The sequence below is a fragment of the Paroedura picta genome, chromosome 14, assembly GCF_049243985.1.
Source record: "Paroedura picta isolate Pp20150507F chromosome 14, Ppicta_v3.0, whole genome shotgun sequence".
NCBI lineage: Eukaryota > Metazoa > Chordata > Lepidosauria > Squamata > Gekkonidae > Paroedura > Paroedura picta.
Window position 1 is genome coordinate 16,555,694 of NC_135382.1, and position 114,483 is coordinate 16,670,176.

Sequence of the window (114,483 nt, forward strand, 5' to 3'; positions counted from 1 at the left end):
GCATATTCAAAGTCTTCCAACCATTTCTGCAGAATCACTACTGGCCTAGTCTCTCAGCTAAACTAGCAGAACAGGATATCCTTGGAGAGGAAGAAGGAACAAAGGAAGGACAGACTAGTACAGCCTCTGGCAGATTATACAGAGTATAAGTAATATCAGTGCAGATAATATGTCTGGGCTCAAGTGCAAGAAGTGTGTGAGGATGACAAGAGTGTCCAGCTAAAGAGATGTGAAGATATGATTCCTTTCCTTTTATCCAATAAAATTTCTATGATACATGGATCTTGCACATGAGATGTTGTTAATCACTTATCACTCAACAAACAAAAGGAGTAAAAAAAATTTGCAACTGCTAGTGTCCACCTGTTCCCTGTCTGAAAGGAAACAGGTAACTAAATCATAGGGATGTATGTCTGAATGAACCTGCAAACACAGTAAAATATAAGGCCTGAGATCAGCGTACAATCGGCACTCCACAAGGAGATGTGCTATCCTATCTGTCTTACCTAAGGGACAAAGACAGATTAGTTCCCCAAAAGGTAAATACAGGAACTTATCCCTCGTAATTGCTAAGGAGTGAGCATTTAGTCTGGCCAAAACAAGCACCCTTAAAAGGCTTTGGAAAGTCAACAGATAGGGTAGAATTTTAGAGGTGGAATACTCAAAAATTGGGGTGAACAGGTGCAGCGTGCTCTAATGGCAGAGTTTTGGTGGTTGATTTTAGAAGAAGAATTGGGTTTTATACTCTGCTTCTCACTGCTGGAAGGAGTCTTCCCTTCCTCTCCACACAACAGACACTCTGTGAGACACCCTCTCAATGGAGGCTAAGATCACCACAGTAGCCTGGCTGGCAATTTACCACCTATGCCAAGCCAAACTACTAGCACCCTACTTGGCCCCGGAACACCAAGCCACAGTGATCCATGCAACGGTCACCTCTAGACTGGACTTCTGCAACTCGCTCCACGCAGGCCTGCCCTTAACCTTGATCTGGAAACTACAGGAGAGCGGTATATAAATATAATAGATAAAACCAATAAGTAAATAGGAAGCAAGCAGGTTGCCGTCTTGGTGCTGGTGGGTATCGCATGTGGTGCTGCCCACCTGCTGGAAAAGATAGACATTGGGTCTGATTCAGTTCAGCTCTTCCGATGTCCTTTATGACTCACATTTGTCTGGACTGTCAGTAGTGGCCCGTTCAAGGTCCCAGTCCTGCACTCATCCGTGCGCTGAGTATTCCCCTTGTGTCCACAGACGCAAACCTTTCCAGCCAAGGTCAGCAGCCTTCTTTTCCTCTTTGCTCACAGAGGCGGTGCCAGGCCGAGGCCCCTGGCACGAGATCACAGCCGAGGCCACTCGCTATGGATGGGTAGGGATGAGGTTAGCCCTCTGGTGTGCCTCACTGTCTTCCAAACCCTTATTAGTCATACGGACACACTGCAAACCCCATCTTTAAGAGCGAGCCTCGCTCCTAAATCAATTCACTCTGGTGGAAGCCACAGTTGCTGCTGAGATTCTGCTGATACTGTGTTAAGTTGGCTCCTCATGAAAGCAAAGGGGGAAGAAGGGGAAATTGGAAATAGGGGCCAGCAAGCAAGAAGAGCTCTCGGGGGAGGGGGAAAGGAAAGGAAAGGGTAAACTGGATTTAATCAGAGGCAACACGGATGGCCAGAATGTGGGTCTGCTGCCACAAGACGCTCATGGACCTTTCAAACCCTGCGCGAAAAACTAAATGGAAACATTATGGAAGGAACTGTTTTGTATGTGCCTCCCGCAAAGCATTGGGGGGAAAGAAGAGCAAGGAAAGAAATGTCACGGGCTAAAGTTGACCCTTGAGAAGGTCCGCAAATCCAGTCCTTCTTCACCATTCCACTCAGTTTGTTCACCAGACCTGTCAGGATTTGGGGCTCAAATTCAGCACCACATACTTCTTCAAGGGAGGCAAACAGGCCGTTTGAGCAGGTCTACAGATGTCAAGATTTATAGAGTTTCGAGATAGTTTCCATAGGTGGGGCGTTTCACCTGCCTCTTTCAGGACAATGGATGTTTGTCCTTGAATTATTTGAATGACAGGTAAGTCTCAGAGCTCCCATTCTCCCTGTGCTTTTAGAACTCTACCTCCTGCTTCTTGAGTGATATGGGTTATGCAGGATCTGTGACTATTTGGAATCCTGGCATGCTAACATGGAAATTCTTGTATTTGTGCTGTTTATTGGGGAGGAGCTGTGGTTCACTGGAAGAGCATCTACTTGACATGCAGAAGGGCCCAGGGTGAATCCCCAGCTTTTCCAGTTAACAGGACCAAGCAGTAGACGATGTCAGAGACATCCTCCTGAAACCTTGGAAAGCTACCGCTGGTCTGAGTAGACAATATTGACTTCCATGAATCACACAGAGCTGGAAGAGATCCCCAAATCCCATCCAGTCTAGCCACACACACCCTAAATTCTTGGGGAGTTAAAAATCACACACTCCTGGCAGATGCTTGTGCATTCTCCTCCTAAAAGCTTCCAGTGAAGGAGACTCCACCACTCTCTGAGGTAGGATATTCCATCTACAAACCTTGTCATCAGAAAATGCTTTCTAATATTTAAGTGGAGCCTCCTCGCCCGTAATTTGAACCATCGCTCCTAGTTTTTCTGCAGTAAACAAGCTGACCCCTCCTTCAACATGTCTACCTTTTACATAATTAAGCCCAGCTATCTTATCACCACTTGCCCTCCTTTTCTCCAAGCTACTCATACACAGGTGGGCCCCAGGGTGCTGCTGGGGTTCGGGTTCACATGGTCAGCTGACTGCAAGTCAGGCTCCTCCCCTATGCTGCACCAACACCCCTGCAGAGTAATAATAAAGGCCTTGTTTAAGCCAACATAAATGTGTGTGTGTTTTCCTTGAGCCCAAGTCCATAAGGACATCCACTGAAGAGACTGTGGATTTCAGAGTTTTATTTATATGCTTATTTATTGTATCTTGCTTTTCAGCGAAAAATGAAACAATAATGGTTCAAATCACTTATATCAGGGGTATCTATCAAGTGCTTTTAGAAAGTGGGAGGAGCTAGTTGAGGCATCTGCAAGCTCAGCTTCTGATTGGCTGTGCAGATTAAAAGGCATCCCATTAAGCAGAACTTCTGCCTGAAATGTTGAATTGTTACTATTAAAGTTACATATAGAACCTCAGTCCCTGACATTTTGTGGTCTTCCTGTGGCAGCCATTTTGTGGTCTCCTTGTGGCAGCCATTTTGTTTTGCTCCACCTTCAGTGCCAGCCTTTCTGTAGAGCCAGCTTGGTGCAGTGGTTAAGATCCGCAGCTTCTAATCTGAGGAACCATGTTCGATTCCCCACTCCCCTACATGCCTGCAGCTAGGTAACTTTGGGCCAGTTACAGTTCTCTCAGAGCTCACTCAGCCTCACTACCTCACAGGGTGCCTGTTATGGGGAGAGGAAGGGAATGGTGTTTGTAAGCCACTTTAAGGCTCCGGGTTATAAAAATTACAGTACAAAACCTCTCTTCTTCTTCCTTTGTGTCAAAATTCCAAGGGTGCCTTGCAAACTCTAACCCTTTGGGGACACTGGCTTATATCAGCTTAAGTCCAGCAGAGATCATGGTTCAGATGTAATCAAAAGGCGGTTCTCAGGAGACTGTGCCCAGGTTTGGTGTCAGGGTCCCTGACAGCGCCTTTTTCCCCTTCAGCATCTTGCTCCGATGGGAGAGGGCTGGCAAGTCAGGAGCAAGGCGCCTTCCTTCTGCTCTATGGGCTAAGGTGGTTGTCTGGTCTTGCCATTGCGTTTTTCAGTTGCTTTCTGCTGCTGGGATCGCAGTGCCAGATGATCTCTTGCTGCTGCAGCTGCCTGTGGCTTAAATGAAGACTAATGACTTTGCCTAATCACAAGTGGGAGAAATTGCCTATGCTTTAATGCTCCAAAATAGTCCTGTTTAGTGATGCAGATAGGCTGCAATTTTTAAGTGGATAAGCTTCCTCAGCAAAGAGCCCCGCTGCACCTGCGAAACAGCTGGATCCAATCTTCGGAGGACTGTATTTTAGAAGCCATTGCTGGATTTCAGGCTGGAAGTGAAATCCTGCCCCACCCAGGAATCCTACAATCCGCAGACAATGTTTAACATTTCGGATGGGGGAAGAACAGTCCTATTCTGTGGGCTGAGGAAATCCGTAAATGGTTTGTGTGTCGGGGTTGTTGTTTTTAAGGATTTTTGGAGGGGTAAAGTCCTGATGGTGGGGAAAGATCATACATCCACAACAAACTTTTTAAATATAAAAAATGAGAATCTAAAGTGGACTCTAGGCAGATACAGAAAAGGAGCAAATAGAAGCTTAGGACACAAAGATTTGATGCTCCATAGCAGAAGAAGCATTGGTTTTTATACCCCATTTTTCATTGACTGAAGGTGTCTCAAAGCAGCTTAGAGTGGCTTTTACTTCCTCTACCGACAACAGACACCCTGTGAGGTTGATGGGGCTGAGAGAGTTCTGAGAGAACTACGACTGGCCCAAGATGTTGGCAGATGGTTCCTGGTCTGTCGGCTCACTGGGGACTGGTCCACAACTGGTTGTTGTGGCAGGTTTACTGGGTCTGCGCTCCGAGCGGCCTGCACCTGGGAACTTCCAAGGCCTTTGAAGGACTCCTCAGCATCTGAAGAGGACACTATGACCGTTTATGCACTGGGAACTTCACTGCCCCACCCCCCTGTCAGGAGCACAGATCGGGGGCAGATGAGGTGCACCAGGTCAAATGCTCCCCCATGTGGGTGCAGGAAGAGGTGGGACAACCTGCCATGACTAAAACTCCAGCCTGCAGCCTGGCATGAAACCTCCAGTGCGTAAATGGTCTATCTGAAGCTACTGTCTGAAGAACATTATATGCACAAGGGAGCATACTTGGAGATGCAGTTCGATTAGCAGAATCGTCAACAACCTAGAGATAAAAAAATACCTCTTTCTTCTTGCCTCTTTGTACTTACGGGAGCTTCCCAGAATTCTGTGCACAAGCACCCCTCTGCCAGTTAATGCATATTATTTGTACCTAGGACATAGAATCGTAGAATCATAGAATCATAGAGTTGGAAGGTACCTCATGGGTCATCTAGTCCAACCCCCTGCACTATGCAGGACACTCACATCCCAATTGCTCATCTACTATAACCTGGCACCCCTTTGCCCTCAGAAAATCATTCTCTCTGTCAGATGGCTATCTAGCCTTTGTTTAAAAATGTCCAACCCCACTATTTCCTGAGGAAGCCTGTTCCACTGAGAAGCCGCTCTGATTGTCAAGAACTTCTTCCGGATGTTTAGATGGAATTTCTTTTGAATTAATTTCATCCCATTTGTTCTAGTCTCTCCTTCTGGGGCAAGAGAGAACAATTCTGCTCCATCCTCCATATGGCACCCTTTTAAATACTTGAAGATGGTTATCAGATCCCCTCTCAGTCGTCTCATCTCTAGGCTAAACAGACCAAGCTCTCCCAACTTTTCCTCATATGTCTTGGTCTCCAAACCCCTCACCATCTTTGTTGCCCTCCTCTGGACACATTCCAGTTTGTCAACATCCCTCTTCAACTGGGGTGCCTAAAACTGAACACAGTCCTCCAAGTGAGGCCGAACCAGAGCAGAGAAAAGCGGTACCATCACCTCCCATGATCTGGACGGAACTTTTATTCCAACCCCATATCGATTCAGTCCCTGCCCTCTACACAGAATGCGATTTCCGTTTGGATTTGGGGCGATTTAAATTTTCCTTCTACAGCAAGAAAGATTGATCCGGAGTGACCCTACCTTTATTGTGTGATATTTTAGAGTGCTTTTAATCCTGAATATATTATAAAATCGCATTGCTTTGAATCGGGGCTCTCCTCCGTGGTAGAGGACCCGTGATTGGCCACAGGTGGTCATGTGATGAATTTGCCTTAAAGGAGAAGCCCCTAATTTCTCTCAACTTCTGTCAGTCTGTAACCTCTTGAGGGAGTGATCCAGACAACTCATCAGGGGACCTATGGCTGACAATGAGCCAGGTTCTTGTTGCACTGAACACCTGTAGGTTTTAATGTTTCCCCCACACTAACCACTCTGATGCCCACAGACACTATGGACTCCTGAAATTCAATGACGCACTGAAAAGTCCCCATCATCATTTTTCCTTGCCCTTATCAGGCTAACTTTCTCCCCAGTCAGAAACCCTCATACTCTCTGTCATGAGGGTTATCCGTTGTGACAGACTGGTGGGCCTGAAGTTACACCACAGCATTCCCTAGGCAGCTGCACTAGACCCTTGAGCCTTTTTGCACCCATAAGCCTTCCATCAAAACAAATTGTTTGTTTTTTTTCTGACCACAGGAAGCCATTTGGTTTATGTGTTTGCTTTGGCTACGTTGCCAGGGTTAAAAAACAAACAGAGCTGTAAGGCCAATGATGCTGCTCAGACACTGCTGAAGAGGCCAACATCCGTGCGAGGGAACTGCTCTGGAGAAGATCTATGCCTTCAGAATCCTCATCCACCTTCAAGGTAGGGTTAACAGGCCTGTTGGACCAGCCAGTGGGGGAATGGGAGATCCTACTGGGAGTGGTGAGGGAAGAAGTAAAAACAACATGGCTATGTCCCCCGGAAGTGATGTGGGCATGTCGAGGGCAACACTATGGTTACTGTGCTAAACACTATGGTAAAATTACCTTCATATCACAGAATTTTGCCCATAAACCAGAGTGTCACCCCTGCGATGTCACCAACATGCCTACGTCATGTAGCAATGTCATGTTTACTTCTGGCTGCTTGTCTGTTTGGGGAGACAGCTAATTTCTCATCATTTATGAGAGCCATGAAATGGGTGGGAGAGACTCCAAACAGAGGATCGCCCACCCCCAACTGGGGACTGACAACTCTACTTCAAGAATACCAGTCTATTAACCCAGTAAGCTCAAGGGTTGCTCCCGAAGATACCCAAGTAAATTGCCGATGCACAGAGTGCCCTTAGAAGTCAAGGAGAAGACTCAACATCTTCATCAAGGTACTTCCATATGTTTGTTGAGCTCAAGGAAGACTCCAGAGAGCTACGATTTTGGCCCTGTCATTATTCCTTTAAACTACCTCACAGGAAGATCCCGAGGGAAACTGAGGCGGGGAGAAAACCTTATAGAAGAAGGGAAAGGCAAAAATGTGATAGATGTATGTGGTTTAAAGCAGGGGTAGTCAACCTGTGGTCCTCCAGATGTTCATGGACTACAATTCCCATGAGCCCCTGCCAGCTGATGGGTGTTGGCAGATTAAGTTCTAGGTGGTGGTTGAAGATCTCCTGGGATTACAACCAAACTCCAAACAAATGAGATCAGCTAACTTGGAGAAAATGGCCACTTTGGAAGGCAAACTCTGGCATCATACCCTACAGGAGGGCTTTGCCTCCCCAAACCCTGCACTCCTCAGGCTCCCCCTCCCCAAATCTCTAGGTATTTCCCAACCAAGAGATGGCAATCCTATCAAATGCCCCCTACCCCACACAGTCAAATATCAAGTAGTGAAATTTTATCAAATGTGATATTCAAGGTTTATCCGTATTTGGCAGATATTTTGAGTATTCAGAGAACATCTAGGAAATGTTGATAGGGACATTTGCTGAGGAAAAGTTTGGAGAGCAAGGCTGTATCAACTCCATCTGACCTGGTCTGTGCAGTTGGACCCAATCAGGACTTGGAGTTCCAACACTGATTTTTCCCCGTAGAAGCATTTTGCCACAACTTACACCTATTCCAGGCTTCCAAATCAACCTCAGCCAGAACGAACTTTCACAACACAGAAGCTCATAGTCCTCCTTTCCCATCCCCTTCAGTTTATGTTTTATGATCCTCCAAATGAATTCCGGATCCGAGCAATGGCCTTTCCTGAGTCACCCTGCGTGCTGAAGAAAGGCTGTTGTCCAGGAAACGATACCGCCAAAATCAATTCCCAAGCTGTTTAAAGCCACGGAAATGCCAACCGCACCCAGCAAACTAGCAGAAGATTGTCTGGTCCGAACTGGATGGATTTCAATGGGCTTTCATTAATAAATAAAAAAATGGCAACAAATGAGACACGACTGTACATCATGTGGAGGAAATGAAGGCGCCTGTGTTGGAGCTCTTGTGATGGATGCATTGTTCCCTCCTACTCATGCAGAAAGCAATTCCAAAAGGGGTTGCAGAGTGACGGCCAAGTTGGCTTCTGTGAATCGAGATCGGGTGAGGTCACATCCCTTGGTGTCTTTGGACGGAGCCTTCTAATCAAATGGAGCCGCAAGCTCAGATCAGTTCATTAGGATGTTTCTCACACGTTCCTTCCCCTGTCTTTTGCCTCCGATGTCATTGGCAGCCATTGTGTTGCATCACAGCTTTCAGAGGCCTCGTTCACCAAGCTGAATATTCATAACCACCCAAATTAACCGATTCAAAGGCCCAAATGTGCATGCCAAGAGAGGCTTTCACAGGCATTTGCTGCATGGATCCGTGGAGAGAGGGGGAGGGGGCGAGAGTGATTTTGTACATTATTCGGAAGGAACAAGACAAGGAGGTGCATGTGAACCATGCTGCAGAGGGAATGCGCGGGCTTCTCTTTTGGACAGCGTATAAAAAACAGAGACAGGAGAGGACCGAGTCATTTGCACAACCATCTTCCACGTCTTGCCCATGAAGCGTTGGCCAAGTTCATCGCAGACAGAAGTCCATACATTGAAGGCCTTGTCCTTTCAAAGCAGGAAACAAGAAGGAAAGACTTTCCTTGGCGATTTTATTTTTATTTACTTGTTTTTATTAGATTTTTAGACCACCCTCCTATCGAACATCGTATATTAAGCAACAGTCATAACACAACAATAAGTAACAATTCTAACTTTGAATATAAATGTAACAGATTACCATAATTAATTTATTGAACAATGTTCAATAGAATAATGTTAACAGAACCCTTAGGGAGGTCAGAATCACGCAGATTATGGTGGGTCTGACTGGAGGAGAACTACTGGAGGTTTTTAGGTTGGATTAACCTCAGTCGAATACCTGGTGGAGGAGCTCCCTTTTGCAGGCCCTGGGAGTTCAGCCGGGGCCCTAATCTCTTCAGGGAGCTCGTTCTACCAGGTGGGGGCCAGGCCAGAGAAGGCTCTGGCCCTTGCTGAAGTCTAACGTGCTTCTTTGGGGCCAGGGATTACTAGCCAGTTAGTGGTGGCAGAGTGTAGTGCTTTTGGGGGGGTATAGGCAGAGAGACAGTCTCTCAGGTACACTGGGCCCAGACCGCATATGGCCTTGAAGGCCAAACCTGAAGCCAAATCTGCAATTCACTTGAAAGCCAGTTGAGTTGTTGGAGGACCAGCCGGATGTGGGATCTCCATGGTGTATTTGTGAGGATCCTGGCCGCAGCATTCTGAACCAATTGTAGCTTCCAGATCAAGGATTTGATTTTCATTTACAGATCTGTATGTTTACATCAATAATATTTGCATCAGTTTTGCATTGGTCACAAAGATCTTAATAGAATTACCCAAGAAGCCTATTTAACTGTGTGGCCTTCCCTCCTTCCTCCCTCTTCCTTTTTGCCCCTGCTTATGCTAACTTACCTCACCTAATATTTCAGTGGCCTTCAAGTCAGTTATGAATTACTATAGGACTGTCCTTCTCCCCTAAAATCGCCCAAGAGCACTACGGTCTTCGGATTAAAATCTGTTTAGGATCCCTAGGCCAAAGGAGGTGAGGTTGGCCTTGACCAGGGCCAGGGCCTTTTTGACTCTGACCCCAGCCTGGTAGAACATGCTCCCAAGAGAACATGCTCCCTAAATCAGTCCCACAGGGCCTGCAAGACGGAGCTATTCCACCACAGCTATGCTTGAAGCCTAAAATAACACCCCCCCCCCCCCCAATAAAGGCTGCCCTCACTGCTGGAGGTGGAGTGAGTTGGAAGATCAGCTCCTTATAAAACTCCCATCTGGGGAAATGTTGGGGTATCAGGAATTGCATTTGCGGTTCTGCAGGGCCTGCAAGACACAGTTCTTGCACCAGGTCTTTGGTTGAGGCCAGGGTGATTAAGATGTAGGGCCCCTCCGCAAAATGGCTAGAGCATCTGCCACTCTCCTACCATCTATGCCTCAAGGCACATGTTGCTGGAGGCCTGTTGAGGAGGGGGAAGTGATAGTTTTGCCATCTGGGTGCATATTTTTAAATTCTGTTTTATTGGGGTTTTATTGTGATGTTTTACGATGCTACCCACCACGAGCCAGTTGCCATGGAGTGGTGGGCTATAAAATAAATAAACCAACCAACTAACCACCCAACCACCCAACCAACTATTGATGAAAGACTATCTGGAAGTGTCTTTCCTCTCTGGGAGTTCCTTGGTCCTAATCCTCCATTCCCAATGCTGCCCAAGAGCTTTCTGTTGCCCTGCAGTGGCTTGAAGTCTTTGGTTCACTTCACTCTTGAAGCCTGGAAAAGAACAGGGCTTAATCTCTTTTCAGAGCACTTGAGTGTTTTTGATAACCTTTCAAGCCCGCAGAGGAAATAACGAACTGTTTGACGCTCACCTCCTGGGGGTTTAAGATGTAAGACCTGGCCACATGCTGGAGGAGAGAATTCACACAAAACAAAACTCTTTCTCTCTCTTCCTGTGTTCTATTCGTTCATGGGAAAGCAGAAAGCGACTCAATAATCACAAATGCTTCGTGGCTCCACCCCACTGTTATTAACACATTGCCAGAGACATAATCAAACGGAGGGGAGCCATGGATACACCAACGAAGCAGAAACTTTGTTACCAACACACCTGTTTTCCCTAAAGGCAGTTTGCAAGGTGGATCCATCCAGTTTATAAAGACCCCGCATTGTTCATTTCCCGTGGGCTGTGACACAGATATTAATACACACCAGTGCCTAAACATTCAAGGAATATAGAAAAGAGCCGTTTCTGACAATGAGTCTCCATAATCAAAACTGGCGTGCTGCTCCAAGTTATCAACTGCACAAAGGTACAGCACGGGGCCAGCTTATCACTTGCAAAACAATCTCTAAAGTTCCGGGTAAGAATGCCAGTCCCCAGGTGGGACCTGGGGATTTCTTGATTTAGCACCTCATCTCCAGAGATCAGTTCCCCTGGAGAAAATTGTGGTCTTCTTTGGTGTGGAGTGGACACACAAGACTGTGGGCAATTGGACATAACACACAAGAAAATTGCTGATCCCCTGGTTTTACAGCTCATCTCCAGGTGACAGAAACCAGTTCTGTGGCTGCTTTGGACTCCATAACATTATACTCCAGTGAGGTCCCTCCCTGGCCTAAATCCCGCCCACTCCTGGCTCCACCCCTAAAGTCTCCAAGTATTTCTCAACCCAGAGCTGGCAGCTGAAGTTCCAAATGGGGTAGGCCCAGGGGACCTGAGGGGACACCCCCCAACAGCCTAACGCTCTAAGGTATTTAATGAGGCCACAGCTGAAACAAAATTTTGCAGATATTTTGAGCTTCGCATTTTCGCTTTCATTTGTGACCTCTTGTTTTCTAGAACAGTGGTCCCCAACCTTTTTATCACCGGGGACCACTCAACGCCGGGGACCACTCACCGGGAGTGATGGGAGACAATGACACCCAAAGTGTGTTGTAAAGGGCAGGGGGGGGATGAAGTAAAGGGCTGGGGGGGGGGGGAGAAGGCATCCTTTGGGGCCCACCTCCAATTAGTCGAAGGACCACATGTGGTCCGTAGCCCACAGGTTTGGGATCACTATTCTAGAAGACAAAGGGATTAATTTCTTTTTTGCTGCATCCAACATTATATTTCTTTTCCACTGAGAGTGGGAAGAAACCACCCTGCTAGGATTTGAATCGTAGAAACTCACCAACCACAGTAAAATGAAATGACATCTTAGGCTGGAATATCAAGGATATTCCAGTAGAATACGAGAACTTGTATCTATTTTGCCAAAGGGAGCAAGAACTAGTTCTCACAGAGCAGGGAAAATGCCAAAAGTGGCCTTTCATAATCTTCACTGAATGGCCATTCATTCTGGCAAAAGCCCTGAGAAGTCCAGCGGAGCATTTGCAAATTTTACAGTTCACATTTTGGGGTCTAAAATCTGATGGTTAACCTTAACCACTGAAATGGATATCAGCATTTGGGATTCGTTTTGTTGTTAACAAGAATGAACGAGAATGGTGTACAACAGGGGTAGTCAACCTGTGGTCCTCCAGATGTTCATGGACTACAATTCCCATGAGCCCCTGCCAGCGTTTGCCTTCCACTACCTGTTTTTAGACTGAGGCCCTCAGTTGGAACAGAGTTTTCCACACCAACCAAGCTGTAATTCCTCCAACTCAACCTGGACAGTCCCTAGAGCACAAAATAGGTTCATGGGTTTCCAGTTTCCCGGAATGCAATTCTCATTTGCTAAACATTGTACAACATTAATCAGTCTTATAGAATTGAATGGAACTGTAAGGTATTGTGAACATTTGTTGGGAAACCTGCTCATCAGTGCCATTGATGTGAAACATTGTAATTCACCTCGAGCCTTCAGGGAGAGGCGAGTAATAAATTTAAAATTAATAATAACAGCAATAATAATAAAACCCTGGGGTTTTGTGACCACCCTTGAAGTGTTTCCCAAAGGGGTGGGAGTTAGTGAATTTTTAATATATATTTTAAATTTGTTAAATATAGGGCGATATGAGCCTATATGGTTATGATGACCCTCCCCTCCCAAAATGGCCAATGATGGCCCTGGATGAGTGGGAAGGGGAGGGGCCCGAGGCACTATGCTTCCTAGCAACATTCTGCACAATTGTGGCTTTCCTAAGGTTTCTCGAAGCCTGACAAATGTTTCAGTGTTTTCTCAACTGTAAAAAGGTGGAGAATCATTAAATCAAGCTATAAGTATCTATATAAGTACCGCATACTTTCAAACATGTGAAAAATAACTGGAGATTTGCAATACTGATGAGGGGCCCCCGATTACCTTCCACGGAGTCCCCCAGAGCCCCTCCCAACCTCTGGAGTGACTGCTACAGATGAAGAGTTAAAAATGTTCCTCTTGTGGAGAGTTTTCAGATTGCCGAATTGTGTCTGGTTCTTATTTCGGAGGCTGCTGTGTCTTTTAGCTGGATGATGATCATTCTATTGTGGTGGTATTGTTTATATCTTCGAAACCACTTCAGGAGGCCATTGGGGGCTGGTAAGAAGGAATAAAGAGACTTTTTAAAAGTTACATCAGCAGAGGCGTAGGTCTAATCCGAGAAGTTTTCGGTGGGTCCTAACTAATGAAACAAGATTCATTTTTAAAAATTATCAATTTCCAGAGCAACAAGTTTTTTTTTTTTAAGTACATAGGGAAGTGTATTTTTAAGATTTGCTGCCAAAGAACAAACCCCACCACCCGGAAAGAAAATCCAGTCCTTCTGATGACACACTGTGAAAAAATCAAAGAAAATTAGCCATTGCTTGTGGCTGGACCGCTATCCCGTTCCTGGCATTTTGCTTGTGTAGCAATTCCATCAGTGTTTTGCATTACATGGCAAAACCGGGGGCTTCTCTTCTAAGAAAAGGCCTGCTTGCTTAACATGCCAGATGGAACATCTGGATCAAAGAAACAGCAGCCTCCCATGATAAAGAGTATGATGCATGCTGGCCGGGTCCCTAAAAGATTTCATTCCTCATGGCTTTTCTATTGGCGGGGGGGGGGGAGGTTTGGTATTTGAACCATAGGCCAGTGCTTTGTGAAAGTTTTATTGGGATCCTCATGCGTGCACACGTGGAACACGTCCTGAAATGCGCCCATCTTAATTCAGAAAACTGAAATAGCAAAAGACTTTTGGAACACAATCTGCCTCCTGAAGCCATACAAATGTGAGAAGCCCTGAACCGTTTCTGCACTGGAGACTTTGTATCAGGCTGCAGGTTGGAGTTTGAGCCAGGTCAGGTTGCCCCATCTCTTCCTGCTCCCGCATGGAGGAACATTTGGCCTGGTCTAACTTGTCCATCCCAGATTTGTGCTCCCACATGGGACCCGGGGCAGCAAAGTTCCCAGTGTAGAAATGGTCCAGGTGTTTATGAAGCTCATTTGCTTGCCTCCTTTAGGTTTCCTTTAGGTTAGATAAGGGCTTAGTTGGGCCCCATGGAACCCCAACGTGAGTCGTGGTACTTGGGTACAGATTGCATTTCCATTCCAAGGATGCAAAAAATGGGAACCAACCTTCATATCATCTGGACATTTTAATTTTTTTCTTTTATGCTTGCTTAACTTTTTAAAAATGTCATTTTTGCTCATCTAAGGAAAAAACACTCCTATTTCCCCATTTTTCAAGGTTTGGAGACTTTTGCTTAGTTCTTAGCATTTTAGTATCAGTACTGTTAGAATCACTTAAAAGTCCAGAAGACGGTCCACTAAGAAGCATCACCCTTCATTACCTTATTGGCTTCCTACACTTTATAAGGTTCATTGTGTAACAAAACAGTTTGTTTTAATTTGGAGATTTTTAAACAGAGGCTGGAGAGCCATCTGACGGAGAGGATGATTCTGTGAAGGCTCAAGGGGGTGGCAGGTTACAGTGGATAGGGTTGTGAGTGTCCTGTGTAGTGCAGAGGGTTGGACTAGAGCAGGGGTAGTCAACCTGTGGTCCTCCAGATGTTTATGGACTACAATTTCCATGAGCCCCTGCCAGCAAATGTTCCTGTTCCTTTGTTCACACTTCCTCCCCGCTTGCCTCCAAAACAGACAGAACTACAAAGAAGAATGGACTGGATATTAGTCAGACAGGGAGACTGTTGGACTCTCTCTCTCTCCCCACTCTGTCTTTCTATGCAAAGTCTCTCTTCACAATAAAACTCTTATTTTATTGTGGACAGCTAGCTTGGTGTAGTGCGGACTTCTGATCTGGCGAGCCGGGTTTGATTCCCTGCTCCTCCACATGCAGCCTGCTGGGTGACCTTGGGCTCACCACAACATTGATAAAGCTCTTCTGAGGAGAAATATCAGGGCTCTCTCAGCCTCATCTACCCCACAGGGTGTCTGTTGTGGGGAGAGGAAAGGGAAGGCGAATGTAAGCTGCTTTGAGACTCCTTTGGGAGAAGAAAATCGGCATTTAAGAACCAACTCCTTCTTCAGTAATATCAGGGCTCTCTCAGCCTCACCTCCCTCACAGGGTGTCTGTGGTGGGGAGAGGAAAAGGAAAGTGATTGTAAGCCACTCTGAGACTCTTTCAGGTAGAGAAAAGCGGCATATAAGAACCAACTCTTCTTCTTCTTCTTCGTTTAAGAGGCTTGGTGCTGAGATCCTCTTTACATATTTAAACTCTGCCAACATATACCTCACTGAAGCCCTCCCTCCCCCCAGGCTCCACCCCAAATCTCCAGGAATTTTCTGGGCCAGAGCTGGCAACCCTTCTTGCTGAGCTCACCTCCTAAAGACCAAGCCTGCCGTGGTGTGCTTGGCCTCTGGGGTTCTGTCTCTTTGGCCAGCTTGGGACTGTGTCAGGAACTGGTTACCCAGGGGAAGATGAAGTCACTTCATGTTCCTGGGCCAGAAACAGAGGGTCAGGAGCTAAATGAGCAAGGGAGGCGGCAGCTGGGAGATGCTCGCGCTCTCCAACCTAGCCTCCACAGCAGTCTCTCCACATCCTCTTCCTCCTCCTCAGCCCAGCAGGCAGGCACACACCCTTGAGAAATGCGTGTCCCCAGCCTGACCTCTGTTTCCACTTGGTGAAGTCCTCTGGCATTCCCCCACGACGTCATGAGGCTTTTAAAAGAAAAATAGATCTGGCCATCCTAACTTAGCCTCGCCATAACCAAAGGCAAAGTGAACAACACAAACACGGGGAGGAAAATAAAACAAAACCCAAACCACTTGAAAACTCTGCAATGTTTCCAATCAAGGCGCGCATTGAAGTTGAGGAATATAAAAGCCTCAGAGGGGAAAAAAGGCCCCCAGCATCTCCACCCTCACTGAAGCTCTCCTTCCTTCCAAAAAGCTGAAACCACCATTGCCAGCTGCCTGTGGTGTCTGTAGGAGCAAGGGACAACTTGGGTGCCACCTCCAAGGAGAACGTTCTGTCTGGCAGACAGAAGCCACACGTCGTCCCAGGGCAGGGTCATGCCTTGGCAGTCAGAAAGGCTTCTTGATAACAACCCCAGGATCAGGATGATGGAAGACTGAAGAATTCATCTGATTTTTGGGGGAACAGGTCTGGAAAGTGGAAATGCAATGCCACTGTGAAATGATCTGTCCATAGTGTTATATTTGTGGGCATTTGGCCACTGATGCACTGATGCCAGCCAAGGAACTAACCAATCAAAGGAACCTGATTGCTCTGCTTAGAGCCAATCCAATTGCTCTGCTTAGGGCCAATCGGATTGCTCTGTTTAAGGGCTAATCAGATTGCTCGGATTACTCCGCCAGGACCAATCAGATTGCTCTGCTTAGAGCCAATCAGAGGCAGCAACTGGCTACCTGAAAGGTATAAAAGTACATGAGTTTGCCGGTCCCGGTCCATGGATCAGTCAGTACTGGGCCGCAACTCCTCCTCGTCCTCCCCAGCTGCTGTCTCGGGGGCTGCCCTGCTACTCTGCTGCCACCTAACCTTTGGTACTCTCCAGTGGCCGCCATGGATGGGGCTCCCCCTCAGCGTGGCACTGCACAGCTGCCAGTGGGTGGTGGGAAGTCAGGGGCACCAATGGGAAAGCAAGTGGAGCAGGGGCTCAGGAGATAGTGGTGACATCCCTTGGCAAAAGACTACCCCCCCCCCCCGGGCCTCAGTAAAATTGTAAAGCGTTGACTGGTCCCTGGTGATAAAAAGGTTGGGGACCACTGCCCTAGAGACATTTTTCAGGTTTTGAGAACCCCCAGAAGAGGTGCGATTGTATAGCATATGGTTGGGAAGCAGAGCTGTTTACAAGCCCACCCTTTCCCACCCCCTCCAGGCCTATCATTTGCCATTGGAGAGAACAGATTGACCTGGCCATATATGATCATATCACCCAATAAATGTTTAAGAATTTTTTTAAATGTATAAAACATTAATTAACTCCCACCCATTCAGGAAACCCTTCCAGGGCTATCAAGAAACCCCAGGGTTTCATGAAGCCCTGGTCGAGAAAGCCCGGCATAGTGTGATCCCTTAAACAAGCTAGACAGGGTTTTAGCAAGGCTTTTATGCTGGTCTGTGTCTGATGATGCTGAAGTTTTGGATATGCTCTGTTTCTGTCCCTTAGCACGAGTTGGTTCTATCAGTTCTATCAGATCCCTCAGTGGCTCTTAGACACAAGGTAGATATGGAACACTCTGTCTGGGGCAGTGATGCTCTGTATTCTTGGTGCTTGGGGACAGCAACAGCGTGGGAACGTCTAGAGCAGGGGTAGTCAACCTGTGGTCCTCCAGATGTTTATGGACTACAATTTCCATGAGCCCCTGCCAGCAAACGCCATGAACATGTAGTCCATGAACATCTGGAGGACCACAGGTTGACTACCCCTGCTCTACAGTTCTGGCCCCACGAGTGGACCTCCTGATGCCACCTGGGTGTGATACAAAGTGTTGGACTGGATGGGCCACTGGCCTGATCCAACATGGCTTCTCTTATGTTCTTACGTTTTGACGAACGACTGACTCTGCTGTGGATTCAGAGGCAATTGAATACTGTGTGTTGTGGGGCTCTTTGCTTTAGCTTTGCCCAACTCATTTTTTTTTTAACTTGACTGAATCCTAACTTCTAAAAAGAAGTCTCTGGTACCTTCCATTGTACCCAAACTGCTAACAACTAAATGGTTGCATTCAATAGCTCTTCATGTGTTGTGCATCTTTCTGCACAGCGTCTTGTGTAAGGTGAACAAAGAGCAGGTTGGCTTAAAATTGTTATGCTGCTTAGGAAATACGGATTGCGATCGATGTTAAACACCTGCAAAATCCGTTCAAAACAGCGCAGGGGGTGAGAACACGCCTGAAAGATGCAGCTCTTTGTATTTTTGCTGCTACTTAGGGCCGAGGTTAGCACTCCCCCCGCCGCCACACACACATACGGTTTGCAACTAAGATTTCAAAATTGCTGCCCAGCTTTGGGGATAATGAAGGGGCTGTGGGAAAGAAAATTTCCTTCTGGTTCTATATAGGATAGCTTATAATGATTGAGGTGTGCGTGTGTGATTTGCTCTGTAGCCCCTCCCTCTTTCTTTGTGCCCTCCAAATATCAAAAATAAAGAAATTGCTCCCCAGGGACTAGTGGGTGAGAGGCTCCACTGTCCTATTGTGGCAGATGTTTGCCAAACAGTTCTTGTGGCTGCTCACAGGAATTTCAAAGGTGGCACAAACAAGACTGATGTGGTTTTCCCTCTGCCATGAAGACCGTGCCCCAAAAGACGCACGTCAAAGGGTGGGTGGGGAGCCTATGAATGCAGCATTCATGAAAATGTGGCACATCCAGAACTTTGAAGACTCTTCCAGAAAATAGAATATTTATTGTCAGGTCAAGCATTTAACTGTCAAAAAAATGCTCTCAGGTCACTCCCAGAATTACAGAATCAGAGTTGGAAGGGGCCATACAGGCCATCTAGTCCAACCCCCTGCTCAACGCAGGATCAGCCCAAAGCATCCTAAAGCATCCAAGAAAAGTGTCAATGTTAACGCACAGGTCTTTTTCACTAGTGTTGCAGATTAGTTGCAAGAGTGTAGCGCTTTTCGGAGGGTGAATCCACTTTTGGCGATTTCCGTAGAAGCGCCTCAACAAATCGCTTTTTGCAGATCGGTTTCAGGAGTGTTGCAGATTGTCAACGACGTTGTGCATAACAGCAAATCAGTAGCGATTTCAATGGGCAACCATTGTGCAATTTTGAAGGAGTGCGGAATGACCTTTGTTTGAAGACTGCCAGTGAGGGGGAGCTCACCACCTCCTTAGGCAGCCTATTCCACTGCTGAACTACTCTGACTGTGAAACTTTTTTTCCTGATATCTAGCCTATATCGTTGTACTTGGAGTTTAAACCCATTACTGCGTGTCCTCTGCAGCCAATGGGAACAGCAACCTGCCCTCCTCTAAGTGACACCCTTTCAAATACTTAAAGAGGGCTATCATGTCCCCTCGCAACCTCCTTTTCTCCAGGCTGAACATTCCCAAGTCCCTCAACCAATCTTCATAGGGCTTGGTCCAATGGCCCCAGAAGCTTCTTTAGAAGGCATAACGATTTATCAACAGGTATTTCAGCTGCATAGCACAAGACCCTGGAAAATGTGCAACAAGGTTGGAGAGATAAAAGGCATTTGCTCAGGTACAGCTGTTCTGCACGCATTGGCTAATGCACTTTGAGTGTGTTTCTGCAGCTGGATTTTCCTGTGTGAAGTAGAAAAATCTACTCCTAAAGTGCATTGAAATGGCATTATCCAGTTATCTCAGGCCCTGGAAACAAAGTGAAACAGGATGAAAGTGCCTTAAAGACATTGACAGGTACTCAAAAATACAATTTGATTTTTGCGCAGAAATAATGAGATTTTCCATTAAGGTGGTCGATGACAGCCCAGTAAACAGTCGCAGCTGATTAGGAGAGGATACTGGGAAGTCATGGACAGCTCAAGGAAAGGGTCAACCCAGTGGGCTACTGTAATAAAAAGGCAAATTTTTATGTTTGGATTAGGAAAGGGATTGAGAATAAAATGGCTGACACCGTAACGCCCCTGTACGGCTCCCTGGTGCGGCCTCATTTGGAATATTGTGTACAGTTCTGGTTCCTGTATCTGAAAAAAGGACATTGCAAGAGCGGGCAAAAATACAGAGGAAGGCGACCTAGATGATTAGAGGGTTGGAGCACCTTCTCTAGGAGGAAAGATTGAAGTGTCTGGGTCTTTTCAATTTCAAAAACAGACAATTAAGGGGGAGACTTCCAGCTACCAGTATTTCCTTTCTGGAAAGGGTGCAAGCCAAATTTCCCAGGGCGCTTCTCCAATTCCCTTGCTGCCTGCCAAACTCTCTCTTGTGCCTTGTAAGCAGGATGCTGAAAGCAGAGGACAGGATCACTATTTCCTCTGCTCTCCTGTAGCACAGACTCATCTACAGATCAGGCAGTCTGTCGCCCTTGTTCCTAAGGTGCAATTTTCAGTAAAAATGGTTAGTGGCCCCTAGAAGCAAGCAAAAGAGGTTGGGTTTCCCCCCTTATTCTCCCCTTGAGTTAGGGTGATCAGGTGAAGCAAATGGTCAAGTTGAGAGTTGAGGACACTGGGTGACAACTGGATTTAGAAAGGTCTCTTACCTTTCTAGCCTGTGATAAATCCAGATAGATTTTAGCACCTGCTGCGTCTCTTTCAAGACAGTCTTGGAAGAGCTTTTACGCTTGCTAGATGCTCTGCTTTGCCTTTAGCCATTCTGGAAGGCTGGACTCAACAGAGGCAATTAGAAGCTGTAAAACATGTTTTATTACACTGCCCTTTTTGCAATGATATTTGTCTCAAACTGATTGTTCCTGTGCTTAAGAGGTATCCTGGTCGTTTTGGTCCAGTGTTCATAACCATGCTACTGAATGATGAATGCCTTCATGTGGCCCCTTCTCCTGCAAAGCTTAGTGTTGCTGCATGTAAAATTTGTTGCTTTATGAGAGGGTGATTAATTTATACAATTTGTACTTTCCCATGGAGGATGGTTGTTGTTCTCCTTTTAATCTCCCGTTGACCTGTTTTAATGCTTTGAGTTTTACTATTGTTCTGGTCTATGACTGTTTAAATAAAAAACTGAACTAAAATAAAGGAGAGATGATAACAGGTTTATAAAATTATGCATGGAGTAGAGAGAGAAGACAAAGATAATTTTTTTTCTCCCTCCCCTGAAATACTGGAGCTCAAAGGCATCCAAATGAAGCTGATAGACAGAAAGTTCGGGACAAACAAAAATAAATACTTTACAAAGAGAGTAATTAAAATGTGGGATTCACTGCCAGAGGGCCACAAGAATAGATAGCTTTAATAGGGGAAGATCTTTCAATGGCTACTAGCCGTGGTGGCTGAGGGGAACCTCCACACTCAGAGGCACTCTTCCTCTGAATCCCAGAGCCAGGAGGCATCATCAGGAGAAGGTCTCAGCCCTCTTATTATGCCCTCTTATTGGCCCTCCAGAGGAACTAGTGGGTCACGGTGTGAGCCTGGATGCTATACTAGATGGACCATCAGGCTGATCCAGCAGGGCTTTTGTAATGCTTTTATGACATGTGGCTCCATTTCAGCTCCTCAATGGCCCTACTCTTGCAGCCATAGCCAGATCAGCATGTGCAGCAAATGGATAAGATGGGCGGAGGAGAAGGAAACGGCGGCCTTCAATGCAGGCAGCTAATGTTCATTAGACAGCAAAACCAGTCAGGGGTTGTTCATCTAGAACAGGGGTTTCTTGAGGGCCCTGGAAGGGTTTCCCAAATCTATGTGTGTATGTATGTATGTATGTATGTATGTATGTATGTATGTATGTATGTATGTATGTGTGTATTAAATTTGTTAAATATATATTGGGTGATATCATCATAGATCATCATGTCAACTTGCCCCCCTCCAAAAATGGCTAATGATGGACCTGGAGGGGTGGGAAGAGGAGGGGCCCCAGATGGACATGTACACAGCTCTGCTTCCCAGCCATATTCTGCATGATCACACCTCTTCTGGGGTTTCTCAAAATCTGAGAAATGTTTCAGGGGTTTCTCAAGAGTAAAAAGGTTGAGAAAGGCTGGTCTAGAATGAAGCAGTTTTAATTGAATTTTAGAATTGTAGTCCATGGACATCTGGAGGACCACAGGTTGACTACCCCTGCCTTAAGGTTCCAAACGATATCGGCATCTTGACTTTATCCCAGAAAACAAACTGGAAGTCAGGGTAGATGGAACAACACTGCCGTGATAGGACACTCTCCAAATACAGCTTCACACAGAATGCATTGCAGTAGACTAATCTAGACGTTCCTGAAGCATCCATCACAGAGGTAAGAACTTTGTTACCAAGGAAATGCTGCAGCTGGATCAACAGCCTAAACTAGGGGAAGGTGCTTCTGGGCATCACCACCATCTGCTTATCCAACATGGAGGTTTTGGTCCAGCAGCACCCCAAAAAGCTACAAACTTCCTCCTTTATGGGGAATGCAGCCCCATTCAGATCAGGAGACACCTCAATTCCCAGATCAATCCTTTCCCCCACCAGTAACACCTGTTACCTTTAAACCTAGATCTCCCAGACCGTGACTCAACACTCAATCCTCTACCACTCCACCATTCACTCTCCCACATCATAAATTCTGTGTAAGCCGCATCTCCAATAAGCTGTGTTAGTAATTCTAAGAAAGAACATTTCCAGCAACCAGTTCTGGTGATACCTAATATGGAACAGTCCAAGCCATTTAAAACAGTGATGCTTGCCAAGATTTTTCAGAAAGCGGAAGTTCAGTTTGGAGTAAGACAGGCAGTGAAATACCTTTGGGGAGAAAAATGCAAGATCTCTGAACTCATGCAATTAAGTTGTGGTAACACTTTTGTGCAGTTCTACTAACTTGGAAATTTGCTTTTCAAATATCGTGGGATCGATTCCACCCTTCCGCCATTGGGCTTGTCACGTCATCTCACCATTCCATCCTAGTGCACATGCTCCATAACAATGAAGCCCTGTCAGGATCCATGGGGGCCAGTCTGAGTCCAGAGCACACACCCCTCCTGGACAGAGCCTCAGAACAGAGCGAGGAGAGGGGGCTTCCTTCCACCCAGTTGCCCCATTCTGAGAGCCAGGTGAGGTGGTGAAGAGTGGTGGCCTCTAATCTGGAGAACTGGGATTCCTCACTCCTCCACATGCAGCCAACTGGGCAACCTTGGGCCAGTCACAGTTCTCTCAGAACTCTCTTAGCCTCATGGACCTCACAGGGTGTCTGTTGTGGGAAGAAGAAAGAAAGGAGATTGTAAGCCCCTCTGAGACTCTTTAAGGTAGAGAAAAGAGAGGCATGATAACTTCCTCTTCTTCTTCCACATGGGTTCTGCTGGGTCTCTTTGGGCCAGTCAGTTCTCAGAGCTCTTTCAGCCTCAACTACCTCTCAGGGTGTCTGTTGTGAGGAGAAGATGGGAGGCAACTGTAAGCTGCTTTGAGACTCCTTTGGGTTGAGAAAAAGCTCTTCTTCTCTGCCAATTAGCTATTCCCACCTGCCATGGAATGAGCCTGGCTCTTCCTCCCTGGCTGCTCCTGGGCATGCCTTTTAAACGTTTCTCCAGTAGAGAGCCAACCATGGGTTCCATCAGTCCCCTCTCCTCAACCCAGTCCTGGGGAGGGACAGGCCCCTGGGCCAATGGATACTTGTCTTGGATTGGAGGCCTCTCTGTCCTTTCCCCTCTTCAAAGAGGTGGCTGTCCTGCCCAGGTGGTCAGTGTGGCCTGCTGTACCTGGGTGTCAGTGGCAGGGACACTTGTGGTAGAAACTCAGGTGGGTTGGCTTCTGCTGATGAGCACACTGGGCTCCTTCAAACTGGTTCACTCCCAAGTAGGCTCCATCAAGGCCATGCCCAGCTACAACCTGGCAGGCGTTTCCTCCAACTTCAGGGATTGCTGGTGCAGCACACCTTTGATGGAGCATGCAGTCCCCTGGGGGAAGTGTGGAGTCCCCACCCCGAGACTATTCAGTAGCACCGGCCAGGGGCTCCCTTTAGGCAGCAGAATGCCCTGGGAATGCGGCAGTTGGCCATCCTTGGTGGAAGCAGAATCGATCTGGGAACCCCTGGCAGGTTAGTGAGTCCTCAGGCCTTTCTGTTGCATGTGATTAAAGAGCCTATGAATGTGCAGATGGATTTGAGGAGAGGCAAAGAAGATAAAAATGGCATCGAAGTCTGAGAGAAAGCGTCAGGGTCCAGGCACCTGCCGCGCTGATTTCTACAAACCTCAGCTGCTCACGCTTGTCAAAGCATTCCAAGCATCCTCTAAGAAGGGGTGCTGCCCTTTGGTATCCATACAACAGGCTTGTCAAAGCAGACCTCCGGATTCTGGGGGGTTTATTTTGCCACTTATCCCTGGAATCTCCCCAGGGGATCTGCTAAACAAGGCTCAAGTTTTTAAACAAACGAGAGTTTAATTGAAAAGCAGAAAGAGAAAGAGAACCGGTCGGCCAATTGGAATTAATTTTTAAAAGAACATATTTAGGAGTGGCTCATAAAAGGAGAGGTGGAGAGAGGAGGGAGGGAAATGGCCCCAAGAAGACGTCATACCTGTAAGCACAGTATTACTCCTTTCATGGTCCCTGCTTGATGAAATGTGTAGGATTTGACTGCACCCTGTGAAGAGCGGTTTTTCCCAACAAGCGGTTCCCAGGGTGTTGAAAAGCTATCATTCATAAAAAATTATTGAGGGGGAAGAAGTAGCAAAGGGGAGTTCACAAGGCCACAGGCGCCAGTGGGAACTACAGAATAAGGCCCTCTGTGGAGAAAGCACCTGTTTCCCAGCCTCCACAATGGCTTAACTAGAAAGCTTAAGGTCTCAAACAGGGGGAAAAAAGGAGGGGAGAGATAATGAGAGCTTGTTCTTATGTCAAATTACAAGTTTAACCCACAGAATTCTGTATTATATGAATGCGGTCTCCTTGAAAATAGAACATCACTCAAAATGTTCAAATATATATGAAAAAGAGATCAAAATTCAGACAAAAAATAAACATTTTAAGAACTGCTCCTGTCAATGGGACACTTAAGAGCACATCCTAACGGGATGTAAGGTTGCTTAAATTTTGCTGGCTCACTCACCCATTCCTTCATCCCCATCAAGGTACGTACTGTATTTCAGAAGAACGCTCTGGTTAGTCTTCAGAGTACTGTGTTCAGCTTTGGGCACCACAATTGAAGAAGGATGTAGACAAGCAGGAGCATGTCCAGAGGAGGGCAACAGAAATGGGGAGGGGTTTGGGGACCAAGACGTATAAGGAAAGATTGAGGGAGCTTGGTCTATTTAGCCTGGAGAGAAGATGACCAAGAGGGGATACGATAGCCATCTTCAAGTACTTGAAGGGCTGTCACATAGAGCAGTGATCCACAACCTTTTTATCACCGGGGACCACTCAACGCTTGACAATTTTACTGAGGCCCACTGCCCTAACGCTCTCTGAGAGCAGAGGTTAAATAGCCATCGGACGGCAATGCTGATTCTGTGAACTTAGGCAGATTCTGAGTGGGTGGGCAGAAGGGACAGTGTTGGTTTGGCTCTTGTGGACCTCTCTTACATGCCAAGGGAAATACCAATAGTCACTTTGGGATGAGAAGGTGAATTTCTTCCAGGCCAGACTGGCCACTGATTCTGGTTGGGGTGGGCATCATCTGGGCATGGAATTGGGGTCACAGTAGTGGGAAGGTAGTTGTGAATTTCCTGCATTCAGGGAGTTGGACTAGATGACCCTGGAAGTCCCCTCCAAGTCTATGATTCTAGGGAGATCTTTAGCCCATGGTATTTACATGGGAGAAAACAAGCTGGAGAATGATGGGCATGAGCAAATACTTGAGTTCAATGCAAAGGCATATTGAGACTCTGAGTCAGTGATGAAGGTCTTGAGATTGACAGAGGTTTTGTGGAAAGATGGGCAGAAGGGGAATGGTGGCCCTATGCAGATGGAGTGGGTGTGGGGGTCCAGGCATATGGAGCAGCAAAGGAGCTTTAGCAGAATGCCTCTAAATAGCGTGTCCAGAAAAGAGGACCTTTTGCCAAAGATTCTCTAAAGCTTTAAGCACTACAAAGGGAGGGGGGGGGACGTTTTTGGAAAAAGTATTTTTATCAGAACCTTGGACAGCACTGCAGGAACTCTGGAAATCTGGTGATTTTACCCAGATTTTTAAAGATTCTGTGAGTTTCTGTGAAGTCAAAATCTTCTTTTTGTGGTCAGTGTTTCGCACTTTGTCTATGTCGCAATGACATGTTTAATTAGACATTTACTCTGCCGGAGTGACCCAGGGCCGCCTGTTGTAAGAGAACTCAGGAGAGAGCTTCATACAAGTGGCTGGGTGAGAGGCCGCCATTTGGAAGTATTTCTCTCTCCTCGGCATGGACAAAAGCCTACAGCCATCTGAGAGCGACTAAAAGGCACAGCATGCAATTCCGTTAGAATGAATCCATACTTTCCTATCTCTTAAAAAAACAAAACAAAACCCTGTTATCCATTATCATGAAAATCCACCCCCCCCCACCCCCCATTTGCTTTTAAAGGAAAGGGGAGAAAAACTGATCCCTTTTGTTTATCAGCTCTTGAAAAGCAGTCTGAGGGCCATGGGACTTGATCCTTCGTTTCTTTTCACATGCAATAAAGGCTTGCTTTTTAAAATTATTATTACCGGTGGATGTGCCGTATTAATCCTCTTGCGTGCAAAACATGCCCCTTAGAAGTGAGAGACCAGCAGAGAGGGGCAGGGAAAGAACTAATCCATCTCAGGAAATCAAAAGACAGCCACCCCTCAGCACAGTAATCGGCATGTTTTCCACCATGAAAGCCCTACATTTCCCATTTGGGATTCAAGACCCTTATTGCATTATACATTCTCCTCCATACACACACACTTCTACTTTTTGTATTGTCTCATTTTCAGGGGCTTGAATCCCTACTGGTAGGCACTGGAAAGGCAGATCCAAAGGGGAAGGGACCAGAAAGCCACTTCAGTTCCTTTTCTGAGATTTAAAAAAAAAATCTGTCACTGTCAATATTTTACATTTTTGTTTGAGCAACCGATGGACTTTAAAAATAAGGACATTCTTAATTACATTCTGATGCAAGCGATTAAAACGATCAATAAACAGAACTGCCATACTCTTTATTTGGTGAGACCTCCGTGTTTTAGGCATAAATTGAGAGAGCAAATAAATGTAGGCAGCCAAAGGAAATGCTTATGAGAAAAAACACCATGGCATAGCTGGCAAAACCAAGAAATTCAAAGGTGCATATAATTTTTTTTCAGTTGTGTATATTATTCTGCATTAATATGAGACGCGGTTCTGGTATCGAATACCTTGTTTCACCTCCACTTTGTCGTAGCATATTTCATCAACACAGCCAAAAAATGTAGCTTCCAAGGGGGGGGGGTAGTAACCTGCACTGCATGGATCTGGTCTGTCACGTTTCTACACCACCTGGGAGCTACACTGTGTTTTTTCTTATACTGATGTTATACACAGAGAGAGGTCATTCTTTGATGCCAGTAAACATACCTTCTTTTTGTGATACTGACTATCTGCACACTGCTTTAGATGCACACCCGACCATCCGTGACAAATTTCTACGACAGTTAAACTGAGTTTCCTTGTACTCTCTGCCAAGTATCTTGAGATAAAAATGTTAGTTTAGGTCTTCAATAAATTAATCACTACTACTACTACTACTACTACTACTACTACTACTACTACTACTACTACTTCACTACTACTACTACTTCTGCAGCATGCCAAATGTTTTCAACCAGCAGATTCTCTTTGATCCCTTGAAATCTCCAAACATCACAGAATCTTTACCCTGGCATGCTCTACCTTTCACTATCTGGAAAGCAGATAGTATCATGTCTTCTTCCTGCAAAGGCTTTGTCCATGTCACATCTGGGAAGCAGAGACTATTGAACATGTTCTGCTGCATTGCCCCTTCTATAATGACATCCAACATCAGTATATTACTCCAGTTTTCTGAAGATTTGAACAACTTGATGTCTCTCTCCTCCCAGGAGATAATTTACAAAATTGCCAGATTTTGCATAAGGGGGGAATAGGATACACAATCGGCTGATTGAGTCCCAGTATTTTACCTGTCTTATTTCTTTATCTGCCCCCCCCCTTTTAATTTGGGTTCATTGTTTCATACTTGCCGTATTGCATGTGTTTTTCTTTTTATTATTTCTGATACTTAGAGTTCATGTTGCATTGAAATAAATTTTAACTATGCAGCTTAGTATTTGAATATTCCAATTTAAGGCAAGGAAAACTGTATTGCACAAAATCTTTGGAACTACTCTAGCATGGAATATCTTTTTTCCCCATAAAATTTTTTTAGGACACAATTATTCATATATTTGACAATTATACAGTATATATAAGGATTTCCCCCCAAAATGTCTTCTTTTATTCTTTTTAATACTTAAGGCAGCTAGTTCAGGGCATGGGGAGTTAATTGACTACTGATTCTCCCCCACCCTTCTAATTCACGCTACATTCCACAGTGGCAGAGTTCAACAACAATACAGAAGGGCATCCAAAATAGAGAGGCTGTCTTCCATTCTTCAGCTCCTCTTGAATTAATTAACTGGAAATGAGTTTTGTCAATGTTTTGGAAAGGCAACCGAGTAAAAAGAAACTGCTAGGATTAATCACAGTGAGAAACTACCTCTTAAGTAGTTCAGAGTTCAGAAAAAGTCCATGAGAAGCAGAAAACAAATAAATTTTAAAAAATAAATAGAAGGGAAAGCAGATGGACTTACCAAGGGAACAAATAAAATTCAGACACCCAGTTCTCCAGAGACAGAGACTAGCCCTACAGGCAATGAGCCTAATATTTACTGCAATAGCAGTTTTAACTCCATTTCCAATTCTCTTTACAAGATACCAAAGGAGGAGGAAAGAAAATGAGATTGAAGGAATTTACTAATGGTGATGCAATCACCCATTGTTTTTACAATGCCAAATTGATATCTGTTGAACAATGTGCGCCGTTTTTTATTTACATTAATTTTAAAACTTAATTTTATCCGTTTTAATTTTGTATTTTACATAATTTTGTACACCACCCTGAGCCGGCATTTCCAGGAGGGCGGTCTAAAAATCTAATCAATAAATAAAATTAAATACATTAAAAAAAATCATAGGGAGCAATTCTAATGATTCAGTGACATGGCAGCAAATTTCACTCCTTAGTTCTTCAGAGGGTGTCCTTGGGTGCTAATGGACACAGAAGGGACAGGAATTCACACCATCTGTCATGCAATCTATCCCTACCTGAGTTTTGTACAAAGCACATTTATTTATTGTGCAAAGCACATTTATGTATTGTTATTATGTTAATGTTATTGTTGTTATTCACCTTGTTGTTCTATAAATTATGTTACCTGTATCATTTTCTTGTTTCATGTAAACCACCCTGAGCCTTCGGGAAGAGCGGTATATAAATACTACTACTACTAATAGTAATAGTAGTAGCAGTAGCAATAGTAATAGTAATAATTTTCCAGTGCAAGATACACGTCTCATGCAAAACGGGCATGCATCAACAGAAGCAGTGTGGGTCAGTTAGGGTTGGGGGCTTTGGCACCCGAAGCAGCCGTTCACTGTGACACGGAGCATACAGCCACTTCAGGTGCCGAAGCACCCAACCCTAGTTGTAATGTCTGTGCCACATTTGGGGGAACATCCAGAATCTGTGGCTATAAATCCATTTTGTGGAGAAACTGCATTTTCTAATTTGTGGGCCCAAAAGAGCTGGAAACATTTCTAACTAGAGCAAATAACTGCAGTCTGGAATACACGGTTTGCTTCATACTTACACATTTATTCACTTTAAAAAGGGTTAAGTGGTGATTTAATCTTTGGCGTTTATTCTTTCAGGAAAATAGTTCTAATGGGCTGGTCAAAAAGCTTCTGAAGTGCTCACAAAGCAGTATTTGTAGTAGGTGAAAGGAAACTTCACATATTAGTTGCTTAGAGATCTGGTGTCTTTCTGATAGATCTCAGAATTAACTTTTGATCTTCCCGCTCCACTTTCAGTCCTGTCTTCTCAAGGATGGAACTATCAACCAGTCCTTGCTGCTCCATCCGGGCAATAAGCTCTTGATTTCTTTCATTCTGCTCCGTGAGATTGTGGATGGCATACACGGCCCACTGGCTTATAACTGTTGAATTAAGTTAAGAAATGTCTTAATTTCAAGATGGATCATATAAGTGCCAGAAATGTAATACTGATAAATCCGCAGCCCAAATGGAAAAAATTTATTTATTCTCCACCACCGCCCCAAATGCCCAGGAAAAAAAAGGCAGGAACCTTAAAATAGAGCAATTAAGAATTTTAAAAAAAAGGGGGGGGAGAAGGAGATATACATAAAGAGAATCCAAAAACGTAACAGTAGTGGGAGATCTGCAAACAAGTTCCTATAAACTTCCCAAATGTCTAAAAACAAGACCATATGCAATAGCTGTCTATAAGCCATGCATTCAAATATCGATATTGTTCTAAGATTTTCATCAAGCTACTTATTTACAAGGGGTGGGGAAAAGGCATTAAGTTACAAAAGAAATGCACTTTCCTAGACAAAATATTAGTATCCAGATGATGTTTTCTCTCACAATTATCTAATTTAACTTTTTTTTTCTATTTCAATAACTGCTCAGGACATTATTCATCTTCTCTCGTGTTATCATTCCTGGCTGGTTCCTGCTTTTTATATATATACTAGGGCAGTGGTCCCCAACCCCCGAGTCCGGGAACCAGTACTGGTTCGTGGATCATTCTGTACCGGGCCGCTGCTCCTTGTCCTCCTCCCTGGCTGCTGCTTGGGGGCTTCCCTGCCCTCACCTTTGGTGTTCTCCGGCGGCTATGGCTGGGGCTCCCCCTCGGCATGGCACTGCGCAGCTGCTGCTGGCAGAGCCTCCCAACAGGCGGCAGAAAGTCAGGGGCACCGGCAGGAAAGCAAGTGGAGCAGAGGCTCAGGTGGCTATGACGTCCCTTGGCAAAAGACTACCCCCCCCCCCGGGCCACAGTAAAATTGTCAAGTGTTGACCGGTCCCTGGTGATAAAAAGGTTGGGGACCACTGTACTAGGGGACAAAGTCTGCTTTAAACGCGGGCTAAGAATTGGCAGCCCCTCACTGCCACCGCCCCTGCAGCCAGGAGGGCAGTGGGCGCAGCGGGGTTGGGGGAGAGTACATGGCTGGCTTCCCACCAGCTGCCAGAGAAGGCAGGAAGATCATGGGATCGTGACCCTGCATGGAGGCTGGGAGTGTGGGAAGAAGCATGAGACCTCATGGCAGAGGTTGCAGGTGCTCATGGCCCCGCACGAAGGCTGGGATACTGGAGAGGAACAGAATACCCCATGGTGCAGGCTGCTGGCACTCCTGGCACTGTGCAGGGGCTGGGAAGCTGGGGAGGAGCAAGAGAGCCAATGGCAGAAGCTGATGGCGTTCCTGGCCCCATGTGGAAGCTGGGGGTCAAGTGCAACACCCCAGGGCAGAGGCTCCCGGCACTCCTGGCCCCGCACAGAGGCAGGGATGTCAGGGAGGAGTGTGAGAGGTGATGGGGGAGAGCCTGTGATTGATGTTCAGTGGAGGAGGGACCTCTCCCAGTGAGGGCCAATCAGAGGCCCTGAGGTACTTCATGATGGTGCACCAGCTCCTCTGAGTTGCCTTCGGGGAGGAAGGGCCCTCCTCCCTGAAGGCCAATTAGAGATCTTGCACATTGTCAGAAGTACCCATCACATTTTATATAGAAAGATAGATATAGTTATGCTCTGAGACTGTATTTCTGTAGAACATTACATTATTTTAATAAAGACTAATCCCCACTAACTGTGTTGCTACAGTGTTCTTGCTTAGAAGAAAAGGACTTGAAACAGCCTGCCTCCGCTCAGTCCTCTTTCACGGTGGTCTCCCTACAAGCAAAGCTTAAGGCAAACGTTAGACCCAGAATTTAATAATTCCCATCATCAATAAATTACACTTCTCAGCGTTCCATAAAAAGATTCACTCAATGGTGGCAAACGAGGTGTTGTGATAGAAAAACATAATTACTCCCGCAACACCACCATAAGAGAGAGAGCCTTGCATTGTGACTCATGCCATACAACAGCAAAGGGCCTGCAGGGCACCAATTACTTGAAGCATGTAGCTTCACATCCAGAAGAAAAGCTATGCGAAGTTTGCTCATATTCCTCATATTTTTCTGCTAATTTAGAGTCTCATGTGGCATTTTTGCCTGGAAGGGAGTCTGGGTTGGGCAAGAATGCCAATCAAAACAATAAAGCCTGCGGAAAGCATGGAAGAGATTGGTCAATGTGCACTATGGTTACATGGCACCGTCACACTAAACAAAGAACACACAGTCACATGACCTGAATGCGGGATTTAGAAGCCTACTGGACTACCAACTCCTGCTGGTTCTGTTCCCCAAACCACTTTAGACCAAATGAACAGAGAAGGACCACAGAAGCCTGTGAATCTCAGGCCAAAGAGAGAAGGTAGACAAGAGAAAGGGTGGACTCAAAGCACACAGAGAGACCAAAGCTGCCCACATTCAGCCGCAGCTTGGATACCACAGCTCTATTTTGGCAACTTTAAGATCGGCTTTGAAGGAGGACACTGCAGATTTCGCAAGAAGTCTGTTTCGATATCATACTGCAGAGATAATGCAAAACCATTTTAAGGGTGTCTGTCAAATAAAGCGCCTAAAGCTTAATACAGGGGTAGTCAAACTGCGGCCCTCCAGATGTCCATGGACTACAATTCCCAGGAGCCCCCTGCCAGCGAACGCTAGACATCTGCAGGGCCGCAGTTTGACTACCCCTGGCTTGATATATCACTGGAAGACAAAATCACAAAACTCAGGCTCATTTACTTTGGCCATATCATGCGATCCAACGCAATGGAGAGGGCAATTATGCTAGGATTGGTCAGTGGTAAAAGGAAACCAGGCCAACAAAGAATGCAGAGGTTAGATAGGATGAAAATGGATGCTGGCCAGAGCATCATTCAACTAAAAAAAGCAATGCAAGATCAAAAAACATGGTGACAGTTGAGCCATAGGTTTGCCAAAAGTCAGACATGATTCAGTGTCTAACATCATCATCATCATCATCATCATCATCATCATCATCATCATCATCATCAGATTCACAGAGGTGATAGGAAGACACGGGCACTACCTAAGATGGGCATTGCAACATATTACTTTACTGGGGATTTGTTTTTAAATATGGAACCAGAAAGTACTGCCTCATGGTCATTAATGACCCTTATCGTGTTCATATAGAACATTAATATACACAGCAGTGCGACAAACATAACCAGCTAAGTCTACGTTTTAACTTCACAAAATTGATCCTCGACCATGCAGGGCTGGCAGTAGATTTTGGACTCAGTCCTCTTTTTTCATACAAGTCCCAAAGGGTTTGGGGAAGCTAACCTGGGTGTAAACTGCACAGAGCTTTTATTCCAATCCCAGTTCGATTCAGTCCCTGCCGTCTACACAGAATGCGATTTCCGTTTGGATTTTGGGTGATTTAAATTTTCCTTCTGCAGCAAGAAGGACTGATCTGGAGTGACCCTACCGTTATTGTGCAATATCTTAAGAGTTCTTTTAACCCTCAATATTTTTCAAATCCGGATTGGGAAAGCAAGCTCCATGGTAGAGAACCTCTGATAGGCCACACCTGGTCATGTGACAAGCTTGCCTTAAAGGAGAAGCCCCTAATTTCTCTCAACTTCTGTCGGTCCTGGATTTTTTCTCCCTTCTCTGCCTTTTTCGATCCTCCACCCCCCCTCCAAGAAAAGAAAGAGGCTCCCTGATTGGCTCCTCTCCCCCCCCCTTCAAGAGAAGAAAGAGGCTTGCCCCCCCCCACTGAACTACCCTAACAACATGCAGAACACTTTCCTGTTTCAATGAGGAGGGGGGGAAGAGGAAGACCCGAGTTCAAAGTGATCTGGATTCAACAGGATTGACAATGGAATAAACAAAGTAAGTGCAGACTCTGCCCTGGTCACCACTGCCATCCCCAGAGTAAAAGGAAGTCACTGGTTGCATGGATCCGCCCTCCGCTCAGCAGTGGGAGGGGCAGCACAGAATACAAAACCACTTTCAGGTTATCTGTAAAGTTAGGCATCCATTATAAATTGTCATTAAAAGACTGCCAAACATAAACATCTGCTAATCGCTGATACTGCAGAACGGAATAATGCAAGTATATAGCCAAAGCACGAGAGACGTCACTGAGAGTGTCACTTAATTGCTATTTGTCTCATAGCAGGCTGAGCACCGTGGAACCAGTAAGCATCTGGATGGCGCAGCTGTGCTCGCCGCTTCCTCCGTTCCTAACGCAACACTTCCAATTCAGATTCATGAATATGGATGACTCTCCTTCTTAACATGCTGAGTGAGCCCGAGACTTTGGGATGGCTGGAAGCGGATTTATGCAGACTTAAGTGTCACAGGAGATTAAAGTGAGTCCCCAGTTAATATTCACATTACCCTCTTGCTTGTCCCCAAAGACGGACAGAACACTGAACATATTCTGAAGTCCGTAATCCCACCAACACTTTAAGCGCGTTATTGTACGCTCAGCTTTGGAGAGAATGCTTTCTAATGTTTCCATAGTTACGGCAGATAAGAGCATGGACCCGTTTGTTGCCAAACTACAATTACACAGTCATCGCGGGAGCTCCGGTTTTGCATATTTGTTTTAAGAGTCTTTTCACCACCGCTATGCGATGACAACACATCGAGGTGCCTTTTGCTAATGCTATGTCAAGAGAGTGTTTTCTGTAAAACAAAATAATATAAATTGTACCTTCCCTACACAAACAGGAAAGTGTCCCACTCCCACCCCCTCCAAGTTCACTCCAATTATATATCATTGCGTTAAGCTAGAATTACACAAAATACAATATTCGCAGATCTCTGCTATACATGATGTCATTAAGGAGTACAGGCCATTGTTCTAGATGCGCTACAGTACTATGAAGATTTTTCTGGGCACGAAGAGCAAAGTACATAGAACGAAACGACACTAGCCTCGCATTCCCCTCACTCAAATGTGTGGGGCAGTGTGTGAGTGCTTAAACTTCTGCCTGCCTGATCTTGCTCTGAAAATGCTACCCCAGGCAGTTTCTAATCCATTGTTCCCCAGTTGAACTCTGAGACCAGCTAAACCCAGGAAAACTGTTGATGGAGGGAGATTTGCGGGGGGGGGGGGGGAGGATCAGGGAACTAAGAATGTACGAAGGTGGTTTTTTGGGGTATTGTTTGTTTTGCTTCTTTTAATTTTTGAAGCACAGACAGGAACATTATTTTCACACTGCCATTTCTTTGGGGAACACTCACCAGTATTGTTTGTGGTTTTCACAGCATTTATGCACAACAGATGCAAAAAGAGGCACCCATTTTCAGTAGCAACTTTTGTGTGCAATTGTGTTATCGTCACCAGGAAGGCCTGCAGTTCCCTTCTAGGCCTGGAGAAACCACCCAGAGAAATGTAAAGTTTTGGACTGAATCGGAGAAACATCGCAAACCTGGGGGTCATCCTTACAGTGTTCACAGGAAGGCTAAGCACTCTTTTCTCCCACCCATCAGTTCTCTTTTACAACTGCCCTCTTCCCATAAAAAATGGACAATGTACAAGCTTGGGAACATATGTATGGTCAGATGACATATGTTAAGATTTATTTATTCTCAAAACTCTGGACCAGAAGACCCTTTTGTTTGTCCATGTTTTAAAATGGCCAATTCTGTGAGAAGAAACGGCCACAGGTTGTTTTGAACTGGTAAATTTCTGATATTCAGGCTGGTGTTTTACTAGTTGAGCAATACAGCCTAGGTTGGAATCAGCATATAAATAGAATAGAAAGATTGTCCTGAGGGTTTTTTTTAAAGAAAAGAACAAAAAACAGCAATGCAGTGTCAGCTCTTGGGAGCATATTTCAATATACTCTCCCCCCCCCCCCATCCCACTATGTGATACACATATTGGGAGGAAAGGGGGGCGGTTCACATGAAAGGCTTATCTATAGTTCTGACATTAATGCTGAACCCTGATTCTCAGAAGACGTAAAGGGGGGGGCTTATATTTTAAAAAATCAAAATAAGCAGTACTGGAGCATAGACAAGCTGAAGGCAGGAAAACCTTCTACTAAGATGGCTACCTGGAAGTGAAAGTACCCCTTTCCTGAAACTGACCAATGAGCAGAGACCAACTCACAGCCCAAAAGAGGAAAGGAAAGGGAAGGCAGGAAGGTTGGCTGTTTTATTCATAATAGTATACAAGTAATCTGTGATTTGGAGAAGAAAAATAAGAAATGTGCAGAGTGCAGGAACAGGTTACGAACTGAAAGGATACCAGCTTCAATTCAGTGATAATCAGAATCAAACTGCGTATGCAGAAACGGCCTAATTAAAAAAAAAACCCTGCAGAAGTAATCAGGCTTCCCTTAGATTTACGAAACTAAAAGGAGAAAAAGTCCTCCATTTCCCTAAATCCTAGCATATAATGTTAGTTTAAAGCCAAAAATAGGGTACAGAATTCTTGCTGCATATTTTTAAGTGACATTTTTAATAGAAACCTATAATTTAACTATAAATCCTTTGGTTTTACAAAGGGAGAAGAAAAATCACACTCTTGGACAATGTGAAGCCAAATGTTCTGTGGTTATGATTCTTAGTTCTAAAAGCTGTTTTTATTTCAACCCTCCTCTCTTTCATATTCTAGAGAACTTTGTCCAAAAATTCTATACGTTTTTTTAAAAACACAGATATTTCAGCAACGACATCAAAGAGGGCATAGAATCAAATAAGTTAGAAAAGTCAAGGGAATTAACTCCTCAGCAGGGTGGAAGTACTAGGCCTTAAGGGTTACTTAAAAGTGGGAGTGTATTATCACTCACCTGGCCAAACCCTTGTTCCTGATCTTGAGACTGAGAAGGAAATAAGGGAAGTGACTAAATGCGGTTAATATAATTTATTTATTTAATTTATATTTCGACTTTTAGCCTGCCACTCCCGAAAAAATGGCTCGAGCTGGGTTACAAATAATTATTTCCTGATAAAACTCCAAAAGATCTCTAACAATCCCGACAACAATTTGCCCAGTGGTGAAAAACTCCTACCCCACTCTCCAGACAGTGGTACCTGCCTTGGGGGGGGGCGGATAAGGCCGATGACCTAGCTCCACCTGGGGGCCCCAAGATCTTCTCACCCTGGCCTCAACCAATACTATATTTAAGGACTTCCAACTATCCTGAATTCTGAGTAAACACGTGCTCAAGTCATGCTGCAGAAATTAGATTCCTAGACATCATAAATGACTGTGCACTGGAACACTTGCTCACAGAGCCAACCAGAGGAGTAATGAACGTGGACTTCATTCCGAGTGGGTCTCAAGACCTGGTGAGAGATATAGATGTTCTTACACCAGTTGGGAACTGTAACCACAATGCTATTAAGTTCAGCATTCAGGTCAATGGAAAGTTACCCCTAAAGTCCAAAACTGTAACATTTCAAAAGAGAGAAACTTAAAAAAATGTGAGGAATGGGAGAAAAAAGAAGCTGAAGGGGAAACACAAGAAGGAGGATGTTTGGAATCTATTCAAAACTGTGCTAACAGAAGCCCAAATACAACGTGTTGCCCAGGTTAGGAAAGGCACTGCCCAGACCAAAAGATGGACTTTGTAGTTAACAACGCAAGTCAAAGAAGCTATACCAAGTAAAGAGGCTTCTTTTAAAAAGTGGAAGGTCTGCCCCAATGGATTGAACAGGAGGGACCACAGGCTCTGGAAAAACAAATGCAAGTCAAGTAGAACCAGGAAATTACAGGCCAGTCAGCTTAATGTCTATCCCAGACAAATTAGGATAAATTGTAATCAAAGATAAAATTGCTAGACAAAGGGACAAAGTCTGTTGAGAGAAGATCTTTTGAAATTCTTTGAGAAAGTGAACAAGCATGTAGACGGTGGTGACCCAGTAAACATAAGAATCATAGAATCATAGAGTCGGAAGGGGCCATTCAGGCCATCTAGTCCAACCCCGTGCTCTACGCAGGATCAGCCCTAAGCATCCTAAAGCAATTATATACCTGAACTTTCCAAAGGCTTTTGACAAAGTACCTCATCAAAGACTCCCAAGAAAACTTAGCAGCCATGGGATAAGAGGATATCTAACAGTATAAAAATTGATTAAGTTGCAGGAAGCAAAGAGTAGGAATCACTGGACAGTTCTCACAATACAGAGAAGTAAGCAGTAGGGACTGGTATTGGAGTCAGTACTATTTAATTTATACAAGACTTTGCAGCTAGCCATGCTTCAATGGTATGTTCAAAATGTGGCATGTGCTTGCCCTGGAGACCAGGATTAAGTCATTTTCCCAGGAAAAGTGCAAGTCAAAAGTGTGCTATTTCAGATGCTACAATCAGCTTTGGTTTGCTGTGAAAGCAAAAAAACCTTCAGGGAAATAGCAAGGATGAAAGGAGAGAAGGGAGTATACAAACCTGAGCACCTCTTTCACCTAGCCCAGTGGCTCTCAACCTTCCTAATGCCACAACCCTTAATATAGTTCCTCGTATTGTGGTGACCCCCAACCATAAAATTATGCAAGTGTTCTTTCACAGAAATTAAACCGAAGCTGACCAATGGGATGAAGATCCATTGTTCCTGATTGTATATAAATAGGTTTTTTTCCAGGGTTTCTCAGTTCAGTTCTGCCTCTTGTCCCACCATGCCGATCTCACTCTTTTCCACCTGCAGGAGGAGCGGCAAAAGTGGCGGTGCCCCCCCCGGCCAAGCTGCTCCCCCTGCCGCGACCCCTGTGAAAGGGTCATTCGACCCCCCAAAAGGTCCCGACCCTCAAGTTGAGAACCACGGACCTAGAGGCAAACCATGGGTTACTGTTACGTCTGAACCAAGACAAGCATTTTAAAATATCAAAAGATGCCTATCAAATTAGACATGACTTAAAAGCCATTTCTGTGCTACAGCAACACTTGGAAGACACATTATAGTGAGTTGTGGAAATGCATGCTCGACTCACAGCCTTACACATATACACCTGCCACTGAACACGTGGAGAAGAATGCTAACAACAAAAGCAATTTGGGATCAGAGAACAGCAAAAAGAGTGGAATTCCCCCTTGCTTCTCCCGATGCCCCTGAAAATCGTCTTGGAGGACTGTTTGAATTCCCAGGTTTTTTTTTAATTTACAAAAAAAAAATTTGAAGTGGCTCTTTTTTGGGATGCTTACATATGTGCTGGTGGCCAGATCCTAAAAGGACAACGTTGTCCAGTCACTTGCCTGTGCTTTCTCCTCCCAAACATGCAACTAGGGTGGGAATTCATCCCAAAGACTGTTTGCCAAAAGTGCACAAACCACCTTACAATCAAAGAACACAATCACGCTGTAAAAGCCCAACTGCTGTCCCAGCTAGCCTTCAGTGGAACCGGCTCCTGGCTTCCCTCCTTCCCCATCTGCTGGCCTCTGACGGAGCCTCGGCAGGAGGGGCCAAGGGACAGCCTTGTGCTTCTCCGTCTGCAGAAAGGCTGGCCAGAATGCGTGACCTCCCCTTACAAATGCAGCCCTGCAGTCGTGGATTTTGACCTGCCAAGTGCTTAACTGCTTTCTGCCCCTGCCAGGAAAGAAAGGGATACCACCCCCCCCCCCCTTTTCAGCCAGCTTTGGGATGGAGTTCAGTAAACCAGGCTGTTTTTGCTGAAGCAGCAGCAAAGCCACTTTTTTTCAGGGCTCAATTCCACAGCATGTGTTCAGTTTATGAACTTCTCCCAGTCCTCTCAAGCCCCAACTGCTCTTGGAAGAAGAGCTGGATTTCATATCCCAATTTTCTCTACCCTAAGGTGTCTTGTAGTGGCTTACAATCACTTTCCCTTCCTCTTCCTGCAACAGGTACCTTGAGAAGTAGGTGGGGCTGAGGTTGTTTTGAGAGAACTGTGACTGGCTCAAAGTCACCCAAGCAGGCCTCATGCGGAGGAGGAGGAGGGATTCATACCCTGCTTTTCTCAACCTAAAGGAGTCACAAAGGGGCTTACAATCCCCTTCCCTTCTTCTCCTACTACAGGCACCTTGTGAGGCAGATGGGCCTGAAAGACCTTTGAGAAAACTGTGGCTGGCCAGCAGGCCTCGTGTGCAGGTGGGAATCAAACCCCGTTCTTGAAATTAGAGTACGCCACTCTTAACCATGACACCATGCTGGCTCTTAGCAGGCTGAGAAGTCCCTGGGATGGGAGAGGAGTGTTTCTTCCCCTCTCAGAATGCAGCGCTGGCAGGATCCCAGGCAATGGGAGAGCAACTGTCCTGGGGGATTACTCCTTCAAGGTTCCTCCTGCAAGGCACTAATGGGAGGGGGTGGGGAGAGAAAGTTCTTTTCTTCACTCCTCCATCACCACCGGCCACCCCAGCCAGCTAAGGACAGAATTCTTCCTCTGGCTTAAACAGATAAGAATTCTTAGGTTATATTGCATCCCCTGGAGAGAAGGCCTACTGCCAGACCCAAGAAGATTTCAGAGCTGCTGGTGGACAACATACATACATGTGCTTGAGTTTCCCAGACACAACTTTTGCAGAATTTAATTGTTAAAAATAAAACTTTAGGTTTCTACTGGGGGGGAACTGTAGGGCAGTGGTCCCCCAACCTTTTTTAGGCTGGGGACCGGCAGGGCAACTGCCCTGCCCGTGCATCGCGCATGCGCGGCTGCATCCACGCATCGTGCATGCGTGGCACTTTTGCACATGCGCGGCACTTTTGCATGTGCGCGCGTGCGCGAAAGTGCCGTGCATGCGCGATTTCGGCCGCGCATGCACGATGCGCGGCCCTGATTCCCTCTCCCCCCCTCCCGCAGTAAGAAGCCTGGCACCGGGCCACGGCCTGCAGGTTAGGGACCACTGCTGTAGGGTATCTATGAATGAATAAAGAGACAAAAGGGGGGAAAGAGTCTGATTTCTGTCACCACTACTTTTGCTACGGGAACAGCAAATTCACTACATCGCCATTCCACCATTCGTGTTTTTCTCTAGTGCAAGACTATGAAAGTATGAACATTATTTTCATCGTTGCCACCAACTGAACAAAAATAAAAAGCAGCCACATGCTGTGCACTTGGCCACTGGCTTCCCAGCTGGCTGAAGCGAAACCTCTTCCTACCCCTCTCCCTCCCCTGCTTCTGCTCTCCTCAGCAGTGCGGCCTGCTTTCGCAGTATGGGGCCTGTTCCAGGCTCCACTTTCCGGAGGCCATGCCTATCTGCTCCCCCACAACAAACTGCCATTGTTACAGACCACAGCGACTGGATTTCTCCTCGATTTTATCCTGAGGTTTCATGAACCACAATTATACTAACTACTGCCATGAGGTCAAGAGTATTTTGAATCTACCTCTGAGCCGATGGTCCGACTGAACGTAATGACAGAAAATTCTCTTCAAGTGCGGGAGTATGTAAAAATTAGCTCGTATTTATGCTTTCAATATTTTATCCAGAGGAAAGACTCTTGTGTGTGTGGATCCACAACAGCTATTGTAATAGGAGAGCCAAGAAGAAACCACAGGTTTTCCTTTCGCAAAAGCTGCCAACTTTGGCTCCTCGCAAGCCCATGGGGGGCACGTTATCCCAGAATGGCAGCAAGGGCTTCCCCCTTCAAACATAGACGGCGTTTCTGTTATTGGGGAGAGCTGCCAGATGGTGTTAACACAGCCCCGAAGATTTACTGCACAGGTCTTTCGATTCGTTTTAATCAGGCCAGGGTTCAACAGCACACCATCCTCCGAACCTTTTGCGACCGACTTAACGCAGAAACATGTGTGCAAGAACAGAACGCAGCTGAAGAATAAAGATTGTTCTGGCTGCCATCCTGAAACCGCTGATTCTGAAGTGGTTCCAGAGACTTCCATGTGGCTACACTACAGTTGCTTCTCTCTCCTGAGCACAAGTGAAACTGACAGAAAGTTGCTACTAAATTTAATATTTCGCCAGCACCGAATCGCAAATTGATTGGGATGAGATGGAGGCCTTAGCAGATAAGCTCTTTATTGATTTCTGAAGGCGAAGAGGATTCACTTTCTAAGGCTGTACCTTCCTTTGGTCCTGAGGCAATTTCTTGCAATCCTCGGCTCCCAGACTGGATGCATTACGTGAATTAGTTTTGTCTGGTAGAAAACAGCGTGGTTTAAGCTGCAGCCTCAATTACTGTTATCAATGAAAAATGAATAGAGGTATTTTTTGTGTACATTAGAATATCCAGGCTCACAAGGCAGGCACAGCCTCAGGCAATATGAATGTTGGGTTCCCCCGTAAGGAGAATATCCGAGGAACTTCAAGGATAGCTATAGCCATTTTTTTTGTCAAGGGGCATCTATAGTAATTCCTTTCATTTACATGGCTTCTCTTTATCATGGTTATCTACTGCCTCCCATTTCCCATGGGATTGATTGTCAGGCCTCGCCTTGTCCAAGCAACCCCTGAAAAATGACACAAATGCTAAGACAAAGGTTTCACGTGCTAGGTAAAGGTAAAGGTATCCCCTGTGCAAGCACCGAGTCATGTCTGACCCTTGGGGTGACGCCCTCCAGCGTTTTCATGGCAGACTCAATACGGGGTGGTTTGCCAGTGCCTTCCCCAGTCATTACTGTTTGCCCCCCAGCAAGCTGGGTACTCATTTTACCGACCTCGGAAGGATGGAAGACTGAGTCAACCTTGAGCCGGCTGCTGGGATCAAACTCCCAGCCTCATGGACATTGCTTCAGACGGCTGCCTTACCACTCTGCGCCACAAGAGGCTCACTTGCTAGTTACTACTTAACCTTTTCTAAAACTGTTACTAGTTACACTCACTTTTCCCCCCACCTTTACTTGCGTTGCAAATTTTCCCTCCCTCCATTTTCAGTGAAGTGCAGTCACTCTTCATATCTTATACTTCCAAAGGGTTTTCATCGGGTCAATGTTGCCCCCCCCCTCGTCATTTTTTTTAAATTTGGCCAATCTATTTTGGATATGATGTTTGTAAAACTGCCCTGAGCTGCTACATGCTTAAATAGCTTCAAAAGGGGATTAGATAAACATACCGAGCAGAGGTTCATCAGTGATTCTTAGCCACAAGGTATAGATAAAAACTATGTATGGAGCAGTGATGCTCTATAGTCTTCTTCCTTGGGGGGCAACAATAGAGGGGGCGGTTCTGGAGTTCTGGCCACTTGTTGGGTCTACTGATGGCACCAGGGTTCTGGCCATTGTGTGACACAGAGTGTTGGACCAGATGGGCCACTGGCCTAATCCAACATAGCTTCTCTTATGTTCCTATTCCCTATCACCCAAGGTTCCCAATGACCCTCCAATCTCTGCCAGGCCCTTGCTGCAGAGCTCAGACATTGTACAATGGTGGACTCTGAGGCAGGCTCCTCCCCATCTGCTGAGGGTGTGAAGACCAAGTTCTTGAAGGACTCTCTCACCTTGTGGTAGTTGGCCATTTGGATGCCTTAGCAAGCCCACCAGAGGGCAACGTATCTGCACAAAATTTAAGCCATGAGGCCACTACAGGCATAGCCTAGTCTATGACTTTGGGGGTCATGAAGAAAATGTATACGAATCTGCATATCTAGAGTTTCCTGTAGATATGTGGAACCCTGCATGACCTTTATGCCTAGAATTTTTTTATGCAATATGGCTTAAAAAAAATACAGATATGGATTATTTTTTCTGTGAGAAACTGGCGGGGGGGGGGAGGGAAATTACAGTTCCTCGCCATCACTGTCACTGCTCCCCACCTACTGCTGCCTCCAGATTACTGCCCCACCTCCTTTTCAAAACCTACTTACCTACTTTAAATTGTTAAGCTGGCCATGGCCTGGTAAAATCCCCTGCGGGACATAGGACATTTCCAGGCCTACGGTTGAGGCCAGAAACAATCCTGGAAATCTGGCTTCTCTGCCCAAAACATCAGTCTGCTCAGAACTCCAGCTAAACAATTATCCCTCAATGTTTACATTACCCCTTACATTAGAAAGAGAGGAGGCTGCTTAGAAGATATGTTTTACTCTAACTCTGAATTACGAATGTTGATATCTGTTGCTTATTTTGAACTATTATTTATATGTTGCTACTCACCCTAAGCCTTTGGGGAAGGGTGAGTTATAAATAAATAATTATGAATAAAACCTCTGTTTTATCTGATTTACTGCTTCTATATCCTGCCATTTTCCCCAAATGGAGACCCAACACGGCTTCCACTTTTCTCCATGCTGTCCTCTCAGTAACCCTTGTCGGTAGGTGGCAGTTGTTGTTGTTATTATTATTTATTACATTTATTATACCGTGAGTGTGTGACTGGCTCATGGCCACCCAGCTCCTGCAGCAGAGTCAGAGTTTTCCCCTAGATCTACCAGATCTTAGTCCTACACTCTGAACACTACAACACATTTCCTTTTCAATTCTTGCCAGTTCACCAAAGAGGGAAGATTAGCCAGAGCAACTGGGGGAAGGGGAGACTGGTGGGTTAAGCAAGCTTGCTTCCCCCCGCTTTGTCTGCTTCAAACTTCAGATCTTTTCATCCTCCTGAACTTGGATCCCTCTGGATTTTAGAATAAACAAGCTTTGTGAGAAAAAGTTTTTAAATTAACAACCTTCTTGCAGTGAGATATTTCCATTGGAATTTATCCACCAGTCACAGCTCCCGACAACAGAATCCTCTATTGTTCTTTCATCAGAAAATCATCAGATATATGAGCTGAAAATATTTTTTTCCACTGGTCAAACTCCATAAAGTATGCCAAGGTGATGAGCTGCTTCCTACCCTCCCTACCTGTTTATTTCAGCTGACCGCTCAGATGTGAGCTGAAGCCAATGCTCCAGTACTGGCTACGATGACCAAGTTTGGTTCGGCTCTGTTGCAAACCCTAATCCAAAGGGACAAGACTGAATCTCGGACATTTGGAATGCGAGAAAACAAGACAGAACAAAGCTCAGCTAGCCCCATTTATTTCAAGACACTCCAAGAACATGTAGATTCTTCACCTGATTTGCTACCCTTCAAAAGAAGCATCAGCAAAGGCCATTTTAGCATGAGATTATGAGATTTAATTATAGATTATAGATGTGCTAAAAACAAGAAATAGCATCTGAGTTCCTTTTGAAGTTTCTTTTTTTTTGGGGGGGGGGGAGGGTTTTGGCCTCCAATGTATTTGCATGGACACTATTCTGCATCTTGTAATTTTCCATTAAACAATTATATATTTAGGTAAAGCAAACTGTAATCCTCCCCATCCACCCTGAAGGTCACAGTTACTGTATTAACGTAGGTTTACTGGTGGTAAATAGTATATAAGAACACTGGAGCTGGTGGTCAATACTGGGATCTTTGACACATTCAAACTTTCAGTTCTGTTCCCGGTCTCTTTGAAATTGACAAATTAACCTCTCCAGAGATTTTGCCCTTGAGACAGAACAGCTCTGTGCCTTCCCCATGAAGTAGCATTTACATATATTGCCCACCGTTTATGCTAGAATACCTTCTTTACAAGATTCGAAGATCATTAAAAGGATACAAGGATTATTGTCATCAATACTGCAGTTATCCAGGATCAATGGGATGCCATCTAGCTCATAAACCTGTAAGAAAAGGGGGGGGGGAACATGTCATATAATATTTCCCTTTGTTAATAGGTAATAAAGATCCACCATCCTAATCCATATAAACAATCTACATCTATAACCATGGTTATCTGAAGACCAAGATGCAAAACCACAGCTGGAAGTGGGTTTGAATACTATAATTAAGTATAGCTATTTATACAGCTATACCAAGCAAACTTATTTGTTTTATTATATTTATATATCACCCATTCTTGTGGACGATTTATGCCGAAACTTTCATAATGTGGTACAGTATAACATTTTGATTTAAATACATGTTTTAAACAGTGAGAACAATTAAGAATGGTAAGAACTCATATCACAACATAGTATAGGACATCTTGATACTGCCGATCCAGTTTGACATTCAACAATGAATATTTGATTCAATTTTGCTGTACTGGGAGCTCATTCTAGTAGGGAGCCAGGACAGAGAAAGCCCTGGCTCTGGTCAAGGTCAAAAATCTTCCCTCTCCTATTGCTACCGTCTGTCTGTGACCCCAAAGAAACGAGATCAGTCACTTAAGGGCTTTTCTCCATATCCTGGCATCAGCAAGGCAGTAAGCTAGTAGTTCATGGCCTACTGTGTCAAACACTGTTGAGATGTCAAGTGGTATTAGCAGCAGCAACCTGCCTCAGTCCAGCTAAGAGCAGAGATTGTCCATCAGGGTGACCAGTGCTGTCTCAACCCCCAGCCAGGCCAGAAGCCTGATTGGACTGGGTCTAGGACCAAAGCTTTCTCCAGGAAAGCTGTCAGTTGGTTGGTGGCAGCTCTTTCCACCACCTTCCCTAGAAATGCTAAATGTGAGAGAGGGTGGTAGTTGGCAGGCTCCTGAGGATCTAGGGATGGATTCTTCAGCAGAGGCCAAACTACTGTCTCTTTCAGCCCCTCCAGAAATTTTCTGGTTGAGAGCAGAGGTTGATTATCTCCTAGAGGGGGTCCCCTATACTCACGTCCAATCTTTTGATTAGCCATGAGGGGCAGGGGTCTAGGGGGCAAGTGGTTGGCCTCATCGAAGTCAGTATCCTTTCCACTTCAATCAGCGAGAGTCATCTGAAACTGTCTAGAGTATCCTTCAAAGGTGGCCAAGGGGCCTCTAGTTCCTTTTTCGGTTTCCAAGGTTGGCGGAAGGACATGGAGAAATATTAAGACTTTATCTGCAAAACAGCTCGCAAATGCCTCACAGCTGATGTCCAATTTGTCTCCGATTTGGCACCTGATTTGGCACTCTGAATAATTGTGCTGGGCGTGAGCTCGCAGATGTGGAGGAAGCGGAGTAGAAGCTGCGTTTTACTGACTCCACCATGATCTCATAGGTTTTCATTATTCCCCTGTAGTTTGTTCTCAATACTTCATTGAGAGTTTTCCTCCAAACTTGCTCTGGCCATCTCAGTTCCCATTTCATCTTATGGAGCTCCTCGGTGTACCAAGGATCCTGGTATTGCCAGGGACGGAGAGGTTGTCAGGGGGCAATCTTATCAATGGCATCCAGTCATGGCAATTGATGACTAGCTCATTTAGAGATGTGCTGGGAGGCACTGGGTCCCACAGAGCATTCAGGAATCTGTTTGGAGCCAAAAGTCTCTTTGGGCAAGCCAAAATTTGCTTGGCACCCAACTGAGGAGGAAAGTCTCAGCCAGGCCTTTAGGGCGTAGTAGTCTGACCATGGAATGGGGTTAGCTGTTATCAACTCCACTTCTACAGAAACAAACCATGGTTATTTGACAACCAGGATGCAAAATGGTGGATGGAAGTGGGCTTGATCACTATGATTTGCATTAATCGTTTATTTATACATAGCTATTTATAGCTGTACCTAACTATTCCTTGCTTCTCCAGTCTTTCTGATTGCTACAAGACAAGGATTTCTCACTGGCATCTAGTAATGTGAAAGTGTGGAGGGGGGCACCATTTTTTCCTGTGGTGTTATTCAGTATCAGCATGTGGGGGAGACAGACATTTTGGGTAGCAATGACAAAAATGCATTTGAAAAATGTTCATTTTTGGAATGAATAAAATCCTTTGGACAAGCTGTTACACGCTGAAGACACAATCTGAAAATTATGACGAAAGCATGACAATAATTTCTGTGCTTGCTGTAGATGCAACAATGCTGTAATGTGCATGATTATGATACACCATAGAAGTCAATGTTGCCAATATTATCTATTTTTACTAGATATCCAAATATTTCTGCTGAGATTGTTTCGCTCAAAATGAAATTGTTTCTTTGGTTTACTGTAGAATTTGTGCTTTCTGCTTTTTGACGTTCATTCCTTAACTCAAGACGTCAAAAACATGGAAGCACAAAAAAAAAAAATGCAGGAATTAAATTCCATAAATAGGCCAAGCAGTGCAATTATATATGCTGAACTCTGATTGTTTTATGTTATTAACAGCAGTAAATAATTTTAGGTTCATAAGGAAGTATTCTTCAGATTTCCATTTCCCCCCAAGTATTACATATCCCCCTCCCTCCAGAAACCCACACATTCCACCTCAATGACCTCAAAAATTCTGGAAATTGCACATCTCTGTTGGTATCTCCAACCTAAATCACGACAAGCAGTGCTACGTACATAGTCTCAGCCTCCTGGTTTGAAAAGGCTTAAACTAGACTAACACAGGACTGGATTGAACTACTAATTGAGCATTTGACAGGATTCATGCAACAAACAACATTCAATACTAATGCACCTGGACTGAGTACTATATATATAGTTTTAATGGTCATCTCACATTCTGCTACATTGTATACTATATAAGGATGAAAGGAACAAGCTAATAATCCCCGCTCTGTCTCACTTTAAGCCCTTGGAAAGTTATTTGGAACGGGCAGAGGGGCATCTTGTGACATTTCTACTGAGAGACAGGATTAAGTCAATCTGGAGTGAGGTAGCAAAATACTGCTTTTGAATTTTTAGGGAAAGGAAAGTTTTAGCTAATCAAATTTGCCAGTTTTACCAGCATGCTGTATTAATTTATGTCATCAACGCTCATTTTGTGTTTGGTGATCAATTGTGTGTGTGTGTGTCAAAGACCAGCAAATATATACACGTATATACACACACACACACACACGTATATTTTTGCTGATTATTGATCGTATTAATAAACTAAACTAATTGTTCTAATGGTTCATTTCAATAATGCAATGCAGCCAGATGTGACAGTACAAGACTGACACAAGGACTCCTAGGTACACTCACTTTGTCTGCAAAACTCTTTAAAAATGTGTTTCTCAGCAGATATTGGTGCTGTCTGCCATATGCAGTAATTAAATGTATAGTGCCTTAACTAATGAAAACAGGAAACCAAGCAGACCCCTGTGTGGATTTAATCTTTTCTCTCTGCGTCACTTTCCTAAGCTCAACACCCGGTTCCCCCAGCTATTTGCCTTGCAGGGATAATGCAGATACCAAGAAGGCACCTGGCTATTTCCCCTTCTCTGAAGGTGGTAGATTGAGAGCATGAAAGTGACAGAGAGGGCAAGGGTTAACCACCGCCGGGTACTAAAGGGTGAATCTCCCATCACCTACCTATTTATGGCAAGTGAAGAAAATACAATTGTTTAGTAAAATATCCAAGTTTAGCTATAGGTGAAGTCTGTGTATCCGCAGCACTGGAGATAATTTGTGCTTCCAGCTATAAGGAGTTCCACAGGTTCCTGTGCTCTGCTATGGGCAAAGATGTCCTTGCAGGTGGACCACCCAGCCTCTTGGCCCCGGCATGAGGATGCTCAAGGGACTCCTTCCAGAGAGTGAGATGCTTGGGGAGGGAGAGGTGTGGCACACCATCCAAAGGCATCCCCGACCCCTCTTTGTGCCAGCAAGTCATTCCCAGCAAAATAGGCAAAGGTGAGAGAATACGATGATTGCTTACAAGCCAAGCAAAGAATGCCAATTCGGTAAGCATTTATATATACAGTATTTGCTGGCGTATAAGACTACATTTCCCCCCTGAAAAACATGCCTCCAAGTGGGGGGGGGGTCGTCCTATACGCCGGGTGCACTTCAGTACTGTAATGTAATGTAACAAACTCTATATTTTGAGTGGAAATGTTGGGGGGTCGTCTTATACGCCCAGTCGTCTTATACGCCGGCAAATACGGTATTTATTGCTAATTATTAATACTGTCTTACTTGAGCAAAGTAAAAGAATTATAATGAGAAACATACAGATTGTAAGTTGCTTTGAGACTCCTTTGGCTAGTGAAAAGCTGGGTATAAAAACCCTTTGTCTTCTTCTAACTCAGCCTTTCTCAACTTTTGAGAAACCCTTGAAACATTCTTCAGGCTTCGAGAAACCCCAGAAGTGGTGTAACTGTGCAGAATGTGGTTGGGAAGAAGAGATGTCGACACACCTACCCAGGGCCCCTCCCCTTTCTACCCCCTCCAGGCCCATCATTGGCCATTGGGGGGGGCAGGTTAATATGACCTTATATGGTCATATCTCCAAATAAACATTTAAGAAATTAAAAAAAATTAACTCCTACCCATTGAGGAAACCCTTCCAGGGCCATCATTGAACCCTCTTTGAGAACCCTTATGTGATTCTTTACATTTGCCCCTTTCTTCTCTGGCATGAGACTCTCCCTCCCCTCTTTCAACTACATTAACCATGGTTCAGAATTATGGCTTCACTAAAGCTACAGAGGGTCTCTGTTAACCAAACCAGCAAGCCAAGCCCTGGCTAAGATCAAGAGCATGGAGGCTGATGGAACATATGGACCTGTGGCCAACTCCCAAGCTCTGAGCTGTTTTTGAGGCAGGGTGCCACTGTGTTCTTGCCCTGCAGCCTCAGTTCAGTTTGTCACAAGCGTCTTCAGAAGCACAACTAAACAACAGTTTCATTATTATAGCCGATTTCTTTACTTTCAGAATAGAGCTCACAATCCTGATGCCCCAGCGTAGGTCATCTACTGTGCTGTATTTCAGAAAACAATCCCACTAAACATTTTCAAAAATATGTTCCAAGTCTACCTTTCATTAGATGTATTTGTGGGAGAGCTGAAGACAGAGTGTTCATTTTAAGCACAAGGATTTTCCATGTCAGGTGATGTCAGTCATCGCGTCGCCAAAGTTTTTGTAAACTTTCAAATGCACAAAAGCTCCCAAAGGCTAAACAATCCCATTGCATGCACAATAAAAAAAAAGCCTCCATTTTCAGCAACCTTACATCATATCTCAATATAACAGTAAAGATCACCCTCTTACAAGAAAATAAAGTCTGGAATATATTTGTTTAAAATATCTGGAGATGTCCGGGCATGCCAACACAGAATGTAAAGCTCTCTCTTTGACACTGTAATTACTGAGATATTCAGACAGTTTTCATTCCAGAAGGTATACATCAAGTTAATTTCTGATGGGAAGTTCGGCATCAATAGAAAATGAACACTGCAAGGCTCGAGTGCATTTCACATGTCTGAAGATGGGACACATGATTTGCAGTCCTGATAATATCAGCATTAACTAGAGAAATAAAGCCACTTTCCATAAATCGTGAGGACTCTCAGCAAGTGTCTCAAGCCTCTCCAGGCTCATCTTTGCAAAAAGACTGCTATAAAAAGGAGTTTCCCCTGGATGCTGGGGATAGAGAGAGCACGAATCTCTCACAAACGGCCCTGCACATCAGCTGTGAGCCACGGAAGAAGCTCAGCGGCTGATCAGATTATAAAAGAGGGCGTGCTGCTGTAGTTAAGTTTCCTGTGTCAAGACAAACCTCCAAACAAAAGTACACTCAAAGCAAGGTGCATATTTTGTGTCCAATCCCAAGAAAGCCAGGTTATTTATCCTCTGTCATTCATAGATCCCAGAACCTATGATAGAGGCTCTCCAGCTTATAATAGACGTAACTGTGGCTTGTGGCAAACAAGTCTATTATGGGAAGCCACCACATCCTGAAAATCTGCTGAAAGACTTGTGGACAGAAGGCTCCTTTTGTCAGGATGTATGCTGGAATGGTAACAGACTCTGATGGGACACTCACTTCCCTGATGAGATGGAGGGATGTCAGGAAGAGAGATCAGACCCTGTGGTGGCCACACCAGGATCTCCCATATCCTGGCCACCTTTTCCTTGTCCAACTATGATATTTGCACCCCGTTGATTGCTAAGGATCAAGTAACTCTCCTGATGGTATAATAGATTGGTTTGGATTTCTTGCAGCAGACATAAACAGAATTCTGGCCTTTTCTGCAACCATTAGGAGATGGTTGAAGACCATGTCCGTAGTTAGTTTTTTTCTTGACTGAAAGGTCCCAGACTCTGTAGCCTTGTGTCATAGGAAAGCTGCTTCAACCCCTTAATCATTTTGCTTGCTGTCTCCCGAACTTTCTCCAGCTGTGCAATTTCCTTTCTGAGGTACAGAGCGGCACACATTATTCCACAGGAAGCTGGATCATAGCTATATACAGGAGCATTACGTTACTGGCCATTCTGTTTTCAGTCCTCTTCCTAATGATCCCTAAGCTGGACTTTGCCTTTTTAACTGGTGCTGATGCCGAGTCAACATTTTCATTGAGTTTTCCACCACAACCTCAAGACCTCTTTCGGTCTCAGCCTCAGGCAGTTCAGATGCCACTGGCATATATTATAAATTAGGATTCTTTCTTTTCTTCCAGTGTGCATCACCTAATACCAACAGCACTTTTCTTCATCTGCCACACTGCTGCCAGCTCACACAGTTTATATTTTTGATATGGAAATACATCTTCTGGCATGTTCAGGGGCTGGAGCGAAACGGAAATGAATACGGAGCGAAACGGAAATGAATGAGCTACTTGTTTATTCCTGCTTCCTGCTACCTGACATTGATCTGTCCTCTTATGTTAACTGTACTCAGAAGGCAATGGTGACGTCCTTGTCAAAACCATTTTGAAAGTCAGAGTATATAATGTCTACCAAATTACTCTTGTCCACTTCTTTGTTAACCTACAAAATGAACTCCAAAAAGTTGGTGAGGCAGGCCTTCACTTTACAGAAGTCATGATGAATTTTCCCTTGTCAAGTGCTATCCTTGATGAGTTTAATAATTCTCTTTTCATTAACAGTTGATATTAATTTCTCCCTGGACCCCTTTTTAAAATTGGGGAGATATCTGTTACTTTCCAATCATTGACGCCAGAGACTGATTATAACAACAAGAGGAGGAGGAAGAGGAGATAAATTGGTTTTTATACCCCATTTTTCACTACTTGAAGGAATCTCAAAGCAGCTTATAATCACCTTCCTTTCCGTACAACAGACACTCTGTGAGGTACGTGAGGCTTAGAGAGCTCTGAAGAGAACAACTCTAACAAGACTGTGACTAGCCCAAGGTCACCCAGGTGTCTGCATGTGAAAGAAGAGTTGGGAATCAAACCCGGTTCTCCAGATCAGAGGTCACTGCTCTTAACCACCACACCAAGCTAGTATGTCATTATGACCTGCATACTTGTTTCCAATCTGCCAAGCAGTCCTAGAAATTCATCTTGTGTAACCTCAATTTGACTCAGTTCTTCAGAATCCCTTCCCAAAACCAACAGTTACAGTGATGAGTACATACCCCGTATTTTCCACAGCGGAAACAGATACAAATGGGAATCAGAAATATTCAGATGAGCAAAGCTATGCGTCTGTAAGAATTAAATATAAATTGCAGATGACATCTCTTATGCTTGTGACCTCTGTCAAAGGCATAACACCATCCCATGCCAAAGTTGCAATTCCCAATTTTTGCTTGCAGACTAGAAGCAGAGATTGGAGCACCACAACCACCCAAGTGGTGGCAATTTCCCAGAATGACACACCCTTCACCCTATTGCAATTAAGAGTGGGCTTTATTACAGTTTCCACAAGTGAACCACAGAAAGCAGTGTCATTGCTGAAAATATATCATTTGACAGCTGAACAGTAGCTTCTTGTATAGAAAAATGAACAAGAACAGATTGCAGTTTTGGTAATTCCCCCATCACTTGGTGTTCTTCAGAGAACCAAAAAAGAAAAGATGTTCTATACACAGCATGACAGGTACATCTCGTAACAAGGTGTGGCAGTGGCACACTGAAATAATAAGAATCACGGTATGCCTGCTTTTCGGCTTCTCGTAAGGTTAAGAGGTGATGTCCTGCCACGGTGATCAATGTGAAAAACAATGAAAATTAGTTCCCTTGTCCAGCAGCTCACATGACAACTGCAAAATTATGCTGTTACAGAAACAGGCGCACCATGTCAGCACCTCTCAAAGTAATCCATTGGCTTATTTATTAACTGATATGCTCAAGATAGATCACCAATGCATGTGTTCAAAGACCGGGGTGTTACTGATGCTCTTGACAGCCCATTTTAGGAAACTGCAAAAAAACAAGTGGCCCAACCAGTGAAATTGGAAGGAGTCAGGTTCTGCCCCTGTATGGGAGCAGAACTGGGAACATTTTGAATTCTTACATGTGGCAAAAAGATCTATATCTGGGGTGCCCCACAGATTGAAGACTGGTTTCAGATAACAGTCTCTTATTGGCCCTTCATGTGACTGAGCTGTGCCCCTGCTCAGAGTGCCTGCTACCATGTTTATTTGTCCTGCAATGTGAATCATGGACATGCACACTTTGTGTCGTATTGTCCAACACCAGATGTCTACTACTTCTCGACTCCTGCAAACTGATGTGAAACTTAGATTCTACTATTGACCAAGTTCCTTTTGCAGTGTATGTAAGGCAATTGGCTCCCCACCCAGATAGGGAACTGTCAGTAAAGACCTGGATGCTATGTGTATGTACTCCTGAATACTCTCCTACAGACAGGTGGACTAATTCAAACCACCAATGAAGTGCATGCAGGATGGGTCTTGGCACACTCGAGTGAAGCCACTGTGGGGTGATATTTTCTAAGAAACCAGTTCTGAAAAGGTCTCATAAAAAGTCTGGTGTAAGGTATTACAGCTGTAGTGGAAGCCATATAACCCAAAATCATCTGAATCCAGGGAGCTAAATTAGACCTCTTATGAAGGAAACTCATAAGGAAACAGGTCCCACATCAGGAATATTAAGAACCTCTATAAGGGGGTCCTCTGACTTAGACTCGGTGCAAGAATAGCCCAGCTTTAAAGCATTAGCCATTCTTATGATCTGCTCTTAGTTGAGAGGAACCATCATGGTCATTGGGACCAATCAGATGAACCACTGGAGTCACAACATCAATGCTTCAGCACCAACAGCACCTCAAAGTCCTCATTGTTGAAGTCCCCTGAAACTGATGGTCAGTGCCTCGATGTCAATGGGGACCTTGGAGCTGGTATGACATCTGGTGATGTTGAGCAGCATTAATCTTTGAAGGAGGACTCATGCATTGGTATCAGTCGGCCTTGGTGAGGGGGGAACATTCTTGGGAGCTGATTTCAAGTTTTTAAAGCTCGCTAGCTCCTCTCCATGGCAGGCCTGAAAAAGCACAGACCTATGTGGGACTGCACAAGAGCCACAAAGATGAACAACAGTCACCAAAAGCAACCAGTGGGGAAGAGCAGCACAACAGCCAAGCAGTCATCCCCATTCTGTTCCATCTCAAGCAGTCAGACAGGATGCAAGGGTCCACCACAGAGAGGTTCAGAAAACTGAAGCTGTTCACCCTTCCACCAAATTACCATGGCTAGCCACGACAATCACCAGGGACCTTGCCCTAAACTCTAACCACTACAAGTCTAGGGGGGGGGGGGAATCAACACTAACTGCTGTTATGGGGAAGTGGCATAACTTTACTGTCCTGGCTTTATAGTTATATGATCTTATGTACTATGGGGTTTGTGCAGTTGTGATGATTCTGGCTTGTTGGACAGAAAAATCTACCTTCATGCATGCAGCTGGAATGCATTTAATATTTTTAAACTCTATTATTCTTTTTAGCATAAGCAGTGACTATGGTGATTTGAGCTATTTCTAGCTTTAAAAGGTTACTCATGTGTTGCCTCAGATAGGCCGGGCCTTAGATTGTTAAGACCAGCATCAGCTCTGACCTGCCCCATATATTATGTTTATGGGAAACACAGAAAATACAATTAACAATCAAGTGTGCCTGTTACAACCTACACAAACGGTGGTAAACCAGTTCTTCTGGAGCAGCAACAACAGGGCAGAGAGAATGAAGCCTTATGCTGATGTTGCCTCCTGGATCAATTATTCAGACGTTTAGTGCCTCTGAATGTGGAGGTTAGCCAGTCATCATGGCATTGGCTAACATCTACTGAAAGATTTCTCCTCCATGAATGTATCTAATCCCCTTTTAAAGTTCTTTATTCCTTAGGCCAGGTTTCTTGATGGCCCTGGAAGGGTTTCCTGAACGGAATTATTTTATATATCTTTAAATGTGTTTTATCATGTGATATGACCATATATGGACATGTTGACCTACCCACTCCCTCTGAAAATGGCTGATGGGCCTGGATGGGGTGGGAAGGGGAGGGGCACCAGGTAGGTGTGTCCATAGCTCTGCTTCCCAACCATGTTCTGCGTGATTGTGTCACTTCTGGGGTTTCTCAAAGTCTGAATAATGTTTCTTGGGTTTCTCAATGGTCAAAACGTTGAGAAAGGCTGCTTTAGGTCATCATGCCATTCTCTGGCAGAGAATTTCACATTTTAATCATTTTAAATCACATCTAAAATAGTGAAGAAGCTCACACAGAGAAAGGGGGTCTAGATTAGTGGGATGCTTTGATCACAACCCCAGTCCTTATGTCCTTCACCCATATGTGGCGCACTGGCCGCCTTCAGAGATGTCCTCGTAACAGGGTTCAATTGCACCGATCTTACTTTAGAAACATACAGTCATCGGCCAGGTTTGTGCAGTTTAACATGACTAATATTTGTATAAACCTGTAACCTGCTGCTGTGATTTATAGGTCTATGAAAGCTATATATTTACCACAAAGAGTATACAATAACTATGGTATGCCTATGTTGTAGCACTGAGCATTACAGCATAGCAACGGCAGATGCCTTGGGCTCATCTGAACAAGACAATACATGAAGCGATGCATTAGGCCATCACAGGCTACTGTCTTAAGTCAAACTTATAGCTACCAAAATTCTTTGTGGTGTGTTTGCTTTCTTAGATACTGGCAGCCTAGCAACAATGAAAGAAACCTGTAGGGGAATGCACGATAATCATCTTCACATAAGAAAAAGGACTCTGCAAAATACGCACAAATTTATTTGCCATTGTTTGTACTAAAGTTTGGTCAGCCACTCCGTTTAAAATATGTCACTTTTGAAAACATTACAGGTTTGCTTCCTTTATGGCTTATACACAAAGAGACAAGACAAGGTAAAAACAAAAAAACAACCCTAAAATCTATTTTGCAAGCTGTACAGATTCAGATACACATATAGATTCACTAGGGTTTCAGTGGAGAGGGGAATTCTTTTTCTGAAAGTCACCTTTTCAAAGGTTGCCAGAAATTCCTCATCATTTTCTGTTTTAAATGATGGATTTCCCTTTCATTTTTTTTTGAAGAGAAATCCGTGCCCCCTTTTGTAACTTAGCCTTTGGCAGTTGTTTTATGTTCCAGACTACAGTGCAGTGCTCTGGCAGGAGGTCTGAGAAGACATTACCTGCCTCTGAGCATCTACAAAGTAAAATTTTGACATTTTGCAGACTATTCCTCTGTGCAAACTTTGCTTTGATCAACAAACAATGTAATAGAAGCTCATTCCAAATTTCTAAAAAGAGGGAAAGAAACGGATTGTTGGCTTATTGGCAGAATTTCTCTTAAGAACACTAAGATTCACTTTCTCAGCATTTAATGACTCACAGTAAAGCAGGAGACCTGACCTCACTGAAAAGTAAGTTTGGGGTAAGGGGGGGGATAAGAACCTGGCATCTGTGATCCATTCTAGGTCTGTGCCTCCTGCATTTGACTCATGTAAAATCAATTAATTTCTCATCCAGTTTCTTAAGGATCCTCTGCCCATGCAAACAGCTACCTGTGGATTATGATTAGCAATTTAAAATGCAAAACAATGAGAAGGATATGCCAAGGTTAAAAAAACAAACGCGCTCAACTCATATCTGTTTATTCCCTGTCCGGAACATAGCTGTATATTTAGAAATTAAATAGAATTAGCGTTGCTTTTTAAAATGTCACTATCAAAACATAAGTTCTAGGGAATTTTCTTTGTTAATGGAAGCAGAAAAGCTTTCTGATCTGGACCTGTTTTTTCACTACTAAGAACAGCTAAAGGTAAAAACAAAAGAATTGCACATCCCGAGCATAATTTAGCAAGCATCGGAGCCATTCGTTTCAGCTGGCTCTTCATCAGACAACACAGCAAAATAAAACAGCCAAAGCTTGTGGGGTGCTACAAATCATGTGTACCAACTAGTCTTCCCGAATGTGTGAAGAGGAACAGTCCCAGTTGTACCAGATGGTTACGCAGGGGCCATGCTTGCATCTGAAAGGGAACAGAGATAGAACGGGCATCCCTATTGGCCACAAGCATGGAAAAGCTGGGGGAAAGGTGGCTTCAGGTGAGAATATGCTTGTTCATGAAACTGTTTACAGGATGTTTTCTACTCTTCATTCTGTCACTCAGTGATTATTAGTATTTCACAACCATCTCCAAAAGCGATTTGTAAGCTGGTGCTGAAATCAATTTCTCCAGGCAAACACACACCTTGTTGGCACATTTAAGATCATATAATAACACAGATAACCATAGTGACTAACAGCTTCAAGTCCTTAGGGCCTTAATATTTGGTGCTTAATCAGCACCTTCTTTAGAAATCATACATCCAGAAATAAAAATGCCAAAAGGATAGAAAATCTGGCCTTTCCGGAAAAACTGGCCATCACAATCTCCTGTGTCCTTCAGACCAAGAAGGGAGATATTGAAAACTTTCTCTCCTTCTGCCAAGTTTCCTAGCCAATTGAGCATTCACCCTCTTTGAGCATAAGGAAAGCGGATGAAAGTTTCAAATTTTATTAAACACATCAATCCTTTATTCTCATCATAAAAATGAATGCATCTTTGATGTAAGTACTGCTTTCCTGACGTAGGGCTGCCAACCTTCAAGCAAAGGTTGGATACACACTTTTCTTGGATGCTTTAGGATGCTTAGGGCTGATTCTGCGTTGAGCAGGGGGTTGGACTAGATGGCCTGTATGGCCCCTTCCAACTCTATGAATCTATGATTCTATGAAAGAAGGATTTGGTCGGCTAAAAATGCCGCAGTAGCCCAATTCTGATCAGGCCCACAGTGTGGCAGAAGCAGGCAATCTTGTCTCCCGCCACACACATTTTGAAGTGCCAAAACAGCTATGGGCAAGTGTTTTGGCATTTGAAAAGAGCACCAGGGGGAAAAAGAGCACCAGGTCCCAGCACATATCCCCTCCTGAGGCATTTTTAAATTGCCAAATTCTCCTTTAAAATGGCATTTGGCAGGCATGGGTCGGACCTGTGGCAACCATAATGTCTGGTTTGGCCCAAAATTTGATTCCAATTTAAGACCCATGAAATGGCAACACAAGCGCAGGTGGGAAATCCTCCATGAGCTCTAACAAAGGAAAAGTTAGATTTCTCCTGTGGAATATTATTAAGCAGGTTGCCAAATTTTGCGTCCATGTGCTTAGCACACGGGAGAGACAACTCAAGCTCAATTAAAAATGTTTTAGAGGAATTTTATCATGCAATTTTTAATGTACCTATTAATCATGCAATTTTAAATATTTTTAAATGTTGTATCGGTTCCCAGTGTTTTTTGCTATCTGTTTTATCTGGCTGTGTTGTTGTTAGTTGCAAAGTTGTGTCCAACCCATCACAACCTCATGGACAATGATCCTCCAGGCCTTCCTGTCCTCTACCATTGCCCTCTATCTGGCTGTAGTGCTGTATTAAATAAATTTGATTTGTTTGCAGGTAGGAAAGAGAATGAAATTATTCTTGGAAATGGAATCTGTTAACAACTGAAACACAAAATAATGGGTATGAAAAGAAATTACGTTATGATGCTAGAAAAAAGAAACTCACTAAACCTAGGTGAAAAAAAATCCCCGTTCAGGAAATATATCATTTATCTCATGGGCGTTTCAGAATCCAGAAAACTGGAATTTTCAAACAACCTCAAAGTGAATTTATCACTCAGTAAAGTTAAGCTAGGCTTCAATTACTTAAATCCCCAAAATCAGTTTCAAAAACGTCAGCCTGATTGTATCAAAGCTCTTGCAGATAGCAAAATTATATATCACCAGGACAGTGTGTAGTTCGTTAACCCCAGAAGTGCATAAAATAAAGACAGTGGTATTAAGCGCAGAATGAGCTCTTTCTTGAACATTTCTGATTTTCTTTTTACTATTATTAGAGAGCCAGTTTTGTGTAGTGGTTAGGAGTGCGGACTTCTAATCTGGCATGCCGGGTTCGATTCTGCGCTTCCCCACATGCAACCAGCTGGGTGACCTTGGGCTCGCCATGGCGCTAATAAAACTGTTCTGACTGAGCAGTGATATCAGGGCTCTCTCAGCCTCACCCACCTCACAGGGTGTCTGTTGTGGGGAGAGGAAAGGGAAGGCGAATGTAAGCCACTTTGAGCCTCCTTCGGGTAGAGAAAAGCAGCATATTAGAACCAACTTCTTCTTCTATTATTATTATTATATTTTTAGTTTCAAGCAAGGTACTAGCCTTTATAACTCAGAAGTTACATGAGCGATGCCTGGCACAATGTGTGTGTGCGGGGAGGGGCTGAGGAAGACATGTCAGGCTCTGGGGATGGGAAACCGCTGCTCCGCCTTGGCCCTTGCTCCGCCTTGTAACTAGCGGAAGCTGCATGCTCGCCTAAGTGACATTATTTTTGCAGGTTACACAATTCCACTGTTCTTGGTCCAGAACTGTGTTACATCAGCACAGATATCTAGGGCCTCAGACACACACACACACCCGGCAACATACACCCCCCCCCCCAAACAGGAAGTTAGATACATAAGCCACCTACAGGACTGTAGCCACAAAACAGGTCAGGTTTTTCCATCTAACCTATCTTGGCACATGCTCTCTGGAACAAGAAGCTATAATTTAACATCTCCCTTTTTCTTGATCTCTTCCTCTCACTATGGCCCATGACCCGCATGCTCACATTCCCCATTGCTTTGACACTGTACCTGATGCCTTCCATGGAGCCTTCCCTTAGTCTCTCCCTCTCTTGACTCCCATTGCCACCCCACCCACCCACTTGTCCAGCTCCCCCTCTCAGATTCCTCCTTGCACTACCTTTCATCCTGTTTCCCTCGGTCATTAGTCCTTCCTTCTCTCCGTTCTGCAGAGACATCCTTCCAACTCTCGCCATGAATGAGGCATAATTGGACATCTTAATATAACTGTTTGTTGTTGTTAGGTGCGAAGTCGTGTCCGACCCATCGCGACCCCATGGACAATGATCCCCCAGGCCTTCCTGTCCTCTACCATTCCCCGGAGTCCATTTAAGTTTGCACCTACTGCTTCAGTGACTCCATTCAGCCACCTCATTCTCTGTCATCCCCTTCTTCTTTTGCCCTCAATTGCTCCCAGCATTAGGCTCTTCTCCAAGGAGTCCTTCCTTCTCATGAGGTGGCCAAAGTATCTAAGTTTCATCTTCAGGATCTGGCCTTCTAAGGAGCAGTCAGGGCTGATCTCCTCTAGGACTGACCGGTTTGTTCGCCTTGCAGTCCAAGGGAATCGCAAGAGTCTTCTCCAGCACCAGAGTTCAAAAGCCTCAATTCTTTACTATAACTGTTTAGGACTTGCCAAATAAACACACTATTATATTATGACTTAACAATGTTTTGTATGCCAGCTGCCTTTTAAATTTTTCTGCCTTGCCTTCAATTTATCCACCCGTAGTTGTCAAAAGTCAACCTTTCACAACAGTGGTGTCATTCTTTCATGGAGAGGAGACCACACCAATCGGCAGTTCGTGTATACAAAGGATCAGGTCCCAAGAGGTCCAGAGTCAGGAGTGCATATGCAACTGGGTGCACACATGTGTTACCCCATGGTCCCAGGGCAACAACTGCAACATTTTTAGTGCACATTTGACACTGCGCTTAACGCTGGAATTTATGGATGTGATTTTAAATACGGCATCTATGAACTACAACTGCCTTGATTATCGTTATTACTGTGAAGAGAACACATACACACCTTTTAAAAAGACAAGCATCCTGAATGCACCAGAAAACACAACTAGTTCAGTGAAGCTTAGCAGGAAAAGAGATCATCACCACTAAAGCAAGTCCAACATAATTTCTTTATACGCTTTTGTTTTATGTGCGTCCAGTTCACTTATGCTAATTCCACCTACCTTGTCTTGATTAGCTTTATTGCTGTAACACAGATTTGCTATCAAACGAATCAGATGCGATTTGAAACCCACAGCCGGGTGAGAGATCTGCTCCTGCCCTGTTGTGGCATGAATTGGGGTGAAAACATTGGTGGCCTGCTTCCCCGAAAGATGGGCAAGTTGCAATGTTCCTGGGCAACAGAGAAAAAAACAAGCCTCAAGTCTAGCCTTCGGGCCGCCTGTGGGAAGAACACATTAATTTCCGTTTGCAGATGCTAGTTCCACGTGGTTAAGGAAGTGCAGGGGTGTTACAGCAATGGGAAGGGCACTCCTGCAATCTGGAAAAGTCTGCTCCAGGAAGTCTTCCTAATTCAAGAAAGAAAATAGGACGGGGTCCTTTGGAGAATGCAAAGCCCTCTCGGGGCCAGAGGTAGCTGGGAGGTGGCTTTGAATCTGAAACAAATATTTGCCACTTCAAACAAACAACAATACAAGTTCAAAAATTCAAATGATGCAAAAGCTAAGTTGTAGTGTCACAAACCGGACTCCTCTGGAACCGAAGGCCCTGATCCAGGGACCAAAGGTCCCGTTTTTCTGCATCTTGCCAAGGACATTCCTCACAGGCTGCACAGGTGTACTGCAGCCACATATGCTGCATACACAAACTGATATCCCAAAACCTGGTGGAGTTCCAAAGTTCCCTTCAAAGGGCCTCAGCTAAAGGTGAAGGGCGATGACTGGATCACAGATGCATCTCTGGCCTCCTCCACAGTAATGTTAGTAGGACTGATGTTTAAAGGGAGATCCTCTGAATTATCCTTGGTGTATTCGTTGGGGGCATTTGTCTATTTTATGTTAGTGGCAGAGATCAAAACACAGGATAAAAATATAAACAAGCATATGCTGATGACAAATCCTGCATGTTTATTGCTGTTTCAGCCTTCCGCTTTTGAAAAGCTCAGGCAAATAAACAATTTACTGCATTCGCTGACACTGCAGTTCACAATCCAATCCAAAACATGCTTAAAGAATTTATCTCAGTACAAAGAAATTCTCTTTGAAAAGACTTCATGGGGCCTCTGAATATTTTGCACACTGTTTTGAGGACCAATGGATTTCACCTGCTGAACAGTTGCAGAATGAAAGCACAAACAACTTCATGTGTAAAGACTGTTTAAATGTCTATTTGACCATGTGAACACCGGAGAGAGGAGCATACCTTGGTGTATAGATTTTTGCACTGTAATTCTTACCAAGGCCCTTAAATTTAAGGTATGGCAGGGCCCTTTTGGCAGCCAGCTTTATAACCTGTGAGTTGTTGCTCTCTGTGCACTTTCCAGTTAGCACAAAAATGACAATATCAGCTACTGATCCCAGAGTTGAGGAGAAAAATATTCTATTAGTAGAAGGATCTAATCATTGAGCATTCAGATCTTCTAATCTCTGAGAGACTGATTTTCATATAACCCCTTCTTCTTGCACACTGACGGCTTGGAAAACTGCGAAAGAGCTGAATGGCCTTGGTTAAATTTTTGTCTGAGATTTGTATGAAGGAACAAAATCCTACAGGCCTGTAAAGACCCAGCAGGCTTGCTTTGTTTGTTTGTTTGTTTGTTTGTTTGTTTGTTTGTTTGTTTGTTTTGGGGGAAGAACTATATATTATTTTATTGTTACTTGAATCAAATTTCTTAAATGGTATGCACATATCTTAAAAATACAATGAATATAAATTAAAATTTACTGGGAATGAACAGCGGAGCCATCACAAACCAACTTGTATTTAAACTTGCCTTTCTTGCTGAAACCAAAGATGGATTGTACAGCATAAAACAGTAACATTTACGGTCTCCCAGCAAAGAAGAAAGCAATTCTGGCATTAAAATATCAAATATTTGATAGTGTGGATCTCCTACTTACTGACAGCAGCCTCAAGCAAATCAGGGCAAGCCTGCAGACGCTCCAGTTGTCCATCATCGGATGTCATTTCACAAAGAGTGTCTAGAAGCCGAAGTATAACCAGGGCTTCCTACAGAAAACAAATTATTATCAGTTCTGTAAATCACCCTGAGCCACAAGGGAGGGCGCTATATAAATGCAACTATATAAATTTTGTTGTTGTTATGTGCGAAGTCGTGTCCGACCCATCGCGACCCCATGGACAATGATCCTCCAGGCCTTCCTGTCCTCTACCATTCCCCGGAGTCCATTTAGGTTTGCACCTACTGCTTCAGTGACTCCATCCAGCCACCTCATTCTCTGTCGTCCCCTTCTTCTTTTGCCCTCGATCGCTCCCAGCATTAGGCTATTCTCCAGGGAGTCCTTCCTTCTCATGAGGTGGCCAAAGTATTTGAGTTTCATCTTCAGGATCTGGCCTTCTAAAGAGCAATCAGGGTTGATCTCCTCTAGGACTGACCGGTTTGTTCGCCTTGCAGTCCAAGGGACTCGCAAGAGTCTTCTCCAGCACCAGAGTTCAAAAAATATATAAATAAATATGTGAAATTAAAAACACAAACAGCAAGGGATCAACTCCCCTTTTCCCAGTTCAGAAAAAACTAAATACCCACACAAACACGCATGGAATTTTATTTCTTTCAGAGAAACATTTAGATCTTAGGCTCCAAATTATATAGCCGGAAATGTCATGGTATTGAACATCTATATCCCATCTGCCCTCTTAAGCCATGGACCCGTTCTTACTGGAGGGCTCCCTCCTTCCCGGGTACCTCTGAAGGCTGCAATGGAAGGCACTCAGGGACCATGGAATCCCTGAAATTCTTGAGTCATCATAATGGATGACTGAGGCTATGGGAGCTGTAGTTGACCAGGGCTGCTTATGCTTCTGATTTAAAGCAGTCACAGTGTCAGCCAAGCAGCTAGGGTCAGTGGTGGTGGGGACACTTATGGGTTTGCTGATACAAGCCCCCTACATACCATAAGACGACTGGGCGTATAAGACGACCCCCCAACATTTCCATTCAAAATATAGAGTTTGTTACATTACATTACAGTACTATGGGCAGCTATGTCTATCCCAACTGAAGTGCACCTGGCGTATAGGAAGACCCCCCCCCCCACTTGGAGGCATGTTTTTCAGGGGGGGAAAGTAGTCTTATACGCCAGCAAATACTGTACTTCCCTACTCTGAGGTAAATTTTCCCCTCCAAAATAAAAACATTGTTTTCTCACAGACTGAGCTGCCTTTTTACTGTGGTTTCTTAGTTATGAAGTGAAGCTCACTGTCCCACTCAGTGACTGGCAAATCTTTTGGGATTTCCGCAGCCCTGGAACTTTTTCAGAATTTGTAAGAGCCCTTTTTTCTTTAACCTTTGTCAGAATGGCACTAAAACTGGGGGGGGTTGCAAAGAAGAATAAGGAGGTTTGCATGAGAAATTCAGGTTTTTTTTCCAATATATATTGGATATTATTCAGTTAGAAGTTCTTAGTTAGGCTTTTATTTCATATTTTAAGGGTATTTTTTTGTTGTTTTGGTTTTTTTACTGAGAGGCTCCAATACTGTGTTTGTCCAAAAATATATCTATTTTCATTCTTTTTTGCCCTTGGTCTTTTTGTGTTCCCCTGAATTCCACTGGCTTCTGGAAGAGGAGCACTCTTGACTAGGACCACCATTTTCTCTCTTCCTAAAAGGACCAGTAACTAATTGACTACTGAAAAGTCTGGAGCAATTTTTCACACAAGAGTCTAAGAAAATCCTTACACCTGATCTCCTCTTTTTAACCAGGCAGGGAACCACCTTCTCTCTGAAGAATTTGCCTTAAAATTTAGCCTGAACGGGCAGTATAACCTCACTGCCCGAGTTCCCATTGCCAAATATCTGCCCCAGTTGTCCAAATACTGTGTGGATTAGCTGTCCCTAAAAACTGAGTTCTCAAACTAAAGTTTCTCCCCAGAGTGGATGGTCAGCTAAGGATTGAGCAGGGGACTAGAAGGCCTGTATGGCTCCTTCCAACTCTATGATATCTGTCAGACTGTTCTCTGAGCCAGCTTCTGAATAAGAATCAGACTTAGACTGAAATATTTTCAGCATACAGCTAGAATATCAACTTCCTCTCAGCTGTTGCTGAGCACTCAGAGTAGTCTGTTGCTTTGGCTCTTTCTGCCTAGTAAAGATTTTTAACCTATCACTCACTTTTATTTCTTCACTTGGAAACTGCCTTTCAAAGGGCTGTCCTTCATACCCCCTTTCAAATTTTTTTGCCATCACTAAGTAGAAAGGATTTTTCATCCCTCAAACACCAAATACTATGGAAAACTCCAGATTTCAAATTTTCTATCACTTTTTAAAACTTGGCCACCCCCATGAATGACGCCTGAATTCTTGCAAGAGCTCTGAAAAGTGCGGTATGCAACACAAAGCACCGAACACAAGTTTCACAAGTGCAGGGTTCCCTTTCAAGCCTGCAAATGACCTTGGATGCCCTTGGTGAAGAATTTATTTTTAAGCATGCATGGCTCCAATCAGACCTTTTTTAGGACAGAGTTCTTGTAACAGCTCTTGCAACACATCTACGGGTATACTGCAAAAAATTCTATGCAAACTAGAATAATAAATTGAAAACAAAAAAACAAAAGGTCATAGCAAAATTATAGAAAATTGCTAGTCCAGTTATTTCTCTTATACTGTTTTGCTCTGTTTCAAATAATCCAGAGACAAAAATACCATCTCCAACACCCTGTCCGTTAACCACAGAATTAGTATAAGATTCTGTGGTTAGACAACCTAGCTATAATAGTTTACATTAAACGTCAATAATTATTCATTTGGCATTATAAACAGTATTTATGGTCAGCCAAAGATTTATATTTGCATATTATTTATTCAACTGGGTTATCATTTTTTGCCACTGTCTATCTCCAATCAGATGGATTATGCCATCTCAAAGGCACCATCTGAAGAAAAGAGATTTGGAAAATACAAACAAACAAACTGAAATACAACAATGGCTGAACTAACAACACTCATTGCAGACAGTCGCCCAGCTAATAATTGCTCTAGGAACCAAAAAGCCAATCCACCAACCAGTTAAGCTTTAAGGCTTTGGCCTCAGGCCAACAATTCAAGGCTGCCCTGAGGCAGTGCAGTTACTCAATGATCATGGGACAGCCCCAAGTGTGTAGGAAGAACTGCATCCGCTACTTTAGCACCATGAACAGAACAAAATGTTGCGGCAATACTACGAAACTATTGCAGCACTCACAATGCTGCAAGTATGCCAGCCCAAATTTTGGATGCCTTCCCAATGGGACCGTGCATCAATGTCCTTCACCCAGTGGGAATCTCTACTCATTTCAGAGCAGAGTGACATGCATTTTTGTAATGGTTTTCTGCCATTATACCTGTTAAAGACACTCGGAACAAACTGCAGGGTATGCATGGAATAGATCTACTCATTAAGACAAATGGGAAATTTATATACATGAAAGCTCCAAGTGTAAATGGAATATCACATGTCTAGATCAGTTGTTTCCAGCCATGTTTGTATGGGGACGCACAAAAATATATTTTACTCGAGATAGTGACCCATCTGAGGTTTTTTGGCACCCAGAGTAAACGGTGACTTTGTCACCCATTTGGGCTAGCACTGCATTCTCTACAGTTGCCAACCTTACCAGATGATTTTGAGAAGCCCACAAATGTACAAAGGGTACAGATGCTCCAAGCTAGCGACATTCCATCTTCCCATCCTTCTAGCTACTTCTGTGAACAGTATCACAGAGGGAGGTAGATAACGAGAATGTGAGATGCAGACAAGGAGGAAGAAGAGAGAGAGAGAGAAATAAAGTGAAGAGCAGGTGTGGCCATTAGGGAGGGCTGGCCAGCAACCCACTTCTGTGTCCAGACCTACAGGTGGGGAATCACTGGTCCAGATCAAGGAAGAGTTCATTGAGGTACAACAACATCAGAGTCTAGTGCTCAGATTAGTGCTTACCTCATCGTCACTACTTGCAGCAGAAGCCAATCTGAGGACAGACTGACATTTCTCCTGGAAACAACTTGCAAGAAACATGTCCATTTCCTTGAAAACAGCTGAATTCTTGTCACTTATTTCTGATAATATCAACTCTAACAACACAGTCCTGGAATTAGGGGAGAAAAAGGTGTTACTTATTCACCATGACGGAGGTCAGGATAATGGGGGATCATGCAAGCCGGAAAACCAACATCTGTACAAACCAATTCATAGAATCATAGAGCTGGAAGGAGTCATCTACTCCAGGGTCATCTACTCCAACCCCCCGCACAATGCAGGAAATGCATGACTACCTGCCCGCCCACAGTGACCCCAGTTTCATGTCCAAGTGATCCCCCTACCACCAAAATTCTCCAGAATCAAGCGTGGCCTGGAGGAAATTCACCTATCAACCCAAAGCAGCAATTAGCAATTCCCTGGGCATGCAAATCATTTTAAGATACCTCCGATTATTATTATTACTGTTCCATTTATTGCATCCCACCATGGCAGAAATATTAAATATACATTTAAAAAAAGAATTTATATATGCAAATCAGATTGAGAACTCTTATGCTGTAAAACAATATTTCAATATCATAAAACAAAAAACTATTAAAATCACCACTGCTCAGCTACATCTTTCAGACCTTTCGGCTATTACAAAACCTCAGAGAGTTTCTAGCACATTTATCTTTGCTTAAGTGCAACATCCACAGCCCTTTACGTGGTTACTAGGGGAGTAGATGTTTCCCATATTTTGCTCCTTAAAACAGGAACAGGAAAATACGCTGACTTTTACCTTTCCACACAGAGGCTCACTTGAAACTCAGACACTTTTTCCTTATTTTATCTTAAGGAGGAAAAAGTATGTATTTAAAATCCGTAATAGCATGCCTTTTAAATACTATTGTGCTTTTGCGCGTGTGTATTTTTTTGACAGGCAGAACTGGTGTCCAAGCGCAGTGGCCAAAACTGAAGCCGAATCTAGATAAGACACAGATGGTGATTACCGGAAGGGGCCGCTGCTTTAACCAGGACTGATCATCTTACTGCTGGTGGTGTACAGCTTTCCCTTAAAAGACTTTGGTAAGAATTTGAAGGCTTGCTGGACTCTAATTTCCCGTTGGAGAAGGAAATGTTAATCACAGCAAAAAATAAAAAATAAATGCTTTTTTCTAGCTATATCCAATTTGAAGCTGGCCCTCTATTTGCAGATGTCTGATCTGGAAATGTTAATCCAGGCTAGATTACTGTAATGTGTTCTCTATAGGGCTCCCCTTGAAGATGCTACAGAAGCTGCAACCAGCGAAATAAAGTGGGGGTGCATTTATTATTGGGGGGGGGGGCAGCTGGTGGAACCACAACACTCCTATCATGAGGGTCCTTCACTGACTGGCAATTAGCTTCTATACCCAATTTAAGGTGTTGCTTTTGACATCCTTTATGACCTGGGCCCTCCTCTTTGAATGACAGTAGATTTTTTCTTCTCAGTAAGGTTTACTGTCACACAGCCCTGGTCTAGGGCAAGCCCAGGAATGGTTCAACCTTTCCAGGGGCTGTTTCTTTTAAATGTTGTATTAGATTGTTTTGTACTTTTTTAATAGTGCTTTTCCCTGACTTGGGTCCTGGGAACAAAGTGGGCATATAAATGTTTTAAATTATCAATACACCTGCAGTAGGTGCCTTGTGCCTCTGGAACAGCCTCTCAGAAGAGATCAGGAGGGCTCCTCCTTTCTGGCTAGGCTGCAAAGTAGAGCTATTCCAGAGAATTTGGAGGAAAGACTGAGAAAAGGGGAAGTACACTGCTGGGAGGGCAGAAGATGTATTTAGAGCAGCTTTTAACATCTTTATATCTACCGTATTTGCCGGCGTATAAGACGACTGGGCGTATAAGACGACCCCTCAACATTTCCACTCAAAATACAGTACTATGGGCCACTATGGGCAGCTATGTCTATCCCAACTGAAGTGCACCCGGCGTATAAGACAACCCCCCCACTTGGAGGCATGTTTTTCAGGGGGGGAAAGTAGTCTTATACGCCAGCAAATACTGTATATCTATTGTTCTAATATTTATAGTTTATGAAATTATTTTTATACTGCTGTTGCCAAACCTGAGTGGTGAGATAATACATAAATATTATAAATCAATACCTATATTGAAGAAGAAGAAGAAGAAGAAGAGATGGTTCTTATATGCCACTTTTCCCTACCTGAAGGAGTCTCAAAGTGGCTTACATTTGCCTTCCCTTTCCTCTCCCCACAACACACACCCTGTGGGGTGGGTGAGGCTGAGAGAGCCTTGATATCGCTGCTCGGTCAGAACAGTTTTATCAGTGCCATGGCGAGCGCAAGGTCACCCAGCTGGCTGCATGTGGGGGAGTGCAGAATCGAACCTGGCATGCCAGATTAGAAGTCCGCACTCCTAACCACTACACCAAACTGGCTCTCAATATTGAATTGGAGGCAGATGTTGGTACAAAAGGAATCCGTTTATACTAGGGTTATTAGATGTCCTCTTTTTAGAGGCTATGTCCTCTTTTTGTGTGTGAGTATGTGTATGTCCATTCTCTTTTGGGCTCTTTCTGGAAAACTGATGAAAATTTCCTCTTTTGGGGTTGGAAAATTAGGAATATCCTGTGATAGCAACCGCTATCACTGCTTAAATAGTAGAGGCATTAAAAAGGAGAACTGCTTTAGTGATCACTTGTTTGAAGTAATCTTTCAGGAAATATGCCCCCTATTTTAGCTTTTCAAGATATGGTAATCCTAATTTATACAAATAATATAATGGACACTATAAAAATAATGAAAAAGGCCTGCCAAGAATCAACCATTCCTTTATCCACTGCGAAATATAAAAGACAATTAACGTGCGGAATCCTGATTAAAGTTCACGCTGATTGCTTTAGTAATAAACTGACCTCCTCTTATTTAACAGTTGCATTTTAAACTAGCAAGTTTTCCAATACCCCTGATTAAAATGCAGTAAAATGCAGAAGCTCTTCTAAACCTCTCTTTATGGAGAACACGCAGGACCTTTTCAGAACTTCCTGCCAACAGGATATCTATAATTCAGGTATGAGGTTTGACATTTAAGTAATGGTAAATTTGCATTTCAGGTACATGTTTATTTTCCTAAAGATGCTCAAACTATGGGAAGGAGAGGTGTGTGCTTTCTGTAAATAATCAGGGACACAAATAGAACACACTGTGCAAAATAACAACTCCAGGGAATGGGCAAGAAACTCTTACATCTAACCTTTAAAATCCTAGTGTTATTTTTTTTTAATTTAAAAGGGACAAATGCTAGTAGTACTGATCTCAGAGCTCTTCCTGTTAAATTCTAATTCTCAAAACACCAGAAAAAAAATCATGGCCTAGGTTTTCAAATAGCTCTGGCCCAAATCTGCAAACACATGCTATGAGATAGCACCATATTAATGATGTCCAGTTAACATACAAACTGCAATTCTTTGGAACAATTCAACATGTATCGTCCCAATACTGGATGAGCCTTTGGCCTTGTGGCACATTTTAAAAACAAATGAGTTACATTATCAATACAGTCTCTGTGATCCTCTACAATAGACTTTCTCAACCAGGATTTCGTGAAACTCTGGGGTTTCTTGAGGGCCATGAAAGGTTTCCCAAATGGGTGGCAATTAATTTTTAACATATTTTTCAAATTCGTTAAACACAGCTATGCATCTCTGGGCATGCAGAGGGGGCCAGGAGGTAAGCCAGAGTGGCAAGGTGGGGGAGGTTTGGACGGACCGGGGGGGGGGGAGTGGGGGGCCCAGGCCCCCTCTGCATGACCAGATGGGGAGCAGGAGGTCGCCCCTGCCAGCTCCGGGGCATGCGGTGTCCCTACAGGGACACCGTAGGATCAGGGCTAGGCAGGCCAATAGGCCTGGCGCTGGCAATTATGCACAGCACCGGCTCACCGCAGCCCCAGCTTACCCAGGAAGCTACGGAAGATCCCGTGTTTGCTTAACGCGGGCCTTCCGTAGCCCTGGGCCGGGAGGTGCCTGCACTGGCAGCGGCAGCAAGCGTTATCAGTGATTTTTCCCAAAGCGCTGCTGCCGCCAACGCAGGCATTATGGCCCGTGCATAATGGGCCCTTGAGGTGAAAGTTTTCCTATGACTGCTTCAGAATGAGACAATGAGTCTCTAATTGGTTCAGTTTCTAAAGCCATGTTTGGAGTCAATAGAGCTTCATCAGTACAACGGACTGGCATATATGCCCATTTTTACCTTGATAATTTCCCACAGAAATGGTCTACAGATAGTATGCAGTTTCAAAAGTAAAACTGTCATATGCCTTCAGAACGTTCCCAAACACAGTCTTCAGGTCTGTTCACACTTTTCATAATATTGTGTGCATATTTTGTTTATATAAGCTGGAACAGGAAGACCTTGAGCAGATGTAACCTGCACTGTTTGTTTGCGTAACATCGCAATATCATGACAGTGCATGGCTTGCACCCAACTGCATAAACATGGCTCTAAATTAGTTTGCAAATATGGGTGAAGTCTTAATCTTCTCTGAAGACCAACATAGTTGAGGCCAGGGGGTCTCCAACATGGTGTCCATAAGTGCCGTGGCATCCGCCAACACCAGAATTTTGAGAGTGGGTGGGGCCAGGTAGAGCTTTAGGTGCTCATGGCTTCTGACTAGTGGTGCTAATGTTTTTTTTTGCTTGCTTTAGCAGCAGCTGCCAGCACAGCATGAGCATCTGCACTGAGTTACTGCAGTTAAATAGTGACAATCATTTTGCAGCTGGCTCCGCCTCCTGCAGTTGCCATTTTGTTGCTGTGCCCCACCATGCTATGTCAGAATTCCAAATTTGCCAGCAGGTTCAAAAAGGTTCAGGACCCCTGGTATAGGCGGTTTCCTCACCCATGCAGCATCTCTTCATGAATTCCAAAGGGACATGTGAATCTTGCTGCTGTCTCTCTATGTGCAACCTGCACAAGGCAGGACATGGCTCAGCATGCCATACTAAGATTGCACTGTAGGCTTAGTATCTCAGTCAGGACTACTACAGCAAGAAACCATGGCTAGTGCTATCCACGACAAAATGCTGTGGCTATGACGGACCTGAACAGATTAGCTGGAAACGCAGTAACAAGAACAAAAACTGATTTTATCGTACCAAGCCAGCATTCTCTTTTTCAAGATCCTTATGCCTTTCTCCACAATACATTATTGTTGTTCTCTTTTTAAATGACCCAGCAGTTTAAGAAGTGCTCACTTTGCTACAGTTCTATAGAGAAGCATAAGTACATTTGATGCAGATCTGCTTTGCTAGACCCCCTCCTCTTTCCAGCAGCTGAACGATAGTACAAGTAGAGTCACACGATGCCACAGGGTGCGGCACCCTGATGAAATCAATGCACAAGCATGAAACCTTGCCTTCGTTCTCTCTCTCTCTCTCTCTCTCTCTCTCTCTCTCTCTCTCTCTGCCTTTCTTTACAGAGGAAGGGCGCCAACCTGGATTCTGCAACTCCTATCTAAATCCCTGCCAGTTGCGGCTAAATTGTAATGTTAACCAACCAATTTAAAACCATTACTGACATAGAAACATGCATTTAGAGATTCTGTGCCAACTATGAAACCACACCATTTTTTTTCAAATCATGCGAACAGGATACTCTATATGGAATGCTAAATGCTAAAACCCACATTGGTTTTTGGGGTTACCTTTCTTGATTGCTCAGTCTGGCATACATAGCTTTGACCAACTCCGGGCACTTCAGTAAATGGTTGGTAACAATCAAGAACCTGAAAGAAGGGGTGAAAAAAAGACAAACTGCTGTTGGTATAAGAAAACTGCACAGTTAGCTGCTCTGCAGTGGATTTCTTATTTATACTGAGACTTTGCAATGGCCGGCAGCTAACTAGATGACACATGTACCGATACCTGATAAAAGAGATAAATGTTACAGACTGGAATTTCAAAGGGGAGAGTGTAATGTTCTCAAATTTCTAAGGGCTCAAACCAGCCTGCAATTAGTTTCTGGATAAGATTAAACAGCACATTTTAAAACTGTTTGATTTGTTTAGGCAGCCTTTGACCTAATGTAAACTGTAAAGCAAAGTAGAAATCTATAATCCGTATCATTTGACAAGAGGTTAACTCGACTGTTGAAATACTTTAATAGCACAATGTCTCAAAGATACACTTTCAAACAATGCTTAACTTCCTAGTCGCTACGCATTTGTTTGAATCAGTGTTGATTCAGACACTTTTAGGACAAATCCGGCCCCAACTGCACTTCCCCTAAAGTTAAACTGCCCAAAGCAAGCTTGGCCAAATCGCCAAGTCCAATCCTGGGCCTGGCTTGGTTTCTTCTACAGCAAAATTTAAACAGCGCTGCATGAGAAGCTGGCCCCAAGAGCTATTGTTCCTCGCAGCACAGCAGCTTCTGTGGTTGGCTTCTTCTGTGACCTGGTTTAAACCGGACTGTACAAGAAACCAGCCCCAAGCCGAGCTGTCAGAAACAGCCTGCTGCTCCCCCTGGCACAGATGATCCTTGGGCTGTTTTCTGTACTCCTTTTAAAATGTAAAGAGACTGCAGTGGAATCCCGACAAGGAAAATGGCTGTGGATAAATATACTGCGAGAATACATTGCAATTTATTGTTTGTTTGTTTGTTTGTTTGTTTGTTTGTATGCCACCGTTCCCGACTGGGCCCACGGTGGTTTACAAGGATAAAAGAATAAAACACAATAAAACCCCATAATTCACCTTAATAATAAATATTATTAATATCACGGTGGCAGGCGAAAACCACTATCTATTCCCCTCCTTCAGCCTGGGGACAACCATCCTGTTGTTCTCCTAGTGGGAGTGAGGCACCAGATCCATCAGATGGACACAGGGAGCCCTAGATCAGGGGTAGTCAAACTGCGGCCCTCCAGATGTCCATGGACTACAATTCCCAGGAGCCCCCTGCCAGCGAATGCTGGCAGGGGGCTCCTGGGAATTGTAGTCCATGAACATCTGGAGGGCCGCAGTTTGACTACCCCTGCCCTAGATCGAATGTCAGGACCCCACCCTACATTACATCAAAACAAGAAAGGTTCTGTACCTCCCATTTTACACTTTTCCAAAGCATCATGTTCTACCCATGTTTGGCTCCACAAGAGACAAGGACTAAGTATTTCTAGGTAAAGTGAAGGAGAAATCTATAGTTTGAGAAGTTATAGAAGAGCAGCTGTATCCATCTGTGCTTCTTTCCACTAGAGAGGGAAAAACCATCAGAGGATCACAGTTCTAAGTTCCATACTACAAATGCTACATTCCTTGTCTACTTCTAAAAATGGAGATTTTGGGTAATGGTGAAAGTCGATTTCAAGTGGGGCTGAACATTTATTCTAGCTTATTCTATTTGGGCATGGAACATATGTAAGTAGATGGTTAAGTCCTTAAACAAGGCCAGATTTTAACTCTACTTGTTATTAATTTTGTATGTGGGAAGGGCTTTAAATTGATTTTATATCCAACTAAACTGATTTTATAGCAAACTAAACTGATCTGAAAGATGCCTTTGACACAGAAGCCATTTTATTGAGAGGGGAGGAAAACCTTCTAATCTTTGCAAAATACTTTTTTTTAAAGTACGCCCCGTTACAAAACTATCCTACATGACAGCAAAACAGCCACCAGGAGCGAGACCAAATCCTCCCCCATTATCAAAAACACACTGTCAACCTCAGATCTCGAACAGGGGCATACAGATCCAGTCCTGTGACAACACGGATTCAATCCTGTAAACTTTCAACAAAGGGATGGAGGAAAATCTCAAAGTATGTAACAAATTTACAGCCATTATCTACAGGAGGTATTTATAATGAGGCTAATGAGCCTCTTGTGGCGCAATGAGCCTCTTGTGGCGCAGAGTGGTAAGGCAGCCGTCTGAAAGCTTTGCCCATGAGGCTGGGAGTTCAATCCCAGCAGCCGGCTCAAGGTCGACTCAGCCTTCCATCCTTCCGAGGTCGGTAAAATGAGTACCCAGCTTGCTGGGGGGTAAACGGTAATGACTGGGGAAGGCCCTGGCAAACCACCCCGTATTGAGTCTGCCATGAAAACGCTAGAGGGCGTCACCCCAAGGGTCAGACATGACTCGGTGCTTGCACAGGGGATACCTTTACCTTTATCTACAGGAGAAAATCAAGTTAGCACCAGAAGAACTTGGTTTACCTAAATAGGGGGAAGGTTGTCCCACTTTTCAAAAATTATTCAGGCAGAGATTAACCACAAAGTCTTAAACAGAGTGATATACCCTTCTATGTCCATGAAGTCTTAACAGACTGTCAAATGTAGGAGAAAAAAAAGATTTACAAAGGATTTATAAAGATTAAAATTAAACATTAGCTTATAAAAATTTATGAAGGGTAGCGGTGCTTGTAAAAAGCCTGCACTTCATTTTATGCTTTCCTTAATGGCACAACCTCAGTGATTTTGGACTGTTCTGCTACCTTCCAAAATCAACATAGCAATCCCTTCTGGACCATGCATCAGAACACCACTTTTGGAAGCTATTATGATAACTGCTGCTGGTAGAAGACAGCAAATTAAACTCTGACGGTCTTTATATTCTAATAGGACACGAACTGGCTCAGTTTAAAGTTCTGTTTTGATGATTAATCTTAAAGCATTCTCTCCAAGAAATATTTTATCATGGAGCATTGAATACATTTTAAAAAATGGTGTGTGTGTGTGTGTGTGTATGAGTATACATAATTATGACAAATCTTAGTTTTAGTAGTACTAAAATACTTGGTTTCATAATGGTTTTATCTGTTCACTTAAAATATTTGTACTCCAGAGTTTCCCTTAGAAACCCCAATTTAAGGGCAACATGAGGAGACGCTACATCCTTAAAAACATGATGCCAAATATCTCACAATGGTTGTTCACTAGGTTTACTTCACTTTCAATCACCATACAAAGACCCTGCCCTGCAAAAAAGAGTCACAAAAGTTCATAAAAAGAAAATGGAAGTCTTTTATCACCCTTCTCCTTCCAAGATACAATAAACAATAACCAACATTTTGTAAATAGATCAATCTCTGGTAAACTAAATCAGAGTCCAGTAGCACCTTTAAGACCAACAAAGATTTATTCAAGGTGTGAGATTTTGAGTGCAAGCACCCTTCGTCAGAAGGGTAAAGGTAAAGTTAAAGGTATCCCCTGTGCAAGCACCGAGTCATGTCTGACCCTTGGGGTGACGCCCTCCAGCGTTTTCATGGCAGACTCAATACGGGGTGGTTTGCCATTCTCTTCCCCAGACATTACCGTTTACCCCCCAGCAAGCTGGGTACTCATTTTACCGACCTCGGAAGGATGGAAGGCTGAGTCAACCTTGAGCCGGCTGCTGGGATTGAACTCCCAGCCTTATGGGCAAAGCTTTCAGACGGCTGCCTTACCACTCTGCGCCACAAGAGGCTCTTTCGTCAGAAGGGTGCTTGCACTCAAAAGCTCACGCCTTGAATAAATCTTTGTTGGTCTTAAAGGTGCTACTGGACTCTGATTTTGTTGTGTTACTTCAGACCAACACAGCTACCCACTTGAATTTATCCTCTGGTAAACTGTCCTTTTAGCTTTCTGATGATGCGTTAACTTTTTTAAAAAACAACAACTCTATAGCCATTTGTTTATGGATGGATATGTTTTCTTCCAGCGTTGCTGCCGTAAATAAACTTTAAAAACAATTCCAAATCTGAATCATCGAGTCCAGCAAGAGTTACCTTTTATTCCACAACTTGCAGCACCAGATTTCCAAAATATGTCAATCTCGGAAATATAGTCTATGTCTAAACATGGGGAGTTGCATCCTTCCCAAAAGCATCCTCACATGAAATTCTTACAATTTAGGTAGCAAGAGGTGTTCTAAATCAAATTGTCCTCCTTTGTCTCGAGAGACAAGGCCAAGACCTTAGCAAGAATCTCTGCAAAACATTTTGAAAAGATAAATTAAAGAACTACATACGCCCATTCTGATTCCGGGTACTTTCGGCAGGCCTGCAGAACTGCGAGAGCAATGTCCAAATGGTTTTCTTCTTCAAGTGCTCTTGTTCTCTCAGGGTTCAGGCAAGTGAAAAGAATCATGGAACAATATTCGACAATTTTCTCATCTCGATGGTTTAAGCAGGGCCTTTAAAAAAAAAAGTTCTGTTTAGAGGTTTGCTTCAGTGATGGATTTGAAAAGTTTTGTGCATCAGAACAAATACATTTACCAAGTATTCCTTTTTCTTCTCATTTGCTTTCAATTAACTCCTCAATTTGTAAATTATAAAAGAATAAAGAAACTTTCAGTGACAATGCTCCCACCAAATATTTACATGAAACAAATGGCTCTCCAACACCCTTACTTTACAACTCCTCTTCCTCCTCCACTGCCCTGAACCTGTGAGGAGACCTGCAGTCAGTCTGGGGGGCAGGGGAAGTGGTAAGTAGCACACAGCCAGCCCACTGTCCACTCAACCAATGGTCATCACTCTGCACCTCCAATGAGTCACATGGCTCTTCCCTCTCTGCTCTTGGGGAGTAAGACCTGCGGTGCTAGAGCTGCACAGACTGACAACCAGTTCTCCTGTCCGCTAGTGGTTGGAGGAGGCACAGGGCATGAAAAAAGAGAAGAACAGAGGTGCAGGTGGGAGAGCAATGCATGGGCTAGTTATAGTCCCATTAGAGCTGTTCTCACAGAGCAGTTCTGCCAGAGCTGCCTTAGCCTCACCTACCTCACAGGGCATCTGTTGTGGGGAGAGGAAGGGAAGGTGACCGTAAGCTGCTCTGAGACTCTTCTGAGTAGTGAAAAGAGGGGTATTAAAACCAACTCTTCTTCTTCTACAAAAGATGGACAAGCTATCTTAGGAATCCTTCTGAGCTAAAATATGGGACAGAAATCAAATGGGGACAGTGTTTGGGTTCACAGTGCACGCAGTTGATTTACTGCCAGATAATGAAACCTATCATCTGCTTCTGCAAGTATTTATTTATTTCAAATACCCTGCTTTTGACCCAATCTATGGGACTCAAAGCAGTTTTACTCAAAGTAAAGGTGGTGATTCATCATTTTAAAACTATCTATAATGTAGCAGGGACTCAGCCAAAGTTTTTAAAAAAGAACTGTTATTTTATACCTCTTTTCCCTATCCGAAGGACTCTCAAAGTAGCTTCCAATTACCTTCCTTTCCTCTTCCTACAAAAGGCCCCTTGTGAGAAAGGTGGGGCTGAGAGAGTTCTGAGAGAGCTGTGACTGGCCCAAGGTCACCCAGCTATCTGCATGTGGTGGCAGAGTGGGGAATCAAACCCAGTTCTCCAGATTAGGGGCTGCTGCTCTTTACCACTATGCTAAGCTAAATTTGAATAGGAAAGTTAACCACATCTCTAAATAACACAAAGTAGACATAAAATTGCTTCAGTTCTGACTGGCTGATACAGAAAACACTTTTCCATTGGTATGTGACTGAATTTAAAAGCTGTCTGGTTAAATTTGAATACCTCCATTCTGATAGTATTTCTTGGTTGTGGGTTTTAAAAGCCTTGAGGCTTCTGAGTTTGGCAATCTGTTTAAAGGACTAATTATGATGATGCTAGTTAAATATTTAGAAAACTCTGCTCCCTGTGTTCTAACACAGTTCCTTGATGGAAGCTCTTACAAGTTCTTTTGTGCAATTAAATACCTGTCGATGACTCCTAACCAAGATTGCCAACTGCCTGAGGAAAAGAGAAGTCCTGCCCCTTTAAGGCCTATTATGCACAGCCGCTGAAACGGCTGCATGGAGAACGAGGAGGAGGAAGAAGCGAAGCAAACCGCTTACGCACGGGACGGAACGCAACGGCGGCAAAACCCAGAGTATCCAATTATGCACGCTGCTACTCCGGAGCCGCTTCTGGTTGCACCCTGGTCCCGGGAAGCTCCACTTTCTTCTGCATCTTGCTAACGTGGCTTTTTTGGCGGCATATGTTGACTCTGCGCCCGGTTGCCACCTGCAGCGTGCATAATTGGTGATTTTAGCCGCCGCCATTCCACCCCGAATGCGGACCTTCCACTCCGTGCATAATGGGCCTAACAGAGGCTTAGTGGTGGTAGAAAGCACTGTCAAGACTGGGCAGGCTAATTGAGACCCTGTAGGGTTTTCAAGGCAAGAGACATTAAGAGGCGTTTTGCTATTACTTGCATTCCATGGTACTCCTTGGAAGTCTCCCATCCAAAAGGACCCTGCTTCGCTTCCAAGATCTGACAAGATCGGGATAGCCGGGATTATCCAGAGGTTCAATGGGGTGTTAGTCTGCTTCCCTCTCCTGACAAGCTTCAGCTTTCCATTTCTGCTCATCGAGCCTCTATTGAAAGGGGCAGAAGGTTTTGACAATCCCTCTCCTAAGAGGAGGGCAGGAGGGAAGAGTATGGCCTTTCTATAAACTGTACAACCTACATGGTTTTAGGGCATTTTAAACACATAATCCATAACATGATCTTGCAATGAGTGCTCTGAAAGTGCAGTCCCTGCTCAAATGAAATTTAAAACAAGAAGATGGCTCATGCCTCGATCTGAACGCACAAAGCCGTAGGATAAGTCCAAGCACTACTACTGCCAAATCCCTGAGTCCCGTCCCCTGACATTACCGTGCTGACAAGTATTGTTTCTGAAGGTTAGCATCTCACCTTCAAACAATTAAACTATGGATGGGAGAAAGGAAAACTTTCCATTAAATGCTTACATGAAAAGAGCAGGAAATGCAAGCTTCCAGATCCTCTCCTGGGAATCTATGTTTCCTGTTGCGATATTTCCAAGAAACTGGAGGCCACAACGGAAAGCTAAAAGGGAAAAGACGACAGGCTTAATTGCAGAAGTGCCATGTTACTAAGGTAGATCAATCTTATGAAGATATAAGCTGTGCTATATTAAAGCAGCCTTTCTCAACTTTTTTACCATTGAGAATCCCCTGAAACATTCTTCAGGCTACAGGAAACCCCAGAAATGACACAATCATGCAGAATATGGTTGGGAAGCAGAGCTGTGGACACGCCCACATGGGGCCCCTCCCCTTCCCACCCCCTCCAGGCCCATCATTAGCCATTGTTTTTTTTGTTTTGTTTTTTAGATCACCATATATGGTCATAGCACCCATTAAATGTTTAGCAAGTTTTAAAAATAATTTAAATTAATTATCTCCCAACCATTTGGGAAAACCCTCCAGGGCCATCACAAAACCGTGGCTGAGAAAGCCTGATGTAAAGACTCATGGGTCTGACTTCTTTAATACTCTGCACAGCACCCTGTAGGTCAGGAGTCTTCCATTTTTTTCTGTCACAGGAACTCTCCTTATCCCAAGTCTGAAATGGAGGAGGACGTTGCCCTTTCTCTCTGGCTCCCCACTCTACCATCATTTCCCTCAACCTCCCCATCCACACCTATCAAACCGAAACTAAACAGCATTTACTGAGCCCCAAACCTCCCTCTCTGAACCCATGCAATGGATCTGACCAACCATGGGCCTCTTAGATTGTTTACCTGTTATAATGTTATCTCCTCTGCTTATGTTATTATTGTTATTATTATTATTGTTACCTTCATTCATGGTAGTCACCAAGTTTGATGTATTGTTCTTGTTACATTCTATGTGAACTTCCCTGAGCCTTAGGGGAGGGCGGTATACAAATGCAACGCATGGACGAATGAATGAATGAATGAACGAATGAACGAATTAATTAATTAATTCATATATTTATATACTGCCCTCCCCGGAGGCTCAGGGGGGTTTACATAGAATGTAACAAGAACAATACATCAAACTTGGTGACTACCATGAATGAAGGTAACAGTAATAATAATAACAATAATAACATAAACAGAGGAGATAACATTATAACAGGGTAAAAAATACATAAAACATTCTATAAACATGTGAATAACTTTACAATAATAATAACTAATAGTTGTAACCATATAACAATATAACAGTATAAACAATACAACAATGCAACAATGCTAACAGGTCCAGAACATATTGATGGAATTCTCAGGGAGGGGCAGGGGGGGGCAACTAATGAATAGTTGTGACTTCCAACTCAACTAGACCAGTCCTTTTCAACCTTTTGACCATGGTGGAGGCGCAGAAATAATTGTTCAGGCTTTGAGGAGCCCCAGAAGTGATGTCAGCTGGCCACACCTCCCTGCTACAAAGGACTCAACATCCTGAATTCACCCACGTGGATAAACTGAAGTTGACAGACTCATCATTGAGCATCTGCTTCATTTTAAACGCATCCAGGATGTGCATTCTCTGCTAATACTCGTGTCAACAGTATTTCAATTCTTCTCCTACTCCAGAGGATTTTCAGAAAAAGAACAAGATACACACTTCTGGCAACACTGACAAGTTTTCAGGTTCTTCTTTTGTATATGGCCTGGCACAGAAACATACAATTCAATATGAAAATACAACTAAGCTACTGGTTGCAAAAGGAGGAAGCAGAGATTGTCATGCTTGGAAAAAGGAAAGTGTCACCCACATGGAAAGCAGCAATCCCAATGGCAATCAGGCTTGCCTAAGCTTTCAAGTTATCCACAATTCTTCTTCAGCATGGATCTCTCTCTCTCTCTCTCTCTCTCTCTCTCTCTCTCTCTCATACACACACACACACACAGGAAAAACAAAATGTTTCAAAGCATGGTGTTAAGTCCTAGTTTAGTCTGTTGCCCACAAAATGCTGAGTTGTTCTAACTATTGCTAATATCCAGTTGCATCCTGCTTCTTTCTACATTTAACCTAGACTGTTGACATCCTTGAGATAGTCCTCTCCATCCTTTCAAATGATTGTCCCTGAGACAGATCAAGGTGGTATCCAAGATGTCCACTTACAGAACAGGCTTGGATGAAGAGAACATGTAGGTAGAACGTAAATTTTCTTCACAAAACCCGGACCGGATTTCTTTGATTTACCCATCACTCATTTCTTGCTCTCCAAGAGAAGCACCTTGGCTTCAAGCTTGCAGGCACAGGCTAGTGCAGAGGAAGAATGACAAGCAGAGCATCTGGAATACTTTCACTTTATCCAGTATGGCTCCACTTCTGATTCAGATGTCTGGGCGACCTCAGGGGCCACAAATCCACATGAAGACCACCCCCTGTGGTAGCACCTGGCTTCCATGTGCTGTATGGGGGTGGAGGGAAAGGATGAGTTGACTTTTCCAGCGGCTCAATCCCTACCAGCACCTGTGGGTGGTAGAAAATGCCCTCAAGTCACTGTTGATTTGTGTAGACCCCATTAGAGTTTCCAAGGCAGAAGACATTGAGAGGGGGTTTGCCTGACCCTGGTATTCCATAGAGGTCTCCCATCCAAATATTACCCAGAGCTGACCCTGCTTAGATCAGGATAGCCTGGGCTATCCAGGGCGGGGCAGGATCTGTAGAGGCCCTTTCAGTACTTGTGGCCATTCAAGATGACAAATGAATGCCTAGAATCCTGTTACTACTATCATTATTTTGACTTCGCTGTTTATAGGAAAAGGATCCCATGACAACACCAACAATGTGCATGCAGGTTCATTATCACCACCCTGAAAAGTTCAAAACACCATTTTATTGGCCACCAGCTTGTTATTAAACCCTTGCCTGTCTTGAGTCCCTGTGAGAAAAGTAGACCTCAAATAATTTAAGTTCCTTCATCTAAGTTTTCTTTTTCTATAATTTTTCTTTTGGGGAGGATGAGATTTGGGAAAGTTCACAAATTACAATAGCTGCCAACTCGCTAAAAATAGGAGGCATCACCAAGGGAAGGTATCAGCCTCTATACCCTGATGTTGGCTATCCAGAGGAACTGGTTGGCCACTATGTGAGACAGGATGCTGGACTAGATCCAGCAGGGTTCTTCTTATGTTCTTCTCAGGGGAAGGCCTCATTCTCTATACCTTGATGTCGGCTACCCAGAGGAACTGGTTGGCCACTGTGTGAGACAGGATGCTGGACGAGATAGACCACTGGTCTGATCCAGCAGGGCTCTTCTTGTGTTATTCTTATATCCTCCAGCTCCTTGTGTCGATAGTATGATAAATTTTGGAAAATGTTTAATATTCAAAACCATCGTAGCATAAGAACCAACTCGTTTTTAGAGCACCTCCCTAACAATATACCTTGATCTGATATAAAAGGTATTATAAAAGGGCAAGCTATTTCCCCAGAGAAGCTCAAAAGTCTTGGCTGACAGCATGAATCTACATTCAGTGAAGCAGCCATTCCTAAAACAAGAAGCTCAGCATGAAGGAATGCAGAAATGTGACCGACTGCTGAACAGTCACAATCACCATCACAACACACAGATTACTATGACTTTTGGCACTGCGAACAAGCACAGAAAAACAAAATAAAAATCTGATGTCTTAAGGTTTCCCACCTCTGGTATAGGCACAGCCTCTAGCTGGAGAAGGGAGAAATGATTCAACCAGTTTATGTGAAAGAATATCTATAAACACCTGTTTTGACTTGACAGAACATGCTTCAGTAATCATTCCCCTCCCCCCCAAAGTTGCACCTACAGTCATACAAAGTACATCTCCATGCATCCTCTTTCGGTTTAGTCACTTTGGAAAAGCAGCCCTGTTTAAGCCTCTGGAGCTACCTCTGGCCAAAGGCAGTCTGGCGACTCACAGAACCTGTTCCCCAAGAATGCATCACAGCTCTCTCTAGTGGCAAGCCCGCCAGATGGTGCCAGCTAAACTGACTCCAGACAGGACAGCAAAAATCCAGAACCAAAAGAATCATTATCAGGCATTTTATTAGAACTAACCAAAACAATACAGAATTGTGCACAAGCCCACAAGTTCTCCAGAACGTTTCACCAGGCTGGAGGATTTCAAAAAAGGGTGCTGAGGTGTTTCAGCTTACCAGAAGAGTTTCAGAACTAAGAGTCTTACCAAAGCATTTCCCTTGTGTACCGCCAGTGTTTTAAACATTGATTTCATACCTCACTAGAAGCTGCCTTGTGAAACTAATCTAGAGCCAATCAGAGCAAAATCTGTGTCAGATGTTTCGGGTGGTGGTGGTGGAAAGCCCCATCAAGTCACAGCTGACTTAGGGAGACCCCAAAGGGCAGGGGTAACCCAACTGTAGTTCTCCAGATGTCCATGGTCTACAATTCCCATGAGCTAGTCCATGGACCTCTGGAGAGTCACAGTTTGGGCACCCCTACATAGAGTTTTCAAGGCAAGAGATGATCAGAGACAGTTTGCCATGGCATGCCTTGTGTTATGACCCTGGTTTTCCTCAGAGGTTTCTCATCCAAATACTCTTTTATTATTTTTTTTTATCAGATGTATTGGATTTTTATACCGCCCATCCCAAAACAGAAGTGGTAACAACTTCTAATTAAAAATATTCAGCGTCAGTGGTCTAATGCAGGCTTTCTCAACCAGGGTTTCATGAAGCCCTGGGGTTTCTTGATGGCCCTGCAAGGGTTTCTTGAATGGATGGGAGTTAATTAATTTTAATATATTTTTTAAAATTATCAGTTGATATGACCCTATATGGTCATGTTGACCTCCTCCTCCCCCACTCCCAAAATGGTCAATGATGGGCCTGGAGGGGGTGGGAAGGGGAGGAATCCCAGGTGGGCGTGTCCACAGTTCTGCTTCGCTACCGTATTCTGCAGGTTCGCGTCACTTCTGGGGTTTCTCAAAGCCTGAAGAATGTTTCAAGGGTTTCCCAATGGTAAAAAAGTTGAGAAAGGCTGGTCTAATGTCCTGCTGTCTGAATCAAATCAGACAGTAGTCTGGGTCTCCCACAGTCAGTGTGTGGGAGGGTGGGGCCCAACAGAAGCCAGATGTTCACATTTTATCGGGCCCAACCAAAAGCCTGGTGCAAGATCTCCGTCTTGCAAGCCCTGCAGAACTGTGGCAGCCAGGGCCAGCCCTGCTTAGCTTCTGAGATCTGACGAGAACAGGCCAGCCTGGGCTATCCAAGTCAGGTCAGATGTGTATGGGCACTTACACTGAATTTTAAGGGAGAAAAATTTTTACACACAATTTAAAGGCCACGCTGGCTGGAATGTGGAATGCACCACCCTTATTGTTGCCGTGAAGTATGAAGAAGCGTGACATTGGGTGCTTAGTGTTATTCCCAAAAAGAAGTTATCATGAGATTTGTGATGACAGCAGAATGATATGTACTCTGATAAAGCAAGAGCTCTGCACCTGGAGGAAGGCTCACTAATTAAGACACAGTGAACAGGTTGCCTTAAGGATATTTACCACAACAGGCTCCAAACTCTGCTGTACCAACTTAAGAAAGGCAATGAACAGTGAACTTCGGTTGACTGATCACATATTTCTCTTGGGTTGAAACTCAGTTGAGTTCAATGTTACTTAAAAAAAAACATGTAAAACAGTATACCAAGCCCACAATGCATTTATATATGGCTGACTTCCGGGGGACTTGAAACGTGACAAAGGTAACAGAAATGCTGATTATATGAACTGGTTCCTCCCCATAGAAAAGAAGGGAACAGCTGTTCAATTTTGCATTATGGTGGTGGGCCTTTCTGAATGGCAGTACTTGCCTACCCGGCACACAGTCAAGCCAGGCTAGAAATATTCATTCATGCATTCATGCATTCATGCATTCATGCATTCATGCATTCATGCATTCATGCATTCATTCATTCATTCATTCATTCATTCATTCATTCATTTTTAGATACCGCTCTCCCCAAGGGCTCACATAGAACTATGGTTTACATAAAACTGAAAAACTATACAAGGAACCACACATAATAACTATAACATGAATATTCTTAAAAAAATTATGTGCTCCCAACAACGAACGTACATGGGACTCCAAATGCTCAACTATACTAGATCTCTAGGCAAATCACGCATACTTGCTTGTTTATTTAATTCAAAAGAAATTCTGTCTAAACATATGGAAGAAGTTCCTGACAGAGCGGTTTCTCAGTGTAACAGGCTTCCTCTGGTGGGTTCTCCATCTTTGGAAATTTTTAAACAGAGGCTGGATAGCCTTCTGAAAGAGAGGCTGATTCTGTGAAGGCTCAAGAGGGTGGCAGGTTACAGTGGGTGAGCAATTGGGATGTGAATGTCCTGCATAGTGCAGGAGGTTGGACTAGATGACCCATGAGGTCCCTTCCAACTCTGTTATTCTATGACTAGTAAATAAGCCCGCTGCAGTCAAAATGCAGTTGGGCCTGACACAGCGAGAGGATGTGTTGGGCCTGACGCGGCGAGAGGATGTGTTGGGCCTGACGCGGCGAGAGGATGCGAGTAGCACGGCATTGTGGGATTGCAAGGTATTGTGGGAGTTGGAGTCCAGGACGAATCTGAAGTCTTCCTGCTTTCTCTTGTCTTCCTCGAGGCTTGCGGCGGCTGTCAGAGGTGGCGGCCTGACGCGGCGAGAGGCACTTTGCGCCTCTCGCCGTGTCAGGCCGCCAGGCAGGGAGCCCCCGGCAGCCGCGCTCCGCGCGACTGCCAGGAATTCCCTCAGGCGGCGGCCTGACGCCCTGCAAACGCTGGCATTGTGGGATTGCAAGGCATTGTGGGAGTTGGAGTCCAGGACGAATCTGAAGTATTTCCTGCTTTCTCTTGTCTTCCTCGAGGCTTGCGGCGGCTGTCAGAGGTGGCGGCCTGACGCGGTGAGAGGCGCTTTGCGCCTCTCGCCGTGTCAGGCCGCCAGGCAGGGAGCCCCCGGCAGCCGCGCTCCGCGCGACTGCTGGGGACTCCCTCGGGCGCTGGCCTGACGTGGTGAGAGGCGCTTTGCGCCTCTCGCCGCGTCAGGCTGGGAGCAACTGCGAGCCGCGCGCAGCGCGGCTTGCAGTTGCTAGGGCTGGGAATCAGAGGGACCAATCGGCAGGCGCTTCGCGACTGCCGATTGGTCCCTCTGATTGTCTGTCATGAGGAAGGGTCCAATTCGGACCCTTCCTCATCCCGGACACATCCCGCCCCAGAACGCCTTATTCTTTTATTTAGTCTGTGGCGCCCGTGGCGCCACGGGCGGTGTACAGATTCCATGATTCTAACCAAAAAGGAGGAAACTGATATTGGCTCAGTTGCCTCTTGTTAGGTTGCTTGCTGGTGTGTATGTGTGTGTGTGTATGTGTGTGTTTTAACCTATTGCAGTATTTTTAAGATTCACTAGTTTTGTGTTTTTATGGTATATACATCACCCTGACAGTCTTCTGCCAAAAAATAACTCAGAAGTACCATTTTAAAAATCTGGAAATAATGTTACTCTGTTCGTTCGTTCGTTCGTTCCTCCCTCCCTTCATTCGATTTACAGGCCACCCCTCACAGTCTAGCTGTCTTGGGGCAGTGTACAACAAAGAATAAACAACAATTGATAGTACATAAAACAACAATCAATAGTACATAAACAACAAAAAGTTTAAAGAGTTAACATGAGTTGCTGCCTGCATTGGTCCGTATGTTGCTATAAGGCAAATCAGCTAAATTGAGAGAAGTCCGAAGGGGGGGGGGGGGGGAGAGGGAAAGGAGGTCCAGTTTATGTACTGTGTAGTCTGCTTTCTTCGCAATGTTGCTTGATATTGAGTCAACCACTAGAGGGAGGAAATCATGTGTGGGAACAGAAAGAAAAAACCCGAAGAACCAAGAAAACAGTGAGCAAAATCAGAATGCAGAAAAGCCCAACGTAGGATAGAAATATTTAAGGAAGCAAACAGATATTTTCAAGTAAATAAAACAAAAACATGAATGCTGCCAGAGCTCAAAATATATCCTCCTGAGCATCCTAATAAGTGGCACAATTTTATGTGGCTACAAATTTTCATAGGTCATAGCAAAACATAGACCCAATTACAATCATTGCATTAGTGACTTCAAAGGAAGAAGTCTAGATAACCGAATGTGGGACAACATATAACATCTACTGATCACAAATTTGCCCTGTCAAGTGCAAGCACTTTTTGTCAAACTCCAATTAAGGAGTTTGTTTGTTTGTTTGCTTGTTTGTACCTTAAATGCCACTCTCGGACTAGCTGGCTCGCAGCGGTTTACAAAAGAATAAAATGCAGTAAAATCACCCAACAATACTAAAAACCCAGATCTCCCCCAGCAGCCCCATCCAGCCCGATCAAATAACCCAATTCCATGCCACAAGGTATTCTGGTGAGATGTTCTTTTAGCCTGAGATGCCATGAGATGTTCTAGATCAGGGGTAGTCAAACTGCGGCCCTCCAGATGTCCATGGATTACAATTCCCAGGAGCCCCCTGCCAGCGTTCGCTGGCAGGGGGCTCCTGGGAATTGTAGTCCATGGACATCTGGAGGGCCACAGTTTGACTACCCCTGTTCTAGATGATCTATGATGGCTCGATCTTCAACATTTGAAAGTTTGGAGGAGAGGCCAGATAGATCTTCTGTACCCTGGCCTCAACCAAACGCCTGGCGGAAGACCTCCATCTTGCAGGCCCTGCAAAACTTTAGTAGCTCCAGCAGGGCTCTCAATTCTTCTGGGAGCTCATTCCACCAGGTGGGGGCCATCAAGGTGCATTCCTGCATTACACTGCAGCCTAGACTAGAACATTCTCCCCCAATTCAGTAAAGACTGGTTACCACTGCTTTAAAGTGTCACTTAAGTCTGTTGGACAGGGGACTGTTTCAGTCAATGGTTGTCTACTTCCAAGACTGGATGTCTACTCCAATGAGGATGTAAAGAAGGAAACCACTTGCCTGGAGTTTCTTTGAGCTGTTCCCAACACTTAAATATCCCCATAAAAGAATCTGTGTTCTCTTTACAAAAACCACAGTGGCAAATATATATATATATGTATTTTTATTTAATAACCATCAACATACCTGGCACTTTGAAATTAACAAGCAGTGCTCTGTGGTGCTTACTTAGATTGAAGTTCATTTAATATTAAATACTTGCCAAGCAGTAAAACCCCTTAACTAGCTCCTGTTAAGCATGTAGCCAAGCAGCATGACCAACATTTGCATAAGATCAGCAGAAATACAGTGCCTCGAGCCGTAGCCTGAGCTTCACCCGTACATGGTGACCAAGAAAAACAGTCAACGGGACTGACCACCCACTATGAGTTATTCGTGGTGCCTGTCCACCGTAGCCATACGACCATACGACATACCAGTTCACAGGGTGTAGCCAACGTTAAAAAACCTAGGTGGATTCCTAGAATAATCTGGGTGGGCTCGCCTGCTACACTTCATTCCAAGGACTATGAAGGTTTAGCAGTTATAGCATCTCAGTCTATCGAGGAATTTGGATTTGCTCATCCAGTTGCAATCTTGGGGGCTTCTTGATTTTAATTTTCTTAAACACAAAGGAGCCAGTTTGTCGCACATGACCCAGCTGTTAATGTCAACTGTGTGTGTGTGCGCGCGCATTATTCAGGCTTCAAAAAAACCCAGTAGTGACACGATCATGCAGAATATGGTTGGGAAGCATAGTGTACCTGAGGCTCTGCCTCCCTGCCTATGCCCCCAAAAGAGCTCTGCGCTCCACCGCTACCAACCGGCTAATGGTCCCTGGCCCTAAAGAATTCCACCTGGTCTCGACCAGGGCCAGAGCCTTCTCTGTCCTGGTCCCCACCTGGTGGAATGAGCTCCCGGAGGAAATCAGGGCCCTGACGGAGCTTAAACAGTTCCGCAGGGCCAGCAAAAAGGAGCTCTTCCACCAGGCATTTGGTTGAGACCAGGCACAACCAACAGTGACTGAAGGGCACCTGATCCCCTCCCTCCCTCTCAGAACTTCACCAGAATGCTCTGGACCTGTTTTGCACTATTGTAGTGCACTGTTGCATTGTTTATATTGTTATGTTGTTATATTGTTATAACTATTAGTTATTAATATTATTGTACGGTTATTCGTGTGTTATAGACTGTTTCATGTATGTTTCTTCTGTTCCATGTAAACCACCCTGAGCCTCTGGGGAGGGCGGTATATAATCGAATAATCGAATAATCGAATAATCGAATAATCGAATAATCGAATAATCGAATAATCGAATAGCTGTGGGCACACCCACCTGGGGACCCTCCCCTCCCCACCCCCTCCAGGTCCATCACTGGCCATCTTGGAGGGGGGGCGGTCAATATGACCATATATGGTCATAAGGTAAAAGTATCCCCTGTACAAGCACCGAGTCATGTCTGACCCTTGGGGTGACACCCTCTAGCATTTTCTTGGCAGACTCAATATGGGGTGGTTTGCCATTCCCTTCCCCATTACCATTTCCCCCCCAGCAAGCTGGGTACTCATTTTACCGACCTCGGAAGGATGGAAGGCTGAGTCAACCTTGAGCCGGCTGCTGGGATCAAACTTCCAGCCTCATGGTCACAGCTTCAGACAGCATGTCGGCTGCCTTACCACCCTGCGCCACAAGAGGCTCATTATATGACCATACCACCGGATAAATGTTTAACAAATTTTAAAAATCTATTAAAAATGAATCACTTTCCACCCATTCAAGAAACCCTTCCAGTGCCATCAAGACACCCCAGGGTTTCACAAAATCCTGTGCTAGATATTTCATAGCATTATTAACATTAAACTGCCATGAAGGTATTATTTTTACCGACTAGAAAACATGGGACTGAAACACACCATCAATAAGACAAATCATAAAAAGTTCATCCATATGTTTACCCAAAATTGTGATGAATATATTTGTCATCCTCCTGCAATTATTCCCAGCAAAAAAAAATACTATAAATATTATTCTGACAGTGTAATTACAGTTTTCGCTTCAACCGTGGTAGAAAAGTACTGGCACCAATTCCCCATCTTAGGAGCAGAGGGAGAGAGACAAAGCAATGCTGGAAATAACTTTTAAACCAAAGAATATCAGATTTTTTTTGGTAATTTTTAAACAGCCTGCATAAACTAACACTGCAATAATTTTGCTTGCCAGAGAGGTGACCAACTGGACCACCAAGCAGCCAAAAGGAGAATTCTAAACTGGTTGTCTTATGGCAACTTTGGGAGATTTAATTTTGTGGACTTAGACCTCTGTTCCAACATTCCATGGAATAAGTAAAATTGATCTTGATCTCACTATTTTGGGACTGTTTTACCAAAAATAGTTAAAATTTTACAGTACATTCAAGCAAAGGAATGTTGATTGTGTGCAGAAAGGTCTGCCTACTCCTTAGGGAGATTTAAACATGACTTTTATGATATAGGAGCCACAGTGATAATAGAGTCATAGAATAACAGAGTTGGAAGGGTCATCTAGTCCAACCCTCCCACACATACCATGAAGGACACTAAAAACCCTATTGCTCATCCACTATAACCTGCCACCCCCTTGAACCTTCACAGAATCAGCCTCTCCATCAGATGGCTATCCAGCCTCTGTGATGTGGCCTGCTCCCAGGAAACCTCAACAAGTAAGCAAGACTACGCAGCTATTTTCTACACCATCCCAAATACACATTGGGAACAGCCAGGAATAACAACCATAAAAACAGTATTTGCTCCAAAGCAGGGCAAGGTAAGGAAGTAAGTGAGCTCAAAATTGCTTCCTGGATGCATTCGGCAGCAGAAAAATAGCTTTTGTCAAAAGAGGAAGAGAAAAGGGCTTTCCAAAGCCCAATAGTAGAGCAAGCCTATGCTAGCCTGCCACAAACAAGCAGAACCTCCTTGGTGCCTGCCCCAAGACTCTGGAACCAGCTCAATGAGTTGCCACAGCACACTGCCTTCATTAATGATCATTACATATTATAAAATCTGATTTGAGGTCTTAATTACATTTAATTCCCTGGTGGGTTCAAGTTCATTAATTTGGAATATCTGAATCTTGCATTTCTCACAATGACTAATATGTTAGGGATGTAAATTTTGAAACTGTTGTTGTTGTTGTTGCTGTTTTCTGTTCTATCTCAAGCGACTCAGGCTGGGTTTCACCAAATAAAATGCATCAAAGTAAAATACAATAATAAAATATAACTATTAAGTTAAATACATTTAAAATCAAAAACAAATTTAGTTGTCTATCTATTAGTAATTGTCTTACAAGGAACGGCGGAGAGAGGAGGCTCTTCCTAGCCCTAGCTCGCTCATTCATTCATTCATTCATTCATTCATTCATTCATTCATTCATTCATTCATTCAATATATATATTGTCTCTCACTGTGACATCTCAGAACAGTGTACATAGAACCAGTAGAATAGAACATCGAACTAGTGACCAGTAGAACAGATTCTACCATTCATAACAGTGAACTTCAACATCACTTGGAAACTTTGAACATTGACAATTAAGAGAGGCCATGAGCTTGGGGTGGTACAGTTGCTTGACAGAGATGGATCCAGGCTACAGGGAAGCCTCTCATCGCTAGCTTTCAGCCGAGAGGCTTTGGTGGGGAGGTCAGCATAATAGAATTTGTTTACTATTTTCATCTGCCTGCAAATGTTAACAAAGATCCTGGGAGGTGCAGGAATGTGGACTGCCTGGAACTGTGGAAAATGTATGGACCCGATGCCCTTGACATCGTGGTTCACAGTGGTGGCCTCTAATCCGGATAACTTTGATCCCCCCCCCACTCTTCTTCTGCATGCAGATCCCTGGGTGAACCTTGGGCCAGTCACAGTTCTCTCAGAGCTCCCTCAGCTTAACCTCCCTCACAGGGTATCTGTTGGGGGAAGAGGAGGGGCAGGCGACTGTAAGCCGATTTGAGCAACCAGCTCTTCATCCAAACATCTAGGGTTGTTGGCAGGAAGACCTCCTTCTTCCAGTCAATGATTTAGAGCCCTGTTACACTTTACCTGTGACACAAGTTGACTCAGACTGTCTCCAACCATGCCAAAACATCAGACACACAAAAGAGTGCCAGGAACCCATTTGGCTCTGGAGTGTGAGGTGGAGGGTGGGGGAAGGGGGGCTCCACAGCAGGTTGTGCTTCTCTGTGATCTTGTACAGGTATAGGAACAGAGTCCATTGCAACACCTTTGCATGGAACCCACCCCTGGAACAGACTGGAGGTACAGGGTTGCAGCCCCAGAGGTACACTAGGAACCCCAAGCAGGCCAGTTTTGATATTGGCACCTGCACAGCCCACCTTTGCTGAGTGAAGCAGGCTCTCTCCTTGCGGAGGAGAATCCTGAGGGGCTTTTTGCACGCCTTCAAAATAGCACAATGGTTGCCAATTGAAAACGCTACTGATTTGCCATTATGCACAACGTCGTTGACAATCTGCCACACACCTGAAACCGATCCGCAAAAAGCGCTTCCTTGTAGCGCTTTCAGGGAAATCCCCAAAAGTGGATTCACCCTCTGGAAAGCGCTACACTCCTGCAACCAATCTGCAACACTAGCGGGAAAGTTCTGTGCGTTACCATTGTTGTGGTTTCTACAAAGTCCCTCCCCCTGGCTCTCTCTTCTGATCTTCCGGCGAAGCGATCGCCATTTTTTTTTTCCTCCGAGCGAGTGGGTCTCAACCCACCAGCGAGCCTCTGTTTAGAGGCTTCCCCGGCTTCAGTCCCTCCCCAGAGCTGTTTAGTCACTAAGCACAGAGAAGCCCGTTTGCTGATGTATTTTCCCTTTATTTTTTACACTGTTTTCGGCCGAAAATCGGGCCCGTGAGGGGGGGGAATTTTTTTTTTTCACTCGGGGGGAGTGTGGCAACGATGAAACGACAGCTCAAACACACCTGCCAGCTGGATGGGTCTCTCCGTTGCAACGAATCAACACATATTCGTTGCAATGGGTGTGTGTTTTTTTTTTTTAAACCCTTTCTTAAAGGGAAAGGGGCTGTTTGGGAGCATGCTAACGGCTGCCCATTGGCTGCTTGACGGCCAGGGGCGGGACGAGCTCGGCAATGGCGCTTCCTTTCTAGCGATTTTTGCTGAGACCGGAAGCTTGTGGGAAACGATGGAAACGCAACTGGATTCCACTACAAAGTCAGGTATGCATAATGACGAATTCCACTATTTTAAATGGCGATTTTTCGTTCAGCAAACAATTTGCTATAAGGATCCCGGTGCGGAAAGCCCCTGAGTTATTGCCGGCATGGCACTGTTGTGGACATGTCTCTTTTCCCAATGTTTACAAAAAGCACTTGTTGTGATCTGGGCAGCCCTACAGGCATTTGCAGGGCTGCTTGCTTTTGCCTCATTTCCCACTTGGTTTGGGGGGGGGGAAGCGGAGGGAGAGGTGAGATGGAGAATATCTATCTAAAACACTTGTGCCCTCTAGTGGCCAGCTTGATGGAGCCCATTCAGATGAACTCCAAAGCATTTGACAACTCAGGGGGAATCTGGGTATACAGCTGGGGAGGGGGTCCCCCACATTTAATATTTCTATCCTCTGTAGAGCGCACTAACTCTTGGGGACAACAAAGGAATGCGCCTGTGTAGACTCACTGACAACACGGGAACGCTCCTGTGTAGACTCACAACACGGGAATGCTCCTGTGTAGACTCACAACACGGGAACGCTCCTGTGTAGACTCACTGAGGCACGGTACAGGGCTCCTCCCCACTAATATCAACCTCCCCCTCAAATGCAAGCCAATACATGGCCTCTAATTTTGGACAGCAGCCTTCCCCAGCCCACATTAGCTACCCAGAAGAGCCATGTTGACCAGTTCTGCAGTGCATCTTTCCTGCTTCTGGGAGCAGCTTTATCCACAGGGGGCACATAGCTACCCAAGGCATCCTCTCCATTGCCTTGGCTGAGGTACATAGGCAAGCAAAGAGAATTAAGAAAGTGAGAGCATTAAGCAAAGAATAGTGGGACGGAAGGGCATGAAGGAGGACACTCCTCATCTAGGTAGAAAACAATCCAAAAGGTGACAGTGCTTCCTTCTGGCAGAGTAGAAGCTAAAACCAGGAACCACCTCCTGACCCATTGGGAGGAGACACCTGTGCAAAGAGTAAGAACCCGTAATGTTAAAATGACTTCCCGGGGCAGTTATGACAAAGAAGAAGAGTTGGCTTTTATACCCCATTTTTCACTGTCCATAGGAGTCCCAAAGTGGCTTACCATTACCTTCCCTTCCTCTCCACACAACACCCTGTGAGATAGGTGGGGCTGAGAGAGCTCTGACAGAACTGCTCTTTGATAACAGCTCTAACAGGACTAATTAGCCCAGGATCACCCAGCTGGCTGCATGTGGAGGAGCGGAGCATTAAAGTCTGTTCTCCAGATTAAAGGCTGCTGTTCTTATACTACACCAAGCTGGCTTTCATCGTATGACATTCCACTGTAGAAAAGGCACATTGAAAAGGCTGTAGTATTAGCAGAGACTTTAGATTATGTTCCTAGGTCAGGACCTGGAGGGGGTGGGAAGGGGAGGGGCCCCAGGTGGGTATGTGCATAGCTCTGCTTCCCAACCATATTCTGCACCATCACACCACTTCTGGGGCTTCCTGAAGCTTGAAGAATCTTCCACGGGTTTCTTAGTGGTAGTTTAAAAAGTCTGGTTTAGTTCCAAACAAACTTCTTGTTGTGTTATGGCAATTCACAGATCTGCACGTTCATTCAGGAAATAAATGAATTAGGAAACCAGAAGTTTGATTTAAAAACCCCTTTTACTTTGGGATTTAGCATCAAAGCCCTTTAAATACATCAGTCCTAGTGCTGGGCCCAAACTACAGAATGGGGGAGGGGGGAGCCTGGAAGAGGATTTGGTCTGCAGAAAAGAGATGTGAGGTTACACAAGGAAGGCTTTGAAGAGTGGATAGTGGGTTGTAAATGTTAACTGAATAAGAAAGCCATGACTACAGAAAACCTGGGCCTTTCAGAACGGGTTTGCATTCCCTCCTGCTTAAAGTCATGTTGCATTGCACAGAAGATGGAACACAAATTGGAAGTTTAATCTAAACAATCTTTAAGAGCAGTTATTTAAGACCCGGCGCTTTGCATGGCATTTCCTTTTCTGCTGGTTTATTCATTAATATGCCGTTAAAAATAAACTCCTCGCCACAACTCAGCCACAGCGGTAGAGGCATCTGCCAGGCACAGAAGGCACACCACCGGTTTTTAACCAGTTCCAAGCTGTTGGGCATTCTGGACTTTCCTACCCACTTTACCAACACCACAATGAGTACTTAAAATAGATGCTACTGGATGAAATTAGAGAGAACGCACACACCCTCATCAAGATAACCCACTTAATAAAATATATTCCTGATTTCATTTTTCCGAGGGATCGCTCTTTTTCCTTCCTGGTTAGAACACATGCAATTTCCACATTAATAGGGCTCGAGTGCATTCAGATGTGTTAGAACCAGAATTCTTGTGAGCTCTTCGACCCAGGAGTGCCTGGGCTGGGTCACACTGGCTGTCCACCTACGCTAGTACCCGGCTTCCAACCAGGTAGTTGTCAGAGAAGCCAAGGAACAGGGACCGGAGATAAGCGACCTTCCCCTGCTAATGACTCCCCAGCCCCTGACAATCAGACACTTTGCCTTAAGACCCCATTCAGCTGTCATTTCTAACAAACAACAACAGACCTATCTGCCTTAAACCTGTCCAATCTCCAAGACAGCCAGCTTCGTCCGGTGGTGGCCTCTAATCTGGTGAGCCGGGTTTCATTTCCTACCATTCCACATGCAACCAGCTAGGGGACCTTGGGCCAGTCACAGTCCTGTTAGAGCTCTTCTTGCAGAGCAGTCCTGTCAGAGCTCTCTCAGCCCCACCTACCTCACTGGGTGTCTGTTGTGGGGGGAGGAAGTGAAGGCAATTGTAAGCCGCTTTAAGACTCCTTTGAATAGTTAAAAGCAGGGTATAAAAACCAACTCTTCTTCTGCAGATAGAGTTCAGTGGCATCAGAAGTCCAGGCAGAGTAACGTAACCTCCAATAAGTACCTCAACAAATGAACTGTGCATTAGATCCCTGAGATTTTTGCCACCAAACTGGGAGGGGAGACAGAGCTGGGACCACATCCCATTGGCACAAGGGCAAGAGAAGCCCTAACTTCAGCCTGAGTGCAGTGATTCCATCCCTTCATGAGCAGTGCCACCCGGCTCCAATGCTTACCTGTCAAGGACGACTCCAGATCAGTTTCTAACTTCTGAAGCACCTGGATCAGGTGGACGGATGCCTCAATCAGACCCATGCTCCTGTTATGAAAAGACAACTTTAACAACAATGCCCTTCTCAATTAAAAAGAAGAGAAAAGAGAGAACCCACTGTTTGCTATGAAGCAATGAGTATATCATTGCAGGAAGACAGATTAGAAGCCGTTGATCTTAACCACTGCACCTAGCTGGCTCTATGAAGTTGCTGGGCAGTAGGTTGAGGACAGAAAGCAGGAAATAGCCTTTGAACAAGTAACAGAACTATGGAATTCGCTACCAGCGGAGGAAATGGTGGCCATGTGCAGAGACAGCTCTCAAAGACGGCTAGACAGCTTCAAGGAGGAGAGGCCCACCTGTGGCTATTAGCCACTGTGACTGAAGGAAGCTTCCATAGACAGACAGGAAACGTCTCAACCCCAGTGCTGTGAGGCGGCAGAAGGGGCAGCCTTGGCCACTGAGCCTTCACTGGCATTCTACAGCAACTGGCTGGCTGCTGGTGCTCCTGCTCTTTCGCCAGGTTGTTGGTTGAGGCCGGGCAGCAAGGGAAATCAGGGCCCTCCTTATGAGAGCGTAATGGCAGTAGCAAATACCAACAGCACCCTCTTTCTCCCTCCCCTCCAGTATGGTTTCGGGGTGCATTGTACTTAGTTGACACTTGATTACAAAACCTGAGTTTCTTAAAATCCGGAAATTCCTAGATGCTAAATGTAGGCATGTGCAGAGAGGCAAAGATTAAGGTAGAACAGGGTATTTGCTGGCAGCACAGGAAGCTCATCCGTTAAAAGCCTATATCGAATTTCCATTTGGACTTCTGAAAATTCCCCCGGATGGAAATGGCAGGCATTCAGGAAAAATAAAACATTGGACAAGTTCTTGACCTTTTGTTGTTTTTAAATAATGAGAGCCACAGGATGGGAATATTTCCTGGCACAGCACTGGCACTGGGAAGCAAGCAGTTAAGTAGCTTTTCCAGGAAGCCTCATAACATAATTTGCCATCCTGAATGATCCATGAGTCAATCAGCACAATCATCCTAAACAGAGTTAAACCCTTCTATCCCCATCACTCCCTGACTACCTGATCCCAAGCGACATGACCAGAAATGAGTCTCACTGAGCACTATGGACCTTCACCTTCTTTGGAACTGAATAAGATGCAACCTGGCCTTCACACCCCAAAGGCCAGGTTGTATGTCATCGGCAGAATTAATAGGCAAGGCATCTCCTTGGCTAAGCAGGAGGGACTGGGACAGCCTGAACAGAGAGACCTACTTGTTTCCTATACCAGCACCCCATTGTTTTCTGTACCTCGGAATGGTCAGGTTAGCTGCCCTTTATTCACAGACCTGGAAGAAGATCTACCTTAACATTTCTATTTGGCAGTTTCTGTGAACAGGTGTGGGCTCCCTTTCATTGGAGGCAGGGCTGGACAGAAATACTTTATGAAATAAATGAATACACAGTTCCTTTCCCTTCTTTAGACAGCCTTTCTTTTGCATACAGCAATACGTCCAGGCAGCCAGAGCCAATTTCTTCTCACTGATTTTCTGAACAAAGTTTGAATCCAGCAGCGCCTTTAAGACCAACCACGTTTTATTTTCTCTTTTTCTGTGACATAAGCATTCGACTCGCCTCTCCTATCCACAGCTCAAAGGAGTACAAAAACTCCAGAAGGGTAAGGGGATCAATTAAGAAGATCCACCTCTGTAGCCTGAGGGATCTGACTGTTTCTCAGATGTCGTTAGGGGATTTTCCTGCTGACCTCTGGAATGGCAAAGTTACTCTGGCAACAGACACGGTCATACCTAGGCACCCTCTCTCCGGTCGAAGACCCTGGGCAGCCCCTTGGTTCACTGAGGGGCTGTGAACAATGAAAAGACAAGGGAGCGAGCTAGAGTAACAGTGGAGAAAGAGGATGAATCCGACAAGGCATCAGGCTGCAGCTCATTTTCAAGTCTGCTGCATGGTGGTGATGGCAGCAAAGAAACACTATTTCTCCGTCATCATTGCATCTGCACGGAGCAGACCTGTGGAATTCTTCATGGTAGTGAGGAGCCTATTGAGTGCTGGAAAAGACGGACTGCTCTACAGCCTGCTGCACTAATTTCAATAAGCATATTGTGGATAAAATCTCTTGCACCTCTTTCAACTTGGACTCTACATTAGCCGTGGAAGGGCTGGATGGTTGCAGGGTACCGGCGTGCCCATCTGTGGATAGGATACTTGGAAGCTTGAGACCTTCCAACTGCTTGTACTATCTTTGCCCCTACTGGCTGCTTAAACTTGTTGGGGGGGGGGGGGCAGAGCTGGCAGATTGGATCTGGGAGACAGTAAATGCCTCACTGTGAGGAAGTGGTCATCTCTCCCTTGAGGTGGGCAGTGGTGCATCGCTCCTTAAGAAGCACATTCCGGTCCCAGGAGAGGTAAGTCACTATTGTCCAGTCTTGGTGAGCCAGCTTGGTATAGTGGTTAGGAGTGTGGACTCCTAATCTGGCGAGCCGGGTTAGATTCCCCCGCTCCTCCCTCACATGCAGTCAGCTGGGTGACCTTGGGCTGGCCATGACACTGATAAAGCTGTTCTGACCAGCAGGAATATCAGGGCTCTCAGCCTCACCTCCCTCACAGGGTGTCTGTGGTGGGGAGAAGAAAGGGAAGGCGATTAGAAGCCGCTTTGAGAGTGCTTTGGGTAGAGAAAAGCGGCATATAAGAACTCTTCTTCAAATGCACCATTCTTGAGCAAAATGACTGAGTGGTGGCGGGCCAACTTCAGGGATTTGTATATGAAGCTGATTATTTGGATCCATTCCTATCTGGTTTGAGGCCTGGTTCGGGGATTGAAACAGCTTTGGTTGCCCTGGTGCATTATACGTCTTGGGAGAAGGACAGGAGAGTGAGACCGTTAATTGTCCTGTACCTTTCCGTGGCTTTTGATACCACTGATCATGACATCCTTCTGGAGCACCTTTCAGGACTGGGCCTAGGAGGCACTGTGCCCCAGTGGTTCTAGTACTACCTTGAAAGTAGGTTTCAGAGTGCGATGTTAGAGTACTGCTGCTCTGTAATTTGGTCTCTGATCTACAGGGTTCCCTAGTGTTCCATCCTGTTCCTCATGCTTTTCAGCATCTCTGTAAAGCCTCTGGGAGGAGATGTGTCTGCCTCCTTCTACTGTTGACTTCTGCCAACAGGTGAAGATGTTTTTGTTCTGTTTCGCGTACCTCCGATAACTGTTATTGGCCTCATCCCTGGTTTTTGAGGTTTTGTTTTCTTTTTTTATGGTTTATCCTGAATTATTGTATATATATGTTTTTAATTCTGCAATGGTATTGCTGGATGGAGGTGGCTAGCTGGAGTCACTGAAGCAGTAGGTGAAAACTCCGGGGAATGGTAGAGGACAGGAAGGCCTGGAGGATCATTGTCCATGGGGTCGTGATGGGTCAGACACGACTTCGCACCTAACAACAACAATGCTGCAATGTTTGATGTCTGCTGCCTTGGGAAACCTACGTGAGTGGAAAGGCAGCAGAGAAACGTTTTAAAGGAGCAAACAGAAGATAACTCAAGCCAGGGGTAGTCAAACTGCGGCCCTCCAGATGTCCATGGACTACAATTCCCAGGAGCCCCCTGCCAGCGAACGCTGGCAGGGGGCTCCTGGGAATTGTAGTCCATGGACATCTGGAGGGTCGCAGTTTGACCACCCCTAACTCAAGCGCTAAAGGAACTTTTTTGAGCTTTGCCCGCGACCATACCTCATAATGTCCTGATTCTTGGCACACTGGACACAGGCATTCCGTAGGCATCGGAAGCATTCTGAGAGCAGCAGTAAAGAGTCATCCAGGTGAGCCAGCGCACTCACATCCTTACAGGCCACATCAACCTCGCTGGTTGCCTTTGTCAAAATTTGCATGAGATTTTGGAACACATGCTCTGTTGCATTCTCTCTGAAATGAAAAATAAAATAAACATGAAATAAATAACGTTATCTGCACATAGGTAAAGCATCCGCATAAAAGCCGTCCTGAGACCTGTTTGGAGAGGGGCGTCCAAAAATCTCATTTTAAAAAAGAATTAATTAATTAAAAAGAGTGCTGGTTGTATCTAGCACAGGTCCTTGTTATAATAGATTGTTTTAAACAGAGCTGTTATGACTTAGGCAGGAGAGGAAAGATTATATGGGCTTTGAAACATATGGGTATCCACAACTGCAAGCACTTTCTCAGGCCATGAAAGGGAATGGTTCTAAAGGGAATGGCTTTAGTAATCACCTTTAAGATCATACGCAGTCTGGGCCCAGTGTACCTGAGGGACCACCTCACTGTCTATACCCCTAAAAGAGCTCTATGCTCTGTCGCTTCCAACTGGCATTTCCCAAATTTGTGGTCATAGTCAAAACACACTTTTTCCAAATAAGATTTGGAAGCACACTTCAAGAGATTTGTTTTTGAATGCAAAATAATTATGAATGGCCTGCAGGGGAGCCCACACCTGGTATTTTTTGCCCAAGTCACTGTTCACAGTGTACCTCACTTCTGAGAAAGCACCTTTACGCATCATGCTTCATTCAAACAAACTCCATGAAGAAACAAAACAAAACTGCCTGCTCCCAGAAGAACCTGGCAGGAAGGAGACAGGTGTCATGTGCCAAATATGGCCTATTCCAGCCTGGCTGTTTCTCCTGTCCTGGAGATGGACCAGCTCATCAAAGATCTTTTTGTAACAAACCCCCCTCCTTGCTTTGCACTACAGAGAGACTCTGTAGTCCCTTATCTGTGTTCCTTTTTGGTATGCATAACAATCCTTTAGTAGAGCTAGCACCTAGGTGAAAGATAGGCAGACTGTCTCCTATTCTGGCACCCTGTTAGATCAAACATGGCTACTGTGGAAAAGTGAACTTTCCACCTGAATGTGTGTTCAGCAGAGTGCAGGGTCTGAGGGTATAACTAGCCATGCTTTCTTTAGTTCTTCGTCTTCAGCAATGGCTATCTGTTGACGCTGAATTGCTGTAGATGTTGCCTTACCTTAATAAAGACTGCTTTAGGTTAGTCCAATGCTGGGGGCTCCTGTGGGCTTAAGGGGCTTTTGGGACTGCACCCCAGGGTTGTGACAATAGGGTCAGATCAGTATATCATGCAGAGGACAGCAAGCAGCCTCTTCTGTGGTCTGGTATTGCAGGCTCCCGCCTATTCAGTGTGTCACCATATTCGAAATGCTATGAGATGGGAGCCAGAAAGAGTTGTTGTTCCACTCTCTCTGGCACCTTCCTAGAAAGTAATTTTATTTTTATATTCCACCATTCCCTAGTTAGCTCAGAGTGGGCATTATCAAGGTTTAAAAACATTCAATGTCAAATAAGGAGCCAGTTTGGTGTAGTGGTTAGGAGTGCGGACTTCTAATCTGGCGTGCTGGGTTCGATTCTGCACTCCCCCACATGCAACCAGCTGGGGACCTTGGGCTCGCCACGGCACTGATAAAACTGTTCTGACCGGGCAGTGATATCAGGGCTCTCTCAGCCTCACCCACCCCACAGGGTGTCTGTTGTGGGGAGGGGAATGGGAAGGCGACTGTAAGCCGCTTTGAGCCTCCTTCAGGTAGGGAAAAGCGGCATATAAGAACCAACTCTTCTTCTTCTTCTTCTAAATGTCCAATATACCATTTTTAAAGTCATTAAAATTATATTAAAAGCCACCTCATCATCATAATTAAAGTCAGTGGGATAAGTCAATGTTTGGGCAGATTTTCTTTTGGAGGATGGTTTTCAGGGAGGGAAGCCAGCATCTTGTTGATGTTAATTTCGCGGCCTCAACCAATTGCCTGGTGGAACAGTTCCTGACCTGAACACAAGCATTCCAGATGGGCAGCCAGGTTAATCTACTGCAGAAAAACAAAAGAGGAGTCCAGTGGCACCTCAAATATTCAAGAGAGGACCTCAGCAGGTGTGCAGCCATGCCACCCCCCCCCCCCCAAGCCCAAAGATGCATGGCATAAATGCTGAGAACAGTGAGTTAAATGACAGGTAAATCCCAAGGTAGGATTACAGAGTCTGGGAATCATTTTGCAAAATGAAACCAAATTGAGCTGACCCCTTTGAACCTCTCCTGTGTTTTCATCTCCACTAGTTTTTGCCAGAAATAGCTAGTATTTATTTGGAAGGCAAGCATTAGACGCTGCACATCATCAAACATAATCAGACTGAACATAAACAAATCCATTCGCACAGAAATAAACAGATTTTGCATACAAATCCAGCGATTCGACTTTTGTCAAACACGTCGTCACTATCCAATCCAAACAGGAGAGCCAAGATTACTTTTGTGTGTGTGTAGATTTTTTCAGATGCAATAACAACTACCCTTGAACTTAAAAGAACTGCATCTTTTAATTCTCTTCATTTAAGATTAGGCAGGTTCGCTTGAGTCTGACCAACCCAACAACATCCGCTGGTCGTCCCCCCCAAGACACCCCCACCATGTCCTGAAGCAGCCTGACCTCCATGGGGGTTGTCATTCTATTTGAGTTGTCATTCTATTTGAAGCCACTCTTAATTTATTGTTGATATGTTATTTTTGACTGTGTTAGGCATTTAGACTATTCCATGTATTACTCCTGCAGTGTTTTCTGTGAACCGCCCTGAGCCATATGGGAGGGTGGTATAAAAATCTAATAAATAAAAATAAATAAATAAATAAATAAAAACTGACACGATGTTGCAAATGTTATCATTTTAGGAAAAATCAGTCCACTTAACATGTGATATTGTATGTATTTTTATCCTGTGAGCTGCCTCGAACTTTATGGAAGGGCAGCATATAAATGGAAGGAAAAAGATGATGGATGGATGGATGGATGGATGGATCTCCACCAGCAGACTCAGGGTCATCTGGGCATGGAATGGGGGTCAGGTTTCCTGCATTGTGCAAGGGGTTGGAGTAGGTGTCCCTGGAGGTCCCTTCCAACTCTATGACGGCCAAATGCTCTACTTCAAAGAGCAGAAGGAGGGAGCATAAGGGCAAGGTCTTGGCTGTATGTTAATTTACTCTCACACTCTACTTTTAAGTCTGAACTGATCACTTCCATGCCATGCCATTGTATCTGAGGAAGTGTGGTTGCACACGAAAGCTCAGTCCCTTGAATAAAACTTGGCTGGTCTTGAAGTTGCCGCCGGGCCCAAAATTTGTTCTGCTGCTTCAGACCAACAGGGCTCCCCGCTTGAATCAGCTAACTGCTGTCAGCCACTGACTGTATATTTGCTCATGATTCCCCTATATGAAGACATCTTTATGGAACCCAAGATGTTTCCCAAGCAACAAAAAGTTGCATAGAACGCATAGAACGCAAAAAAACAGTATTGTAATATATATATTTTATTTCAACATAAGTACAATTTGCCAGGTGCCCCCAGATGTCCCTCCAAAAGTGGGACAATCTGGTCACCTTAACCAAAGCTCCCCCCCCCCAAATGCAATGGGGCCTGTCTGCAGGTGCCCCCGCCCTCCCACTTTTCTTTGGGGCTTTTCTTTAGCTTCGCCTTCCGAATACAGCAGGCCGGCTTCAGCCCAGCGGGGCGACCCACTCGAGCAGCCCCAAGGATCGCTCCAGGCAGCCGGGAAAAGACTCCGCCGCTTTCCCTCCCTGGCCAAAGAGCCCCTTCGCCTCCCCCTGCCCGCCCACCCATCGCCCGGCCTAGCCTGGAGGAGCCCTGCTGCCCCCCCCCCCGGCCCATTCGCGACCAAGCAAGGCCTGGCGGGGGAGGCGGGAGAGAGAGAGAAGAGGCCGGGGCTCCTTCCCCTTCCGTCGGCGACACGCGTCGCGGCGTCCTGACGTGCGGCCGGCCCGACCTACCTGTGGCGCGCCTCCCGGAAGAGGCCCGTCAGCTGCCGCGCCGTCGCCAAGCAACCCGAGGGCGCCGCGGCCTGGCCCAGCCGCCCCGCCACCGCCTCCAGCAGCGCCGGCTCCGCCATGCCAGCCCCGCCGGCCGCCTCCGCACGCTCCGCCCAAGCAGGCGGGCCCGGCCAGGGAGGCAGGGGGGAAGCTGGGAGGCCGCCGGCCGAGGTGGCCCCGCCTCCGCCTCCGCGGCGCTGGGCGGCCAAGGGAGGGCCGAGCAGGGTTTGGGGCAGGAGGAGGGCTGCCAGGTAGCCCTTGGACACCGGGGGGGGGGGGGGGAGCGAGGGGCTAGGGTTGCCAACACCAGGGCTGGAAGCTCCTGGAGATTTGAGGATGGAGCCCAGTGGGGTACACTCTCCAAAGCTGCCATTTTCTCCAGGGGAACAGATCTCTGTCGCCTCGAGTTGAGCTGTCAGTCCTGAGGACTCCTGGGTCCCCCCTGGAGGCTGGCATCCCTAGTCTGTCCCTTCATTGCAAGCAAGGGGATTCAGACATTCATCAGGTGACCAGATTGTCCCACTTTTGGAGGGACATCGGGGGGTACCTGGCAAATTGTACTTATGTTGAAATTTAAAATATATATATATTACAATGCTATTTTTGTGTTATATGAAACTTTTTGTTGCTCCATTTAGACCAAATTTTTAATGAACCCCGGTCAATGGTGTCCCGCTTTACCAATGTTAAAATCCGGTCACCTTAGATATTCATCCACCATTGAGTGCATATTCAGTTCTTTTCAGTTGTGTCTAGGCACTCTTCACTTAAGTAGGGAGGCCAGCTCATTGATGGTAACACATCTGTAGTACTTTCATATCGTTCTCCAGCCAGCTTGGTGGTTGAGAGCAGGGGCTTCTAATCTAGCAAGCCGGGTTTGATTCCCCGCTCCTTCACAGATGGGTGACCGTGGGCTCTTCACAGCCCTGATGGTGCTGTTCTCATAGAGCAGTAACGTCAGGGCACTCTCAGCCCCACCTACCTCACAGGGTGCTTGTTGTGGGGAGAAGAAGAGAAGGCAATTGTAAACCACTTTGATACTCCTGGTGGAGAAACAACTTCTCCTTCTAGTCTAGTAAATGAAGTATTTTAGCAAATAAAATAAAACGGAGCCAGGAACACTGGCAGTTCAATCAGCTCTTTTTTGTGATCTCAGTATGATGTTACAAGAAGCAAACTGAGAAACCTCAGAAAATCGCAACCTTATATACAGTAGCAAACAATGGATCAGTTTCGGTTGAAACTGACTGGAACCGGGAGATGGGACCTAGCCACACATTGGTCAGTTTCATTGCCTTCCTGGATCCTGCCTCAGACCTCAAGCAGGGTCCTTGGCAGAACCACAAACACAACACAAAGCTAGGAGATACTTATAAGTCACAGCCAAGTGGGAGAGCATCTGTTTTGCATGCAGACAGGAGAGCCATTATTTTGCAGAGAACCAAGCAGCAGGCTAGGATCCAGGGGGAGGGGAGGGGGGGTGGTCTGAATTTGCCATTTCTATGGAAGCCCGCTGGATGATCTTGGGCCAGTTCCACCTGGCCTACCTCACAGGGTTGTGAAAAAATGGAGGAAGAGAACAATTAAACTTAGGGCTAATCCTGCGTTGAGCAGGAGGTTGGACTAGATGGCCTGTATGGCCCCTTCCAACTCTATGATTCTATGAAACAATATCAGTGTTACGGCAGACTGGGAATCATCGACCCTTCCTTATCCCCTCTAGGGGATAAATAAATTTGAACTGGGAATTTAATGATTCTACCATCTCTTGGGACAGCTTGAGAACTTATTGGGTGCCGCATCTTGTGCTTTTACTGTTATATTGCTGTCTGTGGTTTTAACGGGTATTTTATTGGGGTTTTAAACAGACTTTTGTAACCCACCACAAGCCGTATGGGAGTGGCGGGTAAGAAATCAAATAAATAAATAAATAGATGTTCCCAACTGCTTTGAGTTCCTGACTAGGGAGGAAAGCAGGATATTTTTTTAAAAATGCAAATACACAAATGATCTTTGGTTGCATCACCGGTTAGAAGGATCTGAAGGAGCAGGAATGGATAAGACCTCCTGAATCCTTGGAGAGCCACTGGCATCCCGAGTGAGTGGCCTCACCTGTTCACCATGGCCTCACCTCTTCAGCAGCAACCTTGTACTGCTCCTTCATAGGCGCAATTCTTCCTACCTGCCTCTTTCTAATAAGTTACATGCTGCTCATTGCACAGACGCTGCCTCTCCTGCATTCGAGCTGGAAATACCTTCTGGCTATTTTAACATGAACCCCCAGGACTCCAGGGTATTCTCAGAGATGAGCCTCAGCCTGCTCGTCCCCCATCCTCTTTCCCTTCAGCCGTCATACCTCACAGCGCTCCCTGCTGCTTGTTCCCTACGATGAAACTCAGTTGCACTTTATTAACACAAGAAGTCATTCAAGCGCTGCCAAAGTCAAAAAACAAGCTCAAGGGCTCACGTTGCAGTGAAGTCCAGATAAGGATCAAAAAATTGGCTTAGGATGGGACTCTGCGGGGAATGATTTGGATGCATGGCCGTTTGGTGCAAGAGAACTTCACCGGGGAGATAGGGTTTCATTTCCATTTGGAAACTTTTTCTGCCCAATGAAATGTATTTGAAAAACAGCCCAGCTCCCCTTTGCAGGGGATCGCATCCAGATACTGATGGTCCCACTGAAAACAACCTTTTTCTTTCTGTGAAGAGACTATATGCTGAAGGAAGGGGGAGCTGTAAAGTGCTGTAGGCTATACAGGGGAAAGTTCCTGTTAGACCAGTGTTGCAGGTATCAGAAGAAGTAAGGGGGGGGGGAGGCTGCTTGTGCAGCATTATAGAGCATGTTGCATTTCTTCAGCCAGGGGAAGAAAAATGGCCTTGTGTAAGTTGGGCTGTTGAGGTGCTGTGGAAGTGGACAGGGACGGGACTTAGCAAAACAAATGAAAACAGCCACCCTGTTCAGACAGAAAGGTTTTCTTCTTTTAAAATCAAACATAACCCAGTAAGAGTAGTACCTGGTAAACACTGCAGGTAATCTAGATATATATTCTCATCACAAATCGCTGTTTCCTAATGAAATGGGGCCCCCTACAGAAGGCCCCCTTGATTTGGAAAAAAACCTAGGTGTAGTCTGCATGGGGCTTTTTATCCACTCCCAGCTTGAATAAATCCCTCCCGTCTACGCTGAATTAAATTTCCATTTTGATTTTGGGCGCTTTAAATTTTCCCTCTGCGACATGCATGATTGATCCAGAGTGACCCTACCTTTCTCCTGTGATATCCAGAAGTGGATATAACCCTCGATAGTTGAAAAATCGCCATCAGTAAGTGTGCAGATTTCTGCTTTTTGCAAATTAACTTCCTTCTTCATGCCTCGTAGCAAAGAAGTCTTTCCTGATTGGCCAGGGCGTCAGTTCAAAGTCTTCCTGGTTCCCGGTTGTCTTAAAGTGACTGCGCTCCAGAAGCCCTAACTTCTCTCAGCAGAGATTTGCCTCTTGGATTTATTCCCACCATCTCTGCTGTTTCCAATTCTCTCTCCCCCACCCCCACCCCATTCAAAAAGAGAAGGAAACTCCTGCAGCGCTTGGCTTTCCTCTCCGCTCTGAGCTTCCCCAGTCAAGTGCAAAACACTTTCTATTTCAATGGGGGGGGGGGGAGGATAGAGGAGGACCCGAGTTCAAATCGATCAGAATTCAGCAGGATGCACAACGGAAAAAACAAAGTTAGTGCAGAATCAGCCCTAGAGTACAGGATGATTTAGAAATAATAAACCATACTGACGGTGCTGCTAGTCATAAGTGCTGTTTTAATGGTTTTTAAATGTTATATTTTTAAACATAGCTTACTGTTACTAATTATAATATTGTACACCACCTGAACCACCTTGCCAGAAGGGCAGTAAAAAAAATTCATAATGATAATATTAGAACAGTCTTTCTCAATGTTTTTACCATTCAGAAACCCCTGGAACATTCTTCAGGCTTCAAGAACCCCCAGAAGTGGTGCGATTGTTCTGAATATGGTTAAGGTGCATAGCTGTGTACACATCCACCCGGGGCCCTCGTTTGCCAACCCCTCCTTTGGAGGGTGAACTCTGTGACATTGTATCCTGATGAGGTCACTGCTTAAACCCCACGCTGCCCAGACTCTACCCCCAACATCTCCAGGCAGGACAACATGCCCACACATAGGCAAAGAGCCTAAATGGAGGGTGCTGCTTCTCCTTGTTAGCAGAGCACACACACTGATCTGCTCTTCCTGAAGAAGCTGGAAATGGGTGGGAGCCCACCTTAAACAAAGGAACCCCCAGAACACATGGCTCTGAATTCCCTGCAACCTCATCAATGACCACTTGTTGCTCCAGTGAGCATACAACTCAGCCACTTAAACAGTTTAACAACAGCCCTTCAAATCTGACTTCACCAAATTACTTGCTGACTGCAATTCCAACAATTATCCTCCACTGAGGTCCCTCCCTGCCCCCCAATTCTTGCCCACTCCCGGCTCCACCCCCAAGGTCTTCAGGTATTTCCCAACCCAGCATGGACTTTCAGGACCACCTTTGCCTCTGTTTGTACAGCTACTCATTATGTGAATTGCCTTGAGCCTTTGGGGAGGGCGATGAATGAATGAATGAATGAATGAATGAATGAATGAATGAATGAATGAATGAATGAATGAATGAATGAATGAATGAATGAATATCCTTTACTTCCCAGACAAAGTTCTTTTCAGCAGTACGCCCCCCCCCCCCTTTCCAAAATCTGAAACACCTCAGGAGAGGTAGGAATAATCTCAACTTGATAACCTTCTAGAGGCGGCTGTAAAATGTAATTTTTTAGGCCAGTGTTTGGGGCCAATTCAGAATTCTTGGGAGGGTAAGGCAAAATATGCAGAGGAGCAACATGCTCAACTGATGACTCAAGAAACTGGGCAGAAGAACTTATAATAGTCTATGGTTATAGTGGCCATGTTCTCTGTTTGCTGTGTTTAGCTGATTGATTTAATTATTTTGTTTTGAATTCTTTCTCCTTTTTTTTTTGTTACCCACCTTGGGCAGGCTTAAGAATATTAGCATGAATAAAATCTGTAGATAGGGAAGAGGTACAGTTTTAACAATTAAGATGGATTTTGCCCTTCCTTGAAACACAAAGGAATTCAACATACCAGATCTGAAAAACAACAACGTTTTTAGCGAGTTTTCACCAACTTTTCCATCATGCAGATTCCCCCCTAGTATCTGAAAAAAATTAGCTCGCCAAACTTCATAGGCCAAAACTGTGCTGCCTTTCAAATCACCATTGGCCTCAGATCTAGCACAGAGGAAGTGAAAAACTATTCCACATTCATGGACAATAACCAGCAGTGGCACTTTTCCGTGGAATCGTGGAACTTTCCATTTTGCAGGATTCTTTTTCTAGTTGTGAGCAGGCTGCCTTGCTGCATATTACTGCTTGTTTTTAAAATCCAGGCACAGGAATTACCAGGTAAAGTAGACGATCTAAGACACAGTAAGTGTTTCATTCCTGGGGGGAGGGGAAGACAGGCCAGAAAAGAGGACTCCATTATAAATCATGTGTTTAAATACCGCTCACAAAGACGCAAAGCCATGGCCTTCGGCAATTGTCTAATTTGTCAGCTAAAATTGACTCTCTTGATGGAAAACTAGCCCATTCATGCAAGTTGAAGGTTCATTACTCACGGAAAAATCTGTCCAAGGAATGGTGAATGTCCTACCATGGAATAGCAAAGATATCGGGTAGGTTTGGGCACTATCTCGATAGAGACGAATGGGCACTTTCCAGTTTCTTGTCTGGCCAATTTTTTGCCAGATTTTTCATGGAATGCATCTTCTTACTTTTGATCACTGAGGGGTTCTAGTCACTTGTCAATCTGTTCCGACAAAGGCTTGCACATAGGAGCACACTAGGAGCACACTAAGCTGCCTGTCCCAGTGATTTCAAACCATGTTACTTATGCATCCACATAAAAGACAAGTTAAACTGTGGCACCATACATGCCTACACAATAGGACACACACAATAAAGAATGAAAAGGCATCTGTCTTGCCTCATGGGACATAGACTCCTTGGGGTGGAACTTGGGGAGGACAAGGATCTCAGTGAGATATTTGGCTACCAAGACCACCCCCCCAAAAACATCTGTTTTCTCAGCTGGAGTCTGGAGATGAGCTGTAATTCTGGGGGATCACAAGGTGCCACCTGGAGGCTGGCATCCCTTACTCCTCCTCACTCCAACCCAGTTAGATGTTCATTTAACACACATAAAGAGCCATTAGATGTACATAGCTGGATCAGACCACTGGCCAATGTTGTCCAACCTCTTATTTCCTGCAGTAGAGGACCATCCTGTTCTGGCAAGCTGCCCATCAGGTTCAAGGAACTCAGGTAGGCAAGAAACAAGCAGAGGAGAGTCAAGGCAGGAGCTGGAGACTAGGCCTCCCCTACAAGAGAGAAGCTAGCAGGCCTGCCCTAGAAAGCTGGAGCAATCAGGTAGCCTCTAGGCCAGCCATTCTCAACAAGCACTGGAAAAACACCTGCCTCATCAACACCCTGTAGTTGGGCCGATCTCCCAATCCCACCACTCTGTAGTTGAGCACATCTCACAGTCACTTCTGGACAGGAAGTAGTTTGCTCTGTTCTGAAGACACTGAGTAAAAGGCCGTTCATTCACTGACCTTTCCCTACACTGTTCTTTTCTCTATTGCATTGCAAAGCATGGTTTAGGATTATTTTAATACTTAGATGGTTCAGTGAGAATTTGAACCATCATAATCCAATACACCTTTGGGAATGCCATCTTAGATCCTGCTCTTCAGCAGACACCAACAAAGATGAGCACTCCAAGTTCCAAATTATACTATTCAACAGCAGGACGGAATGATCACTGGAAACGTAGATAAAACCTCCTGTGATGTGGCTAAACTGCAAGGCAATGGATGCATGTTTGCTCTTTTGGGATAATATAGTTTAATGGTTTATTTAGATCTTGCTCTTGGTCCACTAATGGTTTAAGAAAAGACTTTAGCATTTTTTTAAATCAAAAATTGTTCCTGATTCAATACAGTAAATGACAGTTGTATTGAATCCTTTGTTGTATTGAATCATGGACAATTTCTGATTTTTTAAAAAATTGTGATCAGTAAATTTACTTTCTAAAAGTGGTGTAATGTGGGAAGAAAGGCAAAGGTATTGGAGGGGGGGTATTAAAGTCAATGTTAAGTGTTTGCTTTTAAATCAAATAGCACCATTTGTAATATTGGATGAAGAGGAAGTGTGGTCCCTAAATCATTCTAGCAAAACTCAAAAAGTAGCAATATGAATTAATGATTGACTGGAAGTTTATTCATCTGTTTGCTTTGGTATTCATAAAAATGCATTGTTACCTTAGTAACCCCCGACATCATACAGACTTTAGTCTATCCTTGATCTAAAGTGTACCCTCTTAAAGAAAAGCATACAGTTTCTCATGAGAATGCTTTTCTTCCCCCCAGCCCCTTTGTTTGGAAAGGAAGAAATAATGAATTAGCTTCTCTTTAATGGGTTATTTTAAAAAAATTTTCTCCCTCTCCACCAAAAATTGGAAACCAAGGAACTTCCATAATTTGCCATCCTAGCTCTACACTGGATGTAGTTGGGTTTTAAAAAAATTCAGATACATTGTTGGCAAGCTCTAGTGTTCCCTTTTTCTGGCCTCTGTTCTTAAAAGATGTGCCTGATATTTTGACTTCCCTGTGCTTGGACAGGCTAACATACAGTTTAAGAAGCTCTTCCTTAGTCAGAAAACAGCCAGATCACATTCAGTTGCCAGGTTGCAAATCAGATGACCTGCCTTTACTATTGATGCCCAGAGGAGAGATTCCCTGCTCCCTCCTGGGTCTTATGGTTCACTCGTCTCCCGTCCATTGAAGGAAATAAGGCTTTGATTCATCCACACAGCAAAGGAGGAAAAGAAAGCAAGGAAGGGAATGATCTGGAAGGCAGGAAGGTACCAACCACTTCTGCTTTGTCAGCATTAATAAGGCCCAATTCAACAAGGGGCATGTAAGGGCAATGCCCCCTTAGAAATATGCCATGCCCTGGATTCTCAGGTTTAATTATAGAAAAAGGAGTAAAAGCTCTAGATCCGTTTTTGGTGAAGATGCAAAGGGAACTGAGCCAGTCTTAGACAAGAGGAGGATCCAGAGCTCTTGCCGTGAGCTGGTTAAGCCCTTCTGGACCAAGTTCCTACCTGGCTTTTTCCCCTCCTCCTCATTAATTTCCTTTCCTCTTTCATATGAGTAGTGGCAAGGGAGAGCAGTGGGCAGAAAACCTGAGCCAGAGGGAGGCCTTGAGTAGGAGGAGAAAAATGAAACTCCCGTTTCACTCAACCCTGGAGTATTTTCATCATGCTTCGACCTGCCTTTGTGAAAGACTCTCTTCCCCTGGACATGTGCAGAATATTTTTTTTTTATTTTGTTGGTGAAGAGGTGTGTGCACAGATTAGCTCTGCTATTTCACAGCCAAACCTTAGGTTCTCCTCCTCACCGGATCGGCTGCAGGCTGATATTCCACATGAAGGTCTCGGAAGCTAAGCAGGGTCAGCTCTGGTTTGCACTTAGACGGGAGACCACCAAGAGGCAGGGGATGAGAAGCCACCTCTGAAAGTCTCTTGTCTTGCAAAGCCTAGGATGTCGCCATAAGGTGGGTTGTATTGTGACTGGCACTTTCTACCACTACCATGAGAGCAAAGGAGGTTTCCCCTTTGGCTTGGGAGACCCATGCAACATGCTTGCAATGAATACAATGTAAGGCGAGACCTCCACCCAAAGCAGGAGCATCCCACTGGCCACAAGGGTCCTTGTGCGGAAGCTTCTGACCAGCACCAGTATGCCCAAGGGAAGGAGTAGATAGGTTCTGCCTCAGTTTCTCAACCGGATATCTGTGGCCAGAGTTTAAATATGCAATGAGAGAAAAGCATCAGGCTGCTTAAAAGAATAAAATAGAAAGAGGAGTGAGAGTCCTG

The 114,483-nt window shown here is 44.7% G+C and overlaps 1 protein-coding gene across 3 annotated transcripts; it reads right to left on the minus strand.

Moving 5' to 3' along the window:
* Positions 1 to 29,456: 29,456 nt before the first annotated feature.
* ATXN10 (ataxin 10) lies at positions 29,457 to 105,604 on the minus strand. 3 transcript variants are annotated; one of them, XM_077309773.1, is made up of 11 exons: positions 105,418 to 105,604; positions 101,328 to 101,519; positions 97,542 to 97,624; positions 80,293 to 80,389; positions 77,558 to 77,722; positions 73,263 to 73,343; positions 67,532 to 67,679; positions 63,501 to 63,609; positions 61,605 to 61,774; positions 45,179 to 45,278; positions 29,457 to 29,817 (listed from the first exon to the last, which is right to left on the minus strand). In XM_077309773.1, the coding sequence occupies exons 1-11, from the start codon at positions 105,534 to 105,536 to the stop codon at positions 29,627 to 29,629; spliced, it is 1,455 nt and encodes a 484-aa protein (XP_077165888.1). In that variant the 5' UTR covers positions 105,537 to 105,604; the 3' UTR covers positions 29,457 to 29,626. The 3 variants fall into 3 exon arrangements, with proteins under 3 accessions (XP_077165888.1, XP_077165889.1, XP_077165890.1); XM_077309774.1 differs by having other exon boundaries at positions 45,215 to 45,278; positions 105,418 to 105,597; XM_077309775.1 differs by lacking the exons at positions 29,457 to 29,817; positions 45,179 to 45,278 and adding an exon at positions 56,415 to 56,995 and having other exon boundaries at positions 105,418 to 105,603.
* Between the last annotated feature and the right edge of the window lie 8,879 nt (positions 105,605 to 114,483).

Excerpts from the sequence above, each read along its gene's own strand:
- ATXN10 (XM_077309773.1), bottom strand. The coding sequence starts at position 105,536 with ATGGCGGAGCCGGCGCTGCTGGAGGCGGTGGCGGGGCGGCTGGGCCAG. Across the intron at positions 77,723-80,292 it reads GCATTTCCTGCTCTTTTCAT|GCCCTGCTTAAACCATCGAG; the intron begins GTAAGCATTTAA and ends TTTTTTTTAAAG. Across the intron at positions 63,610-67,531 it reads CTGCAAGTAGTGACGATGAG|GAAGCCCTGGTTATACTTCG; the intron begins GTAAGCACTAAT and ends TGTTTTCTGTAG.